General features: G+C 41.4%; 2 protein-coding genes and 1 non-coding gene across 3 annotated transcripts in view; 2 read left to right on the top strand and 1 right to left on the bottom strand.

Moving 5' to 3' along the window:
- LOC126161382 (trypsin-1-like) overlaps positions 1-9967 on the top strand; it is a 13339-nt gene extending 3372 nt beyond the window's left edge. The window contains exons 3-7 of the mRNA XM_049917160.1: positions 241-374; positions 4868-4959; positions 6041-6147; positions 7811-8010; positions 9784-9967. Coding sequence (XP_049773117.1) covers positions 241-374; positions 4868-4959; positions 6041-6147; positions 7811-8010; positions 9784-9927 — 677 coding nt within the window. The 3' untranslated portion in view covers positions 9928-9967. The remainder of the gene's footprint in view (positions 1-240; positions 375-4867; positions 4960-6040; positions 6148-7810; positions 8011-9783) is intronic.
- A 30999-nt stretch (positions 9968-40966) lies between these two features.
- Positions 40967-99087, bottom strand: LOC126151559 (trypsin-1-like). Its single transcript, XM_049915949.1, has 9 exons — positions 99039-99087; positions 98504-98602; positions 97668-97801; positions 95932-96010; positions 45987-46173; positions 43445-43582; positions 42594-42724; positions 41579-41778; positions 40967-41131 (listed from the first exon to the last, which is right to left on the bottom strand). Exons 1-9 carry the CDS (start codon positions 99085-99087, stop codon positions 40967-40969), a joined length of 1182 nt encoding a protein of 393 aa, XP_049771906.1.
- On the top strand, positions 91321-91395 carry Trnas-cga (transfer RNA serine (anticodon CGA)). Its single transcript has one exon. It is a non-coding gene; the product is annotated as a tRNA-Ser (tRNA).
- Positions 99088-144179: the final 45092 nt, after the last annotated feature.

Here is a 144179-nt window from a genome sequence, read left to right as displayed (position 1 = left end):
GGCGCGGGTGGCGATCCAGTTGTTGCGTGGGAATTTCAAAATCGGCGCCCGCTGTGGTGCTGCCGGAGAGGAGTAGCCTTTCTGCAGACACTGAGGCACTATTTCTTCTCACATTTCATTGTCATATATGGAAACATACAACCTTGATCACAAACTTATGTCACAAAATAAAGAAAATCAAAATTTTCAAAAGGCGAGCGAGGTTTTGTTGACAACAGATGTTGCGGATCTTTTTCGCAGGCGAGTTTCCGTACCAGGTGTCCCTGCAGCACGTGGTGCTTAGTATGCGGTACCACAACTGTGGCGGCTCCATCCTCTCTAGCACTGCTATCCTCACCGCAGGACACTGCGCGGTCAGCCTCGGCCACTACATCGTGAGTATGCCTAGAAGGGTGCACTACACTACACTTACATAACCACTGTATCCCCCGTAAGTTTCGATCGATTTGCATGTTGGATACCTGAAACACACGTATGTAGGAGGAAATATATTGTGACATCGAGTAGTGCTTTGGATTTCCCCGGATATAACAGTGATCATGTCCAGTTACTACAGATCTCTTTCCTCAATTAGTTAGATCAAACGAGGCTTATGACATTATGCTGATAACTGACTTGTTGTTAATCCTTTCAGATCCTCTGGCTACAATTCTGTGCATTAACTTTTACTGTGTCTTAGCTGCAAGAGAAGTATTATTTTCCGAATGGAATCCTGACGTACCCATTTGTGAATGTTCAGCCTTTTCATCAAGTGCAAGTGCACAGCAGCTCGTGACCACCATAGCACAAGCATGTGGTTGTTTTGCTATATCGTATTGTATAACTGAATTTTGCTATTGCTATTTTCTGTGGTAATTATTGAACTACCATTTTACTATTTACTACAATAGAGAATATTTCGTAATCAGTGATTTTAGTCTATAAAATGAAGCAAAGTGTACAAAGTTACTATCGAAAACGGGTTACATATTTTGGATCTAAAATCTTGCTTCTAAAATCATTAAAAAATCACGTAGGAGCATCACCACATAAAGAAAAATTGTCCTTCCTCCTGAAAAAATTCAGGTCTGAAAGGATTAATTTGATGTTGACCCAGTAATATTTATTCTATCTTTTAAGACTGATTAACTTGGAGAGAGTATACCAACTCAACATTTTAAAGCGCTCTGCAGAAAAACAATTTAAGCCTTTCTACAATTAAATGTTGATATCCCAGAAAAGGAAATAATTTTACGTGTCCTCAGAATAAAGCCGATGAAACACAATTTTCAGAAGATGGTGACTCACAGCTCGTAATTACGAGTGTAACGAGTAGACAAATTAATGAAAACGAGACAGATGGCTGAAAGTGAGTAAACTGTTTTTATTTCAAAAGTAATAGCCGTAACTATTAATACATTTACCCCACTGTATGACAATATGCTGCTGCATATTGAAACATTATTGTGCCCAGGCCTGCATCTCGCTGTCCAAGGCAAATCGGCGGCCACACATGTATTTCTTCATGACTCCAAAAAATGTGGAAATCACACGAAGAGAGTTCGCGACAGTAAGGGCTTCCCAGCGGAACTTACGTAGCGTACTCGAAACAACAGTCACGCCAGCTCCGGAAAAGCCGCGATGACATTTATCTTTGACTGCTAGGACCAGCTACACATTGACTTTATGGAACACAGTGCCACAGTTAACACACAACGGAACATGGACACTTTAAAAAAAACAGAAGCAAGTCCATACGCCCAGGAATGTCGACAGACGTAATCAGTTTGTTGCAGGTTAATTCCCACTTACACGGAGACAAGATTGTTTCGACTATGCTGCGGAACTTTGTCTGGAAACCTTTATGCAATATGCAGCCCGATCTCTCATCATACGATTTCCACATTTTTGGAAGAAAGACATTCGTATATGTCGATTTGCTTCGGACGAGGTGATGCACGCCTAGATATAATCATGATTTTGTATGATAACGCACACACTTTTACATGAAGCCTGTGGCCGTCTTTTCTCAGAGTGGCTAAATGTATTAGCAGTTATGGCAATTACTTTTGAAATAATAAACACTTTATTTACTTTTTTCCATCTGCCTCGTTTTCATTTGACTGACACTTACATTTGAAGATAGCCGTGAGTAACCGCCAAGGGCTGGTGATAAAATTTCTTTATTTAACACCCAGTTTCGGTCCACAGACCATCAACAGATCCATACAAGAATTTAACATTCCATTAAGCGTTATAACATCTTTTGCGTCAGATAATAAAATAAAATCCATGAATTACTATGTGACAACAGTGCCGAATTCGTAGATTTTATTTTATTAAATGACGCCAATGATTTTAAACGACTAGTATGATGTTGAAAATGCTTTTATGAACATGAGGATGATCTGTGGACCGAAACTGATTGTTAAATAAAGAAATTTTTTCACCAGCTCTGGGCGATAATAATCACTTTCTTCCAAGTAGATGAAGTTGAGCGCTAAGAGTGTGTGAAAAAAATGATTTTCCAATGGCACGAACTGTCATCGAATCTAGTATTGGTCACCTCGGTGCCATTACCGAAAGAATATCACGAGCTACTTTATACATTCTCAGAACATTCTATTATTAATTAACATCTAAGGTCCGAGAAGAAAATGTTGATATGAAATCCCACTCGCCACTCGCAGAAAAAATTGTAAAGTTACGTAGTGAAAATGTAATATTGGTTACTTTACGCCAACTATACAAGGACTAATTTTAATGACCAGTACAGGATACTGAGTTAGTATACTTCTGGCGTCTTCATATCGTGATGATAAGCTTTAGGTTGAGAATAACTGACAGAAGAATGCAGTAATACCACAATAAGGACATTCTATTGGCTCTTCATAGGCACTTTCACTTACAAAATGAAAACGTGAACAAAATCGTTGAAACAAACTGATAAAGATATTTTTACTTGCATGTTCAAAGCCAATTGGGATATTTCTTCTTGGCTGTTGAAAAAGTTACTCTATCTGATAATAGAATATCAAAAATTTCCTGCATAGCACTCTACCGAAGCACCCTAGCACATATCGATGCAGCACGAAGAAATTATCGAATGGGTCGTAAATCGGTAGATGTGATATACATGTAAAGACAAACAATTCATTACAATTTGAGAAAGATGGAATGATTAATTCTTCAACAGAAAGAGCTTCACAAATTAACCAAACCAATAACACGATGGTCCACCTCTGGTCTTTATGTGGTTTGGTATTGATTGACAGAGCTGGGGGTGGATGTCCTTCTGAGTAATATCGTGCCACATTCTTTTCAACTGGTGAGTTAGATATTCAAAATCCCACGATAGCTGGACGCCCCTTCCCATAATGCTCCAAACGTTCTCAATTGGAGAGATATCCGGCGTTCTTGCTGGCCAAGGCAGGGTTTGGCAAACACGAACACAAGCAGCAGAAATTCTCGCTGTTTGTGGTGAATGAAAAGTATGCCCAGGATGGCTCGCCATGAAGGGTGACAAAACAAAACCGAACGGGTTCTTCTATGAAAAGAAATGGCAGCCCGGTCCATCGCTCCTGATTGTCGAGCCGTTTGTGGTGATTGAAAAGTATGTCCAGGATAGCTCGCCATGAAGGGTGACAAATCAAAACCGAAGGGGGTCTTCTATGAAAAGAAATGGCAGTGCAGTCCATCGCTCCTGATTGTCGAGCCGTTTGTGGTGATTGAAAAGTATATTCAGGATAGCTCGCCATGAAGGGTGACAAAAAAAACCGAACGGGCTCTTCTATGAAAAGAAATGGCAGTGCAGTCCATCGCTCCTGATTGTCGAGCCGTTTGTGGTGATTGAAAAGTATGTCCAGGATAGCTCGCCATGAAGGGTGACGAAAAAAAAACCGAACGGGCTCTTCTATGAAAAGAAATGGCAGCCCGGTCCATCGCTCCTGATTGTTGAGCCGCACGGCTGGCGACAGTCAGGTTGGTATGCCACCACCACCTGGGACGTCTCCCTACACGTCTTCGGCCTGGAATCTCATTGACTGGAGTGGAAATGAGACCTGATGACCAGCGAAGACGTGTCTGGAGATGCCCCGAACAGTGATGGGATACCAACGTGACTGCCCCCCGCCATACTGTCCGACATCTGGGGTCTCAGTTCTTTACATAGCGGTATTCTCTTCGTGTCACCCGTTGTACCCTTACCCCACGCGCGGTACGTCAACGATATTCTGCGCCCCGTTTTGTTGCCCTTCATTGCTAGCCACCACGGGCTTACATTTCAGCAACCTAATGCCCACTGCAGGCTTACATTTCAGCAAGATAATGCCAACTGCAGGCTTTCATTTCAGCAAGATAATGCCCACCCACACACGGCGATAGCCTGTAGTGTTTGCCTTCATGCTTGCCGTACCTTAGCTTGACCAGCAAGGTCGACTGACCTCTCCCCACTCGAGAAGGTATGGAGCATAACGCTCAGAGCCCTCCTGCCAACTTGGGATTTTGGCGATTACAGGAGACATCCAACAACTCTGTCAGTCAAGGCAAAGTGGAATAACTGCTTGCACAGGGGCCAGAGGTGAACAAATGCATTACTGACTCGTTCAGTTTGCGACGCTGTTTCACTTGACTATATCATCAATTTTTTTCTAAAATTAAAATCATTTGTTTGTTTGTATATGTTCATCACATCTACCGATTTCGATCCCATTCGGATATTTCCTTCATGATGGGTCTTGTTCTCTTTTATGTTTTTTTTTACGAGAGTGTAGATTATACATGCAGAACATTAGTTCTGTCCTAAGGCGTACCGCAAACTGCGTTTCACGGTGATACGCTCAATGGAAGCAAATTTAACGTGTTTGACGGTGCAACTTTTCGTTGACAGGCCGTGGCCGGAGACTACGACCTGAGTAGCAACGAGGGCAGCGAGCAGGAGATCCGAGTCTCGGACCAGACGGTGCATCCGCTCTATCCTGGGTGAGTGCGTAAACATATGGACCAATTGCCAATGCCGTTTCAGGGATCAAAAGTCGGGAGTCATGCGTTACTGATATACCTCGTTCCATAAAACTCTATTAGGTTAAGCGTCATCATATCAGGAATCTAGAGTCGTATAGCGCATCTGCATCTGGTTCTACATGGTTACTCTGCAATTCCCACTTAAGTGGCTGGCTGAGGGTTCATCGAACCATCTTCACACTAATTCTTTATAATTCCATTCCCGAACAGTGCCCGGAAAAAATCACACCTACATCTTTCCATGCGAGCTCTTATCTCCCTTATTATGACGATCGTATCTCCGTATGTAGGTCGGCGTCAACAAAATATTTTCGTATTCTGAGGAGAAAGATCCCGCTGCAACGAAAAACGGCTTTATTTTAATGATTCCCACCCCAAATGGTGTATATCTCCGCGAGACTCTCTTCCCTATTTCTCGATAATACTAAACGTCCTGCCCTTTTTTGAACTTTCTCGATGTACTCCTTTAATTCTGTCTGGTACGGAACCACACTACGCAGCAGCATTCCAAATGAGGACGGACAAGCATAGTGTAGGCAGTCTCCTTAGTAAATAATTTACGTCTCAGTGTTTTGCCAACTAAACTCAATTTTTTGTTCGCCTTCCCCACAACATTTTCCATGCGTTCTTTGTAATTTAAGTTGTCCGTTGATGTAATTCCTAGGTACTTAGTCGAATTTACGGCCTTCGCATTTGTTTGATTTATCGTGTAACCAAAGTTTAACGGATTCCTTTTAGCACTCATGTGGATCACATCACTCACTACTCTTTCAACTAAGGTAAGATAATACATAGTACAGAAACCAGATATGTGACTAAAGGTATTTCGTAAGACATTGTAGTTGTAAAAACCACCTTGCCTCAAAAACTGAAGTACATAAGATAAAATTAGAGACATTCAGTTGAACAGGACGTATTTTCTTTTGCTATAGACTAACATACGAATAAGTTGTTGTTCAGTATGGTCCAACAGTTAAAGGCTCTTAATAACGATACTAGCCTAACACTGGGCCTACAGAGAACTTTTTTCTTCCTTCAGAGGTGTAGCTGCAAACGACATCGCCGTCTTCACCTTGCAGTCCTCCCTGTCCCTGGGCACGTACGTCCAGGCCATCAGCTTGCCCAGCGCTGGTTCAATCCCTGCAGGTATGCCACCTCATAACCGTAGCTGTTTACTCACTAGCAGAGGGTAAGTGTTTGTCATACTGTCCAAAATATTTAGCAATTTCAGCAAAGCTTTCATATGCTGGTCAGGAAAGAAGTTTGAAGTAGGATTCCTTTCTTAATGAAATAATCGATGAGTGTTGATTTCTGTGGGTATGGAAAAATATTAATTACAGCTGCTATTAAGGCAGAAAGATGCATCATGCTTTTGTGCATTTTACAGGGTCGCTACGCAGACTTCACAGATTCCATCAGCAAAATCACTTCTATGTAAAGAGAGAAAATTGAAATGTTTATATACGACGGGCGTTCAATAAATAATGGACACGTCTTTTTTCTGATAGCAGGATGGTTTTAGCAATCCAAAACACAATAACATTCCCCATCTTTTGGCTACAAAACCTCACTTTACAACATAATGCGACTGTCTTACGCCCCTTTATTGGGAGGTCTTATATGCCCGCATGTACCACTCACTGGTCGACGTCGGAGGAAACGTCTTGTTGCATCGATAACTTCCCGGTCGTCCGCATACTGCTTTCTTCACTTGGCCAAAGAGATGTCGAAAGGTGCGAGATGCGGTCTGTAGGGCGTATGACGAAGAGCAATTCAATGAAGTTCTGTGAGCTCCTATTGGGTGAGCAGCGTTGTGTAAGACGACTCACCGCGCTTTTGTTCACTTCCAAGTCTGAACAGACATTCGACAAGGGTTATGAATATCTGTGACGGTCTGGTTTCCCACCAAAAGAAACGCAGTGCCAGCTCTCTGCTTGGAACGTACCTCTGTTACAGACGCCATTTTGAAGACTACGTATAGCGCCGACACCTATCGGAGCTTCGTGAAACTACAGGGCGTGAACACGTAATATACCACTAGGCCCATGACAAACTCCGCATTTTTTAAACCGAAGCTGACCGAGAAAAAAATGTGTTACATCACTTTAAGAACGCCCCTCATGTATGAGGACATTACCTTACCAGTGTTCTCGAAGCTTCTGGGAAAGTGCTCTATAAGGACTTGAAAGTCTTTTCGCGTTTGCTGCCGGATCCTAAAATCAACTTGACTCGATATTTCGGCGATCCAACTGTTCGCCATCTTCAGGAAATGCTGCTTCTGCTGATGAGTCCCGCTGAGGAACCTGTAACACATCCGTGTAAATACATGTTTGTTGTCAGAGTCGAATGTGACCAAGATGGAATGGAAGGCAAATTTAATACATTATTTTGTATGTGAGTCGCTTGCAGCACCATACAAGACTTTCAGATGATAAATATCATCTCTGATTTAACAAAAACATTGGGAAGGGGAGGTTAGGGTTTTACGCACCTCTCATATCGATATCATTGGAAAAAGAGTACAAGCTGAAATTCCGGAATTATCAGGGAGGAAATCCTCTATGTATTTTTCGAAGTAACCAGTTAGGCAATAGCTGTAACCGATTTGCAGAAACGATGGGAAACCTGAATCAGAATGGACTGATGGATGCGTTGAGACAGACTGTGAATGAAAAATATATTGTTAAATTAAGAGAACTCTGATGTTAGGCAGTTTCATTCAAATCTATTGTGACCACCCGAAGTATGATTAAGATTGTGTTGTGAGGCCACTTAGTCTGCTAAGCACTGCTTTTTCATCTGACGCCAGGTGGGTCTACCGCCGTCGTTTCTGGCTGGGGTACAACGGAAACGGCCAGCACACCTGATATTCTGCAGACAGTCGACGTGAGCATCATCGACTATGAAACTTGCAGCCAAAATATCGACGATCTGGATATGGGGATCAACCCGCTTACGGAGACCATGGTCTGCACGGGGCCTATTTATGATGGCATCTCCACCTGCAGTGTAAGTACCAGAAATATTTCAGGACGTTTAGTCCAGAATATCGTTAGGATCTCCGTTTGCAGTGTAAGTTACTATTTGCAATATTTCCGGATGGTTAAACACAGACACATTGCATAGTTTTAAGTTTACTTATCAATGTCGATCAAGAGTCTTGTAATATTCTAGTGACCAAAGACGCTGAGTAGATGCTGTTTAGTTTGCGAGCATAGGAATTGTGTTTCTCTGTTCCACTCGCGGATCGCACGAGGGAAAAACGACTGTCTGAACGCCTCAGTACGAGCTCTAATTTCCCTTATCTTTTAATGGTGATCGTTGCGCGATTTAAAAGTTGGTGGCAATAATATATGCTCTACATCCTCGGCGAAGATCGATTTCGGAATTTAGTGAGCAGCCCCTTCCGTTTAGCGCGTCGTCTATCTATGAAATTTGTAACGCTCTCGCGATGGCTAAATGTACCAGTCACGAATCTTGCCTCTCTTCTTTGGACCTTTTCAGTCTTTTGAAAGAGTCCCAACTCTGACTGGACGAACTAACGTATTATAAGCAATTTCCTTTGTTGAAGGACTGCATCGCCTCAGGATTCTACCGATAAACCGCAATCTAGAGTTCGTCTTTCCCGTTACTTGTGTAATCTGATCATTCCATTTGAGATCATTTCGAAGAGTCACACCCAGATACTTGACGGATGTTACCATTTCCAAAGACTGGGCATTTATTTTGCACTTGTACATTAATGGGTATTTTCGCCTTGTTATACGCAGTAGGTTACACTTACTAATATTGAGAGATAAGTACCAGTCCTTAGACCACGCATTTATTTTCTGCAAATCTTCATTGATTTTGGGATGAGAAGTTCCGCCTTAACTGCACCACAAGATGATTACTTCATTGATTTGTTCACAACTTTCGTGTGACTCTACTCTCCTGTAGGCTACAGCATCGACAGACAGTCTAATGCCGCTGTATTATCATCAACCAGATCGTTATGTAAAACGTAAAAAGCAGCGGACCTATTACGCTGCCCTGGGACACAGCTGATGTTACGCTTGTTTCTATTGAAGTCACCCCATTCAGGACGACACTGCTCACTGTCTGTTAGAATACTTTCTATCCTACCGCATATGTCATCGGATAGTCCGTAAATGTGCACTTTTTGGAGCAAGCGACAGTGAGGAACTGAGTCGAATGCCTTTCGGAAATCGAGAAATATGGAATCAACCTGGGAGCCGGTATCTAGCGCCTGTTGTATATTGTGTACAAAGAGGGCCAGCTGTGTCTCGTATGACCGCTGTTTCTGCAGATGAGCTTCTCAGAGTCTAGAAAGGTCATTATGTCTCAACACAAAATATGTTCCATGATTCTACAACAAATCGATGTCAGTTAAATTGGCCGGTAATTATGTGCATCCGATTTTCTACCCTTTTTATAGATTGCTATGACCTGGGTCCTCTTCCAGTCCCGTAGAACTTTCCGCTGTTCCAACCACCTCTGATGGATCTTTTAAGTAATCCCTTGACACTTGGTAATGGCCTGCGATTCGAAACCCGTGGTGACTGTAAACGTATCGCAAGCAACTAAAAATGTGTGAAGCTTGATCTGTAATTATTAGCTCAAGATTGTTTTTTACTTTTTTTCCAAACTGTTACGTGCAACCATGTAACAAATAATGTAGGCTAAGAGTAAAACACCGTTATAGGTTATTATTTCTAGAGGAAATCTTTCTAGGAATGCTGAGACTTTTTCACTGACACATATATGTTTCATTATCCTTAGGGTGACTCTGGCGGCCCCCTGGTGCAGAACGGCGAACTGATCGGTGTGGTGTCCTGGGGAGTGGACCCGTGTGGATTCCCAGGCGCTCCGTCCGTCTTCACCAGGGTATCCGCTCACCTGGACTTCATCAACCAAAATCTGTGAATGAACACCTCACTTGAATAAATGATATTACATGCCATAATTTATACGTTTTTACTAAACATGTCCTCCGATGACACGTCATTTCAACTTTTCATTACCGTTGTACTTACTATACCTGAATTTCGAACATTTACATTAGTAAATGTACCATTCCAAAACGGTAATCATGTGTTTTATTTTTAACAAATTATGTATAAACGAAGTACTTTTGTACATCTTCAAATGAATACCGTGTAGCAAAATTTACATAAATAATTATTCTGAGTGTGACATCTTACGAAACGAATTTTGATGACAACACCACATAAACGGAAGCGAAATACTACACTACGGCTTATATACATTAATCAACCCACATCATTTTGAACAATAAATTTTCCAGGCAGATTTAAGCAATCCACTAGCAGAGAACGTCAGACTACTGAGCAGGTTTTCACCAGGCTGAATTCAAAAATTACGGTGTAGTTACGTGGTAGAGACAACTGTATAGTTGATAGCACGTTACAAATATCACATCCGCTGCAGTATTTTTTGAAACAATCATACTACATTTGTCGAACGTTGAAGACTAGCGTACCTGTCATCTTCAAGGGAAGACATACGGCTCTGAGCACTATGCGACTTAACTTCTGAGGTCATCAGTCGCCTAGAACTTAGAACTACTTAAACCTAACTAACCTAAGGACATCACACACATCCATGCCCGAGGCAGGATTCGAGCCTGCGACCGTAGCGGTTGCGCGGTTCCAGACTGAAGCGCCTAGAACCGCTCGGCCACACCGGCCGGCTAAGAAAGACATAACCAATCGTAATCATAAGTAGCTACAATTAATGCTCCATGCTAAAACAATAGAACTTTTGTATCTAAAACACCACAGCAGAATAAAACAAAACGATGAATTACCAGATACGTATACTCAGTTACTCACAAGAAATCTAAAAATTCAGTGCCAAGCGACAAATAATATGCGAAGAGTTGTATGCACGTGCGAACCCTTGATCGTTAGTATCTCTTAACAAGACGAAGATCGCCCAAGTAATACTAAGACAAAAGATATTTGCCTTGTACAGGCGGTGCATGTACGCCTTCTAGTCCAAGTTGTTAGACCTTCCGGAATCGATGTGTGATAATGAACATACTGTAAAATACTGTATACTTTATACCTTGTAAGATGCAAGGTAGAGCCTAATGCCCCTAATGCATCCAGCATTGATAAATAAATACAGAATTGTCTTTGTTTTTGGATCACAATCTCACTGAAGTTTTTAAATGACAACGTCTTCGTCATGGACTGAGCTTCTTATTATAACTTACACAGTTACAATATCTGCTTTCAAGTAATTTTTTAGTAGTTAAGTTGCCGGTAACTCAGCAGTCATCAATGTAAATAAGTAAAAAGAACGTGACATTATATAGTTCATGCAAGCATTTGTAGAAATATGGAGGGTTATTCTTGCATATAAGACTTCTTCACATATTTAACCAGTGTTGGAGAAATAAGCAGGTACCAAAAGACTGACTGAAAGCCAAAGCAATATCTGTCTTACAAATGAGGCAATAAAATAAATGTAGAAACAATCGAGGTGTAAGCCTCCTGGATTCACAAATAAACTACATGCCAAAATCCTGAATGCAACACCTAAAATTTATGACAAAGTTAACATATAAAGAATAATTAGGTTTCAGAAAAGGACAATCACCTATTAACAAAGTTTTTTACACTGCAACAAGTTACAGATTAGACCCAAGTATTCAATAGAGACTCCCAACTCGCTTTTGTGGATTTTGAGAAAGGTTTCGATAATGTGAATAGGGAAACGCTATGGAATATCAGAGCCGAACGAGGTTATCCATCTCACCTCAGAAATGCTATTCAGTGTCTATACACAAACGCCTAAATTGTTAGAGATATGGGAAATATAAGAACAATGCCAATGAATACAACCACAGGAGTACGATAAAGTTTCTCTATTTCTCCAACCCTCTTCAATATAAATATAGATGAAGTATTGGCAAATGGAAAATTTTGAACGTAAATGCACTTCTTTTAGATGACAGAGAATAAAGATGACCTTTAGATGGGAGTCTATAAGTTGCCTCAAATTACAACCTAAAATTGTCGGTAGGTAAAACTAAAGTGGTGGCATTTCAGGGCAGATAACCAGTAAGACATAAAACAGTCGTGAATAATAAAATCTTGGAGCAAGTATAACATTTCAAATATCTTGGACGCGACATCACTTACGGATATAACCTTGACATGGACCAAAAATTAAATGCATTTACTTCCATATGTGGAACCATCGTAAAAGGTTTGCAGAGTAAATCCAGGAACGAAACCCAGCTGAAGTTCTATAAAACAATAGCAGTACCAACCTTTACTTATGGACGAGAAGCATGGGCAACAACAACACACCAAAAAAGTAGAATACAGGTTCCAGAAATAAGATTTCAAAGAAGAGTGGAAGGATGTACAAAAGAAGATCGGAAAAGAAAAGGCGGTATCAGTAGAGATTTACGAATATATAACCTAAACGAGAAAACAAAGGAAAACAGGAGAAAATGAAAGGAAAATGTAGCCTGTGTGGGTGGAGGCAGGTTCTCAGTAAAGCTCTAAATTATAACTGCATGGAAGAAGAAATGTAGGGTGTCACAGAGTGATGTACTTCGGGCAAGTAGACTGTTTACTCTTAGGACAGTGTATCTTTGACATGTTGTATTGTATGTTCTGTGACTATGAAATAAAGTGTCGTTAGACTGCTAATCGCTGCTCTATTGTGATTCACGACAAAATAATTTGGTGCCGAAACCCGGGAGACAATTTCCACGATTGCCGTTGTGAAACACGAATTCTGGACGCACGTCACACTGCAATACTACGAGGGGGCGTACTGCAGCGATTTGTCACACTACGCAACAAGCTCTTCGACGACAACCGCCTGCATACACAGTTAAGTTCAATTGAATTATCACGCGACATGTTTTGTAGTGCCATTTGTAAAGGCAACTGATTACAATATTGACGCTCTGTACTGCTATTGTAGCTGTTCAATTAGCGCTTTAACGAATTATCAGATCCTACGTTACGCCTGTAGGTTGTTTATGACTAGTGCCGCCATCTAGCGACCATCAATTGAACTACTTCGACTAGCGATGCAAAGTTAACGCCTTACTAGGTCCAGCTGATCGCTAGCCGACACTGCTTTAAACTTTGGAGTAATCGGACGGAATGGACATGCCAGACCACAAACCAGAAGCACAGTTACACTCTCTAAAGAGAAAACGTATGAGAGAAAGAGCAAATATTACGCGACTCGTAGCGGAAGTTGCAAGGTTGTCAGCCACATCGGAAATCGCGGATTATAAATATTACAATGACAGATTGGGAAGCGTTCTGAACCGACTCGTTAAATTAGATGAGGATATTCACGAGTTGTTAGACGATGACGAATACGAAGAAGATGTTCTTAAATGCGAAACTCACAATTTCTCGATTGTCTCGCGAAATAGAGAAACGGCTTGCGAAAACGATAGCAGACATAAATATTCCCGACAATCCGCCGATACAATCTGTAACAATGAGTGTTCCCACAGCTTCAGTAAAACTTCCGCCGATCAAGCTTGAGCTTTTTTCAGGCGATCTCGAGACATGGGCACGATTCTGGGAGCAGTTTGAGCAGTCGGTTGACAACGAGCCGACGGTAACTACAATTAATAAACACACCTTTCTTCGCGGCTGTCTCTCGGGAGAACCAAAGCATTTAGTGGACGGTATTGCGCTGACGGCCGAGACGTACGCAGAAACGAACAGGATTCTCCAAGCACATTATGGCAACAAGGATCGAATAATTCAAGTCCACTTAGATTATCTCGAAGCCACAATACCAATTCAGCTGTCCAACCCAGAGGAACTTAATTCAACATTCATTGAATGCCAGCGACGTATTCAAGCTCTCCGGGCACTTGGGGAAGACGTGACCGGATACGGCCGAGTCCTGGCGCCGATAATTTTACGCGCTTTTCCGGATGAAATATGCCGCCGCTGCATAATTCACGCCAAGCGTACGGGAATATCCGAAGGGGACATTTTGCAACTGATGGAGTTTCTGAACGAGGAAGTGGACGGGGCGCTTACCATGCAGAAGATACGCGGTGAATTTTCCAGCACTTTTAGTAAACTTCCCACAGCGTCCACACTTTACGTACACGCGAAATCTAAAAGATCGACTCTGAAGGATACCAGCGTAAAGGAACCATTCTGCATCTTCTGCGAATCTTACGGTCATCGTACGCGTTAATGATCGAGTAGATAAATTGAAACTAGGAAACAGATTCTTTCTTTGTCTTCAACGAGGGCACAAAGTGTCAAATTGCAAAAAGAAAGAAAAGGCTCGGTGTGTTAACTGTAAAAGACTGCATCATAAGTCCATTTGTGAGGAACGAAAGGATATTAGGAGACCTGCGGGTCAGACATACGTTACTTCCATGGGAAAGGTATCTGTCGCTCCCCAGGGATACACGTACCTTCAGACAGCTCAAGTATGTCCAACTTCACAGCAAAATCACTGATTGATGATCTGAAACTGCAAACAGTAGACCGACAAGAACTAACCGTTTGTTCCTTTGAATCAAACCCTACACGCCCACGCCACCGCAGACTCGTTCAGTTTAATATGAAGGGGCTTTGGCAGAATTCTTCAGTGCCACTTACTACCTTCGAAAGTACTCACGTTATTCCTCACCATCCTTCGGTTCCACAACATATAAAGAGTTTACCAGAAGGCCGTAAAATTACGCTAGCAGATCCGAAAACCGATTCAACAGAAGATCTTCCCGTGGAGATTCTTGCAGGAGGCGATTTTTATTGGAAGATAGTGAAGCACAGTTCGCCCATACGCATATCTGAAACCTTAGCGTCAGTTCCTTCTCTGTTTGGCTGGATACGTAGTGGTAACAAGTCACAAGCCTGTGTGCATGCAACCGTGGTAAATTTTGCTCAGACTGCCCCGGTCCCCTCTGCACTCGGACAATGATATCAGACGCTTTTGGGACTTGGATACTATAGGGATTACTGCCGATCAGGATCTACCTGTGAACAACAAGGATGCGAGACTTCTTGAAGAGTTTAGAGCATCTTTCTCTATAAACGATCATCGAGCAGTGGTTACACTTCCCAAAAGACAATATACAGTGCTTTCGAGTAACAGACCGATCGCGGAAAAACGATTCAAGCACCTTAGGGAAAGATTTCAACGACAAGAGACCTTTCAGCAAATGTATTTCGATCTTATGGTAGACTACATTACGAAGGGGCAAGTAGAGGTCGCTCCCACCCCACTCTCAGGAAAGGAGCTATTTTATCTCCCTCATCATGCAGTGAGGAAGGAGAAATACGGAACCACTAAATGGAGAATAGTCTTTGACGCTTCATCTCACGAAAACAATGCTCCTACTCTGAATGAGGCATTAGAAATAGGACCGAACCTATTACCAGAGATTCTGGAAATATTACTGCGTTTCAGACTATATTCTATGGCTATCGTCACGGACTTCACACAAGCTTTCCATCAATTAACCTTGAACTAAAAGGACAAAGACTTGACCAGATCCTTCTGGTTCAAAATTAGCCAGGATCGAACAGGAAATCTTCAAACGACGGACGAACTAACAGAATACCGTTTTAACAGACTCCCATTCGGTCTGACATGCAGCCCATTTTTACTTTCTGCAACACTAAGAGAACTTGCCGACGAGTGTATGACAGCATTTCCCACCGTAGCGCCACTGCATACATGGACGACTTTGTGATCTCAGTAGGTGATAATTTGGTGATAAATATATTCTATGAACTTGTAACCCTAATGAAATTGATCGGTCTCCCCTTATCAAAATGGGCTACCAACTGTGAACAACTCGGAACTATATGGAGGGCAGAAGGGCGAGTACTCCACACCCAGACTCAAGTTTTAGGCGTAGATTGGAACACAACACTAAGTTTTCGCTGTGATCCTAACAAATGGAAGACCTTCGTTTGTAATCGTATAACTGAGATACAAACACACACGACTCCCACGCAATGGAAACACTGCTCAGGACCAGACAATGCTGCTGACCACCTCTCACGTGGACTCGTCGGCTACCAAATTAATTCTCTGGATATTTGGTGGAATGGGCCGCCTTGGCTTGCACGCCCTCCTGAATGCTGGCCAAACGATACTCCAACGATGGTACGACTTCCTCCCGAAGAAAAGAGGAAGAAAACCCAGAGCCAAGTCTTGTCGATATCTGCGCCAACCAGCCTTCTGGACTTATTTAAATTTAGTTCATACTGGAAGCTCATTCGTATCACAGCATGGACTCTCCGCTTGCTACACAACATTCGTCAGAAGAATAAATCTTCAGGAGAACTTACAGCCACCGAATTATCAGCTGCCAAAACGTACTGGATTCGAGTGGGCCAGAGAGATTCCTTCCCCAGCGAATTAAATGCACTTCAGAATAACTTACTACTGCCAAAAGAGTTAAAAATTGCACGATACAATCCTTTCTTAGAAGATGGACTGATACTTCTAGGAGGTCGACTGCAGTGCATTAGCCTAAATAGGGGCCAAAAACATCCTGTACTCCTTGACGGTTCCCACCACTTCACACAATTGGTTATTCCAGAGACACACATCCGCCTCCATCACTTTGGTGTTCGTTCTGTACTATCCGAACTGCGAACCGAATTTTGGATCCTTAAAGCTCCTCAGGCCATCAAAAGAATCCTACACTCATGCTTCGCATGCAAGATCTTGAAGAATCCACGAGGACAACAGATCGAAGCACCGCTGCCACCTGAACGAGTTTCGCCTGCCAAACCATTTTCTGTAACCGGAATAGACTTTGCTGGCCCACTATTCATCAAAGTGGGGAAGGAAACGCACAAGTCATATGTCACTCTTTTCACATGTGCTACCAGACGAGCTGTACACCTCGAACTCTGTACAGACTTGTCAACGGACAAGTTTCTTATGGCACTTCAGCGATTCGCTGTAAGACACGGACTACCCCACACGAAATATACAGATAACGCGAAAACATTCCACGCCACGAATATGGAACTAGCCCAACTTTGGAAGGCATTAATCACCAAAAAAACTTATCAGTTCTTCGCCCACCACGGTATTACCTGGAAATTCATTGTCTCCCGGGTGGCTTGGTGGGGAGGATGGTGGGAAAGAATGGTGGGTGCTACAAAGCGTTGTCTACGGAAGGTACTGGGACTCGCAAACCTCACTGAGGAACAACTGAACACCACCTTGATCAGTATTGAAGCCGCGGTGAACTCCAGGCCCATCACACCAGGAGATGATTGTGATGCACTCACACTTTCACATTTTTTGACGGGAGAAAAACTTACCACTATTCCGACGGGACCAGAGGCTTCAGCGAACTCGAATTCAACAAAGGAATTCCGACTGAGACAGGAACTCTGTGACAGTTTTTGGAACCGTTGTATTAAAGAATACCTATTGGAGCTCCGGAACTACCATGAAGTTAAACGCCCATCGGGACGAATCATCCCCTTTCGCCCTGGCGACATCGTGCTGATCCAAGAGGACCTTCGTCCGCGACATATGTGGAAGAAGGCCAGGATAGAAAAGGTACTACCAGGAAGAGACGGCAGGGTAAGGACGATAATACTCCGGACACCAGAAGGTCACATCTTTAGTCGTCCTGCGCGGCTGGCCGTACCTTTGGAGGTCGACCAGGATGGGGAGGATGTCACAAAGTTATGTACTTCGGACAAGTGAGAGACTGTTTGTTTACTCTTAGAACAGTGTATCTTTGACTTGTATGTTCTGTGACTATGAACTAAAGCGTTGTTAGACTGCTAATCGCTGCTCTGTTGTGATTCACGACATAGGGTGCCCATGCAAGAGATGCATATAGCAACAGCAATTCGCCTGATACATAAGTGAAGAGGAAAAGGAGAGACCACGTTCGTCAGATACGAAATTAGCACGAAACAGATAGTCCTTTTCTATAGCTGAGTGCTCCCCACATTGCTCCAACACTTTCCCAAGTTGAATCCAGCTATGTAAGTGATGCCCTTACGCGCACTGCGACCGAAAGACTGTTACAAGTGCTTTTCGCAACACACACCCCCGCAGTTCGTTGGAGGACCTCAGCCCAGATATCCGTTGGCCAACGGTGTGGAAGAAGATCCATGCACTCTTCCTTACGACCGACGCACGAACCCTGTGGTACCTCGACGTCAGCGATTTCACTGTACTGGGTTTGCCGAATCACCGTCGTGTACTCACTTCCACGTTAAGGATACTGATGAGCATCGTCTCATAGATACGTCGACGCACGATGTGTGGTAACTATGCAATGGATGCTGGCATATTACCTCCGCACCCCGCCAATGACGGTCATCACGTAACTTCTTCTCCTTCCGGAAGACACACATTTTCCAATTACCAAGCACCATGCTATCATATGGTTCAATGGCCTGACGACTGCTTACATATTCAGCGACGAGGCGGATTCCAAGCTGGATTTTTGGTACTACGTTTTGGATGATCACTCCGCACTTGAACAGACACCGTACATCATCCGCCGTCAATTAGTCAATTACTTATGCAGTGTAATTCCCCCCCCCCCCCCCCATCGCCGCACTTGGGACATACCTGCCATTCGACGGGCCCAACACGTCACGATACCATCTTTGTAACGGAAGGGATTCCAGCCTATCCCCAGACAGTCAACGGGAGACACACTCGAAGAAGCGCGCGCTACGCTTCCCACCTTACGTTTCCTTTGTTCTTCATCTTTTGTTTCTGCATCATGCCCCAGTTTTTACGGGACTTGAGCCGTAAGGGAAGTCTACCCCTATTGAGCTCAGTCGGGACAGAAAAATTTAAAAAAAGAAATAAAAAATTTAAGAAATGGAAAATGATTGTTCCCTTTCTAGACCGCGTCTATACGTTTCCTAACTTGACACAGCGCTCGCATCAGGTTGCCCTCTTCTCTCCCTTAATCCCGGATAATCGTGGTCCACTTCCTTATTATAAGAAATAAAAATATGCAGGAAGACAGTCAGTCCAGGAAGAGAGTCAGTCCACGAAGAGAGTCAGTGAGGTTCTGGAAGGTACCAACTGGAATATGGAGCCATGCCGACTCCGGCGCTGTGGCCAGCTGCGCTAATTTCCTCGGTTAAAGATCCACAGCACGATCAACCCAATCGAGGTGGTCCGACAATTTCTCTATTGGATTTTAATCAGGTCAGTTTGGTGGCCAGGGGAATACAGTTAATTCATCCTGGTGCTCTTCGAAGCACAAAAGTACCCAGCGAGTTCTGTTACACGTTGCACTGTCCTGCTTGTAGATTTCATAATGCTGAGCACAAACGAACTGCATGTAGGGGTGGGATGAACATGATGCATACTTGTGTTGATCCAAGTGCCTTCCAGCATGATAAGAGCAACCAGGGAATGCCACATAACATTGCCCAACCCATAATGCTCTCTACGGAGTGGACATACAGTTGCAGTACTGACGTGCCAAATCCAGCCTCCGTCGACGGTTAACAGCAATCTGCATGCGTGCACGAAATAGGTGCCTGCTGTGGAGGCCCCTAGCAGAAACATTTGCAGAACGGTCATTGAGAAGACACAGTTGGTAGCATCTTGTTGCATCTGTTCAACAGTTGCACATCTGTTCGCCCCAACACATCTTCACAGTCTTCTTCCACCCTGTCGTCTATGGCCTGGGGTGCCCCACAGTTGCATCGTGGCTGGGTTTGGATAGCTCTGTTCTGCCAGGCACCATATACTTAAACCGCGGTGGCATGCTAAGAGTTTACAGACTGAGCCGTTTCGTAAATGCTTCCACCCTTGACGTGAAACTCAATGAACACCCCCTTTTGGACGTCAGATAAATCAACCCGCATTACGACAACGACTGAACTGTTTCCACGTCTCCCCCTGTCACTCTATATATACCCTCCAATGCTAGTGCTGCTATCTTCCGTCTATGAGTGGACACCCCGCCAGTTTCTCCCATTGCAACGCAGAAGGTCCAAATTTTGCTCGAAGGTGTGTACAACCTTCCTCTATACTGTGCAAAAGCGTGAAGCTCTGCGAAATCACCTTCGGGCTCGGCGATACAGTAGATTGAAAGGTGTCCACAGGTGTGGAAAAAAAGGCCAGAGCTCCGAAGTTAATGTGAGGTGTACATGAGTGGGTTAATGCCGTCATCTTGGAATCAAAGTTTCTTCATAGTTCTGTCCAACCCCACGATGGATGTGTCACACAGCTTAGATTATGATGATGATGATGATGATGATGATATTTGTTTTGTGGGGCGCTCAACAGTGCGGTCATCAGCGCCTGTAGAAAGTCCCAATTTTTACACAGTCTGTTTTCTTTTTCACAATGCAATCTAGTCACTTCCACAAATGATGAAAATGATGAAATGACACCCAGTCTCCGGGCACAGAAAATCTCCAATCCGGCGGGGAATCGAACCCGGTACCCCACACAGCTTAGAAAAGGCGTGAATATCCCACTGAAGATGGCAGAAATGGCATGAATTAAACCACCCCTTCTCTTGGGGCGTTTATTTACACACATTTCGCAATCGAAAACGACCGGTCTCAGTGCGATGTATGACAGAATGACGTTCGTCACAACCTTAAAGACAGCTGATTCTCTCCAGATGATTCAACCCTTCTCCAAGACGTCGTGCGGCAGCAACCCCATTATAAGAATGTAGCAACCCCATTATAAGCATGTAGCGCATCCGCCTGATTTTGTTCTCGTATACGGGGAGAAATGACTTGAGACCATTCGATTAAATTTGAACGCGGGTCCAGAGCACAAAATGGTGTCTCTGAGTTCTCAGCCCCCTCTTTCGCTCTCTCCTTTCGCACGATCAGGAGAGGCAACACCGGGTACTAGAGGAGGCCGAAAGGCACGCGTTTTAGCTCACGCAGGCTGGCGTGAGGTTTGGAACAGGACAAGGAAATTAGACTTTAGAAAAAAGGACGTAGCTGGTGGAATACTTAACTTTAATCCATAAATGGTGAACGTCGCTCTTGACGGTACAGGATTACAGTATCAATAGTAACTGGTAATGGCGCCTTGCTAGGTCGTAGCAAATGACGTAGCTGAAGGCTATGCTAACTATCGTCTCGGCAAATGAGAGCGTATTTTGTCAGTGAACCATCGCTAGCAAAGTCGGTTGTCCAACTGGGGCGAGTGCTCGGAAGTCTCTCTACACCTGCCGTGTGGCGGGGCTCGGTCTGCAATCACTGATAGTGGCGACACGCGGGTCCGACGTATACTAACGGACCGCGGCCGATTTAAAGGCTACCACCTAGCAACTGTGGTGTCTGGCGGTGACACCACATTTAACACGTTCATGAATGAAACGTGAAGGGATCCTATAAGACCCCAAGATTTGCAAGGTACTATCCAAGTACCATTTATGGGCATCTGACAAACATCATTTTACAGAGACGTGCATTTAGGAATAACTATGCACTGGAGAGGAAGGTAACACTTTCGACACACACATTTTGCATGTGGCCAGCAGACACTAAAGCAACAATGTAGAGACACTAGGCATGTAGTCATCGGTGATTGCATGTGTCTGTACAGGGACATTTTTCGGATGCTCATAAAGGGTTCCAACGAGGGAAAAGAGCACCCACGCAATTGCCCCCCCCCCTCCCCCCCACAAAGTTTTCTTTCCAGACGCAAGGCTCCACAGCTGCAGCTGCTGGCTCTTGTCGCCGTTTTGCCCATGGCAGCGTCAGGAAGGCAGCTGCGCTATTGTCATCTTCTCAACCTGGCAGCAATTGGCTGTCTGGCGGGCTGGCAGGTATGACGGACATGACATCTGGTGGGAGGAAATGAGACCCGGGTGTTGACGGAATGCACCCAGCAGCTCCAACTTAAGAAATGACGTCTCTGCCCTTGTCTTCTCTCTTAAGCTGATAGCTAAAAGAGTGCAATATTCTCTCTCATGTAGTGACGCAGTGTAGCATTTAGTGCACAACCCATCTCCTACTGATGAGTTCTTATAACTAAGTGTGCCAGTGGGTAGCACGTGATATCTCCACAGTCTGCAGGTCCTTCGAGCGCATGACGTAATATCGGGGATGAGCCTCCTATCAAACGGGTCCTATTCACAACCGTTCAGTTGTTGGCTGTCAATTACTCAGCCCCATGCCATCTGCAAAGCTGTAGAGAGAGTGGCGTGACATCAATGGTGGGACGCCCTTGTTCTGAGGGCCAACTCCGTTCATAGCCTCCCTGGGTAGGTTCGTTAATGGCAGCAGTAGAGAGTGGCACAGTCCTCCCTCCGCTTTCACTGTAGTTAGGCTGCAACGCCCTACAGGATGTATTGATACCGGGTTTGACAGCTCCCTAGATCTGCGCAGTCCTCTTAGTATGCTACAGTGCCAAGGTTTTAGATCGATTATTACAAATTGTTTCTTATAAAGAGAACAACAACACAAGAATAAGTTCTTTGAATTAATACATTATGAAACCATTATAAGGGTATCTGACCGATTAAGAGCTACAATCGTCTTAAAAATATGTTGTGAAGTGTCTCTGATCTGTGTGTGTGAGTTGTGTTAGTACCATTTCCCGCCTTGCATAATACCCCGATGACAGGCCAGCACTGTACCCATCCATCACTCAAACATGCTCATTCCACACAACACTTAGTATTAACTTATTTTCTTTATCCAGCACCTGTCAAATTTACCTCTAAGCGCCCACTACCCTTTGATTATGACTACACTAAATATACTCCTAGTGTTCTTAGTTCCAGCGGCGCTGTCCCCCAATCCCTAAGTGGTCTGAAACCATGCCCCCATTTGTCTGCATAGAAGCTCTGTCTCATGACAGCTGCTCCTGGATTCACACATCTGAAACTTATAAATGTCGTTAGTTTCCACTTACGTATTGCTCTGTATGTTACAATTTTTATTCACTTGTTGGGTCGCCGCTGTAATAAAATACAAATAGTACATTAGTTTTCTGATGTAGGTTGATCCTCATTCTCATCAGTTGTCCCGTTCTTACTACTGCCGTCCTTTTCCTGAGCCAGAGGTACGCCACACTTGAACTCTACGTGCTAACACCTCATAATACATTTCGCTCACGGCCCTCTCATTGCAGTGGCAAAGTACAAAGACTTCGAGAAAGGCTCCATAGCAAGACTGGTGATTGCCTAGAATCCAAGCAGAATTAGCGTCTCCATGCACCCAATGCGTGGGCAGCTAATACCACTTATAACACACTCGAAAATCGAATCAAACATGTTCAGTGGCTTATCCGCAATTTCGTCACTGCGTAACAGTGGAAAACACTCGCCTCTTGGGCAGAATAAAAGATACCACGGAAATAATCTCACAGACCATAGTGATACTAGAGGAGACACTGCTAAAAGATTTATACACCTGAATTAGAATTTTGCAATTGTCTCGATCTTGTCTGAGTGGAGTGAGTTTCCTCCCACAGTTTTGATACGGCAGAGAACTTTTACTCGTAAAGTCCTAGTTCATGACTTCGTGATTCTACGTGATGTTGGCAGTTACGCCACATTCCATGAAGGTCTATAGTATTTCCCTTAGGATTACGTGGTGTCCTCTCCACGTAGTTTGCATAGTCAAGAGATCGTCTAAGCAAGTGATGGTTCTTCGTTTTACGGAATCCTGTAAGATACATTGAGTCCCGTAATTGCAGGCAGCTTAAGACAATTTTAACCCAAATGACAGCTGTTTGAGTCGGTAACATGTATCGAAGGTGAGGAATGCAGTGTATTTCCTGCTGCCTGGGTTGAGTGTAATTTGACAGAAACTGGATCACAAGTCGAGGGACAAGAATACTGTTACGCCACGGAAGTTTTTTAGAGGAGTTGCTCCTGCTACTCGGGACAATCTGTTTCTGGTTCAATGATGGTATTAATTTGACGTGAATCCAGCACCAAACGGATTGAGCCGTCGGACTTTTCTATTACGGTGAGGGGGTTTTTGTACGTGGAGGGTACAAGTTCCATGATGTCATCGTCTAGTATCCCCTTGATCTCTAAGAAAACTTTGCGTCAGCAGGCGAGTGGAATCTAAGATGCCACAAAGAATTTTGTGTGCTCGTGCACTCGGAATGCATATTCAGTTTACGGACTGCTCCTGTTTTTGGCAGAAATACGTTCACATTTCCAAGTAAGATTTCTTCCAAATCCTCCTTGACATTGTTTTCTAAGATCCCTAAAATATTATCAGTAGCATAGCGCACCTCCCATCGAATTCGTTCATATTTTGCGTGGTGTTACTATACTGATTATCACTATTGATTTCAATCTTCCTCCTATTTTGTGGATCAATTGAGTCTGACGCATTTGGCAGGGATTCACGAACGTGTTGCGTGATCAGCAAATGAACTCGTAATTTTTCCGACTCCTTTTGCAGGGTGATCTCCCACAAGTCCAATACGGGCTGATGTTGCTTCAAGAGATAAAAGCCGAATATGTCAGCGAAGAGACGAACGGAAAGTTTGTTTCAAAGTTGTACCATGGGCAGCTAAACTATAACCAGATTTGTATACTCACCTCCGTATCCTTTCCTCTCAGTTCATCTGCAATTTTCCTTTTCTTGAGTCACAGGCGATTTGCACATTCCGATACCGCCATAACGTGGCTTCCACTGTCGACAATCCAAGTCAGATTAATGTTGCCTAGGGTGACGACATGAATAACAGGATGCGTACCGGTCGTGTCATAACATCTTTTTCCTCACGCAAAATCTGTCTTCATACTGTAACATGTTGATGTTCCTCGTTCCGATAGTTCCTGCGGACTTGACTAGAACTGTGTCCGCAGCAGCCGAACGTCTGTTTCTATTTAGACTTCTGATACGTTTCTCCTGTAATTGGTTGTATGACCTAATCTGAACATCATGGTCTTGTTTGTTATTTTGCTGACACTGGCTCTTGTTCTCCCAATCTTTTGTTTGCTTCTGTGGTTCCCCAGTATCCGGATGGAACTGGTTTCAATTTCGTTGCACTTTCCAGTTTCCATTTTGCTATTCGTTGTTATTATTGTTGTAAATTTTGCTCCCACGGTGTCAGGTTACTCCCTCTATAGTTCGAGTTATTGTTTCCCTATGAACGACAGTTTCCCCCATTTCATCTGTCGACGTAGCTTCCTGAGGAGCCTTGCCAGTTGCGATCATTGCTCTGTTACTATAACTTGCGTATTGTATTTCGGCGACATAATCTAATTCACGCAGCGGGCTGTTGAATGATTCAGTAGAATCACTACACCGTCCGATAAGGGTTTTTTGGAGGTGTAGTAGAAGTATTTTGACGCAAGAGTACCACGTAATTTCCCGGGATCTGTAGGGCTGGTCCAAAAACCGATTCTTCTCAACTTTCTTGCTTATCCCCGGACTATGGGATGCTGACGCTTCTAGGTATTTGCCTGGCCTGGCATACAAAGGTTAAGGAACACGTCTATGAACTCTTCGCATGAAAGACAGCACTCACAGACACTGTGCATATGGTCCGCTATCTATTCCTCTAAATAACCGCATATAAATTCCAGCTTGTGGCCACGATTCCTGTAGTACTTTAGCAAATGGCTCTAAGCACTATGGAACTTAACACCTGAGGTCATCAGTCCTCTAGACTTAGAACTAGTTAAACCTAACTAATCGAAGGATATCACAGACATCCATGCCCGAGGCAGGATTCGAACCTGCAACAGCAGCGCGGTTCCGGACTGAAGCAGCACTTTATCGTACCGAACTAAGTTTTTGAATGTAATGTCAATGGATAAGAATTGTTTGTGATCAATTGGTTCGACATTTCCTGCGAACTAATCTTCCCTTATTTCAGCGGCACACGTCTTCATAAATCGGTCTCCAAACGATGCTTGTGCACTCTTAAGGCTTCCTCTTGTGTCGTCAGATACACGAAATAATGATTGCGTCCCTCTAAATATCCACAGATAAATTCCAACTTGTTTTTCAGTGGCCACGGTTCCTGTAGCACTTTATCGTACAAGACTAACCAACTGTTTGGTTGGAATGTGAATGGATAAGATATGTTTGTGATCAAATGGTTCGACGTTTCCTGCGAACGAATTTTACCTCGTTTCTGTGGCACAAGCCTTCATCACTCGGTCTCAGAACAATGTCTGTGCACTCCTATGGCCTTCTCTTGTGTCGTCAGATTCACGAAGTAATGTTTTCGTCCGCCCAAGATGTACGCAATTGTTTTCTGGTTCGGTTTCTGCCATACTTAACGTCACCGACGGCGCGCCCTCTGCCCTGCGCCCTATGCCTGCTGGTGTATTTTCCTGCAGCATTCGCCTGTATGCTGGTGATGTAGCCTCTCACTGCGTATCAAAATGTCGTAATACATACTCTTTTCTCCTGCCATGATCACGAGGGAGCGCTGCCTTCAAAGAGCGTGATTCTAATTGACGTGTTTGGTAGACTTGTTTTGCTTGCTCGTTTTGCTGTGAGGTAATCTGGGTCTGCTTTCTGTAACCTCTGACATTTCTGTCTGTTTGTTCTCGATCTGTTAGATATGCTTTTCGTTGTCGACAATTTTTTTCTAATGTTTCGTCCAGATTGTTCTTCCCCCTTTTTGGAACGTGGTAAGAACCTTTTTGTTTTGCACATTTCGGTTTGGGCTTGTTTTACTTGTTCTTTATCTAACAAGGCGTCCTTGCGAGCGCCTTGGATTACTAATCTTGACACCCTAGCATCGCGTTTTGCCTCGTTCGCAACCTCTCTGTCTATGTTGATATTTTCTTGAAGCTTTCTGTCTTTTTTTTTAACACATGAGATCCTCAAATTGAGATCCACCGCTAATACATCCAGGACTACGAGAGAGCGATTCGATCGTTCTGTGACGTTTTGTTCGTGAGTCTCCTCCACCACTCTCACAGATGGTACGTCTTGTCATGCCTGTATATTCCACATGACTTTTGCTGCGGATTCACCCTCGCTCTCGTTGCCTCACCGAATTGCCTCAACATTACCGGAAAATTCTCAGTTCGACGTATCCGCAAAGCCAGCTACTACACTCGACTGAAAATTCTCGGCAACTTTATCTTCATCATTTCTACCGGTCTGACATTGATCCATTTGCGACAAGATTCGGATATTCTCACTACGTTGGAACAAACGTGCCTTGCTTCTAGCAAGCATGCATTCAGGCTCCTACTACCGAGAGGTTTCAATTTCTCCTCATCTGCATGAGACTACATTGTCCTTATGGTATGTTTTGAAAGGTTACAGGCGACTGTAACTTTACAGCCTGACAACAGTCACTTGTATGGCTTCCACTTGTCTACCTGACCACGCGTCACGTAAATTGATTCTGCGCTCTGACAGTGGTTGTTGTCGCTAACCTACTTTGGAGGCCATAAAATTTATCAGAATCTTAAATACAGCCTGAATGCTGAAATAATTTAATGAAATCGTCGCCATGTCATTACTGTGATGAATTATTGATGGGCGATAAATGGATTAATCTTTTCCAAATAATTGGCAAAGGTTTACTGGTAACAGAAGAAACAACACAAATTAAGCGAGATGGCAAATAAATCATGAATTGTTGGCGAAGCAACAAATAATTGGCACTTCACTGGGTGGTGTTTGGTTGGCAAAGACTACAGTTTATCCTCTTCGTTTACCTTGACTCAAAATATGGATAAAGAAGTCTCATATTACCCAGTGCTGAACAGATTTGCAGTTAGTTATTATTGTACTGCTTCGGTGCAGTTGAGAGCAAGTAGTGAGACTGTGATTCTCATTGTCGAACAAGCCGGAGCATCAATACTACACACCTTCCTCAATGATGCGTAGCGCTGTCTCAGGTGACAGTCGTGGTGCAAGTCGACAGAGTAGCGATCTATGGCGCCTGTAATTCGTTATCACAGCCACAGAATATGCAGAGCCACAGGCAGATGATCTGTCAGAAAGATCACAATTAATCTCTGATCAAGCCATGAAATCCAGATTCCATAATGTGACACTCTCGTTCGCCAATCATACAACGGATGAATTTGACTCATTTATTGGCAGTGCAACAAGGATATCAAACGGCAAGGAGCCAGACCTGATATAAATAAGCTTGTACTCGCCACAGTGAGTTGTTTAAGATGGCTGATGTCCAAACGGCCCATTAGGCTAAGACTTCTCTATAGGCTCCCCAGTGCCAGTACGTAGCTATGCTCAGGGTGAATGTCCCAAGTGCAGCCCCTCAGGAGTCAAGACCAGAATCACCTCTCGAGATTGGAGTCTGAATCAGAAGCCACGTTTCTCCAAGTCTCCCTTTCCATCAAACCTCGCTAAACTCGAAAAGAGCACCCAGACAACCTCCTCCATAAGGGTTTCGTGCCAGACACAAGACTCCACGAGTGCCATGTCTTCCCTCCCGCTCGTCTACTCTTCCGTTCGGAAAAACCAAATCTAAGTTAATTCTTTCCCTGCCGAAGATGAAACCAATCCACGATTCGTATATTCCCATACAGGGAGCAGAAGACATTATACTCCTGAATTATTTCTGTCACAGCCATTTACGGAAAATGGTTTGAGTTTCGATTTACGCCGCAAGTGAACAACAGTTTATCACAAAGATCACAAGCTGCGACATTGTCGTGAATAAAATAATGACCTGAGTATAGAATAAATTTCCTCTACCTTACGTCTGTGGACACAAACTTTTTGTCAACACATTACCGGTTTCGGTCTATAATGACCATCTTCAGATCTGTTTTATAGAAACAATGTCCTACGGCTCCAGTAGATGGCCATTGTAAACGTTTCGATCTAATGAGTTGACAAAAAGTTTGAGATTATAGACGTAAAGATAAGGGAGCTAATGGCAGAGATTATTATCAGGATCATAAAATTCGTGATGCTTTCCAAAATCTTTGCAGGCAGAGGGACAACACCACCTGACAACTCCCTCAATAGCGCCTGGTCGAAAATGAACGTGGAAACACGCGGATTTTGTATCGACGCCATCCCTTTGCATAATGGGCATTTACAACACTGTCGAACCGCCTCGACTGGGTGATGCACTTCTCTCTTTCGCTCCTGTCCCTGTCATGTCCAGAAATACCTAACAGGTAGATCGAGGTAGGCAGTTTTTCGCCTCTTCGGCCGAAAACATTGCCTGTACACTAGTTCAAATGGCTCTGAGCACTATGGGACTTAACTGTTGAGGTTATCAGTCCCCTAGAACTTAGAACTACTTAAACCTAACTAACCTAAGGACATCACACACATCCATGCCCGAGGTAGGATTCGAACCTCCGACCGTAGCGGTCGCCTGGTTCAAGACTGTAGCGCCTAGAACCGCTCGGCTACTCCGGGCGGCCTGTACACCAGTGTGAGAAGTTCTTGGGACCAGCATTTTGTGCCCGGTATGTGCTTTGGGCTTCACATGGCTTCCAAGGCCCAAATGTCCACTGCAAGATTTACTGCCCTCATTCGAAGGACAGATACCATAAAGATCCTGCATGCATTAACAATGCACATGCTCCCAGCAGTGCCTCCTGATGTTCATAACTTCCTGTCATCTTACAAAAATGATGTCTGGGGGTGTAATAAGAGCATTGAAGAGTAGCCTTCAATAAGGGATTAAGTGAGAGTGTGACTTGTTCTCTCACAAGCTGACGAAAAAGTATCTTCTTCAGCTGGTCAGTCTAACCTTGCTATGTAGTTGCACTGCAAGAACTAATGTTACATGATCAGTTTTCTTTCAACTGCCATGTATTATAAACATACTCCATGAAATTGGGAAACTCGTCTAATTTAAATTAGTTGCGAGCTACAGTTTACAATCTGAGTATCGTTAAATTTACCATCAGTGACTCTCAGATCTCAATACTAATGGTCCATATTAATTTCTTATTCTTTGGAATCCTGTTGAATGAATGTTGAGTGGATACTAGCAGAACAGGGTACAGAGTGCCAGTTTTGGGTCATTCCCCTTCAGAAGACATGTGCTGCCATTGCGAGAGAAGAGAAGCCACGTAGAGGCCACTGGTCCGGGTATATTGTTCATGCAGCGAGCTCTGCTGGACAGCAGCGTCTGTGTTTGCATCCTAAATGACAGGAATTGAGCAATGAAACACTATTTTTAACATGATGTGCCCACGAGTGCCATGGAGGTGCTTCGCAAGCCAACAGCAGCAGAGCACGTAGTATCACAAATCACTACTCCCTGCAGGAAGATTGTATCCTGGCAACATTTGGGCATGGAATGGTTCAGGGATAAGATCTGTGAGGCTGAGGCTGAAGAGACAATCCGGCTCATTTGTTCCTATGAGTGTTGCAGTTGCAGCCATCAGCATGATTGTTTCCGAGCTCCAGCACCAAAAACCTCTACCTGTGGTTAATTATATTAAAACTGCGTGTGGAAGGGACACTGCAACCTTATTAGAAGAGCTCTGATTGGTCATCACTCAGAAGAATTATTGCCGTAGCTAGGGACAATCACAGACAAGTCACTCTCTAGCAGAGTAGAGCTTCGGTCTTGGTTTCAGTCTTAGCCTTCTTCTTTGTCTCTGGCAGCGCTGCGATCAGAACCCCTTTGACTGCACAATTCAAGAGAGGTAGTATACCCATTCCAGGTTCTGAGGGAAAGCTGCCTCCAGTGGAGGCTGCGATCATAACTATTCACCGGCATTCTCTGGTGAGCAACCACAGCATTATCCAACTGAGTTATAGCACAGGCGCATGAATTTTTTATCAATGTTACGACTTTCACATTTGTAATTTAAGTGCGTTTTTAGCAATTGCATGCACACCATGTGCTCAATCAAGACGGTAGATGCGAGTCTTTCTTGTGTTTCTATCTTTTTTCCACCGTGCAATTTCTTCGAAGCTAGCTATTTTTCCCGAATGTTCCGCTTACTCGAATGTATTCATCACACAGTCATGAGCCAATCTTTTCCAAGGTGTTGATATTGTAACTCACAAGGGAACCACCCCATCGCACCCCCCTCAGATTTAGTTATAAGTTGGCACAGTGGATAGGCCTTGAAAAACTGAACACAGATCAATCGAGAAAACCGGAAGAAGTTGTATAGAACTATGAAAAAAATAAGCAAAATACACAAACTGAGTAGTCCATGCGCAACATAGGCAACATCAATGACGGTCTCAGCGCAGGAGCGCTGCGGTCCCGTGGTTACCGTGAGTAGCTGCGGAGGGAGAGGTTCAAGTCTTCCCTCGAGTGAAATATTTACATTCTTTATTTTCGTAAATTTATGATCTGTCCGTTCGTTCATTGACGTGTCTGTCCACTGTAATAAGTTTAGTGTCTGTGCTTTGCGACCGCACCGCAAAACCGTGCGATTAGTAGACCAAAGGACGTACCTCTCCAATGCCAACCGAAAACATTTGATCGCAAGGTCATAGGTCAACCGATTCCTCCACAGGAAGACACGTCTGATATATTCTATACGACACTGGTGACGGTGCGTGCGTCACATGACGAGAATATGTTGTCGACCCACCTAACTTGTACTCTTGGCGAATGGTTAAAAAGATTCTTCTACCTTGCCCGATTTAGGTTTTCTTGTGGATGTAATAATCACTCCCAAAAATGTGATGAAAACATAAATGTTTGTCACATAAACTGCAACAAATGAATGCAACAGATTCACAGTCGGACAGTTTTCCCTGTGCTCTGTCAAAACATATGTTTTTATCATTTTCAAATCTTTCCGTGTGTAGACCGTCAAATCCTGCATATGTCCAAGCAAATCTGAAGATGTCCTGGAATTTTGGAAAGCGAAATTGATGATGTGTGAGTGCCTGAACTTTGATAATTGTCTGAAAATAAAAGATTAAACTTTTCACTTGAGGAACGACTTGAACCAATGACCTCTCGTTCTGCAGCTGCTCACGCTAACCACGGGACCACGGCACTCCTGAGCCCACACTATCCTTAATGTTGCCTATCTTGCGCATGGACTACTCAGTGTATATTTTGCTTATTTTTTCATAGTTCCACACAACTTCTTCCCGTTTTCTCGATTGATTTGTGTTCAGTTCTTCAAGGTCTATCCACTGTGCCAACTTATAACTAAATCTGAGGTGGGTGCGATCTGGAGGTTCCCCTGTCAGTTGTAACCTGTCTTACTATTTAATGAACGTAACAGTTCCCTGTCTTCGTGCACTTGTGTTTGCTTTGAAGTCTAGCTGGCCGCTGTGGCCGAGCGGTTCTAGGCGCTTCAGTCCGGAACCGCGCTGCTGCTACGGTCGCAGGTTCGAACCCTGCGTCTGGCATGAATGTGTGGTATGTCCTTAGCTTAGTTAAGTTTAAGTAGTTCTAAGCCTAGCGGACTGATGACCTCAGATGTTAAGTCCCATAGTGCTTAGAGCCATTTTGAACTTTGATGTCTACAGGGACTTTTAATAAATAGGACTTTATGGCAACCGATGTTTCATTCAGCAGTTTTATAAATTCCCTACCTTATCATCCTTGTGAGTTACAGCACCAAGGATAGGTATGTTAATTCCGTCTGTTAAGTTATCTATTGTACAACACCTGTAGTTAAATTTACCTGATAAGCGTATGTCGAAGGTCCAGCCATAACCTCATCGTAGCACCTGCACGAAATAAATGTCTTCTTGTCAGTATTACTTGGATTGCCTCGGTCTCGCTAGGAGATGCTAAAAATTGGCGACTGACAGCTATTTGAAACTCTCTCATATGGAAAGATGCATTGCTCTCTTAGTAACGACATTTTAGACCTCTTAAGAGTAGTTCTTTACGTAGTTGTCCATTCATTGTATGCATCTTCCCTATTAGAGTTCCTTAGATATACACTCCTGGAAATGGAAAAAAGAACACATTGACACCGGTATGTCAGACCCACCATACTTGCTCCGGACACTGCGAGAGGGCTGTACAAGCAATGATCACACGCACGGCACAGCGGACACACCAGGAACCGCGGTGTTGGCCGTCGAATGGCGCTAGCTGCGCAGCATTTGTGCACCGCCGCCGTCAGTGTCAGCCAGTTTGCCGTGGCATACGGAGCTCCATCGCAGTCTTTAACACTGGTAGCATGCCGCGACAGCGTGGACGTGAACCGTATGTGCAGTTGACGGACTTTGAGCGAGGGCGTATAGTGGGCATGCGGGAGGCCGGGTGGACGTACCGCCGAATTGCTCAACACGTGGGGCGTGAGGTCTCCACAGTACATCGATGTTGTCGCCAGTGGTCGGCGGAAGGTGCACGTGCCCGTCGACCTGGGACCGGACCGCAGCGACGCACGGATGCACGCCAAGACCGTAGGATCCTACGCAGTGCCGTAGGGGACCGCACCGCCACTTCCCAGCAAATTAGGGACACTGTTGCTCCTGGGGTATCGGCAAGGACCATTCGCAACCGTCTCCATGAAGCTGGGCTACGGTCCCGCACACCGTTAGGCCGTCTTCCGCTCACGCCCCAACATCGTGCAGCCCGCCTCCAGTGGTGTCGCGACAGGCGTGAATGGAGGGACGAATGGAGACGTGTCGTCTTCAGCGATGAGAGTCGCTTCTGCCTTGGTGCCAATGATGGTCGTATGCGTGTTTGGCGCCGTGCAGGTGAGCGCCACAATCAGGACTGCATACGACCGAGGCACACAGGGCCAACACCCGGCAGCATGGTGTGGGGAGCGATCTCCTACACTGGCCGTACACCACTGGTGATCGTCGAGGGGACACTGAATAGTGCACGGTACATCCAAACCGTCATCGAACCCATCGTTCTACCATTCCTAGACCGGCAAGGGAACTTGCTGTTCCAACAGGACAATGCACGTCCGCATGTATCCCGTGCCACCCAACGTGCTCTAGAAGGTGTAAGTCAACTACCCTGGCCAGCGATATCTCCGGATCTGTCCCCCATTGAGCATGTTTAGGACTGGATGAAGCGTCGTCTCACGCGGTCTGCACGTCCAGCACGAGCGCTGGTCCAACTGAGGCGCCAGGTGGAAATGGCATGGCAAGCCGTTCCACAGGACTACATCCAGCATCTCTACGATCGTCTCCATGGGAGAATAGCAGCCTGCATTGCTGCGAAAGGTGGATATACACTGTACTAGTGCCGACGTTGTGCATGCTCTGTTGCCTGTGTCTATGTGCCTGTGGTTCTGTCAGTGTGATCATGTGATGTATCAGACCCCAGGAATGTGTCAATAAAGTTTCCCCTTCCTGGGACAATGAATTCACGGTGTTCTTATTTCAATTTCCAGGAGTGTACATTCTATTCCTTTGAAATGGACTATTCATAGTGATTATTTACCCTAATGATCGGTTGTATGTTATTTCTTTCTCCATGTCTCTCTGTCTCTCTCTCTATACTCGTATAGTGTGAGCCACTAGCTGTTGCCACCAAGAATAGCTCCGAAAGTATAATAGGACATGAAAAGTTTATACGACAAAACTTGCATGGGACAACGGAGATCATAATATGGCGTTGGGTTTTTGCTGCTAGGTGGGGTCGCCTCACAGATATGAAGGTCAGTTTCGTTTTTTTTTTTTTTAAATGGGATGCTATAGTCTGGTACTTAATTTCTGATAGCGGCTATCGAGATGAATCCAATGATGTGTAACAGTAAGGTCCTTGAAGGTCAATGAAGGCCACAAAGGTGGCATGAACGTCCATTTACTGAAGCTGTTCTAAATGATGACCATTTGTATGACCATTGGCATTTATCGGAGCACATGCTCTGACAATTGTCTCTCGCATATCTTCAGTTGTAGTTGGAACGTCTTTATAAATAATGTATTTTACGAATCCCCACAAGAAAAAATCCATAGGTGTCAATTCTGGCGAACAAGCCACGGCCACGATTCATCTTCTCCGCAGTCAATCAAAAGATTTGGGAATTGTCTGTGCAACTCATTTCTAGCTATCAGCGAAAAATGTGCCGGGCATCCATCGTGTAGATACCACAATCTGTCCCTTGTTCCTAAAGGCATTTCTTCCAATAACAGGCCTAATGTTTCCTGCACGAATGTGGTGTACTTCCTACCAATAAGATTTTCTTCGATGAAATAGGGGCCTATAATCCTGTCCTCCAGAAACCCACACCATACATTCACAGGCCACGGTTCTTGGTGTGCAACTTCCCAATGCGTTAAAGATCCCTTTGTTCTCAATTTATCATAGATATATTTTAATGTACGACGTGAAGGGTGAGTGCGTTGAGAATATCTTTCAGCGTATAAGTCTCTAGCTCTCACTGAATTTCGTTGGCATTTTCCACAAATGAGAAGCATACCAACTTGTTCTTCGAAGAATACATCAGTCACGTTAGCTTGATTCGACGATACTATTCTTACCGTTCCTGATAGTGTTCTATTGCGAAGCCGTCGAATGCTGTTTATATGTCAACGGCACGTTGCCCAACAATGCATGTTATGCAAGTTAACACTTCCATGGTTCGTAAATGTAGCCTCCTCAGCAAATAAAATCAAATTAATAACTGTGTCATCTCTCTGAATCTGAAGTTGAGCCCATCGACAGAATTCAATGAGACGCATACAATCCGTACCAGATAATTATTGATGGAAACTGATACGGTAAGGATGATCTTCATAGCTATGAAAAACACGAAAAATTCTACTCTGGCTCATGCCAGATTCCCTTGCGATTTGACGCATACCAAGACAAGAATCTCTAACCACAGTGGTAAGAGTACCAGTTTCCGTTTATACGATAGTAACTTTCCTTTGCCGGATATGTTTCCGATGCGCTAAAGATCCTTTGGTTCTCAATTTATCATAGACATTTTTAAATGTACGACGTGAAGGGTAAGTGCGTTGAGGATATCTGTCACCGTATAAGTCTCTAGTTCCCACTGAACTTCGTTGGCATTCTCCATAAATGAGAAGCATGTCCACTTGTTCTTCGAAGAATACATCAGTCATATTTGCTTGATTCGACGATACTAGTCTTACTGTTCCTATTAGTGTTTTATAGCGAAACCGTCGAATGGTGTTTATATGTCAATGGCACATTGGATGGATACGACGTATTCGGCGAATATTTACTATTTGCACATTATCCGAGAGAGAATTGTCAGAGCATGTGCTTCGATAAGTGCCGAAGTGATAAGGAATACCAGTCAAGGTAGGAATATTGCAGCACTGGATTTATACCAATGCTAATCACTTCTGTAAATGGACATTCATACCACCTTTTTGAAATTCGTTGACCTTCAAAGACCTTACTGTTGCACATCATTGGATACGTCTCGACAGCCACTATCAGAAAATAACTACCGAACTGTGGCATGCCATTAAAAAAATTCACCATATCTCTGACGTGACCCCTCCTAGCAACAAAAAACCAACGTCATATTATGACCGCCATTGACCCATGCAACATTTGTCCCATAAACTTTTCAGCTACTATCATACTTTCAGAGTTATTGTTAGTGACACACTGTACACAGGGTGTTACAAAAAGGTACGGCCAAACTTTCAGGTAACATTCCTCACACACAAATAAAGACAAGATGTTATGTGGACATGTGTCCGGAAACGCTTAATTTCCATGTTAGAGCTCATTTTAGTTTCGTCCACCTACGCTCAATGGAGCACGTTATCATGATTTCATATGGGATACTCTACCTGTGCTGCTAGAACATGTGCCTTTACAAGTACGACACAACATGTGGTTCATGCACGATGGAGCTCCTGCACACTTCAGTCGAAGTATTCATACGCTTCTCAACAACAGATTCGGTGACCGATGGATTGGTAGAGGCGGACCAATTCCATGGCCTCCACGCTCTCCTGACCTCAACCCATTTGACTTTCATTTATGGGGGCATTTGAAAGCTCTTGTCTACGCAACGCCGGTACCAAATGTAGAGACTCTTCGTGCTCGTACTGTGGACGGCTGTGATACAATACGCCATTCTCCAGGGCTGCATCAGCGCATCAGGGATTCCATGCGACGGAGGGTGGATGCATGTATCCTCGCTAACGGAGGACATTTTGAACATTTCCTGTAACAAAGTGTTTGAAGTCACGCTGGTACGTTCTGTTGCTGTGTGTTTCCATTCCATGATTAATGTGATTTGAAGAGAAGTAATAAAATGAGCTCTAACACGGAAAGTAAGCGTTTCCGGACACATGTCCACATAACATATTTTCTTTCTTTGTGTGTGAGGAATGTTTCCTGAAAGTTTGGCCGTACCTTTTTGTAACAGCCTGTATATAGAAAATTTCCGCAAAAACAAAATAACTGCTTTCATACTTACTGTTGGGAATTTCCTATTTGCACCTTGTTTTAAGCTCTATAGTTGTCACTCCCATGTACACTGCACTATAATTTTGGTCCTCCCCATGAACCATGGACCTTTGCCGATGGTGGGGAGGCTTGCGTGCCTCAGCGATACAGATGGCCGTATCGTAGGTGCAACCACAACGGAAGGGGTATGTGTTGAGAGGCCAGACAAACGTGTGGTTGCTGAAGAGGGGCAGCAGCCTTTTCAGTAGTTGCAGGGGCAACAGTCTGGATGATTGACTGATCTGGCCTTGTAACACTAACCAAAACGGCCTGGCTGTGCTGGTAATGCGAACGGCTGAAAGCAGGGGGAAACTACAGCCGTATTTTTTTCCCGATGGCATGCAGATATACTGTATGGTTAAATGATGATGGCGTCCTCTTGGGTAAAATATTCTGGAGGTAAAATAGTCCCCCATTCGGATCTCCTGGCGGAAACTACTCAGGAGGACGTCGTTTTCAGGAGAAAAAAAACTGGCGTTCTACGGATCGGAGCGTGGATTGTCAGATTCCTCAACCGGGCAGGTAGGTTAAAAAATTTGAAAAGGGAAATGGATAGGTTAAAGTTAGATATAGTGGGACGGTGGCAGGAGGAACACGACTTTTGGTCAGGTGAATAAAGGGTTATAAATACAAAATCAAAATGGATTAATGCTGGAGTAGGTTTAATAATGAATAAAAAAATAGGAGTGCGGGTAAGCTACTACAAACAGCATAGTAAACGCATTATTGTAGCCAAGACAGATACGAAGTCCATACCTACTACAGTAGTACAAGTTTATATGCCGACTAGCTCTGCAGATGATGAAGAAATTGACGTATGATGAGATAAAAAAATTGACCAGGTAGTGAAGGGAGACGAAAATTTAACAGTCATGGATGATTGGAATTCGAGATTAGAAAATGGGAGAGAAGGAAACATAGTAGGTGAATATGGATCGGGGATAAGAAATGAAAGAGGAAGTCGTCTGGTAGAATTTGGCACAGAGCATAATTTATTCATAGCTAACACTTGGTTCAGGAATCGTAAAAGAAGGTTGTATACATAGAAGAATCCTGGAGATACTAGAAGGTATAAGATAGATTATATTGATAGATTATATTGGTTATAAACTGTAGATTAAATCTGAAGAAACTGCAAAAAGGTGGGAATTTAAGGAGATGGGACCTGGATAAATTGACTAAACCAGAGATTGTACAGAGTTTCAGGGAGAGCATAAGGGAACAATTGACAGGAATTGGGGAAAGAAATACAGTAGAAGAAGAATGGGTAGCTCTCAGGGATGAAGTAGTGAAGGCAGCAGAGGATCAAGTAGTTAAAAAGACGAGGGGTAGTAGAAATCCATGGGTAACAGAAGAACTATTGAATTTAATTGATGAAAGGAGAAAATATAAAAATGCAGTAAATGAAGCAGGCAAAAAGGAATACAAACGTCTCAAAAATGAGATCGACAGGAAGTACAAAATGGCTAAGCAGGGATGGCTAGAGGAAAAATGTAAGGATGTGGAGGCTTATCTCACTAGGGGTAAGATAGATACTGCCTACAGGAAAATTAAAGAGACCTTTGGAGAAAAGAGAACCACTTGCATGAATATCAAGCGCTCAGATAGAAACTCAATTCTAAGCAAAGAAGGGAAAACAGAAAGTTGGAAGGAGTGTATAGAGGATCTATACAAGGGCGAAGTTCTTGAGGACAATATTATAGAAATGGAAGAGAATGTAGATGAAGATGAAATAGGAGATAAGATACTGCGTGAAGAGTTTGGCAGAGCACTGAAAGACCTGAGTCGAAACAAGGCCCCGGGAGTATACAACATTCAATTGGAACTACTGACGGGCTTGGGAGAGCCAGTCCTGACAAAACTCTACCATCTGGTGGACAATATGTATGAGACACCCGAAATACCCTCAGACTTCAAGAAGAATATAATAATTCCAATCCCAAAGAAAGCCGGTGTTGACAGACGTAAAAATTACCGAACTGTCAGTTTAATAAGTCACAGCTGCAAAATACTAATGCGAATTCTTTACATACGAATGGAAAAACTGGTAGAAGCCGACCTCGGGGAAAATCAGGTTGGATTCCGTAGAAATGTTGCAACACGTGAGGCAATACTGACCCTACGACTTATCTTAGAAAATAGAGTAAAAAAGGCAAAATTACGTTCTAGCATTTCTAGACTTGGAGAAAGCTTCTGACAATGTTGATTGGAATACTCTCTTTCAATTTCTGAAGGTGGCAGGGGTAAAATACAGGGAGCGAAAGACTATTTACAATTTGTACAGAAACCAGATGGCAGTTATAAGAATCGAGGGGCAAGAAAGGGAAGCAGCGGTTGGGAAGGGAGTGAGACAGGGTTGTAGCCTCTCCCCGACGTTATTCAATCTGTATATTGTGCCAGCAGTAAAGGAAACAAAAGAAAAATTCGAAGTAGGTTTTAAAATCCTTGGAGAAGAAATAAAAACTTAGACGTTCGCCGATGACATTGTAATTCTGTCAGAGACAACAAAGGACTTGGAAGAGCAGCTGAACGGAATGGACAGTGTCTTGAAGTCTTGAAAGGAGGACTTAAGATGAACACCAACAAAAGCAAACCGAGGATAATGGAATGTAGCCGGGTGATGCTGAGGGATTTAGGTTAGGAAATAATACACTTACGGTAGTAAATGAGTCTTGCTATTTGGGGAGCAAAATAACTGATGATGGTCGAAGTAGAGAGGATATAAAATGTAGACTGGCAATTGCAAGGAAAGAGTTTCTGAAGAAGAGAAATTTGTTAACATCGAGTATAGATTTAAGTGTCAGGAAGTAGTTTCTGAAAGTATTTGTATGGAGTGTGGCCATGTATGGAAGTGAAACATGGACGATAAATAGTTTGGACAATAAGAGAATAGAAGCTTTCGAAATGTGGATCTACAGAAGAATGCTGAAGATTACATAGGTAGATCACATAACTAATAAGGAGGTATTGAAGAGAATTGGGGTGAAGAGGAGTTTGTGGCACAACTTGACAATAAGAAGGGACCGGTTGGTAGGGCATGTTCTGAGGCACCAAGAGATCATAAATTTAGCATTGGAGGGCAGTATGGAGGGTAATAATCATAGAGGGAGACAAAGAGATGAATGCACTAAGCAGATTCAGAAGGATGTAGGTTGCAGTAAGTAGTGGGAGATGAAGAACCTTGCACAGCATTGAGTAGCATGGAGAGCTGCATCAAACCAGTCTCAGGACTGAAGACCACAACAACGAACATAATTTTTGTATTCATTCTGTTGAATGCAAGCTTAAGTCGATAATCGCTTTGGACTGCTGTATTGCTTGAATTTATTTGAAGAGTGCATCTTGTTTGATACAGCAAGTGAAGGATCGTTTTCATAATATGTTTGAAATTGTGTATGCTGCTTAACGTATCTAAGTCGCTGAGTAGTACGTCGATTCGCTTTATAAATTGTCATTAGATGCTCTTCGTAAGATATGTTTCACACACTGCAATTATATTTGTAAATGTCATGAATACGCAAAGTATTATGTTAATAGACAATCTGGTAAACATAAAAAAGGTGAATATGGTTTTAGAATAGTACATTTATTAACAGATATCTCAGACATTCAGATGTAGTTAATGCGCTGATAATGTAAAGTTGAAATGAAGGTCTGTCTGAGGACGTACTTTATTACAATTTACGTAAGTTATGGGACGAAATGTCACTTATGCAAGTGAAATGACTCTTCGCGCGTTTTGGTTGATGAAGTCCAGGTGAGCGGATACTCTGGTGAAGACGGACGGAGCGCCTGGATATCCACACGGGTCCACTCCCCAGGACACCACACCGATCAGTTCGCCGTTCTGCGCCAGGGGGCCGCCGGAATCACCCTGAACACGACAAAACATCAGAGAGTGTGTAAAAATATCTTAATACTTCTAGCAAAAATTATGCAATGGAATTATTGTAAACTCATTCAACATTATCTCAGAAATGTCTGTATTTTTAGAAAGTACAACACCCAACAAAAAATCTTGAGTTAATGATAACAAAAAACACCTTTCCCTGTTCCTAATTTGAATAAGTAACTGAACATTATGTTTAGTTGACCATGGTCTTCGGCCTGTTGGCCATTCTGAAGTAATCGGGAATTATTTATCAAAACAGTTGTCTTGGTGTGAATATTCGTATATATCGAATACACTCAACTGCTTTCATCACAAGATGAATCGTAATCGCTTATAAGTTACAGGGTAACTAGGTCTTCATTGATAAATAACCTATAAATAGGTGAAGTCTTTGTTTAAGAAAAGGATGAACTGCAAGTTGTGACTTACACCGCAGACGGAGATGCCATCATAAATGGGTCCCGTGTAGACCATAGCCTCCGTAAGCGGGTTGGAACCGAAGTCCTGGTCGTCGATATTTTGGCTGCAAGTTTCATAGTCGATTATAGTGACGTCTACAGTTTGGAGCATGTCAGGTGTGTTGGCCGTTTCCGTTGCACCCCAGCCAGAAAGGACGGCAATGGATCCACCTGATATAAAATTGAAAAGTATTTTGCAGTAGAGTAAGTGATCTAACGACACAATGTTAGACGAACTTTGCGTAATTGAAACAGTTTTGAAGGATACCTAAGGTTCAAAGTTGCTCCCAATGTCATCCCTTAACCCATCCAGGTTAGATTTCCCACCGTTTCTGTAAATCGTTCGTGTCAAATGTCCGAATGGTTCCTTTGAAAAATTCGCATCCAGTTTCCTCTCAAATCCTCTAGGAATCTAAGCTTGCTCTCGGCGTCAACGAGACGTATAACATTAAGCTCTTCTTTTTTGCAGTATTAATGTTAAACCAAAGAATATTGTGTTCACTTGTTTGTGTAGCCCTGAATGTGACTCACTTATGCAAAATAATACATTGCGTTTGCCATTTATTCCACACTGAATGCCAGACGCGACTTTGACGGCAACTCATGTGCAGTGAGATGTGTCACTAGACCTTTATAGGTCACCTACCCGGAAGCTTGGAAAGTACTGGGAAATTTATTTTGCTAATGGTAATTGTCCGATAAGTGACTGCAGTGAAATGATACCCTTTAAAACCCACTTAATCAGTTATACAAGATGCCACATTACTCACAGTTAATATTTTGCCATACGCACGAAACTGAACACTTATCAGAGGCTTAGTAACAAAAGAAGTTCCCTTCCCGTATATCTCTTGCCTAACTTACGAAGATTTAGTACACATATCTGTACAGATAAAGGTCAGGTTTAACTTGGCAATTGTGGGGAATAGTTTACCACTTATGTTGGAGATTAGGACAGACAGCCTTCGGTCTGCTAGTAAATTAACGTGCGTGGTCGCGTGTTGGCGTATCTGCAGGGATTGAACCGGCGCTCGGCAAGCTGATGGCCTGGACGTACGTTCCCAGAGAGAGAGAGGACTCCAACAGGAAGACGGCGATGTCTTTTGGAGCTACACCTCTGAGGAAAAAAAGAATTTATTTCTGTAAGCACTGTATTACGCCACCTGCATTATAAAAAGTCACAAGTGTTGAATCATACTGAACAAAACATAACATAAGAGTCGCTACTAAAAGGAAATACGTTATATTCAACAGAAATCCTCTGCGAATTTTGACATCAGTAAATTTATTCTGACAGTGCAGTTGTTTAAGTAACATGACTTCTTACATCTACAGATTCTCAAACGAAACTATGCGCTTCGAGAGGCCTTTTAAGGATAGAAATATCTTATGATGTACTTATGTAAGCCGAAGCAACAAATGAAACTTTGTTCTAAACCTGGAATTTGAACCCGAGTCTTTTGCTCACTTGGCAGATGGGCTAACCACTACGCCACCCTGCCACAGTAGCTTTGTACAACTGCGCTGACCACGCTAGCGAACCTTCGTCGTAAGTCCAAAAACTTTTCATTTGTCACTTCAGTCTGTGTATACACACTCTACATAATCTTATGGATAACACTGACTCACACATTTGCATTCTACACTATGCATTCGCTACCGTAGTTAAAATAATTTGTAACTGTATTACAGCTATAACTTATTGTTGTCACAATTAACCTAACGGAATTTGGTGAAAAATAGGATATCAGTAACTCATGACTCACGACTTACAGATCCTGAAAACGTCGCAGTTCTATTAACGGCGTTGCCAGAGGTTCCAAGCTTACACACTCACCCAGGATAGTCGGGATGCACCGTCTGGTCAGAGACTCCGACCTCCTGCTCGCTGCCCTCATTGCTGCTCAGGTCGTGGTCTCCGGCGACGGCCTGCCAACGACATGTTACATGGTCGACCTGGTTAAATTTGCTTCCACTGAAAGTGTTTATATTCTTACCATGTAATGATGTTTGTCACGTGTTTTAAAAGAAAACTAATGTCCAGGGAGGTATGTTTCGTCTACACAACTAAATCTAATTCAGTTTGTTTTTCGTACGCATTTCACTTTTTTTATGGATGAAGCGTCTTTGGTAACCTAAAATATGTATCTATGTTATTTTTATCATGTTACTGTCTTGTTTCAGATGTGAAACAACTTGTGCAGTCCAAGTTTTGTGAGGTTAAATTATGCATTATGAACAGTGTAAGTGAAGTATTGTAATAACTGAGAGTGAAAATCGCAGGGAATCGTTCATGTGCAATACTCAAACCGAGTAAACACATCTTCACAATCACACAAATGAGCTAGCAACATTGTAAATCGTAATTAACACCAAACGATAACTTATCCTCACGAAACTTGTGCCGAAAAAGTTGTTTCCATCCTAAAAACAAGAAAATGACATGATAAAACCTAACGTTCTTCCATATCTGGAACTGTCCCATAATGCATTTACTAAATATTTAAAAACAAACAGGTACTGCAGCCCTCTGAAAAAGCCTCTTAAATAAAATAGGCAAAACACTTGGCAAAAAACAAACTGCCTTTCGTTTAGTTGCAAAGACAGAACATACCTGTATGAATTTTGAAACAACTAAGAAACGGTGGAAAATATCTACAGATACAATTTATTTTGTCCACTTTCTACATTTAAAACTTCGTTAGAAGTTTCTAATGTTTCACTATCACGTGAATTAAATGTTTCAACAGTCAAGAACCGAAGATATAAAACAACGTCGAACATGCAAATAAAATCACTTTAATACGGTTTTTTTCAATAATTTAGTTCACCTTTTAATGTTCTAGGTGACGGTGCTGATGAGGTGCTAACGGAATTTTCTATTATTTTCTCATTCCTCTAGAGATAAATTTTCCGTCACTACATGAAGACGTCAGAAGCTTGCTCGCCCAATACAGTATTGCTAATTAAAACTAGTAGTAGTTTGGTTATAATAAAATAGTTTGTATTGAAAGACGTATACATTGCCGGCGATGGGCGAGGCATAACAGAATCTCTGACCAGAGAGTAGTTTATCGTTAGCTGTTCCTAGTCTGCGCTTGACCGCGCGAGTCGACAGTAGTAGTAGTGAGTCGACAGTAGTCGCCAGTCCGTGCTAGTCCGTGCTAGTCGGCAGGAGTCGGCATGCGTCGGCTGTGTGCTCTGCTCGCGACTCTGGTCAGGACTCTGGAGGATGAGTATTGTTGTAGAAGGTAAAGAAGCAGCCTTGTGCATATTTAATAATGTATGTTAATTGTAATTTAATTTGTTCAAAACAATGCCCCACTAATAATTTTTATAATATAAAGCAACTCTTTTAAAGAAAAGCATTCATTTCAATTTAAAGAATATTTCAAATGCATGATCATTCCTTCCAATTCCAATAATCAAAAAAATAAATATATACGCCAGCATTGCACGAAGCTGTGTCGAAAAATTCCAACTTAAGAACAGATATAATTGCAGTTTTTTTTTAGGTAAGAATTTTTTTGCTTTTTTCTTCAGAATACAGGGCCGAAGGACAGCGCTGCTGTCCTCATAAAATTTATCAGGTTACTAAACTTTTTTATTATTTTGCTGTTTAGCAATTTTTCTGTTTCGAACTTGACATTAAATGAGAAAAGAATTTTGTGGGAACATTAAATGTGAATGCATTTCTGCGCACAGACTATAAAATGGGAGCCAATTTTGTTCAGAGGTTACATTAAGATCAATTTTGTTCAGAGGTTACAATATTTAAAAATTCATTAAATTATAAATTATTATATTTTGCGGGAAGGTTACTCTTGGCACTCATTTTCATTTTCTGCGGGGAGGTTACAATATGCAATACGTTAATGTACAAAATGTTTTCGCTACTACCGGGCTGGATTTCAAATAAATATTGACTTCTTGGCTCTTAACACCTCGTAAATAACAAATACTTTGAAGAATGTGTCCCGTACCTCCTAACATTGTTCCGGGAAATCATTAGATTCATATTCTCTTAGAGTAAACCGGTGGCTTGCGGAGTATGGATGTAGATGTAAATGTAGATCTACATTTTTCCTGAGGACACTTAATACTTTTCCCTTTCATTGGTATGTCATTGCAGAATTCACGTTTTGTTCATGAAATATGCACTAATATATGATGATATGTTGGTAGTCTTCCTCTAAGTTCATGGGACCTGTAAGGTAGATGTTACTGGGAAAACATGAAATTAGCAGCAGTGATAGTGTGCGTTGTGTCCTAAGCCATGTTCGAATAACCAAGCAAAATCATCCGTAATAAGAGGAGGTGGTCGTTGTGCGTGGACAAATTTAAAAAATCGCCTAAAGCCATAATACAATTCTTCTTACTTGTGTTTCACATCTTGAACTTGCAAGTCTAGCCCACCAACTTGGTCTAACCATCTGGGGCAAAATGGCAGGTGTAGTGTGACAGTGGTCATACTCACGATGTAGCTTCCAATGCTGACGGCGCAGTGTCCTGCGGTGAGGATGGCGTTGCTGGAGAGGACGGGGGATACCTCGTACGGAAATTCGCCTGCGAAGAAGCTCAACATGAGTTGTCAACACATCTCTGCTCGAGCACCGAGTTAGACGTCCCCACTTAACAAGCGGATCACCTTTCGTAGTATCGCTTGCCGTTCCTCGGTTAGGCATCCCACCGATTGGATTCCCAGAATTCAGGAAGTTGCGAGGGAATAAGACAAAAGATGAAACTGAACGGCCAGCTACCAACCGTTGTAACGTTATAACAGCATAATTTCGTGATTTGGTTATGCAGTTATCATTTAATTTTTGAGTAATTTTCATTGATCCGGAGGGATAAACAACGTAGTAAACATAACGCCGAGCCGGTCCAATGTGCGGCAAACGACGAATGGAAGCGCCGAACCTGCAGACAAACACACCAACATTGAGCTAACCTTTTAATGTAGTCTCCCCACGTACTGAAACCTTAACAGTTCCTTATCGTGAGTAGTTTCGTCGCAACTGAGCCGTCCAATCTCATTTCGAAAACTGACAAAACAGGTAGGTCTGCCACTAATTTCTTGCCTCTCCACCCAAATTATGCTCAAACCATCTTTTCAGAGTAGAAGAAAAAGAGCTATGATGGCAGAAATTGGTGCCCAATTACCGAAAAGTTGCTGTAAGAATGTAGCTCGCAGACTGCATCACGAGAATACTGCTCGTAAGATGCAACGTTCAGTACTCCGTACCAGATAAATCAGTCCGTTTTAACTTGCTACAAAAACACAGTGCATTCTGTTACGCTACGTGTCCTTGCCTAGCACAAAGGCGACGAGGGCCAAGATGAGAATTGTCTGTCTGAGCATGTTGAGGTGTGTTGTGGTCTGGAAGGTCTACAGTGTTTATATACACACCTCCAGTCACGATAACTCGTGAGCAGCTGACCTTGCGTTATACTGAGAAGCATTGTGATTGGCTGAAAGGATTGCATCTTGATCTTATCTTTGGTGATTCATACAACATGAGCAGGTAACTTCAGTCTTGATTTTAGATAACATCTTTCACCAATGTCTTCTGCGGCATTACTACAATTTCGTAAAAATACTTCAAGAATGCCCTTTCGACGATCCTCGCTTGCATAAATATCCAGCAAACGAAAGCCTATATTTTCAGTCCTACAGAGGCAAAGAATGTGTAACCTCCCTGTCAAGCTCTAAAACGGATTACCTACAAAAGTAAGTCCGAAATAAAGCTTGAACTGAAATGCCCTCTCATATACAAAGTTAAGACGCATGAATTTCTGTGTTAATGCAATCTCACTACACTATTCAGAGGATATGATCCAGAGTAGGACAGACGTACTTCGCACAAAAGTTGTTCATTGATTTACGCGTAACTGATCAGTCGTAGCAAACATCCGAAGACATACAAAAAGCGTATAACCAATGGTGCTTGTAGCACCGTTGTACACAATGCGCGCGGTCTATCGTACTATTACCAAAAGTTCACAAGTACACGAAGTAATATGGTTTCACTTGATAGGGCGAAGGACGATTCACAATACCAGCTCCGTAAAAAACCGTCACTTACCACTGTTCAGAAAATCATGCGTGGATAGACAGGCGTGTAATGTTTAGAGTAGTTTGTTCAAGGTCTGCTACTAATCGTAAAATGATTTTACGAACAACTAATTTTGCTGATTGTGAAGTAACGTATACTACATAGCATGTTGTTGTGTTAACTACAAAGTGCAACTCATTGTCAGCATAATTTCGTTTGAGAAGGAACGTAATGGCAAGGAAATTCAATTTACTTTGAAACAGTTTTAGTAGAAAAGTATATAATATAATGAAACCACAGTGACACAGGCAACATTAGTTCTCAGAACATATGGCACGGAAAGCTTCCACACCTGTAAACTTGAAACAAAAGAAAATCTATGAACGCCGAAAGCAATGGATAACGCCCATTGACAGGAAGTTTGGCGCGTTTAAGTGTTCTACTCCATTCGGATGGATTAACAGTAAACTGGCTCTGTAAAGTGCATCGAACTGGCTCTGTAAAGTGCATCGAAGTCTACCCTCTTCAGAAAGGCACAAACAGAACTTCGCCACAGGAAAAGCTTGCTTTAAAACCATGAGAGATTAGGAGAAATTTTTCGCTACTACCTCGGAATGTCTACCAAGAAAAGAAATACACGTGAACTACCTGATGCCTGTGAACGATTAACAGACTCGTATCGCAAATGTGCTCATCCTCTTCACTACCAGACCACGTGTTGCCATAAACCACACCGCGCCACACACCGACCACACCAGACTACAGAAGAGACGGTATTGTGTTGAAGCATGCTTCCCAAAAACACTTACACTTACAGGTATCGATAGGTAGGTACAGACATGTATCTCTACAGCCAGCTTGCGAGTTAATAACAAAAGAAATAATTTTAGCAGAGAAAATACCAAATGTGGCAATAACTTTCCGGCCGAGGATACTGTTTGGGTCCTACGTGCTGTACTTGCTGTAATGTCATAATACAGTGGATATGAGGAACTCTGACACCATATTAAAGAAGCAGTTTGATGTGTCAAGACGTAAGGGCACAAAACATGGTCATAATTGGAAATGGTTGTAAGAACAGTAGTTAGAAGTAATAATCAGGCTCACAGCAAAGAGCTGTCTAAAAACAGTTGGTGTCTTTACTGTAACAAGTGAGTACTTTTGCCAGTCCCTTGTATATTTCATGGAAAACATTGCTAAGTATTTCACTAATAGTTCGATACATAATCATCGGCCGGCCGCGGTGGTCTCGCGATTCTAGGCGCACAGTCCGGAACAGCGCAACTGCTACGGTCGCAGGTTCGAATCCTGCCTCGGGCATGGATGTGTGTGATGTCCTTAGGTTAGTTAGGTTTAAGTAGTTCTAAGTTCTAGGGGACTGATGAACTCAGAAGTTAAGTCCCATAGTGTTCAGAGCCATTTGAACCATAATCATCGAACAAGAGCGAGTCTGGACTTATATTTATCAAAAAATATATATACCTGGAAATTTAATTCCTTAATACATTGCCCAAGAAAATGAGAACGAGTACGTCCTCATCATGAACTCATCATCTCGGACATCACTTGGTGCTGCTGAGTGGACAGAGTGGAGGAAATGAAGATGTCCGTGAGACACAGTTAGATGTTAACAGGCTTGCAGCCAGCTTTCATAAAGGTCTGAAGTAAGTGCAAGAGGTGCAACAAGACTCAAGAAATTTGTTTGATTGGTTGGGAGAGGAGGAGGGGGGGGGGTGATCAGTGGAGCGAGCAGAGGGTCCGCCTTTCTGAGTCTAAGGCTTGGTAGTTCAATTGTTTTTGCACAGGAAAAAAGTTTTCTTTTCAATGGTCTTTCGGCGATAAATACATACAGTACATACAATACTACGAAATAATATTCTACACTCTTTTTTTTTCAATTCAGTCCTTGACGACTTCTGCAATAGGTCATATTCATACGCACAAATGAACCTTAAGGTTTCTTTAAATTTTACTGTTGTTTCGTCCCCATCACTCCTCACTTAGTCTTAGCGGGTTTTGGACAGTAACAAGGAATACTGAAACATGTGAAGTGTTTAAATAACATTAAAAGTATATAAAAATTCATCTGTTTTATAAATAATAAGTGACACAACACAGCTGAATTCTTTCCGGTTTTTAGCCATAAATTACCAAGTTTATTGACTACTTATGGAATAATCGTATTCAGGATGTCCCATGTATCTCGACCACCCTAAATAACTCTTTGTCCAGATGCAAATTACAAAATGTTTGAAGCAAATGTTCTTTAGCCGTCAGGGGGACATCAGTCAGCTTGTTGCCTTCATTGTAGCGGTATGACGTTTTTTAAATGGCACCCTATATTTTTTATTCGGTTATTTATTTCCACTTCTAGAGACCTATTCAAAAATGTATCACAGTGTACCATTCACCGAAACACAACGTTATTAATTACATAAGACAACACTGACGTTGACACTCCCAGCGCTCAGTGCAGTTACTCGCGGTAGTGGAACACATCCACGTGCTTACGCTGATAGAGGACAAATGTAAACATAAGGACAATGCACACCCATCATTCCGTCAAGCATCTTCAGTTGAAGAGTTGTGTGAGTAGAATGTACACCAACGAAGAGAAGGTAGAAGTGCTACTCATTTACTGGGTTCAAAATGGTTCAAATGGCTCTGAGCACTATGGGACTTAACATCTATGGTCATCAGTCCCCTAGAACTTAAAAGTACTTAAACCTAAATAACCTAAGGACAGCACACAACACCCAGTCACCACGAGGGAGAGAAAATCCCTGACCCCGCCGGGAATCGAACCCGGGAACCCGGGCGTGGGAAGCGAGAACGCTACCGTACGACCACGAGTTGCGGACATTTACTCGGAATGTAAGCATAACAGTAATTGCAATTACAGTTTTCTTATGTACAGGTACATTTAGTACAGTAGTTTAGTCCTTTTAAATACTGCTTTGTAGAGCAGACATACAGTAAAGGCTTGTCCTTCCTACAAACTGCATCGACATAAAGCTTCCTTTATTGTTGTTGTTGTTGTTGTTGTTGAAGGTAGGCGAAATGCTACTCAGGCACCGGGACTCTACAGAGAGCGATATCGTGGCAAGAACCCAGCTTCCCGACGGATGTTTTCTTATCTTCCTGCGACGTTTCAGAAAACGGGAAGTTTCAACCCACGACAACGCAATCGTCGTAGCACGCGCACAGACGAAGCTGCCGAAGCTACTGTTCTTGTCTGCATTTCTATTGTTGTAAAAAAGGAAAAATGTTTTCAACGTTCAGTGTTGTATTCCTTGGTATCTTCATGAAGTATGTTTCGTGTGTATAGGATCTCCTTGAAGGTTGGTATTTTTCCAGTTAAGTGCCAAATCTGTATCCTAAAAAATATACCGTTTTAAATGAAACTGTTTTGTTCAGACTTAATAATTTGCAACAGGTTATGGCCCAGGCTACGTGAAAGTGAACAAAATACAGTTTTTTTCAAGTTTGATTCAATTCAGTGTGTGCTGGTAGGAGCTATCTGTTGTTGAATCGAGCTGTACTGTAAGAATATGGCTACAAAAGGAGACTATAAAGTGATTATCGATACACTCAAAGGGCCTGAAGATTGGGCAAAATGGAAATGGCATATCTCTATGGTACTCCGTTCATATGAACTGGAAGACGTTATTATCGGTACGCGCGAACCCGCGGTGCTGCCTCGGGAACCAACAAGTGAACAAAAGGCAGCTTACGCAGAATGGCAGAAGAATGACCCGAAAGCGGCAAGTTTGATAGCAAGTGCGCTAAGCAAACCAGTAGCTGAATTTGTATTGACGTGCAGAAACGCTAAAGAAATATGGGAAAAACTACATGCGAAATATGAACGTAGTAGCACGCAACGCTTGAACATGTTAATTGAATCATTCTTCCGTGTCAAACGTGGCGAAGCAGAAGATATTAGCTCACATGTTGCTAACCTACAAAAGTTATTTGTAGATTTAAATGATGTATTAACGAAAAATGGAGAGAATACGTTGTCTGAAAGAATATTGGCTGGTTCAAAACGGCTCTGAACACTATGCGACTTAACTTCTGAGGTCATCTGTCACCTAACTAACCTAAGGACATCACACACATCCATGCCCGAGGCAGGATTCGAACCTTCGCTCGGTTCCAGACTGTAGCGCCTAGAACCGCACGGCCCCAGCGGCCGGCAAGAATATTAAATGGTCGAATTTTATCTACGCTGGGAAAGGAATATGATAATTTTAAATATCTCTGGGACCCAATACCGGCTGAAAACCAGAATTTGAACTTACTTATTGAAAAACTTTGTGCTATTGAACTGCGTGAACAAAGTACAACGGATGTAACTGCATTGGTTGCGCATAACTCACGAAAAAAGAAGATGTCAAAAGAGCGAGCAAAACAAAAATTTCCGTGTAACAAATGTTAACAACTGTGACACTGGGCAGCGGAGTGTCCACAAAACCCTCGTGACTGCAATAACGAGCGGCAAGCAGAGAAGATGAATGAAAACGCCCTGTTTACTTCGTGTGCCATGCGTGCGCCTACTGTAAATTATATTGACGTAAATAAATGGTATAGTGATAGTGGTGCTACGAAGCATATGACACCGATTAACCAATACTTCGTCTTTTACAGCGAATTTGATGTTCCTGAAGTGCTGTCATTAGGAAGACAAGGTACTAACATGCATGAACTTGGTAAAGGCACAGTTTACATCGAAATAAGACGAAACAATGAATGGTATAGGGCCAGGTTGGAAAATGTTTTGTATGTGCCCGATGCAAGCGCTCATTTTTTTCTCTGCCAGAGCAGCTAGCTATAAAAGTGTTATGATTAAAAAAAAAATGTCAGCGGCGACATCGTCATGACAGGCTATGTGGAAAATGGTCTGTACGTGTTGAATATGCGTATTGTCAGTACAGAAAACAGTGATTAAGTATATATAGTGAGATCTGAAACACTGCAAATGTACCATGAAAATAAGCAAAATAAGCAACTCATCAAGAACATTTTGAAGAAACTTAACATCAGTGTAGAAGGTTGTAATGATGAATTTTGTGAAGGTTGCGTGTTAGGAAGGCTGCATAGAATACCATTCAGACAACGAACAAGCTGCTCCACAGTTAATGGTGAATTAATTCACGCAGATGTCAATGGACCAATGAGTACAGAGTCGTTTGGCGGTGCTCGATATTATGTATGACTTAAATACGATTTCAGTCAATTTCGTCGAATTTTCTTCCTTAAGCACAAACACGAAGTGTACGATATACTTAAGCAGTTTTTAAATGAAGCACAAATCAGAGGACATGGTGTTAAACAATTTCGATGTGATGGAGGCAAGGAATTAAACAACAGCGTGATTAAGAAATTACTCATGGATAAAGGAATAGAATTACTGATTTATCCACCGTATACACCTGAAAAAACGGTGTGGCCGAACGCGAAAGCAGAACAATTATTGTTGCCGCACGTTCGATGCTAAACACACATAAGCTACCAAGAGGACTGTGGGCAGAAGTATGCAATACAGCAGTCTATATTTTAAATCGTACTGGAAGGTCTTCGGTTCCAGACAAATTTCCATATGAGCTGTGGTACAGTCTATCAGTGGGAAAACTTGAGCATCTCAGAAGTTTTGGCACAGGTTGGTATGTTCATATAAGGAAACAATTCCGTTCAAAATTTGATGACAAGGCTGTTTTTGGACAACTCGTTGGGTATGTCAATGAAAAGGTGGATTTAGGGTCTGGGTTCCTTCCAAAAGGAAATTTGTCTTGAGTCATGATATAAAATTTAAACCAGAGATAGTGTGTAGCTCCCACAGTAATCACATTACCTTCGACATTCCTCGGCAGTCTGCTTCTGGAGGAAGTCAAAGTGCAGAAAACTGTAACGGACTTGAATCTGGATGAAGTCAGGAATCAGATGGCAATAACAAAAAATCAGCAGAATTTCTGATAGCCAGAGCATCAAAATCTTCTAACGTAGATGAACTGGAGAAGACTACGACGAAAACCAGCCTGGATAGATAGTGGTGAGTTCCTGATGTTTTCAAAACATACTGCTGGCGAACAAAAGGATCCCACCTGTTTTTCTGATGTATGAGAAAGAAAATTGAATGCAAGCTGTCAATGAAGAACTAGAATCACTAAACAGAAACAATACTTGGTTGTTAGTTGAACGTGCTATGAATGCCAAAGTATTACAAAATCGTTGGGTTCTACGTCGAAAAGTTTCAGCTGATGAAAACACTCGCTTCAAAGCTAGATTAGTTGCTAAAGGATATATTCAGCAAGCAGGAATAAATTATGAAGATACATTTAGTCCTGTTGCACGTTATAACACCATTAGAGTTTTGCTAGCGGTAGCTACTTCAAAAAAACTGGTGTTGAAACAATTTGATGTGAAGAAGGCATTTTTGAACGGAATACTTCAAGATGAAGTATACATGGTACAACCAGAAGGCTTTGAAGATAGATGCATCGAGTGTGTCTGTTGAAACGGAGTCTCTATGGACTAAAACAAGCACCATGCTCCTGGAACAAACGGTTTATGGGAGTTACGGAGAAAGCAGGTTTTCGGAACAGTGCTGCAGATCCTTGTTTGTTTTATCGCAAATGCAATGAAAAAAGACTTTATGTAGCTATTTACGTTGATGACGGCCTAATTGTTGTCAGTGTCGAAGAAGAAATAACACCATTTATGAATGCCTTACAATGTGAATTTGATATAACGTTGAGGACTCTTGGCAGTTTTCTTGGCATAAAAATAGAACAAAATGAAAATGGAGCAATTATGATAAGTCAAGAAAAGTACACGAAAGAAATGGTTCAATTGGCTCTGAGCACTATGGGACTTAACTTCTCAGGTCATCAGTCCCCTAGAACTTAGAACTAATTATACCTAACTAACCTAAGGACATCACACACATCCATGCCCGAGGCAGGATTCGAACCTGCGGCCGTAGCGGTCGCGCAGTTCCAGACTGAAGCGCCTAGAACCGCTCGGCCACACTGGCCGGCACGAAAGAAATACTGGAAAGATTTCGAATGGCTGAATCTAAGATGAATTCAGCTCCCACTGCATATGAAGAAAATGATCAGAATGAAACAGAAGCAATTTGGTCCTCCGTTCCCTCTAGCGCGGCAATTGGATCTCTCAATAGCAACTCGTCCAGACATAAGATTTGCAGTCAATAAAACTGCTCGAGCTATGAGAAAACCAACTGCTTCAGACTGGAACCGAGTTAAATACATATTTCGGTATCTGAAAGGTACATTAAATTATGGAATCAGCTATGATTGAGAAGAAAATCTGAGAATTTACAGTGATGCTGATTTTGCTGGAGACAAACAGACAAGACGTTCAACAACTGGTATAGTGGCAAAGTACCATGGAGGGGCAATATCATGGACAAGTCAGTGCAGAAGGTAGTGGCTACATCTACAACTGAAGCAGAAATCATTTCAGCAAGTGAAGGAGCCAAAGAATTAATTTGGTTACGTCGTTTACTAAGTGACTTGGTTGAAATGCCGGAACAACCTTCAACGCTTTATATTGACAATGCCAGTACATTAAAATTGGCAAAAAACTATGAATATCATCGTCTGTCAAAACACATAGAGGTCCGACACTTCTATGCTCGTGAAAGATTTCTGAATGGTGAAATTTTGGTAGAACATATAGATGGAAAAAAACAGTTAGCTGATCTGCTGACAAAGCCACTTGAGCGAGTTCGATTTAATTTGCTGCGTGCAGAGATTGGTGTGAAGGAAGTCAAACAGTAACTCTTTGTTTTCATATGACTGTTTTATTTATCCTTTTGGAAGAAGTGTTGTAAAAAAGAAAAAATGTTTTTAACGTTCAATGTAGTATTCCTTGGTATTTTCATGAAGTATGTTTTATGTATATAGGATCTCCTTGAAGTTCGTTTTTTTCAGTTGAGTGCCAGATCTGTATCCTAAAGAAATATACAGTTTTAAATGAAACTGCTTCGTTCACACTTAATAATTTGCAACAGCTATGAATCCACATGTGAGCACACGACAGCTTGAACACGAGTTTGGCATTCCTAAAAGCAGTGTACATTGTATTCTTACATGTCACCGGTCGCATCTTACCATCTACATCAAGAATTGCCTGGGAATGATTTTCAGAATCGTGTAGAGTTCTGTCAGTAGGCACAGCAGCAAATTCTCGCCAACCCGAACTTCTTCCCCAATGTTCTATCTACCGATGAATGTTCCTTCACAAACGAAGGACAAGTAAATACAAAGAAGATGCATCGTTGGTCCAGCTACAACCCACGATGGCTTACACAGGTGGAAAATCCGCGCCATTCGTGATTTAAAGTCTGCTGTGGGATGTTTGGGACCGGCCGCTGTGGCCGAGCGGTTCTAGGCGCTTCAGTCTGGAACTGCGCGACCGCTACGGTCGCAGGTTTGAATCCTGCCTAGGGCATGAATGTGTGTGACGTCCTTAGGTTTAAGTAGTTCTAAATTCTGAGGGACTGATGACCTCAGATGTTAAGTCCCATAGTGCTCAGAGACATTTGAACCATTTGATGCTTAGTACTACAATTATTGATCCTTATTTCATCAAGGGAAGTATAAACGGCGCAGCCTATGCCAACTTCCTCAGACGAATTCTTCCTCCTCTTCTGGATGAAGTGCCACTAAGAACCGGAATCCTTATGTGGTATCAAAACAATGGATGTCCAGCACATAATGCCTTGCGTGAACGTCATGTTCTGAACAGAAGGTATCCTGCCAGATGTATTGGTCGAGGAAGAACAGTTACTTGGACTGCTAGATCTCCTGATTTAAATCCTCTGGACTTCTTTGGGGATGCATTAAAGACGTTGTCTGTAGCGATATTCCATCAACTCCAGAGGACATGCAGGAATGTATCGGGCTTGCTTGTAATTCTCTTGTGCAGGCAACACTGGAAGCAGTAAGTAATTCTTTCATTCAACGAGTGCACCAGCGTATCGGCGTCCAGGATCTCCACCTTGAGCATATTTGAATGTTCTACTCCTGGGCAATGGTACAGGAGTGTCAAAGTAAATTTTGGGTTTTTACTTGGTTTTCATTTGTTTTCTGACAACCCCAACAAGTGGACGAGTTTGTAATCCCGGGCTCAAATTCAATGTTGTGTTATGTAACGTTGTGTTTCAGTGAATGGTACATTACGATACATTTTTGAATAGGTCTTTAGGAGAGCAAATGAATTACCGAATAAAAAATACGGGGTGCCATTTAAAAAGTCGTACCGCTGTTCATATCTTTGTAAAAAACAAAGTTACAACGAAGGGAATCATGCTGATTGATGTCCTCCTGACGGCTAAAGAACATTTGCTTGAAACATTTTGTAATTTGCATCTGGGCAATAGTTATTTATGGTGGTCAAGATAAACGGGACACCCTGTATAGCTAGAAAAACATTCGTCGTTCACTGTATTTTCCATTGTTTGTAGTGGTGATTTGTAACTATCAGGGAGTGAGGAGGGAGGAGAAGTGGGTTTTTATTGAATTTCTGGATGGGGGCAAGGAAGTTGTCGGTATGGTGAAAAGGAATAGGTGGTGAGATTTAAAGTGGAAAAGCGTCTAGGAGAGAAAGGTAAAATGATTGCAAAGAATACTTTGAACCTTGCAATAGAAAATGAAAGGCGTTGAATAGGCAGGTGAAATTGTTGAATACTAATAGTATAGGTGGCATGGAAAAAGATGAGAATGAGAGGGGCAGCCAAGTCCTTTTCAATGGAATCATTCCAGAACCTGTGGTACACGATTTAGGGAAGTGACTGATATCTAACTGGATTGGAGGAACAGGACCGATCATCCCAAATTTAGGGCCAGTGAGATACAGTACCATAAGGCTAAGAGAGTAAGGAGGAGGGGAACCCACACGTGGAGACCGGATGTTTTTGAACTAGAAGGATGGGTACATCTCTGGCAGAATTTAATGGTAATATTAGCTAAGTGAAGTTCCTTACTATAGAATCCTGGGTCTGTACCCAAGGCTGTGTTTTGAGATCCACTGGTTGTGCCAGAAGGTCAAGTGAATATAGAGCGACCGTTGGGATTTCTGGTGGATAGAGAAAAGAGGTGTCATTGGTATACTTTAGGATCTGGAGGAAGGATATGATTTAGGTTTTGGCAGTGCACACGATTGAGAAGAATAGCACTCTGGCGCACCACTTCAGTTAGATGTAAGATGCAAGGGTTGGTGTCAGTTAAATAGGAAGGATGATTGTGTAGAAGTGATCCATTGTGGATGAAACATTTTACTGAGCATGCAGATTTCACCAAGACGTGTTTGACATATCCTGCGGGCACTTGGAAAGAAGGGTCAAAATCCGATAATGTAATAGTGGGTATGATGAAAGTAGTTACAGGGAAATGGCGTCACATAAAATTTATTGTAGTTCCATAAAATTCTCGAGACTGAATTGTAGATCAGAATGACATACACAGTTGCAGGAAGTTTCTTGGTCAGATGGTCTCTATATGGATAAATTACAGTTACTGGTTTGGTAGAATATGAGTAGACTGTTAGGAAAGAAACTGCATTATCAGCCGCTGGCTAATAGGAAAACGAATCGTGACCAGGTTCATTTACGCTGCGATTTTGTGGAATACCCTATTAATGTGTTGCGCAGCACTGGGTAAACCCCGCCTATGATAAATTGTCGTAGTGCTATGTGCTAGATGTTACAGCTGAGGTGTCACTGGACTCTTTGGCTGTGAAGACAAAAGATTAATTAATACAGAAGCCATTAGGAACTATAATGGTTAGAAGGAAGCGTCATTGTTGCCAGTGAGGGTTTAAGAATTAAGTAGAATGAGCCACGTAACAGATGTTACGGGTAGGAAGAGAGCTGTAAAATGGATATGAGGTTGTTGTTGTGATCTTCAGTCCTGAGACTGGTTTGATGCAGCTCTCCATGCTACTCTATCCTGTGCAAGCTTCTTCATCTCCCAGTAACTACTGCAACCTACATCCTTCTGAATCTGCTAAGTGTATTCATCTCTTGGTCTCCCCCTACGATTTTTACCCTCCACGCTGCCCTCCAATACTAAATTGGTGATCCCTTGATGCCTCAGAACATGTCCTACCAACCGATCCATTCTTCTGGTCAAGTTGTGCCACAAACTTCTCTTCTCCCCAATCCTATTCAATACCTCCTCATTAGTTATGTGATCTACCCATCTAATCTTCAGCATTCTTCTGTAGCACCACATTTCGAAAGCTTCTATTCTCTTCTTGTCCAAACTATTTACCGTCCATGTTTCACTTCCATACATGGCTACACTCCATACAAATACTTTCAGAAATGACTTCCTGACACTTAAATCTATACTCGATGTTAACAAATTTCTCTTCTTCAGAAACGCTTTCCTTGCCATTGCCAGTCTACAATTTATATCCTCTCTACTTCGACCATCATCAGTTATTTTGCTCCCCAAATAGCAAAACTCCTTTACTACTTTAAGTGTCTCATTTCCTAAGCTAATCCCTCAGCATCACCCGACTTAATTCGACTATATTCCATTATCCTTGTTTTGCTTTTGTTGATGTTCATCTTATATCCTCCTTTCAAGACACTGTTCATTCCATCCAACTGTTCTTCCAAGTCCTTTGCTGTCTCTGACAGAATTACAATGTCATCGGCGAACCTCAAAGTTTTTATTTCTTTTCCATGGATTTTAATACCTACTCCGAATTTTTCTTTTGTTTCCTTTACTGCTTGCTCAATATACAGATTGAATAACATCGGGGAGAGGCTACAACCCTGTCTTACTCCCTTCCCAACCACTATTTCCCTTTCATGTCCCTCGACTCTTATAACTGCCATCTGGTTTCTGTACAAATTGTAAATAGCCTTTCGCTCCCTGTATTTTACCCCTGCCACCTTTAGAATTTGAAAGAGTATATTCCAGTCAACATTGTCAAAAGCTTTCTCTAAGTCTACGAATGCTAGAAACGTAGGTTTGTCTTTCCTTAATCTTTCTTCTAAGATAAGTCGTAAGGTCAGTATTGCCTCACGTGTTCCAGTGTTTCTACGGAATCCAAACTGATCTTCCCCGAGGTCGGCTTCTACTAGTTTTTCCATTCGTCTGTAAAGAATTCGTGTTAGTATTTTGCAACTGTGGCTTATTAAACTGAATGTTCGGTAATTTTCACATTTGTCAACACCTGCTTTCTTTAGGATTGGAATTATTATATTCTTCTTGAAGTCTGACGGTATTTCGCCTGTTTCATACATCTTGCTCACCAGATGGTAGAGTTTTGTCAGGACTGGCTCTCCCAAGGCCGTCAGTAGTTCCAATGGAATGTTGTCTACTCCGGGGGCCTTGTTTCGACTTAGGTCCTTCAGTGCTCTGTCAAACTCTTCACGCAGTATCGTATCTCCCATTTCATCTTCATCTACATCCTCTTCCATTTCCATAATATTGTCCTCAAGTACATCACCCTTGTATAGACCCTCTATATACTCCTTCCACCTTTCTGCTTTCCCTTCTTTGCTTAGAACTGGGTTTCCATCTGAGCTCTTGATGTTCATACAAGTGCTTCTCTTATCTCCAAAAGTCTCTTTAATTTTCCTGTAGGCAGTATCTATCTTACCCCTAGTGAGATAAACCTCTACATCCTTACATTTGTCCTCTAGCCATCCCTGCTTAGCCATTTTGCACTTCCTGTCGATCTCATTTTTGAGACGTTTGTATTCCTTTTTGCCTGCTTCATTTACTGCATTTTTATATTTTCTCCTTTCGTCAATTAAATTCAATATTTCTTCTGTTACCCAAGAATTTCTACTATCCCTCGTCTTTTTACCTACTTGGTCCTCTGCTGCCTTCACTACTTCATCCCTCAAAGCTACCCATTCTTCTTCTACTGTATTTCTTTCCCCCATTCCTGTCAATTGTTCCCTTATGCTCTCCCTGAAACTCTGTACAACCTCTGGTTCTTTCAGTTTATCCAGGTCCCATCTCCTTAAATTCCCACCTTTTTGCAGTTTCTTCAGTTTTAATCTACAGGTCATAACCAATAGATTGTGGTCAGAGTCCACATCTGCCCCTGGAAATGCCTTACAATTTAAAACCTGGTTCCTAAATCTCTGTCTTACCATTATATAATCTATCTGATACCTTTTAGTATCTCCAGGGTTCTTCCATGTATACAACCTTCTATCATGATTCTTAAACCAAGTGTTAGCTATGATTAAGTTGTGCTGTTCGCAAAATTCTACCAGGCGGCTTCCTCTTTCATTTCTTACTCCCAATCCATATTCACCTACTATGTTTCCTTCTCTTCCTTTTCCTACACTCGAATTCCAGTCACCCATGACTATTAAATTTTCGTCTCCCTTCACTACCTGAATAATTTCTTTTATTTCAACATACATTTCTTCAATTTCTTCGTCATCTGCAGAGCTAGTTGGCATATAAACTTGTACTACTGTAGTAGGTGTGGGCTTCGTATCTATCTTGGCCACAATAATGCGTTCACTATGCTGTTTGTAGTAGCTTACCCGCATTCCTATTGTCCTATTCATTATTAAACCTACTCCTGCATTACCCCTATTTGACTTTGTGTTTATAACTCTGTAGTCACCTGACCAGAAGTCTTGTTCCTCCTGCCACCGAACTTCACTAGTTCGCACTATATCTAACTTTAACCTATACATTTCCCTTTTTAAATTTTCTAACCTACCTGCCCGATTAAGGGATCTGACATTCCACGCTCCGATCCGTAGAATGCCAGTTTCCTTTCTCCTGATAACGACGTCCTCTTGAGTAGTCCCCGCCCGGAGATCCGAATGGGGGACTATTTTACCTCCGGAATATTTTACCCAAGAGGACGCCATCATCATTTAATCATACAGTAAAGCTGCATGCCCTCGGGAAAAATTACGGCCGTAGTTTCCCCTTGCTTTCAGCCGTTCGCAGTAGCAGCACAGCAAGGCCGTTTTGGTTATTGTTACAAGGCCAGATCAGTCAATCAACCAGACTGTTGCCCTTGCAACTACTGAAAAGGCTGCTGCCCATCTTCAGGAACCACACGTTTGTCTGGCCTCTCAGCAGATACCACTCCGTTGTGGTTCTACCTACGGTACGGCTATCTGTATCGCTGAGGCACGCAAGCCTCCCCACCAACGGCAAGGTCCATGGTTCTTGGGGGGGTATGATGTGATATATTTGTAACGCAAGCAAATGTTAACTGGCAGTAAAGAACTGTTTGATATTTATGAGGCTTTTTCTCCAGTTGTACCGTTCTTTATGGGACAGTTTAGTTTCAGTGAAAAGATAAACTATTATGGTTCTGGTTGTCTAAAAAACCAAACAATAATACCGGCGTTCGAGTCACTGTCTGCTTGGAGACCTTATTTGGTTTCAGGATCGAAATGGGATTTGTGGTGGGACTCCTCCATTGTGACGTCGCAGTGTAACTCTTTAAACTGTGTAGTGTTGGCGGGGAAAAGTCACGAACACTGGAGTGCTACATTTGGGTGAGGTGTCTGTGAGGCTTCATTGACGGTCAAACTCAATAGTCGTAATTTTCTGCACGATTTGGAGTGGACATTTCTTTTCTTCATTTCATCCCCCCGCCCCACTCGAACAAATGGTAAGCTGTCACCGATATCAGCTATTCTTCAGCCAGATTGATTTAAAACCAGATAAAAAGTGAAACAACTTCAAATAATTGATAAATTAGACAATATTTTGAGACTGTAAGCCAAGTGTCGATGTTAGTGTTTCGGTACGTTCATGGTGCTTTACTGTATCAGTTACTTGGATAGGATGGTTGTAAATTGTGAGACATAGGACACACGAGGGAAAAAGTTGAGAACTTGGCATTTGAAATCTATGAAGGTAATAAATAATAGGGAAGTTGAACAATCCGAAATTCTGAAAAGATCTACACAACACACTTGCTGTTAATAAAATAAAATATAAAGTATTCTGTAACGTAATTACACGCAAGTCTGAAACGTCCTAGAAAGTGAACTTGTGTAAGAAAATTAAATGCTTCTAAACCTCGGGTTACAAATAAAATATCACCCAAAAGTGTTCGAGAAGGACACAGATACTGATAGGATTAAACAACATCACAAACTAAACTGCAATACGCTCAGCACATTTATCAAAACATGAAAATGTGTTGAGTCTAAAGAACAGTTCAGCTCCTCTAGCAGCAAAATAAGATCGAATTCGAACTTAAAAATGAACGAGGACACAGGTATCAGAAGAAAGAGGCAATTTCTTAAAACGTAGATAATGATATCATCAAACACAATAAATAAATCGCAGAAACTTCCAAAAATGTTTTTACGTCAGCTGTGCACACTTCCTTAAAAGATACCACACGTCTGATTCTGCAGGGTCTTTAGAGACACTCGACTCGGCTGGTAAACATTCACCTTACAAGGGAACATCAGCTACTTGACCTCATATTTTAAGAAGAAAAGTAAGAAAAAAATACACTTGCAGCATATGAGCCCCAGAAATCTATCGTGCGGGGAAATTTGGGCCATAGTTCTTATGGTGCGCATTTATAACCTTCTGAATGTAGAGCTGACAAAGAGGAGCGGGCATCGGCTGTCTCCCGCCCCGCCACACAGCGGCCGCCTAATGAACGAGCACGAAGTATGAGAGAGAGGCAAATGCCTCGGACGCCGCACAGTCCAGAATCAGCAGGCCAGTCAGGCAAAATCGCCGTGAGTGTTGAGGCAATCATCCTACCAACGCGCCAGACTGAAGACACAATTTGGTAAAACACCGTGTCCTGCTGCCTGAAGAAGTTTGTAACTGCCTGCTGCACATCCTCGTCCGAGACGAATCGGCGACCCCTCTGGCACCGAAGGCGCGATAATCGCATGGGGAGAGTTCAGGACTGCAGGGCGGGTGCTCGAGCGTCTCCATCTTGAGTTGGTCCGTGATGGATGGAATTGGCCTCCCATATCGACCGGCGTCTTGTGCAGAATCTTGACCAGCACGTAACTTGGTGCACCATTCCATAACGGTGCTTTTCTACAGACATCCAGCTTCATACGCGATGGATGTCCACCGGTATTTGTCCTTCAGCATCCAATAAAAGAATAACAGCACGCTAGTCCTCTAGGACTTGTCTTAATTGGCCAGGCAAGCAGAAATGCATGAAGCGGTCGCAAGGGTAACAGAGTACGTGTGGCGTACACATTCCAGTTTTTAGGGTACCTTCTGTTTCAGTTCCGTTAATCATAGAGAAAACATTCATCGTGTCATATAGATTGTAAAATATCAGATAGGACGAAGAGAATGTAAATACTGTATTAGGTAATTCCAAGAACGCTCGTCGAAAGCTCCCAGGAATAGAGTCGCTTATAAACTGTAATCGTACTTATACGCACAGGAAGTTGGCTGAAACCACATGTTAGCAGCGATGAAATTCTAAATCGCTATTGGGATGTACAATGCATAACAAGAAAACTGACGCACCCACAAGAGGAAGAGATACGAAATGAAATTTCACCGTTTGAGAGAGCGTGTGACGCTTACAAAACTGAGTCAAATTTCCAAAGAATCTGGCAGTCAGAGTCCACTTATCAGTATGACGTTCCACCCCCTCTGGCCTGGATGTATACATTTACTCGGTTGGTAAGGGTGTCATAAAGCCGTCATATCCTCTCCTGATGCGTCTGACGCACAGTAGTTGTAACTGGTCCTTTATTAAATGGATATTGGATCTGAGACAAAGTTAGTCCCACACATGTTCTATCGGGGACGCATCTGGAGTTCTTGCTGACCACAGAAACGTGCCATAGCGCCGATACCTTAAAGAGTCAACTGTTTAATGTGGACGCACATTGTCCTATAGAAAAATGACACCACGACACTGTTGCATGAAGACTCAGTATGTCCGTGAAGTACCGTTGTGGCATACCAGCCGCGACCTGTAGGCATACCCAACAGCACCTATACGATGACACCAGGAACAAAACCGTCTGCCCCTCCAAAACACGGAAACAATGTGATCCCTTTTCAGGGCCCAGCGATTATCAACGATGATTGCATCCGAAGTAGAGCAGAACCGCGATTCATAGCTGAACACTTTGCGATGTCGTTCATCAGCAGTACACGCTTTCCACACACGGTATCAGTGTTAGTGTTGTGCTCTTAATGGCAATTTATGCATGGTTCGGTAATTCCCTGCTCTGGCAGGTGCTAGCCTCCGTCTAATGGCGCAAGACGTAACCCAATGTTGCATTACTTGTTCTTGGATTGTAGGCGCAATAAAGAAGACAATAAGCTGTGCTTGGTGTATAACACGGCGATCGTTCGTTGTTGTGCTCAGATTTGGTCGACCGGAACTTTGACAAGAAATATGCTTCCCATCCGGTTTCCATACAGTCCAATATTGGGCCACTGTCACACTCGAATGCCCCACAGATCTGATTATCGAACGAATAGACCAGTATACCAAATGGAAATTCATAATGATGCTCCTTTTAAACTTTATCAGGTTCTGATAACGCTGCCTCAAACGGATACGCACGTTCATAGTGATAACACCACATCTCACCTTGTCCATGAACCATTATACATCTTACCAGACCAAGTAGCAACGATAATCACGGACAAAACTAAGGCAATCTGGTGGTCATTCGATCTGTCATAGAGAACTCCAGTCATTGACATAGAATCCGAACGTGACTCCATGCGCTAAGTAACACTGGCATGAGACAGGGTCTTTTGGGTCATTCACTTTTTTGTCAGACAATTTCTATCGCAAAGATGAGTTGAACACCAGAGTTGGAGAAGTGTTCTTTGCTACAAATTAATATAACGACAATGCAGGTATCATTAAAAAAGGTAATGAGAGATGACACAGCCATTACACTTCTAAAGTAATTTTTTACAGTGAATGACATTTCAAACAGCAAATTACGACTTGCAAGTACAACGAGGACATTTTTGTATTTGACTGGGACCTGGGATCCAATCCAACAACTACTATTCGTGTTAGCTAACCACAGAAGATATTAAATATGATTTCAGTCACAAATAACAACGTGTACTCAGGTTTAAACTTGAAATGGCACTGCATAAACCTTTTGTGGTGGATGGGGATTCCAAACCAACTCCCAGTAGGATTGTTAACCTACCGCAATCAAATTATACAAATCATAATTTTTCACCAAGAGCGAGATTATTGAAAGTCAAATGAAGAGTGTAAAAGGTATTGACTTACTGAACTGGAACCCAGGACCTATAGTCGTTGACTTCTTATCACGAATAGACGTTAATTATCGGTTTATTTCAGCAGCAGCGAGCTTTGTACATGCCTGAACTGCAAGTAACATGACGTAAAGACCTGTGCTAACTGGGAGTCTAATCCTGTATATAGCATCGCTGTTACTACACACGAAGGTACGTTGACTACACACGAAGAGACGTTGACTATCGAACGCTAATTGAGTGTGAATGGTTGAACCAGAAACGATACGAAAAGAAACTCTGTCTCTAGATGGGCGTCGATACCTGTACCAATTGTTATTGTTGAAAACCCAGGGAGAGGTATTAAAAATCATAACCATTTGTCACCTATTGTTCGGTGTGCGCACATTGCAGTTTAAAATGACGCGGTAGAAACTTTTGTGCCAAACCAGAATTCGAATCGAGTCACGTGCCCTTCGTAGAGATCCTGACGAGTTCGGACTCTTTGGGAAACAATGAAACGACAGAAGTACATGTTCTCAAATGAGCCAGACGCTGTGAAAGAAGGCCTTTTGCTTGGGCTATACCACATTGTACCTCCACTAAAATGTAACACATCATTTTTCTACCACGTTTCTTCGGTTAATGTTTACCTACTCGGATCATGCTAGGGTATAGACTAATATATAATTTCCAGTAGCTTGTATAAACTCACGGTACAAGCGTTTTACGATTCATCCGAATTCAGTCAAATGGAAGCTTATTAGTAAGTGAGTAGAGGTTGAAACTGGCGATATGTTACTTATACCAGAACCAGATATCGACGTTATCATAATGAGAGATCTCAGAAAATTTATAAAGGAGTCAGTTATCATTTTTCCAGCTCAAGTTATACCGACAGGCAAAAAATCGTGTGAAATCATTTTATTCCTAAGAAAAACGGAAGCATCAGAATGCAAAAGGTTAGTATCAATGCCCGATCACATTTTCAACTGCTTTGAAATCATTGGATTTGTTCCATATTCTCACTAGACAGATTATGAGTAGCAGTCAGTCGCTATAACAATAGAACATTTAGAGGTATGGAAAAATTAGATTGCGACAGAGTGAGTTATTAGATAATGGAATCAAGTGTGACACAGCTGGAACACAGTTTCAGCTTCATGTTGCCATTAAGGGTACCATGATGATTGCAGGAACTAAACCATTGTTGTACTGAATGGAGAAACCTGCAAAGAAAAACACGCAAAACCTAACCTTCCTGAACAGTACCTCGGATCCCACTTTGCTACGAATGATAGATGCATTAATCATTTCAGAGAAAGAACAGATTTCAGTATGTCAGATATTTCAACACGTACATCAATATCGAAAGAAATGCAGACGGAATATCATTACGATAAATGTATGAACCAGTAGTATTATCAGAACACTAGCATTTATTCGTTCATTTTACTTTTTCTTTCTAAGACAGAAAGGCGCTCATGCAAAACAAGCAGCCGTTCATGAGATCCTAGGTCCTCGTATTAACCTAGGGAATGATTTCTGTTGTGTTTATAGAAACTAAAGGTTCAGAGCAAGTCTAAGTAAGGGAGCTTAGTTTCTAATCTGACAGCAGCTGTGTAACCTGAGACTGGACGTGAAAAGGTAGCTATCCCAGCACAAACCGGAATTGATCTTAAGACAAGTCTGGATTATAAACCGTCTCGCAGCCTCGTTTCAATACAACGTGGGAGTAAACCGAAGTTTCTGTTTTTTAAATACGTAGTTGCTTCACAAGACAGCCTTGGGAAGGGCTTGAAGGGGATTTTCGTCATTTAGGGAATCATCAATTCAGACGAAAGCTTTATGGAAGCAGTGGACACAATGACGTAATTCCGGAATTTCACACTTGCTCATAGCTTTCTTTTTGTATCTGCATCAGACGAGTTACATTTTCCTTATGAAGACAAATTCTGATTACTGTGTGATATACTTGCATCATTTCATAGCTGTGACTAAGGCACACTTTTTTTTTGCATTGCATCAAACTTCCGTCGCAAGTTAGATATGATAAGTGCATAATTCAAGTCCATTTTCTGATAAATTTTAGTCCTGTTGGTAGATTACACGCTTCAAAAACACTCACGTCTTACGATGCGCGAGCACTTCGCACCTGAGTACCATTGCCATCCCTGTCTTAGTCTTCCTTATTTTTTTCACTTCTTTTCTTTTAGCCCGGCAATCAGCAATGGTTTTTCCTTTTGGCGGAGGGCCAAAATTCCTCTCATCTGCTCTGTTCCTGTTTTCTTCTTCATATATCGTTAGTCTCAGCTTATGGCCTTTATTATATGAATACCTTTTTTTCTACTACGAAACTAGCTACTAGAAAAACATTGTACTGTTAGCGATAACACGGATCACTCGCTTTCAATTCAAGTTCATTGGCACCGTACACTGCAGTGACGCATCATATGCTAGACAGTGTTCTGGGTTTGTGATGGCGGGCATGAGAGAGACGGTGTTAGCAAACTTGTGAATCCCCGCAACTCACGTCCGTCGCATCGGTGGTCTGCTTCTGCCAGCTGAACCCAATGTTACCAGTTAGAGATAGGTTACGCGCGGCATTGAAATATGTGGCCATTTTAAAGAGTGGCGGAAATTTTAAATGAGACACTGAGCATTTTTATATTGATTTCGAGTATAAGACGCATCTTAATTTAGGAGGCAAATTGTTAGAAGGAAAAAGTGTGTCGTATTGTCCATAAAATACGGTACTTTAAAGGTTTACTAGCCTTTTCATTATAGCCTCTAACTGTGCACTGGACTTCCTCTTCGTTTGTGTAAACCTAGCTTTGGTATCCAACTAATAGTTAATCAATGAAAAAAGCATTTGAATCCTGATACCTCTCCAAGCTTAACTTCGTGATGAAGAGTGAGACTGCGTACTGAAACACAAAGTTTAACAAACAGCAGTCAGCAACACACATACGTCGATCTATCTTTATCAGCAGCAGAAACCGTTAGCTTGTGGAGAAGAACTACTTATTATTAATACTTCTCATTAGCAGCTTATTAATCGAGTGCTTACCCTTTGGGGTGCATGAGAGCCATGTAGTCAACACATGTGAATAGCGAGAAGGCGGCCGATGAACATAGCATATTCAAATCACTGACACACAGAATGACAGGGATTGTGGCTCATTGAAACCGAGGTAATTAATTAACAACCAGTAAATTGTCACTAATTACAAGAAGATAACTTTACAGAGCCGTAGGGATATTGATACGGTCGTATGATTTTCGGTTTGTACTTTGAGGATGCATACATTCGACCGTATCGATTACTTTCATCATTTTGTCTTTACGTAAATAAAATTGATCTCTCGTCAGAGAAACAATGCGTGGATAGGGGTTTCAAGCGCGCGCCGGACGATCCTTAGGAGCTGGTGATCTGGACGACAGGGGGTGGAGTAAGTCGTGTAGCGAGGGCCGGGCGCACCCTAGTTGTGTATGGAAGAGCAGCGAGTGCCACGCAGTCGTCCGAGTGGTGGGTCATCGGCCCGGGGGCAGCCAATTTAGTCGGCGGATGGCGAGGAGCGCATAGCGTCGTTACTAGTGGCTCGTACTCTACTGAATTTGGTGAGCGTCGGCATTCAGTTTGGAATTTGAACTGGGTCATTCGCCTTGGCTGGAACAGTAATCCGTCCGTCTGTGATCTACTCCAGTTGTGTACAGGCTCCCCCTGTAAACTGAACTGTTTTCGGTTAACAAGTCTCGAGAGCATTTTTTTTTTTCTGTCTCTTCTGTGACTCGTCATATTGGGTACAGCGCCAAATAGCGGGCTGCGCTTATCATTGACTGTAGTGTCACGAAATTGTATTTTGGTAGTGTTGTGCAGATTTCCATGTTATATGTGGCTAATGTGATACCTTTTTGTTGCAGATTTTCATGGGTATGCAAATCGTGTTGAACAATGAGCATGGTATTCTAGAGAAGTGATGTCATCCTCAGGATACCTTTATAAATTTTGATGATCTTGTTTTTTAAAAGGTTAATGGTCCTCATGTTAAAAACGAAATTTGCGAAGTTCTGAACTACAGTCAACATTCTAATAAAATTTGTATGGTGTTAATGTTTTACGGATTATTTGTTTCAATGTTTAAGAAAAACAAAGTACGAGTTATCCGTTTACCTGTGGATGCTTGTGTAAGCTAAGAAAATCAGTAAATGTTCTTCCACAGTGCTCAGCCGCTTCTGACACCAAAACTCTTGTGTTCTAGCTTGACCAGCTCCACAGATTACCTTCCCTTTCGAAGCCTTAAGAGAAGGACCCAGATATTTCACCCTACTCTCTGAAGATGTAGATTCACAACCAGAAGGAATATCGTGCTCGTAACACATAATTATAACTCATTGACAAACTAGCCGTTATACTTCAGGTGAGGGTAACGTATTTCAATCTGCAATATCAGGAAGTAAAATAAAGTGCGTGGTATGCAATAACGAGTTTTCAAACAGTTACTTATTGTCAATCTATTAGCTCTTATTACACTGTGTGCAATCATGCGTCCCGATGCCTACTACTGGAATAATCTTGACTAAACAGCGCCACACTCACCTCGCAAATGAAAACTTACTTTCTTCGTTTAAATAGTAATGAGCTCACCCGAATATTCGAGCATTCTAGTATCTGCATAATGGACTTAAGCTAGACAAAGATAGGTCTCCCTCTCAACGTCAGAACACAGAGCGTCTTCGACTTCAGGACACAGTGTCAGAACAGAGGGCGCAAAAGTAATGGAGTGTCTAATCCCAAGAAATCGATCAGAAACACGTGGTCCAACATCTGCGGACGAATCCTAATGGCCCAAAGCAAAATGGAGTAACAAAGACAAAACATGCATAGTGACCAAGCAACGAGTTTGCATAAAACTTGAATCGATTCATCGAATCTCGTTAGAGAAAACTTGCATAAAGTGTAGCAAATACAGAGATTATGAAATAATAAATAATGTGAGGATAGACTACAATAAAATATTGTAAATGAACACGGTATATTGCTAGTAAAAATGTTCCTATCACACACGTTACAACCACAGGCAACGCTTAAAGAAATGTCGGTTCACAATACAGTGGTGGTGGTGGTTAGTGTTTAACGTCCCGTCGACAACGAGGTCATTAGAGACGGAGCGCAAGCTCGGGTTAGGGAAGGATTGGGAAGGAAATCGGCCGTGCCCTTTCAAAGGAACCATCCCGGCATTTGCCTGAAACGATTTAGGGAAATCACGGAAAACCTAAATCAGGATGGCTGGAGACGGGATTGAACCGTCGTCCTCCCGAATGCGAGTCCAGTGTGCTAACCACTGCGCCACCTCGCTCGGTCACAATACAGTGTGTGAGACTTCCCGCATAATTCTCCTTGTATGTCTTAGTCGAGGTAGTTTTCTAATTCAGGTTCCTCTAACAAAGGGGTGATGTGTCGCGTGTGTAATACCGTAAAGTGCATGATGAGTGTAGTGTATTGAACTGCAGCCGGGTCACCAACTCCCCATGGTACGACAGCCATTGGCAATATCTCTTCTTCCTCTCACTATTAGGTGATGCTGGCGCCTGTCAAATATCGTCGAGATCATTGGCACGATGAGCTGTACACTGTCACCTATGTTATCCTTGCTGAGAGAGAGATGAAACTTTTACCCTCGAACAAACTTGGCTATACTTAGCTCTGTACGCGTTGTGGCATGTGTTACGAAGAAGCTTTGCGGCGTACATTGGCCGATTACACTCGTCTTGAGCTCACGTGAACAGCGATATAAGTGTCAATACCGGAGAAAACTTGCATTTTCCAGTACGGATTTTCGTCATGTGGCCTTCAAAGCTATATCCCATCTTTTATTCTTTTGCAACAAATCACGACCTTGTAGTGAAATGGTCGTCTATATTATCAGTGTTTCCGAATGTTATCGATGTCAGCTCTCAACGATGTTTCTCGATGACACTTACTTATGAGCAAAGAAATCTTTGCACTTCTCCTGCTAATTGAAGTGTCGCAAACATACCGCTGGATTGACCAACATCTCTGCTCGGTGTACATGGCGACGCTTACATAAACCTGAGATGAACGTTCACACCGTAAAGCCGATAATTTTCATCTACGCGAAGTAGGTGCGAGCTAATTTTCTGTTACATATGTATACACAAGGCTACAATTATTGAACTGTACGAAAAAACATAAATTAGTTACAAACTACGGCGGACACAGACTTTATTCAGTGCGGAAACATCACTACAGATACTCGGATTTAGATTATGACATGTTCAATATGCCTGCCGTCAAAGGCGATGATGTGGCGCAGACGAATAGCAAAATTCAGAATGATCCGATCAAGTGTCGGAACATCGATGCTGTCTATGTGCTTCTTAATGGCTGCTTTCAGCTCAGCAATGGTTTTGGGATTATTGCTGTACACCTTAGCTTTAATATAGGCCCATCAAAAGGAGTCGCATACGACCTGATCCGAAGAATATGGCGGCCGATCGCGACTGATGCCAGTGGCCTCTGAGTAATCCAGAGTCAGAATGCGGTCCCGAAAGTGCTAATCCAGGACATCAAACTCTCTCCTGCTTCGATGGGTCGGGCTCCGTCTTGCATGAAGCATATTATTCGAAATCGGGGTCACTTAGAAAAATGGGAATGACATCATCTTCCAAAACCTCCAGGTACCGTTCGGTAGTGACCGTGTCATCAAGGAATATCCGTGACTGGACATTTCACACTACACAGTCACCCATTGAGGGTGAAGACATTTGTCAATCACGAAATGCGGATTCTCAGTGCCCAAATGCGCCAGTTTTCCTTATTGACGAACCCATCCAAATTAAAGTGAGCTTCGTCATCGAACCAAACCCTATACTCACTAATCTTGTACAAAGATCAAGAGGGGATTGTTTTCAGTGATGGAGAAAGATGGATAGATTCTTCCTACCAATCCTGAAAATCAATTTTATTAATGAAAGACCGTACACTGTGCTGGTTACCGCTGAGGAAGCATTGAGGCTGATGCCTTAGTTGTGCCCGGTGATCAAGAATTAGTGTAACGATACATTCTTGACTGAACTCACCTGACATTTCTTTGAACGATTATAGTACGGCCGCAATATGCATCATGCGAACGGAATATATGCAGTAGTATACACAGTCCATTCTAGGTGGTGTTAATCGTAACCAGAAAATCGAATTTCTGTGACAATAAAGGTAATCTTGGTTATCGGACACTAACTGCAGTTTCCGACTAGTGTCGCTATACAACTAGAAACTTAAATTTCATGACGAAAGAATACACCAGGTAAGATAATGATGCACGATCGTCTACAATTGAACATTTTCAATAGAGATGAGGACTCTTTATATAACTTTGCACATTCATTGACGTGCAACATTTTTCATAACATTATATGTTCCGGCGTAACATCATGCCCCGGCACGACGATCCAGAACGGAAGAGCAGAGAGGTCTGTGAGAGAAGTCAGCCAATAGTACGCAGACTAGGATGACACCGAGACAGGAGCGGCATCCATACCAAGAGAGTAATAGCTCCACGCCCCCTACCCGCGACAGCAATGGAAGAAAAGCCGTCATACAAACGCCACAGCAGTGACTTACAAACTATATTATTTGCCATCCCTATTTGCTTGCTACTCACCTTTGTGCATACGCAAATTTAAGCATTGTCAATTTAACTTACTGTAATGGATTCCATTATACGATTTGATTGAATTGTTGTCTAGCGATCCGAGAAAATAGCTTCCTAGGTACTCTACTTAGATGAGTGGGTGCGATACTACATTATAGGTCAATATTTCGCTGTACAATACTTAAAGATAATGAATTCATTAAACGACGGTTGTTATTATATCGGACGTAATACACGGTGGACCTTCTTTCACAACTACTTCACTACAACTGCTTCGAGAGAGTGTGGTTTAGAATACAACTTTTTTAATTTTTATTTTGTTTGAGTAGCATTTGCAATATACATCTTCAGTTGTTTGCTGAATGTATTCCAATCTCTTTCTTCCTCTACTGTTTCTACCTTCTATAGCTATTTTTGGTACCATGGATGCCATTCCCTGAAGACTTAATAGTTGTCCTATCATCTTGTCCCTTCTCGACAGTGTTTTCCAGAAATTCCTTTCCTCTCCGATTCAGCTCAGAGCGTTCTCAATCCTTAAATTGTTATATTGTTATTGTTATTTTGCATGGTAATTTTTGAATGATAATTTTAGTATTTATTACAATATATAATGCTTCGTAATTTGTAATTTTTGACCACAAAACAAAGCCAAGGGCACAAAGTTATTTTCGAAAATGGTTAAATATTTTGCATCTAAAATCTTGCATCTAATATCATTAAAAATCACCTAACAGCATCACCACATAAAGGAAAACTGTCCTTCCTCCGGAAAAAATTCAGGTCTGAAACGGTTCATTTGATGTTCACGTGCTAACATTTATTCTATCTTTTAAGACCGAGTAACTCGGAGGGAGTATACCAATTCAACATTTTAAAGCACTCTGCAGAAAAAATAACTGAAGCCTTTCTGCTAATAAATGATGATATCCTCATTGTTCGTTGTGGTCTTCAGTCCTGAGACTGGTTTGATGCAGCTCTCCATGCTACTCCGTCCTGTGCAAGCTTCTTCATCTCCCTGCAACCTACATCCTTCTGAATCTATTTAGTGTATTCATCTTTTGGTCTCCCTCTACGATTTTTACCCTCCACGCTGCCCTCCAACACTAAATTGGTGATCCCTTGATACCTCAGAACATGTCCTACCAACCGATACCTTCTTCTAGTCAAGTTGTGCCACAAACTCCTCTTCTCCCCAATCCTATTCAGTACCTCTTCATTAGTTAGGTGATCTACCCATCTAAGCTTCAGCATTCTTCTGTAGCACCACATTTCGAAAGCTTCTATTCTCTTCTTGTCCAAACTAGTTATCATCCACGTTTCACTTCCATGCTTGGCTACACTCCATACAAACACTTTCCGAAACGACTTCCTGACACTTAAATCTACACTCGATGTCAACAAATTTCTCTTCTTCAGAAACGCTTTCCATGCCATTGCCAGTCTACATTTTATATCCTCTCTACTTCGACCATCATCAGTTATTTTGCTCCCCAAATAGCAAAACTCCTTTACTACTTTAAGTGTCTCATTTCCTAATCTAATTCCCTCAGCATCACCTGACTTAATTCGACTACATTCCATTAGTCTCGTTTTGCTTTTGTTGATGTTCATCTTATATCCTCCTTTCAAGACACTGTCCATTCCGTTCAACTGCTCTTCCAAGTCCTTTGCTGTCTCTGACAGAATTACAATGTCATCGGCGAACCTCAAAGTTTTTATTTCTTCTCCATGGATTTTAATACCTACTCCGAACTTTTCTTTCGTTTCTTCTTGCTCAATATACAGATTGAATAGCAACGGGGAGAGGCTACAACCCTGTCTCACTCCCTTCCCAACCACTGCTTCCCTTTCGAGCCCCTCGACTCTTTAAAACTGCCATCTCGTTTCTGTACAAATTGTAAATAGCCTTTCGTTCCCAGTATTTTACCCCTGCCACCTTTAGAATTTGAAAGAGTATATTCCAGTCAACATTGTCAAAAGTTTTCTCTAAGTCTACTAATGCTAGAAACGTAGGTTTGCCTTTTCTTAATCTAGCTTCTAAGATAAGTCGTAGGGTCAGTATTGCCTCACGTGTTCCGATATTTCTACGGAATCCAAACTGATCTTCCCCGAGTCGCCTTCTACAAGTTTTTCCATTCGTCTGTAAAGAATTCGCATTAGTATTTTGCAGCCGCGACTTATTAAACTGATAGTTCGGTAATTTTCACATCTGTCAACACCTGCTTTCTTTGGGATTGGAATTATTATATTATTATATATCTCATACATTTTGCTCACCAGATGGTAGAGTTTTGTCAGGAGTGGCTCTCCCAAGGCTGCCGGTAGTTCTAATGGAATGTTGTCTACTCCTGGGGCCTTGTTTTGACTTAGGTCTTTCAGTGCTCTATCAAAGTCTTGACGCAGTATCATACCTCCCATTTCATCTTCTACATCCTCTTCCATTTCTATAACATTGCCCTCAAGTATATCGCCCTTGTATAGACCCTCTATATACTCCTTCAACCTTTCTGCTTTCCCTTGTATGCTTAGAACTGGGTTTCCACCTGAGCTCTTGATATTCATACAAGTGGTTCTCTTTTCTCCAAAGGTCTCTTTAATTTTCCTGTAGGCAGTATCTATCTTGCCCCTCGTGAGTTAAGCCTCTACATCCTTATATTTGTCCTCTAGCCATCCCTGCTTAGCCATTTTGCACTTCGTGTCGATCTCATTTTTGAGACATTTGTATTCCTTTTTGCCTGATTCATTTACTGCGTTTTTATATTTTCTCCTTTCATCAATTAAATTCAATATTTCTTCCGTTACCCAACGATTTCTACTAGCCCTCGTCTTTTTACCTACTTGATCCTCTGCTACCTTCACTACTTCATGCCTCTTCCCCCAGTCTTGTCAATTGTTGCCTTATGCTCTCCCTTAAACTCCATACAACCTCTGGTTCTTTCGGTTATCTAGGTCCCATCTCCTTAAATTCCCACCTTTTTGCAGTTTCTTCAGTTTTAATCTATAGATCATAACGAATAGATAGTTGTCAGAGTCCAGATCTGCCCCTGGAAATGTCTTACAATTTAAAACCTGGTTCCTAAATCTCTGTCTTAGCATTATATAATCTATCTGAAACCTGTCAGTATCTCCAGACTTCTTCCATGCATACAACCTTCTTTTATGATTCTTGAAACAAGCATTAGCTATGATTAAGTTGTATTCTGTGCAAAATTCCACCAGGCAGCTTCCTCTTTCATTTCTTACCCCCAATCCATGTTCACCTACTACGTTTCCTTCTCTTCCTTTTCCTACTATCGTATTCCAGTCGCCCATGAATATTAAACTTTCGTCTCCCTTCACTATCTGAATAATTTCTTTTATCTCATCATAAATTTCCTCAATCTCTTCGTCATCTGCAGAGCTAGTTGGCATATGGACTTATACTACTGTAGTAGGCGTGGGCTTCTTGTCTATCTTGGCCACAACAATGCGTTCACTGTGCTGTTCGTAGTAGCTTACCCGCACTCCTATTTTTTATTCATTATTAAACCTACACCTGCACTGCCGGCCGAAGTGGCCGAGCGGTTCTAGACGCTACAGTCTGGAACCGAGCGACCGCTACGGTCGCAGGTTCGAATCCTGCCTCGGGCATGGATGTGTGTGATGTCCTTAGGTTAGTTAGGTTTAAGTAGTTCTGAGTTCTAGGGGACTGATGACCTCAGAAGTTAAGTCCCATAGTGCTCAGAGCCATTTGAACCATTTTTTACTCCTGCATTACCCCTATTTGATTTTGTATTTATAACCCTGTATTCACCTGATCAAAAGTCTTGTTCCTCCTGCCACCGAACTTTACTAATTCCCACTATATCCAACTTTAACCTATCCATTTCCCTTTTTAAATTTTCTAACTTACCTGCCCGACTAAGGGATCTGACATTCCACGCTCCGATCCGTAGAACGCCAGTTTCCTTTCTCCTTATAACGACGTCCTCCTGAGTAGTCCCCGCCCGGAGATCCGAATGGGGCACTATTTTACCTCCGGAATATTTTACCCAAGAGGACGTCATCATCATTTAATCATACAGTAAAGCTGCATGCCCTTGGGAAAAATTACAACTGTAGTTTCCTCTTGCTTTCAGCCGTTCGCAGTACAAGAACAGCAAGGCCATTTTGGTTAGTGTTACAAGGCCAGATCAGTCAATCATCCAGACTGTTGCCCCTGCAACTACTGAAAAGGCTGCTGCCCCTCTTCAGGAACCACACGTTTGTCTGGCCTCTCAACAGATACCCCTCCGCTGTGGTTGCACCTACGGTATGGCTATCTGTATCATTGAGGCACGCAAGCCTCCCCACCAACGGCGAGGTCCATGGTTCATTGGGGGTGGGGGGGAATATCCTCATAAAAAAATAATTTTACGTGTCCACAGAATAAAGTAGATGAAATATGTTTTCAGAAGATGGTGATCCAAAGCTCGTAAATATAAGGAGTAGACGAATTAATTAAAACGGATGAAATGAACAAAAGTGAGTAAACGGTTTGTAATGTCAAAAGCAAGAACAGTAACTATTAATACATTTACTCCACTGTAAGACACGACTGTCAGCGCCTTCATGGAAAAATGTTTTGTGTCACTTCCTGGCAGATTAAAACTGTGTGCCGGACTGAGACTCAAACTCGGGACCTTTGCCTTTCGCGGACAAGTGCTCTACCAACTGAGCTACCCAAGCACGACTCACGCCCCGTCCTCACAGCTTTACTTCTGCCAGTATCTCGTCGCCTACCTTCCAAACTGTACAGAGCACTTTAGAGCACTTGCCCGCGAAAGGCAAAGGTCCCGAGTTCGAGTCTCGGTCTGGCACATAGTTTTAATCTGCCAGGAGGTTTCATATCATCGCACACTCCGCTCCAGAGTGAAAATCTCATTATGTTTTGTGTCGCACATGGAAACATTCTTGTACCCAGGCCTGCACCTCTCCGTACAAGGAAAATAGACGGCTTTGTTCAAGGCTCCAACGGTGTGGCAACCACATGAAGAGAATTATGGACTGTGAGGAGAACGTGTAAGGGCTTTCCAGCGAAACTTTGCAGCTTACGTGACACAACCCACCACAACATTTTTCATCGACTGCAAGGGCCAGGTACATATTGACTTTCTGGAACACGGCACAACAATTAATGCACAACGGTACACGGACACTTTGCAAAAAATAGAAGCATGGCCAAACGCTGGGATAATGCCCGCTTACATCTAGCCAAGGCTGTTTCGACTGTACTGCAGAACATTCGCTCGAAAACCTGTACACGTCATACAGCTCGAACTCTCCCTCGTACGATTTCCACATTTTTGGAAGAAAGACATTCGTGGCTGTCGATTTGCTTATGACGAAGAGGTGCACGTCAAGGTCCAATCATGCTTTTTTATGCAAACGCGTACATGTTTCCGTGAAGGCACTGACCGTCTTTTCCCAGACTTGCTAAATGTGTGAACAGTTACCGCGATTACTTCTGCCACTTCTGCCACTTATATTTGAAGATCGTCGTGAGGATCCACCAAGAGCTGGTAATAAAAATTATTTATTTAACAACCAGTTTCGATCCACAGAACATCAGCAGATTAAAACCATTTCAAATCGTACTAGGCGATATTGCATCGCTGGCGTCAGTAGTAAAGTAAAATCCATTAATTAGTGTGTGACAACAGCGATTAATTCATACATTTTATTTTATTACCTGACGCCAATAATTTTAAATGTCTAATATGATGTTAATATTGCTTTTATGAACCTGATGATGATCTGTGATCGAAATTGGTTGTTAAACAAAGACATTGCGTCAGCAGCACTTGGCGGTAACAATGACTTTCTTGAAAATAGATGAAGTTAACGCCCAGGGATTACGAAAATAATGATTTTTCCAACGGCACACACTGTCATCCAGTCATTGTATTACATCGGAGCTAGTACCGAAAAAATATCACTAGCTATTGTATGGATTCGTAGAACATTTAATTATTAATTAACATCTAAGAACAAGAAGTGAATATTTCTGTGAATTCCCGCTCGCCACTCGCAGGAACATTTTGTAAAGTTTCGTAGTGAAAATGTAATATTAGCTACATTATTTCATTTATACCAGAACAAATTTTAATGATCAGTACAATATATTGAGTTGATATGCTTATGACGTCTTCATACAATGATAAAAAAATTTTCGTCGAGAATAACTGAAAGAAGAATCAAGTAATCGCACAATAAGAAAATTCTATTGGTGCCTCATCGGCAGTGTCACTTACAAAATGGAAAGGTCAACCAAATCATTGCAAACTGATCAAGCTTTTTTTAGTTGCATGCTCAACGCTCATTTGGGTATATCTCTTGGGCTGTGTTTTCTTAACACATCTTTCCATCTGTCTGACCGGAACATGGGTCCACTGTCGGAGATAATCCTATCTGCATCACCTGGATCACGAAATGTTGGCACAGGGCTCTGCACTCTCTAGTGTCGTTACTTTCTCAGGGGGTAACGTTCACATAAATACATGTTAGCACGACTGCAACCAGGGTGTACCTATATCTCCTACCTGTGTGCACAAAAGGATCCATTAAATCGGTTGCAGCGAGGTGTTTTAGCGCAGATGGCATTATGGGATGCAGAGGTGTCTCCATTGTCACCGTAACGTGCTTTGATTTCTCACAGGTTTCATACACCGCCAAAACCTTAAAAATTCGTCTGTCCACATCCTTAAAGAGCCAGAGTCTGCACAATTTCAGGTAGCATTTCCTGGTTCCAGAATGTGCGTAGCTAAGGTAAAATGAAATGAGCGTTTGGCGTCATTGGCCGGGAGGCCCCTTGCGGAGCAGGTCCGGCAGCCTTAGTGGAGGTCTTACTACATTCGACGCCACATTGGGCGACCTGCGCGCCGGATGGGGATGAAATCTTGTTGAAGACAACACAACACCCAGTCCCTGAGCGGAGGAAATGTCCGACCCTGCCGGGAATCAGAACCGGGCCTGTACGATTGCAATCCGTCACGCTGACCACTCAGCTATCGCTACGGACTGCGTAGTAAAGGTCAGTGTGCCAGCTGACCTGGTTCACAAGTTCATCTGGAATGGAAACACGCCGGTGCGCTTCTTACCCTTCATTCCAAAAGAACAAGATTCCTTTTCGCAATAAGTAGAACTGCCTAAGCCCAACTTCTATCATGTCATTTAGCTTCTCCTTTAGAGCAATTACAGATGGGTCCTTGTCTTGTTCCATGCGGATGTCCTTTAGGCTCGTGGTGACGATATTCTCAAAGGCCACCTTTTCTAACGTAATAGAGTCTGTAATGCTCTTCTTCTAGTGCATTTGCACTACTTCTTTCCAGTCCCATACACGAACGTTACAGCACATCCACGATGATGCTCCCCTCCCATGGCATGTGCGTTATTATAAAATCGTACCCCTATAGCAGGAGCGTCCATCTCACGAGTCTGTTATTCCGGAGCTGCGCCGTGAGTAAGAACTCCAAGGCTTTTTGTATTTAAAGATTCTACTTTTTTTCCCATACAAGAAAAATAGAAATTTTTCGAAGCCAAACACCACCGCCAAAGCTTCCATCCAGGTTACCGACTAGTTTCTCTCGTATTTACAGAGAACTAGGCTCCCAAAAGTGCTGGTCCCATGCACCGTATTTCCCCTTGCTGATAACTATGGAAGATCACTGTACCAAGCCCAAAGTACGAGGTATCCGTCGCCAGGTTGGGGTGCGACACAATCGGTGGATTTACCAGCGCAGTATTGAGGGTCTAGACTTCATCTTTCACCACCTCTCACGGTGAACTGGCATACTCATAGTATAGCCAGTTTATTCAAATGAATTTACCTCTTGCATAAATTTGCGACACCGAAAAAGTCAGGATGATATTTCTTAGTTGCTGGCATGGAAAATTTTGCTGTTGTCTCGATCTTGTCTGGGTCGGGTGAGATTCCTCCCACAGTGTTGATACGGCAGAGAAATTTTACTCGTGAGGTCTCAGTTCATGACTTCGTGATGTTGGCAGTTACGCCACATTCCCTGAAGGTCTATAGTATTTCCCTGAAGATTACGCGGTGTCCTCTCCTCTTCGTATCCACAGTCAAGAAATCGTCTAAGTAGGTGATGATTCTTCGTTTTACGGAATCCTTTAAGATATATTGAGTCACGTAATGCAAGCAGCTGAAGACACTTTTAAACCAAATGACAGCTATTTGAGTCAATAACATGTATCGAAGTGGGGAGTGCAGTGTATTCCCTGCTTTCTGAGTGGAGTGTAATTTGACAGAAACTGGACCACAAGTCGAGGGACAAGAATACTGTTACGCCACGGAAGTTTCGTAGGAGTTCCTCCTGCTTCTCGGGACAATCTGTTTCTGATTCAATGATGGTATTAATTTGACGTGAATCCAGCACCAAACGGATTGAGCCATCCTACTTTACGGTGAGGGGGTTTTTGTACGTGGAGGGTACAAGTTCCATGATGTCATCGTATAGTATCCCCTTGATCTCTAAGAAAACTTTGCGTCGGCAGGCGAGTGGAATCTAAGATGCCACAAAGAATTTCGTGTGCTCATGCACTCGGAATGCGTATTCGAAATTACGGACTACTCCTGTTTTCGGCAGAAATACGTTCACGTTTTCAAGTAAGATTTCTTCCACATTCTCCTTGGCATTCGTAGGATTGTTTTCTAAGATCGCTAACATATTTTCAATAGCATAGCGCACCTTCAATCGAATTTGTTCATCTTTTGCGCGGTGTTAGTATGCTCATTACATCACAATTGATTTCAATCTTCCTCCCATTTTGTGGACCAATTTAAGTTGACGCATTTGGCAGGAATTCACGCAGGTGCTGCGTTATTTGCAAATGCACTCGTAATGTTTCCGACTCCGTCGTTTCGCAGGTTGATCTCTCCCAAGTCCAATACGGGCTGATGTTGCTTCAAGAGACACAAGCCGAATATGTCGGCGAAGAGACGACCAGAAAGTTCGTTTCAAAGGTGTACCATGGGCAGCTGAACATTAACCAGGTTTGTATACTCACCTCCGCATCCTTTCCTCTCAGCGCGTCTGTGATTTTCTTTTTCTTCAGTCACAGGCGATTTGCACATTCCGATATCGCCGTAACGTGACTTCCACTGTCCACAATCCAAGTCAGATTAATGTTGCCTACGGTGACGACATGAATAGCAGGATGTGTACTGGTCGTGTCATAACATCGTTTTCCTCACGCAAAATCTGTCTTCATACTGTAACATGTTGATGTTGCTCGTTCCGGTGGTTCCTGCGGCGGCAGCAGCAGAAAGTCTGTTTCTATTTAGACTTTTGCCACGTTTCTCCTGTGATTGGTTGGTCTTGTTGGTTATTTTGCTGACACCGTCTCTTGTTCTCCCAATTGTTTCTTTCCTTCTGTGGTTCTCCAGTATCCGGCTGGAACTGGTTTAGGTTTCGTTGCACCTTCCAGTTTCCATTTTGCTGTTCGTTGTTATTATCGTTGTAATTGCCACGTCTAATTCTTTGCTCCCACGGGGTCAGGTTACTCCCTGTATAGTTCGAGTTATTGTTTCCCTATGATCGACAGTTTCCCCCATTTCGTCTGTCGTCGTCCCTTTCTGAGGAGCCTTGCCAGCTGCGATCATTGTTCTGTTCGTGTCTCTTGCATTTTGTATTTCGGCGACATAGTCTAATTCGCATAGCTTGCTCTTGAATGATTCAGTGGAATTTTTGCACCATCCGATAAGGGTTTGTTAGAAGTGTAGAATTAATTTGACCCAACAGAACGTCGTAATTTCCCGGGGACTGTACGGCTGGTCCAAAAACATATTCTTCTCAAATGTAAACTCAAACGACTTCACCGCACTACGAAATCCTGACGCTTCTAGGTCTTTGCGTAGCATACTCTCCTGACTGTTTCTTGCGTATCCTTAAACTCTTCGCATGAACGACAGCACTCACCGACACTGTGCATATGATCCGCTATCAAAATATCCGCAGATAAATTCCAGCTTGGGTTTCAGTAGCCACAATTCCTGTAGCACTTTATCGTGCAGAGCTAACCAACTTTTTGGATGTAATGTAAATGGATAAGATATGTTTGTGATGAAATAGTGTATTTTCCTGCAGCATTGGCCTTTGTGATGGTGATTTAGCCTCACACTGCGTATCAAACGTCATAATACATGTTCTTCTCTCCTGCCATGATAACGAGGGAGCGCTAAAGTCCAAGACCGCGATTCTAATTGAGCAACCTGCTGACGTTCTCGCTGGACGTGTTTTGCTACTTCGTTTTGCTGTGAGGTGATGTGGGTCTGATCTTCTGGAACCTCTGATATTTCCATCTGTTTGTTCTCGATCTGTTAGATATGCTTTTTGTTGTCGACAATTTTTTCATGCGTTTCTTGAACGATTGTTCTTCCCCGTTTTTGTAAAGGTTGTCTAAAACGGCTGATGTCTAAACTGCCCGTACAGCTAAGACTTCTCTATAGGCCCCCCAACCAAGACCAGTGCCAGTACGAAGTTATGTTCATGCTGAATGTCCCAAGTGCAGCCCCTCAGGAGTCAAGACCAGAATCACCTCTCCAGATTGGAGTCTGAATCAGAAGCCACGTTTCTCCACACTTCCCTTTCCATTGAAACGTCCCCTTAGAAAAATTTATGAATTAATGTGCTGGTGAACCTCTTACGTTAATTGATTTTCAAACAGCTGAGCAGAACTGAACGTACTCAGACATTTCGCTCTTTACCTATTCTGATCAACAATAAACTGACACACAATATTTTTAGCGCAACGCAATCTGACTTTCAAAAATCCCTACAAGTGAATGGCCTTGTTTAACAATACCCTAGACCTTTCATGAATCACTTACCTCACAAAAATCTTCGTTACTCGAACTACTGAAATACAGCGAGCGCCACTACTGCCAGCTAAATAAAAGATTCTAACTACTGAAGTCACTAACTACTGATAGGCATAGTTAGCAAATGAAAGATTTTAATAGAGAACAAACATTGTATTTACCTTAATAATATTCAAAAGTCATCATATTAATATGTCAGTTCATGATATCCAGTATTACAAATTTACTCTTTCTGATGAACACACGTCCAGATCATCCGCCCTCAAAACTCCGCCATCTCTCTCCACACATCCACCACTGCTGGCGGCTCACCTCCCACTGTGCAACGTTACGCGCTGTTAACAGCCAACTGCCCAACACTACAATAGCAAATTCCAACAATGCAAACCACACACAGCACAGTCAGTGATTTTCATATAGAGCGCTACATGACGTTACCAACATAAAAACCTAAACAGCCTACTTACATAGCCCCCATGCTTCCCACAAAAAATTTTACAAATTGTTTTGGGCACTGGCCAATACATATTTGTTAAAATTGTTCATAATTACAATAACAAAGAGATCAGATGCACACACTTATTGATACACTGTTGGTCAAAAGCTAAAATCTCACAGTCCATAAAGACAGTCCTGATCATTCATCACATTAAAATTGCAGTGTTTTTTTTTTTCTCAAAGACTGAGCAGTAAACGAAAATGCACACGGAAGTAGTGGATTTCCATGCAATCTTGAAGAAATAGTATTGTCCTTCCAACGGGAAGACAGTGCTGACTCTTGACATGCAGACATGTAATGGGCCACAACAGAGCAAACCCACAGCAGAGTCAGTCGAAGTTTTGAAGAATATTGATAGGTAAATCATCACAGAACAGACCCGCTGTAGTCCTGTTAGAGATTACGGTATTGGTGGGCCACCAGAGGTGCAGACCCACTGCAGTCCTTGTAGAAATAATGGTATTGGTGAGTGTGGTGTAGACCCACTGTAGTCCTTGTAGAGACGGCCAGGAGCCATCTGTTGCGACTGTGCAGATGCACAATCACCATCGAAGAGTCTTGCGGACAATATAGCAAGTCCATAAACCACCACTTGTGCACTCACAAAGTTTTTGAAATTGTCCTTAGAACCACCAATGCTGTTAACCAGTCCCTTGCTGAATTATTAACACACGTGCAAACAATAACAGTCCCAACTTCTCACATATTGTGCATATACTATGACCAACAGAAACGTGTGCAGTGAAATATATGGTTACAAGTTACTTAATTTGATGAACTGGTGTCGATTACAATCTTATAACATGAGGATACAATTAAAAAGATACAGAAAACATCATTAAAACATAATAATACACATAACATTTGTAGTAATACTGGCTTTACAAAAGAATAGAAATAGACATGTACATCAGTGTTACAGGAATTATGACATAAGTAAATATATAAAATAATGAGAATAGTTTTCGAAACATTAATTTCACACATGAGCATTGAAACAGAACAGAATTAATAATGTCTAAACATCTTTACAAAGAAAATAACACATTATTAGAAAAATTCTACAAGATAACTCTTATAAGTTAAACACATAAAGACAGGAAAAACACAAATACACTAGAGTACACAAACACATACCGGAATAACACAAAAGGAAAGGACTGGGTTTGTTTTCAGTGCAACATTTGGTACTGCAGTCCAACCCAAAACTTCATTCCACTGATCTTTCCTCTTATTTCAACATTTGCTCCAGCAAAAAAAAAATCCTGTCTAACCCAGTTGTCCCTAAACCCTACTGTTTTGTACGTATACTCTATTAAAATAAATATTTCTCGTTGTACAATACTCATTTTTGCCCAAATCTTTTTCATATAACTTCTCAATGCATTCTTTCCCTATTCTTCATCGTTAGTTTCTTATATAGTATCCCCCCTCTTAAGCTAACTTAAATCTACTGATCTCAGATATATATACTAAGGGATGAGGCAATGCAGCAACACACAACAAATTAACACAAACAGCAATGACAAAAAAATGCAAATTGGCAAAGCAAGCAGCAGTAAATTTAAATTAGCAAAGCAAATGCAATATTACAACTAATATAAGGCAAAGTGCAGCAAACAAGAAAAATAAATCAAACAATGCATTTACCTTAATAGTGCTCAAAAGCCATTATATATATATATATATATATATATATATATATATATATATATATATCAGTTCATGATATCCAGTATTACAAATTTACTCTTCCTGGTGTACACACGTCCAGATCGTCCACTCTTAAAATTCTGCCATCTCTCTCCCCACATCCACCACTGCTGGCGGCTCACCTCCAACTGCGCAACGCTACGCGCTGTTCACATTCAACTGCCCAACACTACAATAGCAAACAATATTGCAAACCAGCCACAGACTGCACACAGTACACCAGTGATTTTCATACAGAGCGCTACGTAGCGTTACCAATAAGAAAACCTAAACAGCCTACTTACACCATCAAACCTAACTAAACTCGAAAAGAGCACCCAGACAACCTCCTCCTTAAGGGTTTCGTGCAAATCACAAGACTCCACGAGTTCCATGTCTTCCCTCTCGCTCGTCTGCTCTTCCCTTCGAAAAATCCTAACCAAAGTTAATAATATTCTTTTCCCCGCTGAAGATGAAACCAATCCATGATTCGTATATTCCCATACATGGAGGAGAAGACATTATGCTCCTGTATTATTTCTCTCACAGCCATTTTACGGAAAATGTTTTGAGTTTCGACTTAGGCCTCAAGTGAACAACAGTTAATCACAGAGATCACAAGTTGCGACATTGTCGCGAGTAAAATAGTGACCTGAGTGTAGAATAAATTTCCTCTACCTGTTTTATAAAAACTATGTCCTACGTCTCCAGTACATTACGACAGTGTTTTTATAAAACAGATCTGAAGATGGCCGTTGTAAACGTATCGGTGTTGACAAAAAGATTGTGACCATAGACGTAAAGGAAAGGAAGCTAATCGTAGAGATTATTATCAGGGTGGGCCGAAAGTTACATTCCATCATAAAATTCGTGATGCTTTCCAAAATCTTTGCAGACAGAAAGACGGCACCACCTGACAACTGCCTCAATAGCGTCTGCTCAAAGATTAACGTGGAAACACGCGAATTTTGCATGGACGCCATCTCTTAGCATAATGGGCATTTACAACACTGTCGAAACACCTCGACTGGGCGATGCGCTTCTCTCTTGTGCCCCTGTCCCTGCCATGTCCAGAAATACCTAACAGGCAGATCCAGGTAGGCAGTTTTTCGTCCCTTCGACCGAAAGCATTGTCTGTACACCAGTGTGAGAAGTTCTTGCGACTATCATTTTGTCCCCGGTAAGTACTTTGGGCTTCAGATGGCTTTCAATTCCCAAATGTCCAGTGCAAGATTTACTGTCCTCATTCGAAGGACAGATACCATAAAGCTCCTGCATGCACTAACAATGTACATGCTCCCATCGGTGCCTGCTGATGTTGATGACTTCCTGTCATCTTACAAAAATGATGTCTGGGGGTGTAATAAGATTGAAGAGTAGCCTTGAATAAGGGAGTAAGTGAGAGTGTGACTTGTTCTCTCTCAAGCTGACGAAAAAGAATCCTCTTCAAGTGGTCAGTCTGATCTTGCTATGTAATTGCACTGCAAGGACTAGTGTTACATGATCAGTTTTGTCTCAACTGCCATGATTTATAAACAAATGTCATGAAATTGGTAAAATTGTCGAATTTAAATTAGTTGCGAGCTACAATTTACAATATGAGTATCGTTAAATTACCATCAGTGACTGCCAGATCGCAATACTAATGGTCCATATTAATTTCCTATTCTTTGGAATCCTGCTGAATGAAGACATGTGCTGTCATTGCGAGGGAAGGAAGAGAAGCCAGTAGAGGCCACTGGGCCGGGTATATTGTTTATGCAGCGAGCTCTGCTGAACAGCAGTGTCTGTGTTTGCATCTTAATGACAGGCATTAAGCAATGAAAGACTATTTTTAACATGGTGTGTCCACCAGGGCCATGAAGGTGCTTCGCAAACTAACAGCAGCAGAGCGTGCAGTATCACAAATCACTGCACCCTGCAGGAAGCCTGTACCCTTCCAACATTTGGGCATGGAATAGTTCAGGGATAAGATCTGTGAGGCTGAGCCTGAGGAGACAATCCGGCTCATTTTTTCTTATGACTGTGGCAGTTGCAGTCATCATGCTTGTTTCTGAGTTCTAGCACTAAAAACCCCTACCTGTGGTTAATTATATTAAAACTGCGTATGGAAGGGTCACTGCAACCTTATTAGAAGAGCTCTGATTGGTTATCACTGAGAAGAATTATTGTCATAGGTGGTGACAATGACACACAAGTCAGTCTCTGGCAGAGTAGAGCTTCGGTCTTGGTTTCAGTCTTGGCCTTCTTCTTTGCCTCTGGCAGCGCTCTGATCAGAACCGCTTCGACGGCACAATTCAAGAGAGGTACACCCATTCCAGGTTCTGAGGGAAAGCTGCATCCAGCATTCATAAATGTTAGGATTTTCACATTTGTAATTTAAGTGAGTTTATTAGCAATTGCATGCACACCATGTGCTTAATCAAGACAGTAAATTCCTGTGCGAGTCTTTCTTGTATTTATATCTTTTTACCACAGTGCAATTTCTTCGAACCTAGATATTTTCCGAATGTTGCGCTTAAGCGAAAGTATCCATCTCACAGTCGTGAGCCAATCTTTTCCGAGGTGTTGATATTGTTAACTCAGTGGTACTATTTAATGAACGTAACAGTTCCCTCTCTTTTTGCACTTGTGTTTTCTATGATGTCTAACTGGCCACTGTGGCCGAGCGGTTCTAAGCGCTTCAGTCCGGAACCGCGCAACCGCTATGGTCGCAGATTAGAATCCTGCCTCGGGAATGGATGTGTGTGATGTCCATAGCTTAGTTACGTGTAAGTAGTTGTAAGTCTAGGGGACTGATGACCTCAGATGTTATGTCCCATCGTGCTTAGAGCCATTTTGAACTTTGATTACTACAGGGACTTTTAATAAATAGGACTTAATAGCAACCATTGTTTCATTCAGCAGTTTTATAAATTCCCTAGCTTATCATCTTTGTGAGTTACGGCACCAAGGTTAGTGTATGTTAAAGCCACTGCTGTTAAATAAATTCCGTCCATTGAGTTATCTATTGTACAAAACCTGTAGTTAAATTTACTTGATAAGCGTATGTCGAAGGCTCAGCCATAACCTCATGGTAGCACATACCACCTGCACGAAATAGATGTCTTCTTGTCAATTTTACTTGGATGGCCTCGGTCTTGCTGGGAGATGCTAAAAATTAGATACTGACAGCTATTTCAAACTCTCATATGGAACGATGCATTGCTCTCTAAGTAACGACATTTTAGACCTCTCAAGAGTAGTTGTTTACGTAGTTGGCCATTCATCGTATGTATCCTCTTTACTACAGTTCCTTACATATACGTTCTATGCCTTTGGAATGGACCATTCATAGTGATTATTTATTCTGATGTTTGGTTGTATGTTGTTTCTTTCTCCATCTCTCTCTCTCTCTCTCTCTCTCTCTCTCTCTCTCTCTCTCTCTCTCTCTCATCCATAAAATCACCTACATTTTCAGAAGACAGGGAATAAACATAGCATACACAACAGGCAAATCTATACAACAACAAAAAAAACTGACAAAAAACACAGACATATACCAGAAAGCAGGTATATACCAGTTACAATGTAACACTTGTGATGGCACATACATAGGGCAAACAGGGAGAACATTTGATGTCAGATACAAGGAACACATGAGGGCATGGAAATATGGGACAAACCACTCCATATTTGCAGAACACCTGAGAGAAAATGACCACAAACCAACCACTAGAGAAGATATATATGAGAATAATTAGAATCAACAATAAAAAGCACCTTCTGACCATGCAAGAAAATTACCACGTACATAAAACCAAATCAGAGAGGAAAAAATGTTGAATGACCAAGTACACATGCCAAACAATTCATTATTTACACTAATAGATAAAGTGCTAGAATAATGTTCGCAAAAAGGATAAATATAAAAACAGTGTTCAATGCAATAATAATAGAATCCAACATCTTTACACTCACTCATCCATGACCCCTCCCCAGAATACTGAAATGGTAAGTCAAAACATCTGTCAAAAAAAAATCGTCTTTATCCCCCCTCCCCCTCTCTCTCTCTCTCACTCATACGCACACTGACGGTATAAACAGCATAAACAGAAGTTAGTAACGAACATGTTCTTCGTTAGGTTGGCGACACATGGGTAAACATACCAAAGACGATGAAACAGTTAATGGAGTCTCAATATTTACGCTGTGAAAAGAAGTGTACGACGTAATAGTTGTATCGAGTAACAGAAGAACGATAGACCATCACAAAAAAGAGTAACAAACATGCTGAACAGTGTGTGGATGGCGAAAACATGAATAGGTGAACAAAGAACAGTGATAAAGCGACCTCCAGAACAGACGTGAGGAAACGCAAATCAGCAAATCGTAAGTAATTACATTTCTTACAAAAAATCTCGAAGTGAACTGTTTGATAATCTATAACTAACAAAACTGTTCATTATACATCCCACTGATGATGCCTTAAAACAGTAGAAGGCGAAACGCGTATGGATTAAATAAAATAAATAGCAGCAGGAAAAGGCAGTTTGATTTGCCAAACAAGATTTGGGAATTGTCTCTGCAACTCATTTCTAGCCATCAGCGAAAAATGTGCCGGACACCCATCGTGTTGATACCACAATTTGTTCCTTGTTCCTAACTTCTGTAAAGTTTGGAAGGTAGGAGACGAGATACTGGCAGAAGTAAAGCTGTGAGGACGGGGAGTGAGTCGTGCTCGGGTAGCTCAGTTGGTAGAGCACTTGCCCGCGAAAGGCAGAGGTCCCGAGTTCGAGTCTCGGTCCGGCAGACAGTTTTAATCTGCCAGGAAGTTTCAGCAGACCTAATGTTTCCTGCAGGAATGTGGTGTACTTCCTACCATTAACATTTCCTTCGATGAAATAGGGGCCTATAATCCTGTCCTCCCGAATCCCAAACCATACATTCACAGACCACGGTTTTTGGTGTTCAACTTCCGATGTATTAAAGATCCTTTTGTTCTCAATTTGTCATAGACATATTTAAATGTGCGACTTGAAGGGTGAGTGCGCTAAGGATATCTTTCAAAGTATAAGTCTCTAGCTCTCTCTGAATTTCGTTGGCGTTTTCCATAAATGAGAAGCATATCGACTTGTTCTTCGAAGAATACATCAGTCACGTTAGCTTGATTCGACGATACTATTCTTACCGTTCCTATTAGTGTTCTATTGCGAAACCGTCGAATGCTGTTTATATGTCGATGGCACGTTGCCAAATAGTGCATGTTATGCAGATTAAGACTTCCATGGTTCGTGAATGTAGCCTAGTCAGTAAATAAAATCAAATTAATAAATATGTCATCCCTCTGAATCTGAAGTTGAGCCCATTGACAGAATTCAATGCGACGCATACAATCTGTACCAGTTAATTATTGATGGAGACTGATACGGTAAAGATGATATATATAGCGCTGCAAAAAATGAACAACGCTACTCTGGCTTATGCCAGATTCCCTTCCGATTTGACGCGTACTAACATAAGATTCTCGAACCACAGTGACAACAGTACCAATTTCCGTTTCCTCGATAGTAACTTTCCTTTTCCGGATATGTTTCCGATGCATTAAAGATCCTTTTGTTCTCAGTTTATCGTAGACATATTTAAATTTACGACGTGAAGGGTGAGTGCGTTGAGAGTATCTTTCAGCGTATAAGTCTCTAGCTCTCACTGAACTTCGTTGGCATTCTCCGTAAATGATAAGGATATCGACTTGTTCTTCGAAGAATACGTCAGTTACATTCGCTTGATACGACAAAACTAGTCTTACTGTTCCTGTTAGTGTTCTATTCCGAAAACGTCGAATGCTGTTTATATGTCAATGGCACGTTGGATGGATACGCAGTATTCGGAGATTATATACTATTTGCACAGTACCCGAGAGAGAATTGTCAGGGTATGTGCTTCGATAAGTGTCGAAGTGGTAAGGTATATCACTCAATCCGTGATAAGAAGATTGCAGCACTACATTTATACCAATGCTCATCACTTCTGTAAATGAACATTCATACCACCTTTTTGATCTTCGTTGACATTCAAAGACCTTACTGTTGTACATCATCGGATACGTCTCGATAGCTGCTATCAGAAAATAACTACCGAACTGAAGCATCCCATTAAAACAAATTCACCATATCTCTGACGCGACCCGCAACAAAAAACCAACGTCATATTATGACCCCCGTTGTCCCATGCAACATTTGTGTCACAAACTTTTCAGCTACTGTCATACTTTCAGAGTTATTTTAGATGGCAATTGTTAGTGACTCACACTGTATATATAGAAAACATCCGCAAACATAGAATAACTGCTTTCATATTTACTGTTGGGAATTTCCTATTTGCACCTTGTTTTAGGCTTTCTAGTTGTCACTCCCATATACAATGCACTATAATTTTGGTATTCATGTTGTTGAATGCAAGTCAATCATAGATTTGGGCTGCTGTATCACTTGAATTGATTTGGAGAGTGCATCTTGTTTGATACAGCAAGTGAAGGATCATTTCTGTGATACGTTTAAAATTGTGTGCTTTGCTTAACGCATCAACGTCACTTGGTAGTATGTCACTTCGCTTTATAAACTGTCATTAGATGCTCTTCATAAGATATGTTTCACACACTGCAATTATATTTGTAAATGTCATGAATAAGCGACTTATTACGTTAATAGGCAATCAGGTAAACATAAAAATGGTGAATACGCTTTTAGAATATTACATTTATTAACAGATATCTCAGACATTCACGTATAGCTAATGCACTGATAATGTAAAGTTGAAATGAAGATCTGTCTGAGAACGTAGTTTATTACAATATACGTAAGTTATGGGTGGAATGTCACTTATGCAAGTGAAATGACTCTTCGCGCGTTTTGGTTGATGAAGTCCAGGTGAGCGGATACCCTGGTGTAGACGGACGGAGCGCCTGGGTATCCACACGGGTCCACTCCCCAGGACACCACACCGATCAGTTCGCCGTTCTGCGCCAGGGGACCGCCGGAGTCGCCCTGAACACAGTGAAACATCAGAGAGTGGGTAAAAATATCTCAGTGCTTCTAGCAACAATTTTGCAATGGAATTATTGTAAACTCATCAAACATTATCTCAAAAAAGTCTGTATTTTTGGAAAGTACAACACCCAACAAAAAATCTTCAGTTAAGGATAAGAAACAACTTTCCCTGTTTTTAATTTGAATGAGTAACTGAACATTATGTTTAGTTCACCATGGTCTTCGGCCTGTTGGCCATTCTGAAGTAATCGGGAGTTATTTATCAAAATAGTTGTCTTGGTGCGAATATACCGTATATACTCAACTGTTTCCATCACAAGATGAATCGTAATTGCTTACAAGTTATAGGGTAAATAGGTCTAAATTAATAAATAACCTATAAATATGTGAAGTCCTTGTTTAACAAAAGGATGAATTGCAAGTTGTGACTTACACCGCAGACGGAGATGCCATCATAAATGGGTCCCGTGCAGACCATAGTCTCCGTAAGCGGGTTGGAACCCACGTCCAGGTCGTCGATATTTTGGCTGCAAGTTTCATAGTCGATTATGCTGACGTCGACAGTTTGCAGAATGTCAGGTGTGTTGGCCGTTTCCGTTGCAACCAGCCAGAAAGGACGGCAATGGATCCACCTGATATAAAATTGAAAAGTATTTTGCAGTAGAGTAAGTGGTCCAATGACACAATGTTAACAGTACTTTACATAACTGAAACGCTTTCGAAAGATACCTAAGGTTCAAAGTTACTCCCAATGTCATCCCTTAACCCATCCATGTTCGATTTCCCACCGTTTCTGTAAATCGTTTGTGTCAAATGTCCGAATAGTTCCATTGAAAAATCCGCATCCAGTTTCCTCCCAAATCCTTTAGGAATCTAAGCTTGCTCCCGACATCAACGAGACGTTAAATCTTAAGTTCCTTTTTTCTGCAATAATAATATAACATCAAAGAATTTATTTACTGGGTTCCTATGTTTGTATAGCCCTGAAAGTGATAAACTTATCCAAAATAGTACGTTACATTTGTCGTTTACTGCACACTGAATGCCAGATGCGACTTTGGCAACAACACATGTGGAGAGAGATGTGTTACTATTCCGTTATACATCACCTTCGCGTAAGCTTCGAAAGTACTGTGAAATTTATTTTGTGAATGTTAATATTCCGATAAGTGACAACAATGAAATTATACCCTTTAAAACTCACTAAAGCAACTATACAAGGTGTCAAATTACTCGCAGTTAATGTTTTGCCATACGCATGAGACTGAACACTAATCAAAGACTTAATAACAAAAGAAGTTCCCTTCCCGTATATCTGTTGCCTAACTTACGAAGATTTAGTACACATATCTGTACAGATAAAGGTTAGGTTTAACTTGACAATTGTGGGGAATAGTTTACCACTTATGTTGGAGATTAGGACAGACAGCCTTCGGTCTGCTAGTAAATTAACGATTGCGGTCCCGAGTTGGCGTATCTGCAGGGATTGAACCGGCGCTCGGCAAGCTGATGGCCTGGACGTACGTTCCCAGAGACAGAGAGGACTCCAACAGGAAGACGGCGATGTCGTTTGGAGCTACACCTCTGAGGAAAAAAAGAATTTATTTCTGTAAGCACTGTATTACGCCACCTGCATTACAAAAAGTCACAACTGTTGAATCATACTGAACAAAACATATTATAGGAGTCGCTACTAAAAGGAAATACGTTATATTTAACTGAATTCCTCTGCGAATTTTGACATCAGTAAATTTTCTCTGACAGTGCAGTTGTTTATCATGACTTCTTACATCTACAGATTCTCAAAAGAAACTATGCGGCTCGAGAGGCCTTTTAAGGATGAAAATATCTTATGATGTACTTATGCAAGCCGAAGCAACAAATGTAACCTTGTTCTACAACTGGAATTTGAACCCGAGTCTTTTCCTCACTTGGCAGATGGGATAACCACTACGCCACCCTGCCACAGTAGCTTTGTACAACTGCGCTGACCACGCTAGCGAACCTTCGTCCTAATTCCATAAACTTTTCATTTGTCACTTCAGTGTGTGTATACACATTCTACAAAATCTTATGGATAACATTCAGTCACACATCTGCATTCTGTACTATGCATTCGCTAACGTAGTTAAAATAATTTTTAACTGTATTGCAGCTATAACTTATTGTTGTCCCAATTAACCTAACTGAATTTGGTGAAAAATAGGATATCAGTAACTCATGACTCACGACTTACAGATCGTGAAAATATCGCAGTTCTATTAATGACGTCGGTACTGGTTCCAAGCTTACGTACTCACCCAGGATAGTCTGGTCCGAGACTCCGACCTCCTGCTCGCTGCCCTCATTGCTGCTCAAATCGTGGTCTCCGGCGACGGCCTGCCAACGACATGTTACATGGTCGACCTGGTTAAATTTGCTTCCTTTGAAAGTGTTTATATTCTTACCATGTAATGATGTTTGTCACGTGTTTTAAAAGAAAACTAATATCCAGGGAGGTATGTTTCGTCTACACAACTAAATCTAATTCAGTTTGTTTTTCGTACGCATTTCACTTCTTTTACGGATGAAGCGTCTTTTGTGACCTGTATTGTGTCTCTATGTTACGTTTTATCATGTTACTGTCTTGTTTCAGGTGTGAAACAACTTTTGCAGCACAAGTTTTCTGAGGTTAAATTATGGATTATGAATAGTGAAAGTGAAGTATTGTAATAACTGAGGGTGAAAATCGCCGGGAATCGTAGATCTGGAATACGCAAACCGAGTAAACACATCTTCCCAATCACACATATGAGCTAGCAACATTGGAAATCGTAAATAACACCAAACGATAACTTACCTCACGAAACTTGTGCCGAAAAAGTTGTTTCCAACCTTAAAGACAAGAGAATGACGAGATGAAGCTTAACGTTCTTGCATATCTGGAACTGTCCCATAATGCATTTACTAAATATTTAAAAACAAACAGGTAGTGCAGCCTTCTGAAGAAGCCTCTTAAATAAAATAAGCAAACCACGTGGAAAAAAAACGAACTGCCTTTCATTTAGTTACAAAGACTGAACATACCTTTATGAATTTTGAAACAACTAAGAAACGATGGAAAACATCTACAGATACGATTTATTTTCCCCACTTTCTACATTTAAAACTTCGTTAGAAGTTTCTAATGTTCCATTATCACGTGGATTAACTGTTTCAAAAGTCAAGAACTGAAGATTTAAAACAACGTCTAACATGCAAATAATCACTTTAATATGTTTTTTTTTCAATAATTTAGTTCACGTTTTAATTATCTAAGTGACGAAACTGATGAGGTGCCAACTGAATTTTCTATTATTTTCTCATTCCTCTAGAGATAAATTTTCCTTCACTACATGAAGACGTCAGAAGCTTGCTCGCCCAATACAGTATTACTCATTAAAACTATTAGTAGTTTGGCTATAGTAAAATAGTTTTTATTACATTTGCTGTACGTTAATGTACAAAATGTTTTCGCTACTACCGGGCTGGATTTCAAATAAATATTGATTTCTTGGCTCTTAACACCTCATCAATACCAAATACTTTTAAGAATGTGTCCCGTAGCTCCTGACTTTGTTCCGGGAAATCATTAGATTCATATTCTCTTAGAGTAAACCGCATCTATATTTTTCTGAGGACACATGATAGTTTTCCCTTTCATTTGGATGTTACTGCAGAATTAACATGTTGTTCATGAAATATCCACTAATATACGGTGTTGAGTTGGTAGTATTCCTAGAAGTTAATGGGACTTGTAAGGTAGATGTTACTGGGAAAACATGATGTTAGCACCAATGATAGTGTGCGTTGTGTCCTAAGTCATGTTTGAATAACCAAGAAAAATCATCCGTAATAAGAGGTGATGGTCGTTGTACGTGGACAAATTTAAAAAATCGCCTGCAGTCATAATACATTTCTTGTGTTTCACATATTTAACTTGCAAGTCTAGCCCACCAACTTGGTCTACATATGTGGATCAAAATGGCAGGTGTAGTGTGACAGTGGTCATACTCACAATGTAGCTTCCAATGCTGACGGCGCAGTGTCCGGCGCTGAGGATGGCGTTGCTGGAGAGGACGGAGCCACCACAGTTGTGGTACCGCAGGCCCAGCACCACGTGCTGCAGGGACACCTGGTACGGAAACTCGCCTGCGAAGAAGATCAACATGAGTTGTCAACACACCTCTGCTCGAGCACCGATTTTCACGTCCCCACTTAACAATCCGAAAACCATTACTAGTGTCGCTTGCCCTTCCTCAGTTAGGCTTCCCACCGATTGGATTTCCATAATGCAGAAGGTTGAGAGAAGAATATGATACAAGATGAATTTGAACGTCCAGCTACCAACGGCTGTAATGTTACAACAGAATAATTTCCTTATTTGGTTATCCATGTATTATTACGCTTCAGACACCTTATTTTTGACAAGTTTTCATTTATTCAGATGCATAAACAAAGAAGCAAACAACATTGGTGTAGGGGCTCTATCCTTACATCCTGAAAGCTACACACCAATAATGTTTACTACGTGACATTTTGTACTAATGTCACCCGAAGTTATCTGAGCTGATGATGTCTATGTTATAGTTGAAATCTAGATCGTCCGTAGTAAAACTACGTATTTCCCGATCGACAGCTGTTATTTTCGCTATTGTCTAAATTGAACTTTTATACTGCTGACTACTCAACCAGTCCAGTTCTGTTAAAGCAAAGTTCTTTTTTTTAATCTGGAGATCTTGTACAACTAGTGTGTTGGAGGCGCTGACGCACAATAAGTTACATTGGAGTCTCTAGACGGAAGTAGCGGTTACTTGACCAAATGGTTTACTGCAAGGAGAGATGGATACTCACCTCTGGCGGCGTCGTGTCCCCCGTAGATGCGTCCCCTGGAGAGAGCGAAACGCCGAGCTGGTCCAGTGTGCGGCAGACGACGCACTGGAAGCGCCGAACCTGCAGACAAACACACCAACATTCAGCTATGCCTTTAATGTAATCTCCCCACGAACTGAAACCTTAACATTTGCTTATCCTGCGCAGATTCCTCACAACTGAGGCGTCCAAACTCATTTCGAAAACTGACAAAACAGGTAGGTCTGCCGCTCATTTCTTGCCTCTCCACCAAAATTGTGCTCAAACCAGCTTTGCAAAGTAGAAGAAAAAGAGCTATGATGGCAGAAATTTGCGCCCAATTACAGGAAAGTTGCTGTAAGAATGTTGGTCGTAGATTGCGCCACGAGAATACTGCTCGCAAGATGCAACTTTCAGTACTCTTTACCAGATTAATTAGTCCATTTTAACTTGCTACAAAAACCCGGTGAAAGTGTAACTCCACTAAAACTAAAAAATGAATATCAGAACAGCATTCTGTTCCGCTACGGTTTCTCACCGAGCACACAGGCGACGAGGCCCAAGACGAGCACTGTCTGTCTGAGCATGTTGAGGTGTGTTGTGGTGTGGAAGGTCTGCAGTGTTTATACACACACCTCCAATCACGATAACTCGTGCGCAGCTGACCTTGCATTATACTGAGAAGCATTGTGATTGGCTGAAAGGATTGCATCTTGATCTTATCTTTGGTGGTTCATACAACATGAGCAGGTAACTTCAATTTTGATTTTAGATAACATCTTTGACCAATGTCTTCTGCGGCCTTTCTGTGATTTCATAAAAACCCTTCAACAATGCCCTTTCGACCATCCTCGGTTGTGTAAATATCCAGGGACCAAAAGGCTATATTTTCAATCGTACAGAGGCAAAGAATGTGTAACCTCCCAATCTATCTTTAAAACGGTTTACCTACAAAAGTAAGTCCGAAATAAGGCTTCAACTGAAATGTCCTCTCATATACAAAGTTAAGACGCATGAATTTCTGTAGTAACGAGATCTGACTACACTATTTAGGGAATATGATCTAGAGTAGGACAGGCTTACCTCGCACAAAAGTTCTTCATTGTTTTACGCGAAACTGATCATTCGTAGCAAATATCTGAAGTTACATAAAAAGCGTATAACCAACGGTGTTTCTAGCACAGTTGTATACAATGCGCGCGGTCTAGCGTACTATTACCAAAAGTTCACAAGTACACCAAGTAATATGGTTTCACTTGATAGGATGAAGGACTATAACAGTACCAGCTCCATAAAAATCCTTTCTGAAATGCGTATATAGACAGGGTTGCAGAGTAGTTTGTTCAAGATCTGCTATTAATCGTAAAATGATTTTAGGAAGAACTAATTTTGCTGATTGTGAAGTAATGTACACTACATCGAATGTACTAACTACAAAGTTCAAGTCATTGTCAGTATAATTTCGGTTGAGAAGGAACGTAATGGCGAGGAAATTCAATTTACTTTGCAAAAGGTTTTAGTAGAAAAGTATATAATTATTTACTAAATGTAATGATACCACTATGACACAGGCAACATTAGTGCTCAGAACATATGGCACGGAAAGATTAGACACCTGAAAACTTGAAACAAAATAAAATCTATAAACGTCGGTAACAATGGATAACATCCATTGGCAGGACGTTAGGCGCATTTAAATCCATTCAGATGGATTAATAGCAAACTGGCTCTGTAAAGCACATCGAAGTCTACCCTCTTCAGAACGTCACAAATAGAACTTCACCACAGGAAAAGCGCGCATTAAAACAATGAGAGATTTGGTGAAATTTTTCGCTATTACCTCGGAATGTCTACCAAGAAAGTAAATACATTAACTACCTGATGCCTATGAATGATTAGCAGAGTCGTATTGCAAGTGTGCTCATCCTCTTCACAACCAGACCGCGTGTTACCATACACCACACCGCGCCACTCACCGACCACACCAGATTAGAGAAGAGACGCTATTGTGTTTGAAGCATGCTTCCCAAAAACACTTACGCTTGCAGAAATCGATAGGTAGGTACAGACATGTATCCTTACAGTCAGCTTGCGAGTTAATAACAAGGGTAATAATCTGAGCAAAGTAGCAAATGGGGCAATAACTTTCAAAGGCCGAGGATACTGTTTGGGCAGTTAGTTCGTCTTACGTGGTGTACTTGATGTTCTGTCATAATGCAGTGGATATGCGAAACTCTGACATCATGCTAAAGAAGCTCTCTGATTTGTTAAGTAGTGAATTCACAGAACATGGTCACAATTGTTAAGCTGCAAGAAATGGCTGTAAGACCAATAGTTAGAAGTAATACTACGGCTCACAGCAAAGAGCTGTTTAATAACAGTAGATGTCCTGACTGTACCAAGTGAGTACTTTTGCCAGTGGCTCGTGTACATCATGTACAACATTGAGATGTATTTCTCTAATAGGTCGATACATAATCATAGAACAACAGCAGGTTTGGACTTACATTTATCAAACAAATATATACAGGGTGTTACAAAAAGGTACGGGCAAACTTTCAGGGAACATTCCTCACACACAAGGAAATAAAATATGTTATGTGGACATGTGTCCGGAAACGCTTACTTTCATTTTATTACTTCTCTTCAAATCACATTAATCATGGAATGGAAACATAAACCAACAGAACGTACCAGCGTGACTTCAAATACTTTGTTACAGGAAATGTTCAAAATATCCTCCGTTAGCGAGGATACATGCATCCACCCTCCGTCGCATGGAATACCTGATGCCCTGATGCAGACCTGGAGAATGGCGTATTGTATCACAGCCCTCCACAATACGATCACGAAGAGTCTCTACATTTGGTACCGGGGTTGCGTAGACAAGAGCTTTCAAATGCCCCCATAAATGAAAGTCAAGAGGGTTGAGGTCAGGAGAGCGTGGAGGCCATGGAATTGGTCCGCCTCTACCAATCAATCGTTCACTGAATCTGTTGTTGAGAAGCGTACGAACACTTCGACTGAAATGTGCACGAGCTCCATCGTGCATGAACCACATGTTGTGTCGTACTTGTAAAGGCACATGTTCTAGGAGTACAGGTAGAGTATCCCGTATGAAATCATGATAACGTGCTCCATTGAGCGTAGGTGGAAGAACATGGGGTCCAATCAAGACATCACCAACAATGCCTGCCCAAACGTTCACAGAAAATCTGTGTTGATGACGTGATTGCACAATTGCGTGCGGATTCTCGTCAGCCCACACATGTTGATTGTGAAAATTTACAATTTGATCACAATGTAATGAAGCCTCATCCGTAAAGAGAGCATTTGCACTGAAATGGGGATTGACACATTGCTGGATGAACCATTCGCAGAAGTGTACCCGTGGAGGCCAATCAGCTGCTGATAGTGCCTGCACACGCTATACATGGTACGGAAACAACTGGTTCTCCCGTAGCACTCTCCATACAGTGACGTGGTTAACATTACCTTGTACAGCAGCAACTTCTCTGACGCTGACATTAGGGTTATCGTCAACTGCACGAAGAAATGCCTCGTCCATTGCAGGTGTCCTCGTCGTTCTAGGTCTTCCCCAGTCGCGAGTCATAGGCTGGAATGTTCCGTGCTCCCTAAGACGCCGATCAATTGCTTCGAACGTCTTCCTGTCGGGACACCTTCGTTCTGGAAATCTGTCTCGATACAAACGTACCGCGCCACGGCTATTGCCGCGTGCTAATCCATACATCAAATGGGCATCTGCCAACTCCGCATTTGTAAACATTGCAGTGACTGCAAAACCACGTTCGTGGTGAACACTAACCTGTTGATGCTACGTACAGATGTGCTTGATGCTAGTACTGTAGAGCAATGAGTCGCATGTCAACACAAGCACGGAAGTCAACATTACCTTCCTTCAATTGGGCCAACTGGCGGTGAATCGAGGAAGTACAGTACATACTGACGAAACTAAAATGAGCTCTGACATGGAAATTAAGAGTTTCCGGACATATGTCCGCATAACATCTTTTCTTTATTTGTGTGTGAGGAATAATTCCTGGAAGTTTGGCCGTACCTTTCTGTAACACCCTGTATACGTAAATGAAATTGCATAACACATTGCCCAAGAAAATGAGAACGAGGCCCGTGGTGCATGACTGTAATGTCTCGTCATCCTCATGAACTCACCATCTCAGACATCACTTAGGGCCTCTGAGTGGACAGAGTGGAGGAAATGAAGGGGTCCGTGGGATACAGTTTCATGTTTACAGGCTTGCAGACAGCTTTCATAAAATCTGAAGTTAGTGCAACGCGCGCAACAAGTCTCAAGAAATTTCTTTGACTGAGGGCAGAGATGGCTGGAGGGGGGGGGGGGGGATGAGCGAGCAGCAGGTAAACCTTTCTGAGTCTAGTGCTTGAAAGTTTCAATTGTTTTTGCACAGGAATAAAGTTATAGTTTCACCGGTCTTTAGACCATAAACTGAATCATATAGTGCTAAGAAGCAATATTATACTCTTTTTTTGGTTTAGTTCAATCCTTGACAACTTCCACAATAACTGATATCCATACATACAAATGAATCCTAAGGTTTCTTTGACTTTCACTGCTGTTTCATCTCGACAGTAACAAGGAATATTGAAAAATGTGAAATGTTTCAATAAAATTAAAAGTATATAAAAATTCATATGTTTTATAAATAATAAGTGATACAATACAGCTGAATTCATTCTGGTTTTTAGAAAGAAAAAAAAAACAAATATTTTGACATTCGTCTGAACGGAATGGACAGTGTCTTGAAAGGTAGAGATAAGATGAACATCAAGAAAAGCAAAACGAGGATAATGGAATGTAGTCGAATTAAATAGGGTGGTCCTGCGGGGATTAGATTAGGAAATGAGACACTTAAAGTTGTAAAGGAGTTTTGCTATTTGGGGAGCAAAATAACTGATGATGGTCGAAGTAGAGAGGAGATCAAATGTAGACGCAGTGGCAAGGAAAGCGTTTCTGAAGAAGAGAAATTTGTTAACATCGAGTATAGATTAAAGTCTCAGGAAGTCGTTACTGAAAGTATTTGTATAAAGTGTAGCCATGTATGGAAGTGAAACGTGGACGATAAATAGTTTAGACAATAAGAGGATAGAAGCTTTCGAAATGTCGTGCTACAGAAGAATGCTGAAGGTTAGATGGGTATATGACATAACTAATGAGGAGGTATTGAACAGAATTGGGCAGAAGAGAAATTTGTGGCACAACTTGACTAGAAAAAGGGGTCGGTTGGTAGGACATATTCTGAGGCATCAAGGGATCACCAATTTAGTATTGGACGGCAGCGCGGAAGGTAAAAATCGTAGATGGAGACCAGGAGATGAATACACTAAACAGATTCAGAAGGATGTAGGTTGCAGTAGGTACTGGGAGATGAAGAAGCTTGCACAGAATAGCGTGTAGACCTGCATTCTCTGGACTGAAGACCACCACAACAACATGGAATACTCGTATATAGTTAGAAAAACATGGCTCGTTCTCTCTATTTTCTATTCGTTGTAGTGGTGATTTGTGACTATCAGGGAGTGAGAATGCAGGAGAAGTGGGATTTTATTGAGTTTGTGTATTAGGTTCAAATGGTTCAAATGGTTCTGAGCACTATGGGACTCAACTTCTGAGGTCATTAGTCCCCTAGAACTTAGAACTACTTAAACCTAACTAACCTAAGGACATCACAAACACCCATGCCCGAGGCAGAATTCGAACCTGCGACCGTAGCGGTCTTGCGGTTCCAGACTGCAGCGCCTTTAACCGCACGGCCACTTCGGCCGGCTGTGTATTAGGTGCGGAAAGTTGTTGGTATGGTGGAAAGGAATAGGTTGTGGGCTTTGAAGTGGAAAAGTGTCTAGAAGAGAAAGGTAAAATGATAGCAAAGAAGACTGTGAACCTTAGAATAAAAAGGAAAGGAGATGAACAGGCAGGAGAAAGGGAAGAAAGATTAGAGTTTAACGTCACGTCTACGGTGAAATCGTTGGATACTTACAGTATAGGCGGGTTTGGAAAAAGATGAGAGAGACAGGGGCAGCCAAGTCCTTTTCAATGGAACCGTTCCAGAACTTTTGGTACACGATTTATGGAAGTGACTGATATCTACCTGAATTGAAGGAACAGGAAATTAAACACCCACCATCCCAAATTCGAGCCCAGTGAGATAAATACAGTGCCATAAGGCTATGTTGGTAAGGAGGAAAGGAGCCCACATGTGGAGACCAGATGTTTTTGATGTAGAAGGATGGGTACCTCTTTAGCAGAATTTCATGGTAATGTTAGCTGAGTGAAGCTCGTTACTAAAGAATCTGGGGTCTGCACCCGACGCTGTGGTTTCAGGTCGACTGGTTGTGCCGGAAGGCCACGTGAATATAGAGGGACCCTTGGGATTTCTGGTAGATAGAGCAAAGAGGTGTCATCATTGCTGTGCTTGAGGATTTGCAAAAGGGCATGATTTAGGTTTTGAAAGTTCACACGATTGAGAAGAATAGTGCTTTGGCACACCACTTCACTTAGATGTAAGATACAAGCGTTGGTGTCAGTTAAATAGGAAGTGATTCTTCTGGGTGAAACAGTTTACTGAACATGCAGATTTCAGCAAGACGTGTTTGACATATCGTGGGCTTTTGAAAAAAAGAGTCAAAACCGATAATGTAATAGTTGGTATAATAAAAGTGGTTACAGTGAAATGGTGTCACATATAATTTATTGCAGTTTCATAAAATTCTCGAGACTGAATTTTAGATCCGAATGACATATACAGTTGCATGCTGTTTCTAGGTCAGATAATTTACAGTTACTGGTTTGGTAGAACATGAGTAGACTGTTGGGAAAGAAATTGGATCTCAAGCCGCTGGCTGCTAATAAAAGAAATCGTGACCAGGATGATTTACACTGATTTAATGTTTTGTGCAGCACTGGGTGTGCCCCTTCTCTGACATTCTGTCGTACTGCTATGTGCTAGAAGTTACAGCTAAGGTGTCACTGGACTTTTTGGTTGTGAAGACAAAGGATTAATTAATCCAGAAGTCATTGGGAACTATAATGGTTAGTAGGGAGCGTGATTGTTGACAGTGAGACTTTAAGAATTAAGTAGGTTGAGCCACGTAACAGGGATTACCGGTGGGAAGAGTGCTGTAAAATGGATGTGAGGTAGGAAGTGGTATATTCATAACGAAAGCAAATGTTAACTGCCAGTAAAGAACTGTTCGCCATTTATGAGGCCTTTTCTCCGGTTGTACCGTTCTGTATGGAACAGTGTAGGTTCAGTTTTCTATTTAGGACTCAGTGAGTGATAAGATAATCTGTTATGGATGTGGTTGTCTAAAGAATCAAACAGTGATATCGGCGTTCGAGTCACTGTGTGCTTGGAGACCTTATTTGGTTTCGAGATCGAAATGGGAATTGCGCTGGGACTCCTCCACTGCGGCGTAGTAGTGTCCCGCTTTAAATCTGCAGCGTTGGTGGGGAAAAGCCACGAACACTGGAGCGCCCCATGTAGACGTGGTGTCTGTGTTTCTTCACTCACGGCCAAACTCAATAGTCGTAATCTTCTGCACGATTTTGAGTGGAATTTTCTTTTCTTCATTTCATCCCCCTCACCCCACTCGAAGAAATGGTAGGTTCTGACCGGTATCAGCTGTTCTTCATCCAGGATGATTTAAAAGGAGATAAAAAGTGAAACACTTTAAATAATTGTCAGATTACACAATGTTTTACGATTGTAAGCCAAGTGTCGATGTTAGTTTTTGGGTTAGTTCACGGTGTTTTACTGTATCAGTTACTTGGATGGGATGGTTGTAAATGGTGAGGCAGAGGCCATGCGAGGGAAAATGTAAATGTTTCAGCCGATAAGTATTAAGCGGGCCTTGGCTTAACCTGAGGAGGTACTGGTTGCGCCAGAAGATAGACTGGTAGAAATGGAGTGGAGGGGATCATTGAGATTTTAGAACAGTTCTAGGACTTGGAAGCGACGTCACCGATTTACAAGAGTATGTGTACCGGAGAAGGGTTTTTCGGCGTAACAGTAGCAGCCAATGTAAACTGGGATGGAGACAAAACAGTCTTGGGGAACTCTTGTTACCAGTTAGATAACGAAGAGTCTCTGTTAAACATAGTTGTAGCCAAGGGGCATTAAAATTCATTGTTTCAGAGAAAATCGGGAAGTCCTACCGTCAGGTAGTACTGATCGAAGAGGTATGGGCCAGGACTTGCCTGGAGAATTTGGTAGCAAAAAAGGAATCATCGCGTGGCATTGTTGGCCAGGAAGTCCCATTTGTATATTTAATTTTTTTTTATGATGACGCTCAGCTACGGACATTCACTAACAGGATGCATGACGCGAGTTGAAAAGTTGGCATATGAAACCTATGAAAGTAATAAAGGATAAGGGAGTAGATGAATCCTAAATTCTGCAAAGATCTACACAACACACTTGTTGTTAATAAAATAAAATATAAAGTACTTGGTAATATAGTTACAGGCAAATCTGAAACGTCCTAGAAAGTGAACTTCTGTAAGAAAATTAAATGCTTCTAAACCGCGGGTTACAAATACAATATCACCCAAAAGTGTTCGAGAAGGACACAGATACTAACAATATTAAATAACATTACAAACTAAGCTCTAAAATGCTATGCACATTTACCACAACATGAAAACGAGGTAATTCTAAAGAATAGTGGAGATCCTCCAGCAAAAAAATATGAGCGAATTCGAAAGAAGGAGGGCAATCGTGTCAGAAGAAAGAGGCTATATCTTAAAACCTAGATAATGATATCATCAAACACAACAAATAAATTGCAGAAATTTCCAGCAATGTTTTTACGTCAGCACCGTAGCTCTGCACACTTCCCTAAATGTCTGGTCTCTGATTCTGCAGGGTCTATAGAGACCCTCGACTAGGCTGGTACGCATACACCTTACAAGGAAACATCAGATACTTCACCTCATATTTTAATGAGAAAAAATAAGAAGTAGAAAATACACTTGCAACATATGAGCCCCAGAAATCGATCCCGCGGGGAAATTTGGGCCATAATTCTTATGGTGCGCATTTATATCCTTCTGAATTTAGAGCTGACAGACAGGACCGCGCATCAGCTGTCTCCCGCTCCTCCACACAGTGGCCGCATAATGAACGAGCACGAAATATGAGAGAGAGGCAAATGCATCGGATACCGCACAGTCCAAAATCGGCAGGCCAATCAGGCAAAATCGCCTTGAGTGTTGAGGCAATCGTCCTACCAACGTACCAGGTTGATGATACAATTTGGTAATTTCCTGCAGCGTGAAGAAGTCCGTAACTGACTGCTGCACAACTTCGTCAGGGGCGAATCGTCGACCCCTCTGGCACTTTTTAAGGGGCCGAACGTGCGATAATGGCATAAGGAGAGTTCAAGACTACAGGGCAGGTGCTCGGGTGTCTCCATCTTGAGCTGGTCCGTTATGGATGGGGTTGGTCACCCAGATCGACCGCCGTCTTGTGTAGAATCTTGACCAGCACAGAACTTGCTGCACCATTCCATAACGGTGGTTTTCTGCAGACATCCAGCTTCATATGCGATGGATGTCCACCGGTATTTTTCCTTCAGTATCCAATAAAAGAATAACAGCACGCTAGTCCTGTAGGACTTGTCTTCATTGGCCAGGCAAGCAGAAATGCATGAAGCGGCCGCAAGGGTAACAGAGTGCGTGTGGCGTACACTTTCCAGTTTTTAGGGTACGTTCTTTTTCAGTTCCGTTAATCATAGAGAAAACATTCATCATGGCATATAGATTGTAAAATATCAGGTAGGACGAAGAGATTGTAAATACTGTATTAGGTTATTCCAAGAACGCTCGTCGAAAGCTCCCAGGAATAGAGTGGCTTATAAACTGTAATCTTACTGCTACGCACAGGACGTTGACTGAAACTACTTGTTAGCAGCGATGAAATTCTAAATCGCTATTGAGATGTACACTGCGTAACAAGAAAACTGATGCACCTAGAAGAGGTAGAGAAAAGAAATGAAATTTCACCGTTTGAGAGAGTGTGTGACGCTTACAAAAATGAGTCAAATTTCCAAAGAATCTGGCAGTCAGAGTCCACTTATCAGTATAACGTTCCACCCCCTTTGGCCTGGATGTATACATTTACTCGGTTTGGAAGGTGTCTTCAAGCCGTCATATACTTTCCTGATGCGCCTGACGCTCAGTAGTTGTAACAGGTCCTTTATTAAATGGACATTGGATCTGAGACAAAGTTAGTCCCACACATGTTCTATCGTGGACGCATCAGGAGTTATTGCTGGCTACAGAAACTGACCATAGCGCCGACACTTCAAAGAGTCAAGTGCTATATGTGGACGCGCATTGTCCTATAGAAAAATGACATCACGACACTGTTGCATGAGGACGCAGTATGTCTGTGAAGTACCGTTGTGCCACTACCAGCCACGACCTGAAGTCATACCCAACAGCACCTTTACCATGACACCGGGAACAACACCGTCTGCCTCTCCAATACACTGAGAGAATGTGATCTCTTTCCAGGGCCCTTCGATAACCACCGATGATTGCATCCGAAGTAGTGCAGAAACGCGATACATCGCTGAACACAGTACGATGACGTTCATCAGCAGTACACGCTTTCCAGACACTGCACCAGTGTTAGTGCTGTGCTCTTAATGGCAGTTTGTGCATGGTTCGGTAATTCCCTGCTCTGGCAGCTGCTACCCTCCGTCCAATGGTTCAAGACGTAACACAGTTTACATTACTTGTTCTTGGATTGTAGGCGCAATAAGGAAGACAATAAGCTGTGCTTGGTGTATAACTCGGCGATCGTTCGTTGTTGTACTCAGATCTGTCGACTAGAATTCTGACAAGAAATATGCTTCCCATCTATTTTCCAAACAGTCCAATATTGGGTCACTGTCACACCCGAATGCCTCACAGATACGATTATCGAACTAATAGTACCAAATGGAGATTTACAATGATTCTCTTTTCGACTTTATCAGGTCCTGATAACGCTGCCTCAAAAAAATGGCTCTGAGCACTATGGGACTCAACTGCTGAGGTCATTAGTCCCCTAGAACTTGGAACTAGTTAAACCTAACTAACCTAAGAACATCACAAACATCCATGCCCGAGGCAGGATTCGAACCTGCGACCGTAGCTGCCTCAAACGAATACATATCATTTCCATGTCGTTCAGAATGATCACTCAACATCTCACCCTGTTCATGAACCATTATACATCATACAAGACCATATAGCAACGATAATCACGAACAACGCTAAGGCACTCTGGTGGTCATTCGATCTGTCACAGAGAATTATAACTCCAGTCATTTACATAGGGTCCGAACGTGTCTCCATGCACTAAGTAACACTGACATGAGACAGTGTCTTCTGGGTCATTCACTTTTTCGTCAGACAATTTCTATCGCAAAGATCAGTTGAACACCGGAGATGGCGGAGTGTTCATTGCTACAAATTAATATAACGATAATGCAAGTACCATAAGAACGGTAATGAGAGATGGTACACCCGTTACACTTGTCAACTAATTTTTTTTAATGTAAGTGGCATTTCAAATTTCAACTTGCAAGTAAAATGTGGACATTTCTGTATTGGACTGGACCTGGGATCCAATCCAACAACTACTGTACTATTCTTGTTAGCTAACCATAGAAGATATTAAATATGATTTCAGTTACAAGTAACAACGTGTACTCCGGCTTAAACTTGAAATGGCACCGAATAAAGCTTTTGTGCTGGACGGGGATTCCAAACCAACTCCCAGTAGGATTGTTGACCGAGCCCAATAAACTTATACAAATCACAATTTTTCACCAAGAAGGAGATTACTGAATGTGAAATGAAAAGTCTAAAACGTATTGACTTATTGGATTCGAACCCAGGACCTTTAGTCAGGGCTTCTATTCACGAATAGACGTTAAATATCGTCTTATTTCAGCAGCAGCGAGTTGTGTACATGTCTGAACTGCAAGTAACATGACGTAAAAACCTGCGCTGACTGGCATTCGAATCCTGTATATATCATCGTGTTACTACACACGAAAAGACGTTTACTATCGAACGCTTTTTCTCCACTAACTGAGTGTGATATGCTTGAACCTGAACTGATATAGCGATAAATTCGTTGTCTAGATGGGCGTCGAAACGTGTACCAGTTGTTATTGTTGAAAACCCACGGAGTGCTATTAAAGTCATATAACCACTTGTCACCTGTTGTTTGGTGTCCGCACATTGCAATTTAAAATGACGTGCAAACTGGCAAGAAATCGTGTGAAATTCAGTTATTCCTAGGAAAAACGGAAGCACCAGAATGCAAAAGGTTAGTATTGTAAGTAGGCTGTTTATGTTTTCTTTATGTAAGTAGGCTGTTTATATTTTCTTATTGGCAACGTTACGTAGCTTTCTGCAATAATTTCAAAACCTAAAGAAAATTCTCTGTCCATGTCAAAAGTGTCATCTACCTCAAACGTTCTTTAAAAATCATGATCCCATACCAAATACATCATTCAAAGCTCTCATAGTATCACAATGGTTCCAAAAAAATATGAACAGTGCACAAAGTACAGACAAAATACAATTTCGTAAGTGTGAAGTAATCCAACTCTGTAATTGCGTAAACATGTGTCACTGACGTAGTAAAAAGATGTTTGTTTCTCTGTTAAATGATCAGATAGCTGTGTAATTTATGTGTTAGAGAAATATGGTACCGATGTGTTAAATTGTATAAGCAAATACCATATTAGCTATGGCTCCTTGTGCTTGCCAAACACATGGTACACAAAGTAGGCTTGTACCCCCCTGAGGTTTATTGTAATTATACCCTCAGGTGTTACAGATTACAGCAATGGAATGAAATGTATCACGGAAAACTTTCTTTTTAATTCAAAAATCTTTAAAGATAACTATTTTAAGTACAAAATTAATCACTCAAATACGTGTCCTGTAGCGCTAAATATGCGTCTTGCTGTAAGATCATCTCTGTGGAAGTGTCGTAGTTATTGTCCTCCGAAAGCTAAGTTCTGCGGAAGTCAATGTACTTACCTCACGATAAACAAAAGTGAAATGCTTTGCGTATAGATATCTTAGTTATTACGCTTATTGTTGTGATGAAGAACGTACTGTGCTGTAACGTATTGTTGTGCTACCGAAAAGGCTGTCTCCTTGTAGCTATACCACAAAAGTTACTACTAAAACATGTTTTGCTTTCCAGAAGAATTCAGAAAAACCGTGCAGATATAAAACAGATACTCCGCAAAAGCAACAATGTAAATTGTGTCACACATTAGTAACGTCGTGATATAATCGTGTAGCTGTCACATAAACTAACCACTGTGTCATCTGGTACCTCTCAGAAAGTACTTTAAATCCGGAATGTATTTTCAAGTAAACCAAAATGTTGCATTAGAATCTCATTAGCAGTACCAGTATATGTTCTAAGTATGTGAGCCTTATAGTCGTTACGTAATCGTGCAACTAACAAGCAGGAATGTACACACACAATAACACTGTGTCGTCTGTTCGCAATAACAATGCATTCGTAATTTCTGTTTAAATAAGTTCTCTTGGTTCTTGACTGGATATTTAACTTCAAACATTGTTGCATGGTAACAGTTTCTAAAGCATACTAGTAACGTGAAGTGAAACGTTTTATGGCAAAGACAAAGTTAAAAAAACAGATTATTTTTCAATAAATGGTTTTACATGTGAAATGTGGTGGAAACCTTTACTGCTCCTAGTATGCAGTGTTTCAACTTCGACGCAATTATCATGTGGTATACGCTGGTAAAGAATACAGGAATTTTTCTCAAGGTTAGCGTCTATGTTATTTTTCCCTGAGCCAGCGGGCGCAAGTGGCTGCCTGCGGTGCGAGTCATTGTCTGTTTCTTTGTTGGCGCGCGTCTAAATCCCGCCAGTTCTGATGAAATTCACGTCTGTCGTTACGATCACATTGTCTGTCGTCATGTCGGTAGTTCCTGTAGTTTCTTTCTTGTCGCTTAAGTGGTGGAGAATTTCTCCCTGAGTCGTAACTGCTCGCTGGACCGTTGCGTCTAAAGTTATTCTGTCTCCCTTGATAATAATTGTTATGGTTGCCAAATTGTCTGTTTCTATGATTGTCTCTGTCATATTCATTACTACAGAAATGCGATCTTTCTCTGTAACTATTATTACTCTGCTAACGGTTGTCATACGGGTGGTGTCTGTTTTGGTCACGATTTGTGTTGTAAGAATAGCCTTTTCGTGTCCAGTTATTATTTCTTTCATCGCGGAATTGCGACGGATGTGACCTGTAATGATTGTTTTGCTGTTTTCGCATCCCGCGACTGTCTGTGTTAATTTCTAATTCTTGTAAGAGTCCCTGAAAAGATTCAATGTCGTCTTTGCAACGCCCTGACAAAATAATATGTCGTAAATGTTCAGGCAGTTTGATTAAGCAAATGCGGATGAGTTCTGAGGGGCTGTATGGGTTTGACAGGTACTGATTCTTGTGCAACATGTCTTCAAAATATTTCTCAAGACTGGAAAATTCAGATTGTTCGAAATGTTTCATCATTATGATGCCATGTTTTACTCGGTCTTGTGTGGCTTGAGACCAATATGCTGAGAGGAAGGCATGGTAAAATTCTCCTTCACTGTGGCAATCGTGAATGACCGATCGCATTCTTACAGCTGGTTCATTCTCTAAGTAGCCACACATAAATTCTAACCTGTGCTCCAATGACCAGTTGGGAGGAAAACAATGAGAGAATTGATGGAGCCACGCTTGTGGATGAATGTCGTTGGCAGAATTCTTAAACGTTTTGAATTTACGTGTAGTAATGAACAGCTTATAGTCAAAATCATCGTGTCGGCGAGTAGCATGTCGGTCATTGTTACGTCGTGTCGGCGGTTCCATCTCAAAATTCGGTGCACATTGCCAATTTCTTTCATAACTTCCGAAATGCCCTGTGTTCCGTATTTCTATGTCCCTCTTCCCGTATTGGAGTGCAAGTGTCCTCTGAAATACGTAATTCTTGTATTACCTGTGTCAGCTGATCTTGTACTTCCCGGATTTCTCTTTGGTGTTGCGTATTAATTTGATTAAGATTTCGTTTCAGTTTCCTAATTTGTTCACACTCTTCTGTGTCATTAAAGACTACCGGTTTTGTGTCATTCAGATTATCATCTACCTTCGTAGATAAGTTAGTGACCTGATCCGAAAGTTCGCTTACTTTCTCTGATAATGAACTAATTTCCTCCATGTGTCTTTCTGAACCAATTTTCTGAGTATCTACTGTGTCCTTTAAGTTTTCCTGAGTTTTTGCAAGTTGCGTAACCGAATCGGTAGATGCAACTGAGTCCATTTTAGTTTGCAAGGTCTCATGATTTTCATGAACAATAGTTTGCAGTTCTTTTATGGCTGCTTCGTGATTCTGTAATGCATTTTCATGACGCGAAAAAATAGGTTGGAAATGCTCACAAATTTGTGTTTTTACGTCATTACAGACTTTTTGACATTTCGATTCAATGTTATGTAACTCAGTAGTTAAATCTTCACGTGTTTGTTCACGCGTGGTGTCTAACTTTTGAAGATTTTGTTCCATTGCGTCTAACTGTTGCTGTGTTTGTCTCTGGTGTTGTTCCATTGTGTCTAACTTTTGAAGCTTTTGCTGTGTTTGTCTCTGATTTTGTTCCATTTGTTGCATTAGTTGTAATAACAATGTATTAGTGTCTGGAATCTGTTCCTCTACGCTTTTCGGCAGTGCATTTGCACCGGCAACATTTACATTTTGACAAGCTGAAAATGTGTCTTGACTTATTTGAGAAAACGGTGAGGACGCAAAACCTGAATCTACAGTATTTGTAAAATTGTGTCCTGTCATTTCGGATTCCTGAGGCGAGCTGTTGCCGACCGATCGATCGATAATGCTTACCTGTTCGCAACCTGTTTCACTGTCTACAGCATTATTTGCCGCCCGCTCCATTTCCCTATGCACAATTACCAAATTACTACTTGGAATGTCTGTTAATTCACTACCCAATGGTGCTGATAAGCTACGCTCGTCGTCACTATTATTTCTCAGTTTACTTTGAAGCCTAGTGTTACGTTTTTCACACGCCATTATTGTCACAATATTTCACACGATAACACAGAAAAGCACAATTTGAAGAGCAAAAATAAGAGAACACATTAACATAGGACTGAAAATAATATCTAGTTAATTGCAGCTGCGAAATACACTCCTGGAAATGGAAAAAAGAACACATTGACACCGGTGTGTCAGACCCACCATACTTGCTCCGGACACTGCGAGAGGGCTGTACAAGCAATGATCACACGCACGGCACAGCGGACACACCAGGAACCGCGGTGTTGGCCGTCGAATGGCGCTAGCTGCGCAGCATTTGTGCACCGCCGCCGTCAGTGTCAGCCAGTTTGCCGTGGCATACGGAGCTCCATCGCAGCCTTTAACACTGGTAGCATGCCGCGACAGCGTGGACGTGAACCGTATGTGCAGTTGACGGACTTTGAGCGAGGGCGTATAGTGGGCATACGGGAGGCCGGGTGGACGTACCGCCGAATTGCTCAACATGTGGGGCGTGAGGTCTCCACAGTACATCGATGTTGTCGCCAGTGGTCGGCGGAAGGTGCACGTGCCCGTCGACCTGGGACCGGACCGCAGCGACGCACGGATGCACGCCAAGACCGTAGGATCCTACGCAGTGCCGTAGGGGACCGCACCGCCACTTCCCAGCAAATTAGGGACACTGTTGCTCCTGGGGTATCGGCGAGGACCATTCGCAACCGTCTCCATGAAGCTGGGCTACGGTCCCGCACACCGTTAGGCCGTCTTCCACTCACGCCCCAACATCGTGCAGCCCGCCTCCAGTGGTGTCGCGACAGGCGTGAATGGAGGGACGAATGGAGACGTGTCGTCTTCAGCGATGAGAGTCGCTTCTGCCTTGGTGTCAATGATGGTCGTATGCGTGTTTGGCACCGTGCAGGTGAGCGCCACAATCAGGACTGCATATGACCGAGGCACACAGGGCCAACACCCGGCATCATGGTGTGGGGAGCGATCTCCTACACTGGCCGTACACCACTGGTGATCGTCGAGGGGACACTGAATAGTGCACGGTACATCCAAACCGTCATCGAACCCATCGTTCTACCATTCCTAGACCGGCAAGGGAACTTGCTGTTCCAGCAGGACAATGCACGTCCGCATGTATCCCGTGCCACCCAACGTGCTCTAGAAGGTGTAAGTCAACTACCCTGGCCAGCAAGATCTCCGGATCTGTCCCCCATTGAGCATGTTTGGGACTGGATGAAGCGTCGTCTCACGCGGTCTGCACGTCCAGCACGAACGCTGGTCCAACTGAGGTGCCAGGTGGAAATGGCATGGCAAGCCGTTCCACAGGACTACATCCAGCATCTCTACGATCGTCTCCATGGGAGAATAGCAGCCTGCATTGCTGCGGAAGGTGGATATACACTGTACTAGTGCCGACATTGTGCATGCTCTGTTGCCTGTGTCTATGTGCCTGTGGTTCTGTCAGTGTGATCATGTGATGTATCTGACCCCAGGAATGTGTCAATAAAGTTTCCCCTTCCTGGGACAATGAATTCACGGTGTTCTTATTTCAATTTCCAGGAGTGTACTTGGTGCAAATCTACATGCATGCCACAACTGTTTTACTGTACAACAATGAAAAACCACAACTACCAAGGAAATTCTCTCTATAAATACGCGCTAGCAATAAACAAAAGCTACACTAAATACACAAACTACAAGAAAAAAATCACAAGATTCCAGTGAGGTATCCTCGGCTAAGGGTCGACATATGATACGTCCCCTTAGAACTATTTATACACGACAGTGCTTAACCTGACACACAATATTATTTAGCGCAACGCAATCTGACTTTCAAAAATCCCTACAAAAGAATGGCCCTGACTAACATTAAACTATACCTTTCACAAATAACTTACCTCACAAAAATCTTCATTACTCGAACTACTGCAATACAGCGAGCGCCACTATTGCCAGCTAAATAAAAGATTCAAACTACAGAAGGCACTAACTACTGATAGGCATAGTTAGCAAATGAAAGATTTTGATAGAGAACAAACAATGTATTTACCTCAGTAGTGTTGAAAAACCATAATATACATAGCAGTTCATAATATCCAGTATAACAAATTTCAAAACTCCGCCATCTCTCTCCCCACATCCACCACTGCTGGCGGCTCACCTCCAACTGCGCAACGCTACGCGCTGTTCACATCCAGCTGCCGCTGCCCAACACTACAATGGCAGACAACAATGCAAACTAGCCACAGGCTGCACACAGCACAGCCAGTGATTTTCATACAGAGCGCTACGTAACGTTGCCAATAAGAAAATATAAACAGCCTACTTACATAAAGAAAACATAAACAGCCTACTTACAGTATCAATGCCTGATAACATTTTCAACTGCTTGGCAATCATTGGATTTATTCCATATTCTCGCTAGAGAGAGTACGAGTAGCAGTTAGTCACTGTAACAACAGAACATTTAGAGGTATGGTAAAATTAGAATTGCGATAGTGTGAGTTATTAACTAATGGAATCAAGTGCGACATAGCTGGAACACAGTTTCAGCTTCCTGTTACCATTAAAGGTACCATGATGATTGGAGGAACTAAACCATTGTTGGAATCGCTGGAGAAACCGGCAAAGAAAAACACCTAAAACCTGACCTTCCTGAACTGTACCTGGGATCCCACTTTACTACAAATGATAGATGAATTAATCATTTCAGAGAAACAACAGATATGTCAGATATTTCAGCATGTACAACAATATCGAGGGAAATGCACACGGAATATCATTACTATCAGTGTAACAACAGGTAGTATTATCAGAATACTAGCATTTATTCGTTCACTTTAGTTATTTTTCTGTGACGAAACACCACTCATACAAAACAAGCAATCATTCATGAGACTCTAGATTCTCGTATTAAACTAGAGTATGAAACTAAAGCTTCAGTTTAAGTGTCGTGTGTGACATTGATCAATTCCAAGTTGTTATGTTGTCTAAAGGGGGGTGAGAAGGGGGGGCGGGGAGAGTGGTGTCACAGGGGAGCTGAGGTAGTAATCTGATACCAGCTGTGTAACCTGAGACTGGACGTGAAATGGTAGTTATCCCAGCACAAACCGGAACTTATAACATACTGATCTTAAGACAACTCTGCATTATAAACCATCTTGCAGTCTCGTTTCAATACAACGTGGGAGTAACCAGAACTGTCTGTTTTTTAAATACGTAGTTGCTTCACAAGACAAGCTTGGGAAATGCTTGAAGGGACCATTAATAACAGTAATTTGTCGATTTTCGTCATTTAGGGAATCATCAATTCAGATGAAAGCTTTATAGAAGCAGTGAACACATTGACGTAAATATGGAACTGAACGCTTGTTCTTAGCTTTAATTTTGTATCTGCATCATACGAAGTACATTTCCCTTATGAAGACACATTCTGATTACTGTGTGAAATACAGGAATCATTTCATAACTGTAACTGAAACAAACAGTTTTTTTTCCCATTACATCAAGCTTTCGTCGGAAGATAGATATGATAAGTTTGTATTTAATTTTCTGATAAATTTTAATCTTGGTGGTAGATTATACGTTTCAAAAATTCTCACGTCTTAAGCTGAGCGAGCAATTGCCATGTGAGTAACATTGCCATCCCTGTGCTTAGTCATCCTAACTTTTTCACACCTTCTTTATTAGCTCGACAATCACCAATGGTTTATCCATTTGGTGGAGGCCGAAATGCCGCTCATCTGCTCTGTTTCTTTTTTGTTCTGCAAATGTCATTCGTCTCACTTTACAGCCTGCATCATATGAATACCATTTTTTCTATTACGCAACTAGCTACTAGAAAAACATTGTACTGTTAGCGATAACACAGATCACTCAATTTCAATTCAAGTTCACTGGCATCGTACACTTCAATGACGCATCATATGCTAGACGGTGTTGTGGATTTGTGATGGTTGGCGTGAGGGAGGCGGTGTTAGCGAACTTTTGAATCCACGAAACTCACGCGGCATTGAAACACACGGCCATTTTGAAACTGGCGGGAATTTTAAATGAGACACTGAACATTTTTATACTAATTTCGAGCATTATACGCATCTAAATTTTGGAGGCAAATTGTTCTAAGAAAAATATGTGTCTTATTTTCCATAAATCACGGTACTTTAATGGTTTATTAGTCTTTTGATTATAGCCTCCAACTGTGCACTGGACTGCCTCGCATTTGTGTAAACATATCTTAGGTATCCAACTAATAGTTAATCAATTAAAAAAGCATTAGAATCCTTATACCTCTCCCTGCTTAACATCGTGATAAAGAGTAGACTGCATACTGTAGCAAAAAGTTTAACAAACAGCGGTCACCAGGACGTCATACGGTGACCTATCTTTATCAGCAGCAGAAAACCTTAGCTTGTGGAGAAGGACTACCTATTATTAATATTGCTCAAGAGCTGGTTAGTAATCGAGCGCTTACCCTTCGGGGTGCATGTGAGCCATGTAATCAACACATGTGAATAACAAGAAGGCGGCCGATCAACATGGCATATTAAGATCACTGACACACAGAATGACAAAGCCGCGCGGGGTAGCCGATCGGTCCATGGCGTCTTGTCACGGTCCGTGCAGCTTCCCCCGTCGGAGGTTCGACTCCTCCCTCAGGCATGGATGTTTGTGTCGTCGTTAGCGTTAGTTTAAGTTAGATCAAGTAGTGTGTAAGCTTAGGGACCGATGACCTCATTTTGTCTAGTCCCATAAGACCTTACCACAAATTTCCAAAACAGAATTACAGGGTTCGTGGGGCATTGCGACCGAGGAAATTGATTAACAACCAGTAAATTGTCACTAAATACGAGGTGCATTCAAGTTCTAAGGCCTCCGATTTTTTTTCTAATTAACTACTCACCCGAAATCGATGAAACTGGCGTTAGTTCTCGACGTAATCGCCCTGCAGACGTACACATTTTTCACAACGATGACGCCATGATTCCATGGCAGCGGCGAAGCCTTCTTTAGGAGTCTGTTTTGACCACTGGAAAATCGCTGATGCAATAGCAGCACGGCTGGTGAATGTGCGGCCACGGAGAGTGTCTTTCATTGTTGGAAAAAGCCAAAAGTCACTAGGAGCCAGGTCAGGTGAGTAGGGAGCATGAGGAATCACTTCAAAGTTGGTATCACGAAGAAACTGCTGCGTAACGTTAGCTCGATGTGCGGGTGCGTTGTCTTGGTGAAACAGCACACGCGCAGCCCTTCCCGGACGTTTTTGTTGCAGTGCAGGAAGGAATTTGTTCTTCGAAACCTTTTCGTAGGATGCACCTGTTACCGTAGTGCCCTTTGGAACGCAATGCGTAAGGATTACACCCTCGCTGTCCCAGAACATGGACACCATCATTTTTTCAGCACTGGCAGTTACCCGAAATTTTTTTTGGTGGCGGGGAATCTTTGTGCTTCCATTGAGCTGACTGGCGCTTTGTTTCTGGATTGAAAAATGGCATCCACGTTTCATCCATTGTCACAACCGACAAAAAGAAAGTCGCATTCATGCTGTCGTTGCGTGTCAACATTGCTTGGCAACATGCCACATGGGCAGCCATGTGGTCGTCCGTCAGCATTTGTGGCACCCACCTGGATGACACTTTTCGCATTTTCAGTTCGTCATGCAGGATTGTGTGCACAGAACCCACAGAAATGCCAACTCTGGAGGCGATCTGTTCAACAGTCATTCGGCGATCCCCCAAAACAATTCTTTCCACTTTCTCGATCATGTCGTCAGATCGGCTTGTGCGAGCCCGAGGTTGTTTCAGTTTGTTGTCACATGATGTTCTGCCTTCAGTAAACTGTCGCACCCAGGAACGCACTTTCCACACATCCATAACTCCATCACCACATGTCTCCTTCCACTGTCGATGAATTTCAATTGGTTTCACACCACGCAACTTCAGAAAACGAATGATTGCACGCTGTTCAAGTAAGGAAAACGTCACCATTTTAAGTATTTAAAACAGTTCTCATTCTCGCCGCTGGCGGTAAAATTCCATCTGCCATACGGTGCTGCCATCTCTGGGACATATTGACAATGAACGTGGCCTCATTTTAAAACAATGCGCATGTTTCTATCTCTTTCCAGTCCGTAGAAAAAAACTCGGAGGCCTTAGAACTTGAATGCACCTCGTACAAGAAAATAACTTTACAGAGCCGTACGGATATTGAAACGAACGTACGATTTTCGGTTTGTACTTTTGCGATGCATACATTCGACCGTTTCGATTACTTTCATCACTATCCGTTTACGCAACTAAAATTGCTCTGTGGTCAGAGACATAAGGCGCGGAAAGCGGTTTCAAGAGCGCACCGTAACTTCAGGAACTGGTGGTCTGGACGACATGGTGTGGAGCAAGCCGTGTAGCGATGGCCGGGCGAACGCTAGTTGTGTATGGAAAAGTAATGTAGTGTCTAATCCCGTGAAATCCATCAGAAACACGTGGTCCAACATCTGCGGACGAACCCTATTGAGCGAAAGCAAAATGGAGTACCAAAGACAAAACAGACATAGTGACCAAGCATAGAGTTTGCACGTAACTTGAACTGATTCATCGACTCTCGTTAGAGAAAACTCGCATAAAGTGAAGCAAATACGGATATTGCGATGCACAGATAATAAGAAATAATGTGAGGGTAATGAAAGTGCTTACTAAACAGGTTAATTTCAAGGTGTAACGCCCAAAAAAAATAATATTATCCTCGACGATGGAATCGTTTCTTTAACACACACTGGACTACAATAAAATATTGTAAATGTACAAGGTATATTGCTAATAAAAATATTCCTATCATACACGTTACAATCACAGGCAACCATTAAAGAAATATCGGTTCACAACACAGTGTATGAGACTTGCCGCTCAATTCTCTCTGTATGTCTTAGTCGAGGTAGTTTTCTAATTCAGGTTTCTCTAATAAAGGGGTTATGTGTCGCGTGTGTAATACCGTAAAGTGCATGATGAGAGTAGTGTGTGGAACTATAGCCAGGTCACCAACTTCTCATAGTAGGACGGCCATTGACAATACCACTTCTTCCTCTCTCACTATTAGGTGATTCTGGCGACTGTCAAATATCGTCGAGGTCATTAGCACGATGAACTGTGCCCAGTCACCTATGTCACCCTTGCTGAGAGAGATGAAACTTTCATCCTCGAACAAACTTTGCTATACTTAGCTCTCTATGCACGTTAGCGGCATGTGTTACGAAGTAGGTTTGCGGAGTACATTAACCGATTACACTCCTCATTAACTCAAGTGAACAGCGAGATAAGGTTCAATACCGGAGTTAAATTGTATTTTTCAGTACTGATTTGCGTCATGTGGCCTTCAAAGCTATATCACATCTTTTATTCTTTTGCAACAAATCACGGCGTTGTAGTGAAATGGTCGTCTATATTATCAGTGTTTCCGAATCTTATCAATGTCAGCTTCCAACGATGTTACTCAATGACACTTACTTATGAGTAAAGTAATCTTTGCACTTCTCCTGCCCATTGAAGTGTCGCAAACGTCCCGCTGGATTGACCAACATCTCTGCTCGGTGTACATGGCGAAGCTTACATAAACCTGAGATGAAAGTTCACACCGTAAAGTCGATAATTTTCATCTACACGAAGTAGGTGCGAGCTAATTTTTTATTACGCAAGGCGACAATGATTGAACTGCACGAAAAAAAAACGTAAATTAGTTACAAACTACGGCGTGCACATACTTTATTCAGTATTCAAACATCACTACAGAAACCTGGATTTAGATTATGACATGTTCGATATAACTGCCATCAAAGGCCATGATGTGGCGAAGACGAATAGCAAAATTCAGCATGATCCGATCAAGTATCAGAACATCGATGTTCTGCTGAATGGCTGTTTTCAGCTCAACATTGGTTTTGGGGTTATTGCTGTACACCCTGTCTTTAATATAGACCCACAAAGAAGAGTCGCATGTGTTCAGATCCGAAGAATATGGCGGCCGCTCGCGACCGATGCCAGTGTCCTCTGAGTAATCCAGAGTCAGACTGCGGTCCCCAAAGTGCTCATCCAGGACATTTAACTCTCTCCTGCTTCGATGGGTCGACTCTGTCTTGCATGAACCACATCATTCGAAATCGGGGTCACTTCGACTTATGAGAGTGAAATCATATTCCAAAACCTCCAGGTGTCGTTCGGTAGTGACCGCGCCAACAAGGAATATCCATGACTCGACATTGTACAGGGTGTACAGCAATAACCCCAAAACCAATGTTGAGCTGAAAACAGCCATTCAGCAGAACATCGATGTTCTGATACTTGATCGGATCATGCTGACATGTACATGCGTTTAGGGTGAAGAGATTTCTCAATCGCGAAATGCGGATTCTCAGTGCCCTGAATGCACCTATTTTTCTTATTGACGAACCAATCCAAATGAAAGTGGGCTTCGTCACCAAACCAAACCACACAGCGCATACTAATTCCCATCATGCCCCGCTTCCAACCGTACAGTTTGAACGTCCTAACGAGAACCGTTCAAACGTTATAACGGTTTCGTTTCATATAGTTCAGTAACAGTCACACCGTATATTCACGAATTGTCTTGAGTTAAGATCATGAGGGGATTATTTTTAGTGATGGCGAAAGAGGGATGGATTCTTCCTACACCTCCTAAACATTAAGTTTGTCACAGAAAGACCGTACACTGTGCTGGTTAACTCTGAAGAAGCATTGAGGCTGATACCTTACGTGTGCCCGGTGATAGTTAATTAGCTGGCCACTGTGGCCGAGCGGTTCTAGGCGCTTTAGTCCGGAACCGCGCTGCTGCTACGGTCGCCAGATTCGAATCCTGCCTCGGACATGGATGTGTGTGTGATGTCCTTAGGTTAATTAGGTTTAAGTCGTTCTAAGTCTAGAGGCCTGATGACCTCAGATGTTAAGTCCCATAGTGCTTAGAGCCATTTGCAACATTTTGATCGAGAATAAGTGTATCAATACAGTCTTGGCTGAACTCAGCTGACCATTTTTTGGATGATTGTAGTACGACCGCTATATGCATCATGCGAACGGAATATATGCAGTAGTATACACCGTCCATTCTAGGTGGTGTTAATCGTAACCATAAAATCGAATTTGTATGACAATAATGGTAATCCTGGCTATCGGACACTAACTGCAGTTTTCAACTAGTGTCACTAAACAACTAGACACTTATATTTCATTACGAAAGAATACACCGGGTAAGATAATGATACAAGATCGATTACAATAGCACATTTTCAATAGAGCTGAAGACTCTGTAAATAACATTGGGCATTCATTGACGTGCTATATTTTTCGTAACATTATATGTTCCGGCGTGACATGATGCGCCGGCACGACGATCCAGAACGGAAGAGCAGAGAGGTCTGTGAGAGAAGTCAGCCAATAGTACGCAGACTAGGATGACACCGAGACAGGAGCGGCATCTACACCAAGAGAGTAATAGCTCCACGCCGCCTACGCGCGACAGCAATGGAAGAAAAGCCGTCATACAAACGCCACAGCAGTGACTTACGAACTGTATTGTTTGCCTGTCGCCATTTGCTTGCGACTCACCTTTGTGCATACGCAAATTTAAATCTTGTCAGTTTAACCCACTGTCGTAATCACCATTAATACGATTTGCTTGAATTGTTGTCTAGCGATCCGAGAAACCAGCTTCCTAGGCACCCAATATTAGACTAGTCCGATAGGATACTACATTATAGGTCAAAATTTCCCTGTAAAGTACTTAAAAATGATGAATTCATTAAAGGACGGTTCTTATTATTTCGGACCTTCTTTTACAACTACTTCACCACAATAGCTTCGAGAGAGTGGGGTTTAAATTATAACTGCGTTTCATTTTACTTTTTATTATTTGTTAATTTTTTGAGTAGCATTTGTCGCATACATCTTCAGTTATTTGCTGGACGTATTCCAATCTCTTTCTTCCTCTTCAGTTCCTCCGTTTACAGCTCCCTTTGGTACCATGGAAGCCATTCCCTGAAGTCTTAATAGATGTCCTGTCATTTTGTTCCTTCTTGTCAGCGCTTTCCAGAAATTCCTTTCCTCTCCGATTCAGCTCAGAGCGTTCACATTCCTTGCCGTATCAGTTCACCGAATTATTGTATGATAATTTTACTATTTATTACAACAGAGAATGTTTCGTAATTAGTTATTTTTGTCCATAAAATGAAGGCAAGTGTACAAAGTAATTTTCAAAAATGAATACATATTTTGCATTAAAATCATCCATCTACATATCATTAAAAATCACTTAAGAGCATCACCACACAAAGAAATACTGCCCTTCCTCCGGAAAAAAAATCAGGTCTGAAAGTTTTAATTTGATGTTCACCCAGTAACATATATCCTATCTTTTAAGAACGATTAACTTGGAGGGAGTATACCAATTCTACATTTTAAAGCACTCTACAGAAAAAATAATTTCATTCTGCTATGATGATGAGACCCTCATAAAAGTATAATATTTTGCTAGTCCTTAGAATAAAGTAGATGAAATATATTTTCAGTAAACGGTGACCCACTGCCCGTAAATATTAGGACCACACAAATTAATTAAAACGAGACAAATGGACCAAAGTGAGTAAACGGTTTACGACATCAAATGTAACAACCGTAACTATTAATACGTTTGCCCAATGTAAGACAAGACGGTCAATGCCTTCATGGGAAAATCTTTTTAGTAGCACATGGAAACATTATTATGCCCAGGCCTGCACCTCTCCGTCCAAGGAAAATAGATGGCCAAGCATGTCCTTCTCCAGGGCTCCAACGATGTGGACATCACATGAAGAGAATTCGGGACTGTGAGAAGAATGTGTAAGGGCTTTCCAGCGAAACTTTGTAGTTTACGCTAAACAACAGTCATGGCAGCTCCGGAAAACCCACAACGACATTTTTCGTTGACTGCAAGGGACAGCTACATATTGACTTTCTCGAACACGGCACGACATTTAGTGCACAACTGTACACGGACACTTTGCAAAACATAGAAGCAAGTCCAAAAGCCGGGATAATGCCCGCTTACATCCAGCCAAGGTAGTTTCGACTGTACTGCAGAACATTCTTTGGTAAACCTTTCCACATCATACAGCTCGAACTCTTCCTTGTACGACTTCCACATTTTGGAAGAAAGACATTCGTGGCTGTCGATTTGCTTCTGATGAAGAGGGGCACGCCTACGTACAATCACGCTTGTGTATGCAACCGCACACATTTTTCCGTGAAGGCATTGACCGTCTTTTCTCAGGCTGGCAAAATGTATTAACAGTTGCCGCCAGTATTTCTGAAATAATAAACACTATATTAACATTTTTTTTCCATCAATCAAATTTTCATTTGACTGCCACTTATATTTGTAGATCGTCGTGAATAACAACTCGTATTAGGCGATATAATATCGCTATCGTCAGATAATAAAATAAAATCGATGAATTATTGTGTGACAAAAGTGACGAATTCATAGATTTTATTTTATGATGTGACTGCAATAATTTTAAATGTCTAATATGATGTTCACAAGTCTTTTATGAACCTGACGATGATATGTGATCGAAGCTGATAGTTAAATAAAGAAATATGGTCAGCAGCACTTGGAGGTAACAATGACTTTCTTCAAAACAGCTAAAGTTATCGCTAAGAGATTACGTAAATAATGATTTTCCAACGTTACACACTGTCATCCAATCAATATTTTACATCGGTGCTAGTACCCAAAAATTATTGTGAGCTATTGTATGGATTCGTACAACATTTAATTATTAATTAACATCTATGAACCAAGATGTGAATATTTGTATGAATTCCCACTCACCACCTGCAGAAACATTTTGCAAAGTTTCGTAGTGCAAATGTAACATTAGCTACGTTATTTCATATATACAAGAACAAATTTTAATGGTCAGTACAATATCCTGAGTTGATATGCCTATGACGTCTTCATATAATGACGAAAAATTTTTCGTCGAGATTAACTGAAAGAAGAAACAAGTAATCACACTGTAGGGAAGCAGCATACTCACGGCTTATAAAATTCACATCAGTCTTTCCATTGTGTGCCAGCCTAGTCCGCTGTAACTAGCTCCGACGTCATAAATATTGCGCAATACTTTCAAATGAAGTAAATAACCTGAAACGTTCCTAGCATGTCAGGAGTAATACAATATCAATATGTGTTGGATATCAGTTCAATAACTTTAACCATTTTCGAAATTTGGATGTTTTTCTGTAAAAATCATTGTCACAACTGAGTAATAGAACAGTGACAGTGTTACGTGTGCATGTGGACGACGCAACTGGATTAACAACGCATCTGGATTGAGGAAGCTGGCACTGAGTCTAGCAGCGCTGCCGACATCGCGAGAAGCCAGTTTCGCCTCACCGCAGTCTTCTGCCAGACCAACTGGAGCAGTTGCGGGCCACGCAAACACACAGCAGCCGTCGAAGTGCCGTCTGCAGTTCAACGCGCCGCATCGCATCATTAATCCTGGTACGCCGCGCCGGCAACGCCATACGGCGTGCAGAAGGAATAAGTTAAGTGAAAAGCTGTTAAAATTTTTACCAACCTGCACTATAAGACTGTCAGCGATGGAACCGCCAGAAGAAACTGAGGTTAAACTTAAATCAGAACCTATGTCTGTTGAGGGAACTGTAAATCCAGACAACGGTTCAAGTGTAAATATGCATGAAAATAGTAATGTTAAAGTGAAATATGAAATATTGTCTCCTGACAGAAAGGATAAGTTAGATATTACTGATCAATCAGATGTTTCTTTTTGTTTTGATGATTCTGGTATTGGAGCTAGTTTTTCGTCACCTGAGTGTGATAAAAAACCAGCTAGTGAGCAACCCAAAGATACTGGGGCTATTGATTTAAATGTTATATTACAATCAATAGCTACCAGTAATGCTAAAATGACAGCTGAATTAAAGTCTGAACTAACTGAGGTCAAAAGCAGTAATGCTGAATTAAAGTATGAGATTGTGGCCAGCCAAACTAATTTTAATAAACGATTGGAGATAATGGACAATACCTTCAAGGCTGGTTGCAATAAGTTGAAAGAGGATCTGGACAGTTTGAATTATAAAATTGATTACAATCATGAGGATATTAAGAAAAAGGTTGCTCAACAATTTTCTGAAATGTATCAGACAGTAAAATCCGAAGTTGCTGAAGTTCGCAAAGACTTCCAAATGGAAGATGCGAAGCTGGAGCACAAGTTAACAGAAAAGATCGAGGTGGAATCTGAACTGTGCTCAGATAGGTTTAAAGATTTTAATATAAAAGTAAACATATGTCAAGCAGAAGTAGATGCAATCAAAACTGATACTACTCATATTGTGCAAAGAGTAGATAATGTTGAAATGAGAGTAGAAAATATTAGTACTAACAATGCTAACATTGAGAGTAAAGTAGCTTCAGTAACTTCTGGTAATGGTAGTATACAACAAGTTGTAGCTGCAAACGCCGCATTTATCGGATGTCGGCAGTTCTTGCGGTTCGATCCAGACAAAAATATCCACCCGCTAGATTTCTGGAACGATTTTGAAGATGTGATTCCACCAACTTGGTCTGAACGAGAGAAAATCTCATTTATTAGATGCCATTTAGCAGGTGACGCCATGCGTTGGTCAGCTGATGTTCTGTTGAAGTGTAAATCATTAGCGGAATTTAAAACAGCTTTCATTAATGAGTATTGGTCTAGCAATAAGCAAAATGAAGTGCTGAGAGAATTTTGGAGTGGAAAACGCTTCAGTGCAGGCAAGGAATCTATTAAAGAGTTTGCTAGGTCATGGATTTCACGTTTGTCACATTTGGCGGAAAAGCAGAAACCTGAAATGATAACTGCCATGGTATTGGCAAAATAGAATTATATCTGCCCCTAGAGACAATCTTGATCGTTTCATTGAGTATTTGGAACGTGTAGAGCGTGTTGCTGCCAATGAGGAGCAAGCAAGTAATAACAGAAATGGTAATAACACTAGCAGTGTAAGTAGGCTATTTATGTGTTCTTATTGGCAACGTTACGTAGCGCTCTGTATGAAAATCACTGGCTGTGCTGTGTGCAGTCTGTGGCTAGTTTGCATTGTTGTCTGCCATTGTAGTGTTAGGCAGCGGCAGCTGGATGTGAACAGCGCGTAGTGTTGCTAAGTTGTTGTGGTGCACCACTTTAATTACATAGACATTAAGATGTGAATATGCATTTTCCTTGTCTGCATTGTTGTCTTTACTGTAATATTTTTTCTGCTTGAGATTTGTCATCTTTGCTGCTGCTGTTTGCCAGGCATAGTGCTACTACATTTCACTTTGTATTACTCTGTTAAGCTAGTTTTACTACTGATTTATTTTTCTTGTTGCTGCACATTGGCTCATATTAGTTGTAATGTTGCATTGCTTGGTAATTTAGATTTACTGTAGCTTGCTTTGCAATTTTCCATTTTTTTTGTCATTGATGTTTGTGTTAATTGTTTTATGATGCTGCATTGCCTCGTCCCTTAGTTTAGCATCTGAGCTCAGTAGATTTAAGTTAGCTTAAGAGGGGGTAGACTATATAAGAAACTAACTATGATGAATTGGAAGAAATGCATTAAGAAGCTATAAGAAAATAGTTTGGCCAAAAAAAGTAGTGCACAGTGGAGAAAAAGTATTTTCAAAGTGGATATGAACAAAAAAGTAGGGTTTAGGGTAACAGGTTTACATAGGATTTTCTTGGAAGTAAATGATGAGGTAAGATAATGGAAAATAAATATTGTGGTAAGAAACATGTGACCATATGATTACAGAAAGCAGGCTTAGATAGGACTTTTGGGAATAATGATGAACGAAGGGAGATCTCCATGCAACATACTGCAGTAAAACAAACCCCATCCTTTCCTTTTGTGTCATACCTCTATATGTTTGTGTACCCTTGCGTATTTGTGTTTTTCCTGTCTTTATGTGTTTTGCTGATGAGAGCTATGTTGTAGAATTTTTCTAATACTATGTTATTTACTTTGTAAAAATGTTGAGACATTATTTATTCTGTTTTGTTTTAATGCTCATGTGTGAAGTTGATGTTTCGCAAGTTATTCTGATCTTTTATGTATTTACTTATGTCATAATTCCTGTAACACTGATGTATATGTCTATTTCTATTCTTTTGTAAAGCCTGTATTACTACAAATGTTATCTGTATTGTTATGTTTTTAATTATGTATTTTGTACCTTTGTCATTGTATTCTTATGTTATAAAATTGTAATTGACACCAGTTCATCAAATTATGTAACTTGTAAGTTACATTTCACTGCACACGTTTCTGTTGGTCATAGTATATGGACAATATGTGAGAAGTAGGGACTGTTAGTGTTTGCACGTGTGTTAATAATTCAGCAAGGGACTGGATAACAGCACTGCTGGTTCTAAGGGGACGTTTCATAATTGCTGGTTTCAAGGACAATTCCAAAAACTTTGTGAGTGCACAAGTGGTGGTTATGGACTTGCTATATTAACTGCAAGACTCTTCAATGGTGATTGTGCACCCGCACAGTCACAACAGATGGCTGCTCGTCAGAAGCACAGGTAGAAAAAAAGAAAGGGGAGGCCATTGTCCTCGCTATTGACATTTCCTTGTTGAAAGCATACTGTGGAGCTCGTAATTTGTGATATTTACTAAAATGCCTAATGAAATAATTAGAAACATTTTACATCTATTGTCTTTGTAGTTGAGAGATTGCTCATTTTGTTTAATATCTGGTTTCCAGCTGTTTTGCAGCATTAGTTTTATAAAATAAACTTAGATGCATTTGCTAATGTGAACACTTTCTGTCAACAGATTTATTAAATAATTATTTTCTGATCCACATTCTTCGAAAAAGGAGCTCTTGGAATGGAGAGAACAATAAGAAGGGACTAATAACAGTAACTGCATATATAATTTTCTTTTCGAGTACTTGGTAATTTTTTGTAGAATTAGTTTTTGTGGTGCACCACTTTAATTACATAGACATTAAGATGACCACTTTAATTACATAGACATTAAGATGACCACTTTAATTACATAGACATTAAGATGTGAATAGACATTTCCCTTATCTGCATTGTTGTCTTTAGTGTAATGTTTTTTTTTTTGCTTGAGCTATGTCATGTTTAGATATAAGTTGCTGCTGCTGTTTGCCAGGCATAGTAGTACTGAATTTGACTTTGTATTACGCTGTTAAGCCAGTTTTATTACGGATTTAGTTTCCTTGTTTGCTGCACAGTGCCTTATATTAGTTGTAATGTTGCAATTGCTTTGCCTATTTAAATTTTTTTCTCATTGCTGTTTGTGTTAATTATTTTGTGCTGCTGCATTGCCTCGTTCCTTAGTTTAGCATCTGAGCTCAGTAGATTTAAGTTAGCTTAAGAAGGGTAGACTATATAAGAAACTGACTATGGACAGTAGGGAAAGAATGCATTGAGAAGTTATATAAAAAAGATTTGGGCCAAAATGAGTATTGTACAATCAGAAATACTTATTTTGAAAGAGATATGAATAGAATACAGGAAGGAGGTATAGATAGGACTTTTTGGGAATAATGATGAATGAAGGGAGATTTCCAAGAAGCAAAGAAAGTTTTGTTTGCCAAATACTGCAGTAAAACAAACCCTGTCCTTTCCTTGTGTTATCCCACTATGTGTTTGTGCACCCTTGTGTATTTGTTTTCTTCCTGTCTCTGTGTAGTTTCATAGAATTTTTTTCTAATACTAAGCTACTGTATATTCACTATGATGAGGAATACTGTTATCCTCAAATATAATTGGCATTAATAATATGTTATTAACCTCATAAATATGCTTAGACATTATTTATTCTGTTTTGTTTTAATGCTCATGTGTGAAGTTGATGTTTCGAAAGTGATTCTGATCTTTTATGTATGTACTCATGTCATAATTCCTGTAACACTGATGTATATGTTAGTTCAATTCTTTTGTAAAGCCCATATTACTACAAATGTTATCTGTATTGTTAGGTTTTTAATGATGTATTTTGTACCTTTGTAATTGCATTCTTATGTTATAATATTGTAATTGACACCAGTTCATCTAATTAAGTAACTTGTACGTTACATTTCACTGCACACGTTTCTGTTGGTCATAGTAATGCACAATATGTAAGAAGTTGGGACTGTTAGTGTTTGCACGTGTGTTAAAAATTCAGCAAGGGACTGGATAACAGCATTGCTGGTTCTAAGGACAATTCCAACAACTTTGTGAGTGTACAAGTGGTGGTTATGGACTTGCTCTATTATCCGCAAGACTCTTCAGTGGTGATTGTGCACCTGCACAGTTGCAACAGATGGCTGCTGGAAGCCTCTACAAGGACTACAGTGGGTCTACACCTTTGCTGACTCACCAATACCGTAATCTCTACCAGGACTACAGTGGGTCTGCTCTGTGGTGACCTACCTACCAATCCTCTTCAAAACGTCGAATGACTCTGCTGTGGGTTTGCTCTGTTGTGGCCCATTAGCTGTCTGCATGTCAAGAGTCCGCACTGTCTTTCCGTTGGAAGGGCAACACTACTTCTTCAAGACTGCATGGAAATCCACTACTTCTGTGTGCAATTTCTTTTACTAATGAGACTTTGTGAAAAAAAAAACTGTAATTACTATTATGATGAATGATCAGGACTGTCTTTATGGACTGTGAGAAAATTTTAGCTTTTGACCAACATTGTATAAATAAGTGTGTGCATTTGATATCTTTGTTATTGTAATTATGAAAAATTTTTTCAAATCATTATTGGCCACTGCCCAAAAATATTTTGTAAAATTGTTTGTGGGGAGCATGGGGGCTATGTAAGTGGGCTGTTTATGTGTTCTTATTGGCAACGTTACGTAGCGCTCTGTATGAAAATCACTGGCTGTGCTGTGTGCAGTCTGTGGCTAGTTTGCATTGTTGTCTGACATTGTAGTGTTGGGCAGCGCCAGCTGGATGTGAACAGCGCATAGCGTTGCACAGTTGGAGGTGAGCCGCCAGCAGTTGTGGATGTGGGGAGAGAGATGGCGGAGTTTTGTAATTTGTCATGAACTGCTATATATATGATGATATTAAGGTAAATACAGTGTTTGTTCTCTATTAAAATCTTTCATTTGCTAACTATCCCTATCAGTAGTTAGTGCCTTCCGTAGTTTGAATCTTTTATTTAGCTGGCAATAGTGGCGCTCGCTGTATTGCAGTAGTTCCAGTAACGAAGATTTTTGTGAGGTAAGTGATTTCTGAAAGGTGTAGTTTAATGTTACTCAGGGCCATTCTTTTGCAGGGATCTTTGATAGTCAGATTGCGTTGCGCTAAAAATATTGTGTGTCAGTTTAAGCACAATCGTGTATAATTTGTTCTAAGGGGACGTTTCAGCAGTAATTTTGAGAACGAGCAGAATGGCAATGTAAACATCAGAACAGTAGGTGTTCGCCATCTTAAGAGAGGTAGGAATTGGAGAAATAATTATGAGAACCAACAATGGCATCCAAATGATAGTAATTTTGTTCCGAATAAATTTATGCAGGCAAACAACAGTGCGGAAAGCAATGCTGTGCCAGTTAACTATAATGCAAATAAAGGAAACAGTAGTAGACCGAGGCAGAAAAACTAGTTCCCGTCTCTGAAGACACTGGCGCTCACCAGGTGGTTACTTTTCCTAAGCCAGTAATTACAATAATTGGTAAGACAGATCAGAATACTCAGACTGAACATGTGGATGAGGGGTCGGTAGCATCTAAGGATACAGCAGAAATATTAGAGCACTCACAGTATTTAATAGATACCATGTTAGAGACGCTTTCTAAGTGAGAACAGAAAGAGAAGGCGCAGCAGTGTAATGATAGGGAAGAGCTACAAAATACTGAATTGTCAGGTGAAGAAGCAGAAGAAATTCATGTTTATGTTTACGATGAGGATGATGTGCTTTTATCTAAAGTGCCTGTGCAGGATGTTGATACTGTACTAATAGATTTAGGACAGGAGGTAAGTAAGAAGGTATAGGATAGCCTGTTGGGGGTCGATGAACCCAGTAGCTGTGACCAGTTGTCACTGGAGAAGGAACCCGACGATAATAGTGAAAGTGGTTTAGCTGTAACTAGGGTTATGTCCGGTCTGGAGGCGAAGAATCGCTCAGACTACAGTAATTTGGCCATGTTCAGCAAACTACATGTAATGAAGTTGTGCGGTGTTTCGATTTGAAATTAATAGACCGACTGGAAAAGGCAGCTGAAAACATAGTTCAGGAGACCCCTACATACTTTGACCTAAATGTAATGAAGACAGATGTCGATCACTTTAGTTGGAGACAAATCCAAAAGGAACTATTGGATGAGTTTGAGGAACCACCTGTACAACCTAGAATAAGCCACCCTACAATAATAGTGAATATGTTGGGTATCAATGTACGTTGTCTCTCAGACAGTGGAAGTGAGGTGAGTGCGATATCTCAGTCCTTTTTTGATGCATTACCTGGTAAAGACAAGCTTACAGTAATGAGGGTATCAGGACTAAGAATAATTGGTGCTACTGGCAAGGTGTCAAAAACGGTAAAGCAAGAAGATTTTCTGCCCTTTGATATTAATGGTAATTTAATTGATCATCCATGCTTAATTGTAAACAATCTCAGTATTGAGGTTTTAATTGGCATAGATTTCTTGTCGAAATATCAGAGTGTTGTTGATTTTGAAAGAAGCCAGTTAAAATTGGTCTTGCCGATAACCGGAGTAATTATGGTACCTTTTATTGATAAACATGTAGTAACTAATGATGAAACTTGAGAGTTGCCTATACGAGTTCTGAAAAATAGAAGATATTGAGACGAAGGTGTGGCAAAAATGGCTCTGAGCACTATGGGACTTAACATCTATGGTCATCAGTCCCCTAGAACTTAGAACTACTTAAACCTAACTAACCTAAGGACAGCACACAACACCCTGCCATCGAGACGAAGGTGTCAATCTTAGTAAAAGTAAGCTAAACACAAACGAAAAGAAGTTAAGGGCTAGGGCAAATATAAGGAAAAGAACATTAGAAAGAAAGAAGCGTCATGACGCAAAACCTTTCCCCACCAGTTTTGAAATAGGTCAGTTAGTCCTTGTCAAAACCAAGGAAAAATCAAAGAAAATAAATGGAGAAACAAAGAAATTCATGTTCGTATACCAAGGACGTTTCAGGATCATAGGAAAACCACATGCCAATGCATATAGGCTAGAGTACCCTAAGAGTAAAAAGCTATTCGGTCTCAGGAACGTGATCGACCTAAAGAAGTTCATAGGTAGTGAATGAATTTTGTAGGGAGGAGGTTGTTCTGTAACCTCTACACAGTGTGGCAGCTGTGCAGTCCCAGCTGGGTGAGATCTTCTTTCCCATTTCAGGTCTCACTCTATCTTCAACTTTCCTATCCACCAAAGTTTCGACTCCTTCTTTGCAATACAAAAATTTTGCTTCATGGCTATCAAGCCATGAGTTCTGTAACCATTCTATCCACTGATTAGTGAAGAAAATACCTAATGTGACAAACCTAACAGTGACATAAACAACAGAGAAGTATGATGTAATTAAGATACAAAGGTATTTTAGTAACAAGTATGTATAGGACCCTGGTAATATTATAAGTACAAAGTTGTTGTTTTATTGGAAATGGTCCACCAATAGTAATTTAAAAAGATATACAAATTCATGTACAAGCAGGATCTGAAGTGGCAGTGAAACCTATTGTATGCTGTAGAGCTAACTAATTAATAGTAAAAGAGATTGCTTAGTGTTATGAAAAATATGCAGATAAGTTGTAAGAATGAACTCACCTTGTGTAGCAAGGAATGGCAGTGTAATAGAATTGAACAGTGTTTGAGGTTGAGACGTGAAGGACACGTCCTTGAAATATTTATAAGGTTGGAGCTGGCCGTTATTTGGTGTAGTGTGTGACAGGACACACCTACAAGTATTGAGGTTATGAGTTGGAGGCGTGAATGCGACCATGGGTACCCTTATGTTAGATGAGACAGAGCAGCTCATGATGTCCTATTGGTTTAAGGAATTTAGCATTACGCTCGGCCATGATTACTTAATGCACTTTAGTGGTAGGTCGAGAGAGACTACCTGTGGTTTCAGCATCCAATCAAGTGGAAATAGATTGCAACGTGAGCAAACTGATCAGCTGCAATACTCTATAGATATTAAATAAATGTGCTATCCTATGCGTTAAATGTTAATAGATTGAGTGTTAAATAAGTACATACACTACCAACATAATTGAGTAACATAATGGCAGAGGTGAAACATTATTTATAGCTCAGCATAAATACACTTCGATGAAGTAAGTACATAATTGCAGATGTGAAACTGACACAGCAGCAGAGGACCAATAAGTGGATTTAGTAGTCAACTAAATGTAGTGTGTTTTGAACACTCAGAACTTTTAGCAAATAAAAAAATTAAAATAATAATAATAGTAATAATATAATAATAGTAATAATTTGTAATAATAATAATAATTCTTGTTTGTTTGCTTGAGTAAGTAATTGAGAGATTAAAATTTACGCCGTGAATTTATCGAGCTTCGCACATCCGAAGATGTACGGAATGTAGCCGGGGCTCATTATATATTTTTTTGTAGACAAAGTCTAATATCTGACCTGAGCTTCAATCATGAAAATGGAGTGACTAAAATTACTAAAACAAAGAAAAGCATACGATTAAATAAAACATATATTCATTTTAACATATACATTACGATATAAATTACACTTACGTAAAATTATAGGGAAATAATTGCAGATCATTTACAAATGAGAGCGACTTGTTAATTCTGCGCCTCTTTTCTGCAAATAAGTATGAAATGGCTAACTGTGGAGCCACACAAAATATTACGTCCTTCTAGGACAACGAATGACATAAGAGTGTTGATGCCTACTGGCTGTGACAAGAGAGCGGTGTTAATTGCTTTATTTTGCATTCTCTTGTCTTAAAAAATCGATACATATAATCTAAGTTAACTAAATTAAATATTGTCTGTGCTCGAGTGCAAATGGTTCCTTAAACTGCCCCCCAAATTGCGAGGGCAAAGGTGTACCACCTGCAGCTGAGCAATTTGTTGACGTATTTTCTTTATTTATCATATTATGAATCACAAGTTGTTACATATCATGTTTCACAGATTCAACATACATATAATATCATAAATGTCATACATCTATACAAATACATAAATAATATTTACATACAAGATAAATGAAAGTGAAAAGAAAAAAGAAAGATATATGATTCTGAGCAGTATTGAACCCGGGATCTCCGGTACCAAAGTGCAGTGCACTGGCTCAGAGCTATCACTGCTCACATTATCTGTTGCAGTTCTACATAGACTATAACAAATTTCACAGTTCGTATTCACTTGTGCTGTTACTTTGTAAAAAATTCTTGGGCATATAGTCCGTTGTTCTCTTTCACTTCAAAATGTTATTACACATGTTCATTCAATAAATAAAATTAATTAATGGTTTTGTGCATATTCAGAGATATGTGAACGTATTCTCTTTAGAATGTCACTTGTTACAGAAGGTTTATACTGTGCTGTACTTTAAAATAAATATCACGTGTCACATGTTTAGTTTACGTTGAGATGGAAGTTCTTCAAGAAATAATTCGGAGATCGACCATACCGCAATGAAGCATGCTTTGGAAGACGTAGTTAAAATGTGGTTTCGTCTTGGTAGGAATACATGGTGTTAGTGGTTCCATACTGACGAGTCCGTGTTACATCTACTCAATAACCTCCAATTTCGTCTTCCGAAAGGCGTGTGTCGTCTCTTGGATATTGTGTCGTCGTTTCGTCGAAAAGTGTGCCGTGCTTTTGCGACTCACGTCACCTATAGTGTCCCATCATGAGCGCAGTGAACCTTTTTTTTTTTTTAAATTTGCACACAACTTCTTCATACATTGTTCGTTGCAAAACAAAACGTTCGTTCACAACAGAGAGCACAAAACAACAAATATCACTTCACATTGAGTACAGTTTTCTGTTACATATTTACATAGATATAAAAAATTTCTGTGGAAAATGTACCTATACATTTACATTACATTGTTTGCTTATACATATACATATTTTATATTTTTCAGTTGCATTAAACTAGATATTTACAAATACTTAGGGGTCAGACATAAAAAAAATTATCTTATAGGTTCAGTGTATTGTGATACATTCAGAAAATCCATTTTCTTTTATAGGTCTCTTCCCCTTTTTAATAAAGTTTTCCTTTTAAGTATATTTTCCTTTACATCAGTACCACACAATAAGTGTTCTTCCTCATTAAATGTTTCCTGCAACATAAACTTTCATAATAGGTTAGAAAACATCTTGGAGATGATCTGTCCTGCAAAGTCATGATTACAATAAGACACAACACGTCACATCCACAATCAATTCCAAATTAGCACATGCACAAAGTATCATTTACAAATAAAATAAAGTATATAGCCTTGCTCAATTAATCTCATTTGTCATTTCCTGTAGTGTGTTTTTTGTGCATGTTGTATTCATGTGGATTGTGGTGTGAGTGTGAATAGCAAATCAAGTGTGTATCATGCCAATTAATATATCAGGTTCAGGGCAGCAATTGTCTCCGGTCATTTAGTCTGTCAGCTTGTCTGCAGAGTATTAATAAATATAATCAGTAACTGTGCTTTGCATGAAAATTGTTAGTTCTTCCTGTGTCTTATCTTCTTCCTGCTGCTGTTGTTGCTGGTGCTGTAAAATGTAGATACTTCAGATTATAGCTTATATCCTCTTCTTCTTCCAACTTGAAGTACCAGATGTGACTTACCTTGTTGTTGTATCAGCATACTCTCCTAAGCGCTAAAAGTTTTCAAATCTTTGTGAGGGTACAAACCTAAAATTCTCTTATTCTTGGGGTTTTGTAGCAGATATGCTCCAGGGTGTGGTATGTCAATGATTGTGTAAGGACCTTCATACGTATAATGGACGCCACTTGACATTACGTTTTAGAGGTGATGACGATTTGTAGTGGGTCTTAAGTAAAACTTGCATGCCTATTGTAAAGTTTTGCCTTCTTTTCAGATTAGCGCCATAGTTCTTATTTCTAATGTCAGCTTGTTCAGTAATTGCAATGAGTACTTCCCTTACCTTTTCCTCGTGTGAAGGTTTGGTGTCAGAAAAATTTTGGTAGTGGGTTGGTCCATTCAATAGTTTTCTTTGTGTCAAACATGATTTCTCTGGGAGTATAGGGTGTGTTGTATATATTTAAATTGTTGTGTATTTCCTCAAAAAATGCTAGGTAATGTATCCAGTTTGTGTGCTATGTTGAGGTATAAGTTCTCATGAATCTATTTAATTCTCTAAAAATTCTCTCACAAGGGTTGGCTGATGCATGAAACTTTGAAATAAAGATACTCTTAATGTTATTGTCCTTTAGAAATTTTCTCCAGATGAATCCTGCATAATACGTGGCATTATCTGATAGAATGGCTTTAGGTTTTCCACAGTATGGCATGTAATCATTTGTGAATCTTCTGATGATGGTGTTTGCTGTGGGTGACTTAATGGCAAAAAATTTGATGTGCTTAGAAAATATGTCATAAAATGCTAGAATGTATTTAAAAACACCGATGCTAGTTGGATGAGGTCCGCTAACATCTGTACAAAGTATCTCTCTAGGTCCAGTGGGTAAGATAGAGTGCAAATCTGTTTTGGTGGATTGATTTTGTGGCTTGGATTTTTGACATATGAGACATTTGCTGATAACATCATGTATTTTTCTTCTCATGTTTGGAAAATAGCAATACATTTGTAACTTGTTTAGACATTTCTGTGTTCTGTAGTGTCCCCAAACTGTGTGAGTGTGTGCAATGAGTTTGTGCACAGAATCTTGTGGTATGTAAATGCACCAGTTAGTAGCATTTGTGTGTCTTTTGTAGAAAAGTATGTTGTTGTGTAACATGTATCTGTCTTGTAAAGTGTCATTGTGTTGTTGTACTATGATTTGTTTTATTTTGTTCCAGTGTGGATCTGAATCTTGTAGTGTTGCCATGTTCTTGCATAGGTCTATGTAGTATTGTGTAAACTGTTTGTCTTGCATGAGTAGTATTCTGTAATCGTGTGTGTTCTCAAAGTCTGTATTGTTATGGTGTAATCCTTGCGGTAGTCTTGAAAGTGTGTCAGCTATTATGTTTTCTTTTCCCTTGATGTGCTTGATTTCAAAAGAGTAATTCTGTAATGCAAGTGCCCATCGTGTAAGTCTAGGATGAATGAGTTTACATGACAAAAGGAAGGTAAGTGCTTGATGGTCAGTGTATATAATGGTGTGTCTTCCATACAGATAATAATTAAACTCTTTAAATGCCCATATAATAGATAATGTTTCCAATTCTGTGGTGGAGTAAGATCTTTCACATTCCGTTAAAGTCCGACTGGCAAAACCAATGATCTTAATATGTTCTGAAGTTTCTCTTTTAACAAGTTCGAATAAACAACATCCCAAACCAATATTTGATGCATCACAAGCAATACAAAAGTTCAAATTGAGGTCTGGATGTTCCAGCATGTTAGAATTTACTAAGGCTTCTTTGATTTTAGTAAAGTCATTTTCACAGTCTTGGTTCCAAATCCATATCTGCTTCTTCTTTAATAAGTTTAGTAAGTATCTGCTATTGAGTAACTGTTTGGGTATGAATCTTCTGAAAAATGAGCATAGACCAAGAAATGATTTTAACTGTTTCTTATTAGTGGGACTGGAGAAATGTCTGATAGCATCTAATTTTGAAGGGTCAGGTTTAATGCCTTGTGTGTTGATGATGTGTCCTAGGTATTTGATCTCAGAACAAGCAAATCTAGATTTACAAATATTGGCAGTGATACCAGCTTGTGTGAATCTGCATAGTAAAGTGTTCAGGGTATCAGTGTGTTCCTTCCAGGTTTTTGAGGCAATCAGTATGTCATCTACATAGTGTGTAACAGTTTCTAGTAAATCATTACCGAGTACTGAGTTTAGTGCAGTACTGAATACTCCTGAGCTTACATTTAGGCCAAATGGTAATACACAAAATTGATAAGTTCTGCCACCAAACATAAAGGCAGTATATTTTCTGGATTCTTTGCTTATTGGCACCTGCCAAAACGAATTTTTAAGGTCTATTGTAGAGAAATATTTTGCATCCAAGAATTTCTGAAGTTTTTCGTCAAGATTTTCTGGTTGTGTCCTCACAGGTAAGATAATTTGGTTGATAGCTCTTGCATCTAATACTAACCTGATACTTCCATTGTGCCTTTTCACTACATGCAAAGGGCTACAATATGGAGATGTTGATGGTTCTATAATATTCCATGTAATCATTTTCTTTAGTTCTTCCCAAACCGCAGGTCGCAGAGCTAGAGGTACATTGTATGACTTGTGGTAATAGATTTGGTGAGGCTTGACTTCAATTGTATACATATATGTGTTGATCCTACCTGGCTTACTAGTGAAAACATCCTTATTCTTAAGTAAAATATGTTTAAGCTGGGATCTCTCCTCTTCATTAATAGCATCACATTCTGATAACTTAGAATTAATTTGTGTAAGTACATCATTCACTATCTCACTGTGTGATACAGGTTGTTGCGTGGAATCTATGTCAGTCTCACGTATAATCTGTATCTTGTTGCCAGAACAGTGCTTGTTATGGTCTACTAGTCGAGTGTCCAAGTTCAAAACTATGTCTCTGCTTTCATACTTAAAATAACAAATGCCTTTGGAGAAGTCTATAGTACAGTCTTTCTCACTAAGAAAATCAATACCTAATATACAATTGGCAGCAAGGCTTTGGACAACTAGGAAAGGCCATTTTACGATTCCATTTCCCATATTAACAGTCACAAATACCTGCTTATTAACTCTACTTGACTTATTACCTAATGCAGTTAATATTAAACAGTTTTGAACTGGGAACTCTGGTATCTTAGAAGTTTTCTTCATCATAGTATAAAAATTGTAAGAAATCACACTGACAGCAGCTCCTGTATCAATAATTATGTTAGTAGGTATACCTCCTACAATGCCTGAGGTGGAAGACAGTACAAATCTTTTCTTTATATTGTGACATTGTGTGTTGTCATTTATCAGATCATCAGCTAAGTTTCCACTTTCATTATATCTTAAGAATAGTGTAGGCAACTCTTGTTGTGTAAATGTTAATTTTTCTTGTTTTACAGTTTCACTAGCAAGTGTGTATTCAAACATAGTTTCTAAATTGAAGTTGCCCCCCAAATGTACGTCAGTCACAACCTGGGGCTCAGTAATGACTGGCTCTAGTTTACCTGGTTTGTCTGGTCATTGGCAAGTGTAGTTGTAGTTTCATTAGCTACCTCAATAATATTTACATTAGGATATTGTCTTTGCCAATCGCCTGTCTGTTTTCGGCTGGCTGAAATCACTTGTTGGTTTGTGATGCTTGTTTGTGCAAAATTCCCTTGTGGCATCTGAATATGATTTTGTGGTGGCGGGTTGCTGTGTTTGCCACTGTCTCACATAATACTGGTTGTCGTTCTGGTTAAAGTGCGGTGTAGGTGTTCCATTTCTTGTGTAATCTGTGTTGTTGTTTCTTTGCCAGTGTTTCTGTTTGGCTTTGTGTCCGTTGTTGTTTCCATTATTCCTTCTTGAATTAAAATTGTCGTTTCTTCGTTTTTTGTACGGGTTATCTCCTTGTGTATAGTTACAGTTGTTGTTTGTATGCAGCTCTGAGTTTTGGTGATTGTTTTGCATGTTTACTGTGTGTTGTGAATTTTGCTGCGTGTTTGGTAATGTAGCAATGTAGACATGTTGATTCCTACTGCGTGAGTTGTGTGTTGGTTCTTGTTCTTCACACAGTAAATCAACAGCATCTAACTTTTCCAAAAAATATTCAGGATCGTCGTCCGGTAAGTACAGTAATTTCTCTTTAATATTAAAAGGAAGTCTTGCTTTCAGTGATCGGATCACATCTTTTGGTTTCACTGGTTCATTAAGGAAGTGTATCATGTTTAGGTACTTCTCGAAATATCTGCGCAGGTTGCCATTTTTAGGATTGAAGTGTTCGGGTTCAGTGACTTGTTTGCGGATACGTTCCTGCACAGTGGGTGACCAAAACTTATTCAAGAAGGCGCGTTCAAACTGCTCGTATGTTACACATCTGTCGCTTTCATGGTAAGCCCAGACAGCAGCGTCCCCTTGAATGTAATCCACAACGTACGCAATGCGATTGTGGTCGCTCCACGAACGTGGGAATGCGTTCCTAAAAGCTTTTAAGAAGATGACAGGGTGTACAGCGTTTTTGCCTGGTATAAAAGGTTGGAATTTACGGTGCTTGAATAGACTTTCTTCTTCTTTGTTAGGTGTTCGTCTGTCTCTTTCCGTGTAATCATTGAATTCTTCCCTGTGTGTACATGGTTCTTCATCAAAAGGATAATTGTATTGTACTTCAGGTGATGGGTATCTGTTGCTATACGCCTCAGTGTATTCTGTATTTGTGTGTTGAAATTCGTGTGTGTACATGTGTTCATTTCCGAATCGAGATTTTCTTCTGTGTGTGTTAAAATGTGTTGTGGGTGTACTATTCTGTTGTGCTTGGCATTGAGTTGTCTTTGTTTGCATATCGTCATCGATTACTTGTCTATTGTTGTTCATGTATTCCACTACAGAATTGTGCACAATATGTGGCAATTTGTTTTGTATACATTCTTCAAAAATTTCGTCTTTGTGTGCCGTCCATTCTTTAAATTGTGAATTAATTCGAGACAAATGGGGTTCAGCCTCTATCTGTATTGTTGTATCAATCTGTTTGTGAATGTCAGCTACGTTTGCTTCTATTGTATTCACCTTTAAATTAATTTCGTCACATGCGTGCGTGTTTGATTCTAATTTGCAATTAATGGTTTCACAGGTATCTGTCAAGTCATGGATGTGATTGGCATTGTCGCTTTGTCGTAACTCTAAATTTTCGAATTTTTCCGTAAGATCGTCGACCTGTTTGGAAAGACGTGTATTAATTTCATCTACCTTTTGAGTCAGTGTGGCGAAGTCTGATTTTATGTCATTTCTGAAGGCTGCATTGTCTGTCATTAATTGTGAAAATTTTTCTCCATTATCTTGCTTAATATTGGATATGCCTTCCAAAATTGAATTCAGTATAGCGGCAAAATTTTGATTGCAAGATGAACTTGCCCCCGCCGCGTCATTAGACGTGACGTGGTCTCTCAGGTTTGGTTCGGAGTTGCTCCTTTCGGCGTTTGTGTGTGTGTGTAGCAGGTTATTGTGATGTGTTTGCGTGTCTGTATTAATTTCTGTGTCTGAATGTGTCTGTGTATCCATGTTTGCATTACTTGATTGTTGTTCCATTGTGTACTGGTGTCGAGTTTTTACCATATCGTCAATAAATTGTGTGCAAGGAAAAAAATTGTTTAAACGCGTAGTGTGAAAACGTACTGCCTATGTGTGTGTTTAAATGACTGAGAATTATTGA

This window comes from Schistocerca cancellata, chromosome 2 (assembly GCF_023864275.1).
Source record: "Schistocerca cancellata isolate TAMUIC-IGC-003103 chromosome 2, iqSchCanc2.1, whole genome shotgun sequence".
NCBI lineage: Eukaryota > Metazoa > Arthropoda > Insecta > Orthoptera > Acrididae > Schistocerca > Schistocerca cancellata.
Note: the sequence above shows the minus strand (reverse complement) of the source record. Positions and strands in the feature narration are given on the sequence as shown.

Bases quoted from the DNA above. Each gene is read 5' to 3' on its own strand.
- LOC126151559 (XM_049915949.1), bottom strand. From the start codon at position 99,087: ATGCTCAGACAGACAGTGCTCGTCTTGGGCCTCGTCGCCTGTGTGCTC. The intron at 97,802-98,503 runs GTGAGTATCCAT...TCTTCTTCGCAG, and splicing joins GGGACACGACGCCGCCAGAG to GCGAGTTTCCGTACCAGGTG. The intron at 41,132-41,578 runs GTAAGTCACAAC...TGTCGTGTTCAG, and splicing joins ATGGCATCTCCGTCTGCGGT to GGTGATTCCGGCGGCCCCCT.